This window comes from Xyrauchen texanus, chromosome 1, assembly GCF_025860055.1.
Source record: "Xyrauchen texanus isolate HMW12.3.18 chromosome 1, RBS_HiC_50CHRs, whole genome shotgun sequence".
Lineage (NCBI taxonomy): Eukaryota > Metazoa > Chordata > Actinopteri > Cypriniformes > Catostomidae > Xyrauchen > Xyrauchen texanus.
The window spans coordinates 14,834,115-14,978,293 of record NC_068276.1 but is presented as its reverse complement, the minus strand read 5'-3'; the positions used below and the strand labels follow the sequence as shown (position 1 = coordinate 14,978,293).

Here is a 144,179-nt window from a genome sequence, read left to right as displayed (position 1 = left end):
TCCAGTCACTGCTGCATTGTCTGTTAATCCAACCCCGGAGCGTGCCAGGTGGGGGACCCGCTTGAATGAAGACCAGCTGGTCCTGGCTTTCTTGGTAAGAAACTGCTCTTGGTCGCAGGCCTGGGGCAGATTACACCTGTAATCCACCATTTGTCTGAAAACATTTATTTTAAACCAGACTGCAGCCTTTCCGATAAGCTAGGCTGACTATCAAGCAGGAAGAATCAAGACACATTTATAAACCAGACCAGCAGACCAGGCCGAGAGTCTGAATTCTGCGACAACTCATAAAAAGCATCAGTCAATGGGCGTCAACAACATCCAATAAATAAACCAGCAAGAGAGAACATTAAGCCATTGAGTGGCCTCCATGAAACCAATCAAAATGTAAAAAACAATTTTTGCGAAATGTAGGAGGAAGAGAGGTTCAACGAGGAAGGAAGTGAGTAAGTGAATGAATGAAAAAAAAATTAGCCCAAAAGATAAAACAATCCTGCTAGATTTAACATATCAACTGTTGTTGGTAAAAAGATAGAGAGCAAATGGACACTTGCTCATGTCTCCTGCTTCCCAGATTTTTCTCAGGAGAAAAAGTCCCAGTTTTCTGACATTTGTCACATCTAGAGTTTCAGAGTTGATCTCAACAATGTCTCAAACTGGGCTTAGATTTGCCAAGATACCAAAGTCTCCAATAACTCAAGCAGCAGTTTCAGAGGTGCTGTTAAAAGAAACATCAAAACACATTCCTTCTTTGTATTTAACAAGCTTTTGGTAGCCGTTTTTTTAAGCGGCTCAAACGCTAAGTTTTGACTTCACTGATGGTTAGATTTGTTTTTTTTGTTTTTGCGTTCCTCTTCACTGTATTACAGCCAGTGAAGCAGACAACAACTCGCTTTTGGCGCCCCTCTGTGGACAATTCACCCAGAAAATGGAGCTCACATATGCCACTTACCGCTTTGGCCACTGGGGGCAGTGTTTCACATTTCGGTAAGCACAGATCGATTTCAGCTTAAGTCCACCTACCGTTAACAATTTCAGTCTGGCTGTCATTTAAGCAAAGTACAGTACCAAATGCTCAGAAATTCATGTTAACTTTTCAATTAAAATTTTTACTCAGGTTATTATGCTGATAATCTCATTTGTAAAGAAAATAACTTTTTAAATAATTAATTAATAATTAAATTAAGAAAAAAAGCGAAATAAAAGCATTTTCAGATGTGGACCTTGAACACAACTCTATGTACTGAAGGTAGTTATCCGTGCGCACGTGTGTTTAGAAGAGTAATAATGGAAAGTTAACTCAATATAGGTGTGTGTTGAGTCTAAACCTCCACAAGTACCCTTTTAAAGCGCCTCAGTTGATATATTTGAAAATCTGCCTTATTGCCTTATTAGGAGTTACATCCACATCAGGATCAAAGACAGACTATATACATGCTTTATGGGGTCTCTGGTTTGAATCCCATATGGTCTAGCCCTTTCTGTGTGGTTCTACAGTACGGATATTGATTGCATACACAAACACACACAGTGGTACATTCACTGTGTTTATTCATTAGATTAACCACTACAGTTTGAATGGGGATAATTTTCCCTTTACATCAAAACTCATAAATAAAGAGAAACACACACCACCCACAGTGGGAGGTCTCGCACTGCCAGAAACAGGCCATGGTGTGTTTACTCAGCCATAGAGACTGAGAAAATGTGTGTTTGTGTGTCTTGTGTGACAGAAGAAAAGGGTCCTACTATTATTGAGCAAAAACAGATCAGCACATAAATAGCTTTATTAGTCATGCTCTGGTTGCATGTAAATGTGTGTGTGTGTGTGTGTGTGTGTGTGTGTGTGTGTGTGTGTGTGTGTGTGTGTGTGTGTGTGAAAGTGATGTATCAGTGACTGTCAGAGAGACACTTGCAATCTTTCCCTGAGGTTAGACACCTGCCTCCAACCACAGCTGAGCCCAACCACACACACACACACACACACACACACACACACACACACAGCAGCTGGTCACTGGCTATTAGAAAATCTGTGAATTTACATGACAAGAGGCACAGGGTAAAAACAATGGAAAGGAAATGGATATAAAGAGAGACGGTAAAACTCTGCTATAGAGTAAAGGCCTTTGCACACCAAAGGCATTGCGATTATGAGAGGTGAATCGCAGATGAATGGCCCTTGCACATAGAAAGCGATGCGAATGATCACCGTCTGCACATTCACGCCATTACAATAGGTGGTGCTAATCGACAAGCAGTTTTACCCCCGGTACAGTAGGTGGGGCAAAGCACCTTTCAGCTGGTCTGCCCTCTGCCTATCACAGATTTGAAGAAGTAATTGTCTAGCAAACTATCTAGCTAAAAAAAGAAAACGGATTTCTCTACCAGCTGTAGTTTGTTTTTAAATTTGCTCAATGAGAACGAAAACATTCGAGACACTTTACAAACTATTTCAGTTTATGTCGGACAAGTTGACGGGCAGATTTATCATGTATGCACACTCTGAGGGGTGATTAGAAATATATATATATATATACAATGGTTAAAACATGATAGCAATTGGAACAATACTGATCATATGCCGCATGCACTTGGGGTCATCGCACTTCATCATAGTCTCTTCGTTTACGTTGTTGCCAGCCAACTTTACACCTGCTCAGTCAGGCTCCACTTTAACTTTCACTTTCTCATTATTCTTCTTGTGTTTTTGGTTATTCACAGTCTTAATGTATGTGCTCCCTACTGAGCAGGGAGAAGAATTTCAAGCAAAAATGTACTTAAAGGTATAGTTCACCCAAAAATGAAAATTCTCTCATCATTTACTCACCCACATTTCATCCCAGATGTGTGACTTTATTTCTTCTACAGAACACAAATTAAGATTTTTAGAAGAATATTTCAGCTCTGTAGGTCCATACAATGCAAGTGAATGGGTGCCAATATTTTGACACCCCAAAAATTACATGAACACGGCATAAAAGTAATCCATATGATTTCAGTCATTAAATACATATCTTCTGAAGTGATATTATGTATATGTGACTTCTGTGCTCTCTCAATTATATCTTACAATTACAATTATGTCCACATATTGATTTTGAAACTCTTCTTTTAAAATGTAAAGCAGTACATGGGAAAGCTACAGTTTACTGTATCTCTGTGATCTTGTTACACCTTTTCTCCCAATTTGGAATGCCCAATTCCAACTACTTTTACTATTACTAGTTGCCTCCGCTTCTGAGACTGTCAATCCTACATTTTATCACGTGGCTCGTTGTGCATGACACCACAGTGACTCCGAATCTGGAGGCTCACGCTACTCTCCACAATCCACGTACAAATTACCACATGCCTCATTGAGAGCGAGAACCACTAATCAAAACCACGAGGAGGTTACCCCATGTGACTCTAACCTCCCTAGAATCCGGGCCAATTTGGTTGCTTAGGAGACCTGGCTGGAGCACACCCTGGATTTGAACTCGCGGCTCCAGGGGTGGTAGTCAGTTTCAATACTCGGTGAGCTACCCAGACTATATTGATTAGAATTGACTCCAGCTTATTAAACTGGTTATCAAATTAGTTACTTAATTGCTTATTTGTCTTGTGCTTGTCATTGTTGTTTTATCATATTTATTGTTTTTTATGTTTAATCTGTTTTGTTCTACTCTGCTTGAGTTTTGTTTTTATTTTGTTTTGTTTATCATTTTGTGTGTGTGTGTGTGTGTGTGTGTGTGTGTGTGTGTGTGTTGTAGCACTTTGGGTATGAGAAAAGCACATTACAAATAAAATGTATTATTATTATTTTCAAATTGTATTATTTGCTTTTGAAATATGGTACATTTGTGCAATCAATGTACTACTCATCAATAGTGGTTCACTTCTGCAAAATAGGCTGGATTGTTTTCAGTCCCATTGCAAACCGCACTGAGGTCCACCCCTGGACCTTCGTTTTTACACGGAGTCAGTTGTGGTTCCTTTGTGTACCCGAGTTCAGAAATCCAAACAAACCAATCCCTGACATCAAACTCAGGTTCACACCAAATGATCTAGAGATAAACCTAATTTCATCATTAAATGGCACATTTAGTCAAAGGATGAAACATTCTCCCAAATCTCCCATCTTTATCACAGTACTATTGTTATCTTGGCTACATATATAGATGGTGCATCATTAACGCATTCATATTCCGGGTTCAAACAAGTCATGCTCTTTTGACAGCATCTGTGACGTGATGTCGATTACCACAGAGACAATCATTTCTCATCTCTCAGCATGTAAATAAGATCATAATTCACTACCATGTAAGTCTATGTTACCAGTGTTCTGTAAGCTTTAAAACAGAAATGTGCAGTTTGTATTTTACAGTAGCTCAAGCACTTAATATGAATTCCTCTGTACAGATTTTACTTCTAAGTAAATTGCTGTGAACACAATTTTTTTAAACTAGGAGGAGTTAAACTGATAAGTCTATGGTAATAAACCTATATAATAAACCTATAATAAATATAGAATAGATAGACCTAAATCAGTATTAATCCTGAGACATTCCATAATATTCAATTCAATAATCTTACATGTAAAGTCTAATTTACTTACATTCATTCTCTCTGTACACACACACACACACACACACACACTACTGTCACACATGAGTGGTAGAAAAAGGGTTTGTATTTCATCATCAGCATCTCTCATGACAATAGCACAGCATGCCACAGCTGGAGGAGAAAAATTCAATTAAAGACACAGATATAGAAAAATGATGTTTAAATGGAAAATGTTGCCCTTTACCTAATTCAGCCCATAAACATTCAGTTTCAAGGTTTCTGCATCACCTTGAGCAAAATGAGTGAATAAATCCACAATCTGCAGTCTTTCATATTCGTCTCGAGTTCTTCCCCACCCTCCTATTAAATTCATAAAAAGACCAAAAGAAGAGTACACGACTCTAGTGTAGTGACAACAGTAAATCAAATTTACAGCCTCAGGTGAGCAAGTAATCGTTCAAGGACTGACAGAGAAAGAGAGACTTTCATTTCAAAGCCAGCAAGAAGGGTTTACAGCAGGTCAACATATGCAGCACACTTCAGACTGCCTCTGCCTCACAAAGCAATGACTGCTGCCTGCCCACTAAATGTCGGAACATACTCGACACAAGTAAGTGAACACAGTGTCTAGTTACGCAAGCTCGATTTAGTGTATTTTTGCATTCCTAAATGTGTCAGAACACAAAACACAACGCAAGTATCGATGCATTCTCAGCATTGCCACAAGGAGCGCTAAAGCGGACATTAGTGTGAACTGTCCGATTCTACAGTGAGTTTTCTCTTTCAAGCCTACTACTGTAATGGCAGAGCTACAGCTTGAAAAGAATATAGCTTAGTAAGTTAAAGTCAATATGTTTATGGCAAACCAGAATAATAACAAATCCAGTTTAATGGCACAAACTTTTAAAGGTAATAGTATCACACACCTTAATTACTGTGATTACTTATTTATATCGTCAAGCCGGTTCTCGCCTCCTCCTTTCCCTTGAACTACGTTACACTGGTGCCGAAGCCCGGGAAGGAGGAGGGATGCCCGATGCGGAGTCCTCAACCCTGCCGTCCCCCAGGGGAGCGCCGCTGCTATCCACCGGGGGAGGGAGTAGACCGACCGCCCGGACACAGTGAATGGCCGCCGTCCGCGAGGCGAGTGGGGACTGGACTCCCCGACCGCCTGGAACGATGGAGCCGCTGCCAGGGGCAGAGGAGAGCCCTGCCATCCCCCAGAAACGCGGAGGGGTCGGAGGAAGACTGCCGTCCGCGAGGGGAGGAGGGAAGTGTTCCCACGAGCGCCGAGAACACGGAGGGGCGTTCTGACTCCGGTCCGCCCGGGGAGAAGCGGTTGTCGTCCGCCTGAGAGGGTGGATAAGTGATCGAGGACCATGCGGCGGTGTATCGGAAAACCAGTACACCGGTATTTTTTTTTTTATACAAAGAATATTTTTATATAAAACATAAACAAAATACAAACACACACAAGACAGACATGTCTGTAAACTATCTCTCTCTCCCGCACAATCCTCCGCAGCCGATCTTTATCCCTCTCGGAGGCTTGATTAGCCTGATAAGGGACCGGGTGTGTAGAATCACGACCCGGCCCGCCCTCCGCCCTGCCACAATGGCCTATTACTGTAGTTGTGCAGTAAAAGTGTCTCTTTGCATACTGGTTACCCTATGTAAGCCAGAAAGTAAAAAAAATAAAAAAAATACAAATCCTAAAAAATATTTTGTATGTTAATTTATTTTCTCACACATTTCAAGTAAAACCTATTAGAACTTTTATTTTTTTCAATTTAAAATACAGGTATAATACAAATTTGTATTATTGCAACAGGCTAGTGATGTATTGTTCATTACCGCAGAACTGTTTGCTAGTAGGAATTTCATAAAATATAAATATATCCATTATTGATCAGCACATTATTTTCTCAATAAGTTTTTTGAGATGTTGATAAATTAACATAATCCTAATTTGTGTGTTTTCCAATTCACTGTCAGTTGGCCTTCTGTTTAATGTTGTCTGGTGTAATAGCTTTTGGAGACCACAAGGGGGTGATATCAAATTTACTGTCCTTAATAATGAAGGACGTGGTGATGCGATGCAGGTGGCAGTCCAATGTTGTGAATCTAGTCACCATACACACAACAGTTATACAAGTTTGTACTTTAAGAATGAACAGTGACGTTGATTACTTTGCAGGTTAGTGTAGGAAGTAACTGCACAAACTGAACGATTAAAAAATAGCGACTTTCTCTGTAGCCTTGAATAGGATTCATTCTAGCTGTCAAACCACCATAACTCATACTTGTTACTGAAAATACATGGGATCTGTTCCAAAAGCTAGTGAGCGTCCTCCGGAGGCAGCGTTTTAAGACATCATATTCACACTCCTTCCTCAGGCAGTTCCAAAAGGTAGGTATCTTAATAATGCTGCATCCTAACATATCTCCTTTTGGCCAAATTTTAAGGCAGCATCATATGTATCTTTCCCCCCGGGTATGCGATCCCATAATACACCGTGATGAGCTTGGTGAAAAAAATAAATCCAAGATGGCAGACGAAGCGAGATACATTTTGATTATACATATACTGTATTTATAATCCATTCAATACTGAAAAGTATAGATAAATAACTGTTTAATATGATACAAAATCAACAATTTTGAGCAGCCTCCAGAGTCGTAGCTGGGTGCTGCCGACAGACAGGTGTGCGTACCTTCATAGAAAATAATTGTTTCGATTTTTACATCAAACAGTGTCGTCTGCTAGATGCATCCGCTGTGCGATGATGGCCTATTTGCCATTAGCAGCAATTTTCCATTGTTGTCAAATGGTTTCTGCAATGTTCCCTGCTCAACTGCCATTCAAGAGCTCTGAACTTCTGGCAAGTTTGTGCAGAAAACTGTTTTGTTTACCACAAATTTACAACATATTAACGGTGCACTCAGTAACTTTTGTCTTTGTGCCATCTTGGAATTACACTGTCAACTAGCGGCTTGGATGCAACATATTTTAAAATCAATAATTTTCAGTTTCAGATGCCTCTGTAGAAATGTAAGATTCATAGTAAGCCATGATTGCCTTAATCAGTGAGTGAAAGTGTCAAAGAACAGGACGGTTACTGTGATTAAGCGAGTAGTATTCAGCTGGTCATGTGTAACGTTAGTGTGGGAAGCAGGAGCAGGCAGACAGGTGGATCAGATCCAAACACAGTTTTATTAAAGTGTAGACAAAATAAACAAACACAGGAGCAAATCAAAGGTCCACAATTGGAAAAAGCTAACTAAGGTGGAGGAACATGAACAGAGAACGAAGGCGAGGGTAACGAGCACAGACATGGGCGACGAACAGAGAACGTCAACGCACGACAAAGGGAAGGGAAAACAGCGGGGTTTAAATAACGAGACACGGTAATGACAAAATGACGGATAGGTGCGGACAATAACACAGTGACGGGGCCGGAAAAGACGGGAAGAAGGGAAGTGTCGTTTTTCACAGAGACAGTGAAACACGGGCGGACAACAAGGAAGACATGACAGGAAGCGGGAGCGGTAAGACAGAAAACACGGAGCGGACAACAAGGGAGCGTGACATGGACGTGACTAGTGACGGGTGAAACAGAAAAAACGGGGCAGACGACACGAAACACGGTGCAGACGGCACGAAACACGGTGCAGACGACACAAAACCATGACATCATGTGATTCCAACATGGTAACCCCCATGTGCGGACCCTCTCCATGTATAATAAAACAGCTTTTATAAGGTTACTGATATGACTGGAGTCTTAATTTTAATGTGAGTGTTCACGATTTCCTACAAATATTGCAAAATTGCGATTCATGTCTTTAGGAGTTACCTTTTTAATGAGAAAAAACATTATCATGCAAGTAAACAGTTTTGAAATGGAGCAGAAAGCTGTATTTATAACATACACACACCCTCAAGGAGAAATGATCATTGAATGTTTCCACACAGCATGTGCAACCAAATGTAATAAGAGAGGAAAATGTTGACTCTCCACAACACACACTATGAATTTCAATACGACAGTCTTCACTATTGGATAGAACTGCTAAGGCAGAGATGTGTGTGCATATCTTTTATTGAGCACTGCAATAGGACTATGTGTGTATGTGTGTGTGTGTGGTATAAAACTATCCAGTGGCAGAATCTTCAAACAGCCTCCACACCTGGAGAAAGACTGACTCCCTAATCAGACTGCTGTCGTCCTCCCATCCATCTCTCCTCTTCTTTTCTGCTTTTTTCTCCACCATTGCGCCAGCCCCACAACCCAACCCCACCCAATTTACATCTTGCACCTTTGCCTCTGTTTTCAGTGAAGAAATGTAGCTTCCCTCAAGCTTTCCCCCCCTGAATGAGCATCTGTGTGTAACGTCTCCTTCGACAGCACACACAGAGGTGATTGACCACCGTTGTCTAATGAATGATGCTTCCCTCGGGCTCATGGTTGTCTGACCATCATAAATGTCACAATTATAAAATGGCCCCGTCTATTGAGATCTCATAAAGCTGCTCTGGGGCAAATATGTGTAGGTGGCTCGGTGTGTTTTATGCTGCAGAGCGCAGATGTGGCACAGATACTATATCTATGTTCTGAAACATAGGGAGTTGCCTACCTAGACAGCATTTTAAGGTGTCATACAGTATACTCAACAATGTAAAGACTGTTCCAAAAGATAAATTATCTATCTCATTATGTTTTGAATGCATTCATGCTTTGCCATTTTTGGAAATGAATTTTGCAGCTCTTCACCTATAGTGGTGACGGTGAGCCTGCAGCAAACCTTTGCAACAATGGAAAAATTGTCAGTAGTTGTATGGCAAAATAGTGGCAAAATTAAACAGCATAGCACATTTGTATGTAAGTGTAAAATTTGCAGCATCATGGCCATAGGGCTTTGCCAGATTGATGCTAGATGCAGCAAAATTGCAACTGGTTGAACAAAATGCAGGTTTTGAAACGTGGCTCTATTACACAAGACACTAAGAAAAAACTGCTGGACGAGGCACAACATCAAAGATATCCATCTTGTGCATGTAAACAATGCAGATGGATGTAACAACGCATTTGGTGTGAACTGCCCCTAAGGCAGCATTGCGTGCATTCTTTGCGGATCAGGCAATCCAAGAATGCACCGCGATGAGCTCAGTGAAAAAATTCATCCAAAGGCATACAGAAGCAAAGGAAATGTCAATGGTATTTCATTCAATAGTACCAAAATGTATTGATAAAAATATATTTCAATCAACTTAAGTATTGACTACTTTCCCCAATATGTATGTGTGCTATGCAAGTAGGCATTTCATGCTTATTAGCATTGCATTGTTAGCTTACAAACATGCAAACGAGCACTGTTTGTGTGGCATGCAGAGTTGCTGCCTATGTGAAGCGTTACAAATCAGTCACTTAAAGGAATATTCTGGGTTCAGTACAAGTTGAGCTTAATCGAATGCATTTGTAGCATAATGTTGATTACCAAAAAAAAATACGTTTGACTCGTCCCTTGTTTTCTTAAAAAAAAAAAAATTCTGTTAAATCGTGCTTTTATGTTTTCAAGCAGAACTTGAGAGTGTGTGTGTGTGTGTGTGTGTGTGTGTGTGTGTGTGTGTGTGTGTGTGTGTGTATATTTAACCTTCACCAAGCCCAATAAAATCATCGAACCCACAATTAAATTGCTGCGCAATCTAAGCCGTTATCAGATGTCAGTAAAGGCTTAATGTCGGGGAGTCTCTGCACTGGTTGCGCGTAGCTCCAGGGGTTAATTAACTCAATTAGCTTAATAGCATCGACAACCCGAGATAAGAAAGCTGTGCAGATGGTCTCACCCATGTGAATTTATTCATGTTGTGGCATGGTGTTGTTTGTGGATACACCATGAAAGGATTTGCAGATGAATAACTAAACATACAATAGAGGGGTTAATAAACAATTTGTTCACTTGAAGATGACATTTCATGGCTGAATAAATTATGGCAATTAGCAGCTCAGAGAGGTTAGGAAAACACCTCTGCATGGAAGAGACTGTATGCATATAAATATTGCTTATATATATACACTCACCTAAAGGATTATTAGGAACACCTGTTCAATTTCTCATTAATGCAATTATCTAATCAACCAATCACATGGCAGTTGATTCAATGCATTTAGGGGTGTGGTCCTGGTCAAGACAATCTCCTGAACTCCAAACTGAATGACAGAATGGGAAAGAAAGGTGATTTAAGCAATTTTGAGCGTGGCATGGTTGTTGGTGCCAGACGGGCCGTCTGAGTATTTCACAATCTGCTCAGTTACTGGGATTTTCACGCACAACCATTTCTAGGGTTTACAAAGAATGGTGTGAAAAGGGAAAAACATCCAATATGCGGCAGTCCAGTGGGCGAAAATGCCTTGTTGATGCTAGAGGTCAGAGGAGAATGGGCCGACTGATTCAAGCTGATAGAAGAGCAACTTTGCCTGAAATAACCACTCGTTACAACCGAGGTATGCAGCAAAGCATTTGTGAAGCCACAACACGCACAACCTTGAGGCAGATGGGCTACAACAGCAGAAGACCCCACCGGGTACCACTCATCTCCACTACAAATAGGAAAAAGAGGCTACAATTTGCAAGAGCTCACCAAAATTGGACAGTTGAAGACTGGAAAAATGTTGCCTGGTCTGATGAGTCTCGATTTCTGTTGAGACATTCAGATGGTAGAGTCAGAATTTGGTGTAAACAGAATGAGAACATGGATCCATCATGCCTTGTTACCACTGAGAAGGCTGGTGGTGGTGGTGTAATGGTGTGGGGGATGTTTTCTTGGCACACTTTAGGCCCCTTAGTGCCAATTGGGCATCGTTTAAATGCCACGGCCTACCTGAGCATTGTTTCTGACCATGTCCATCCCTTTATGGCCACCATGTACCCATCCTCTGATGGCTACTTCCAGCAGGATAATGCACCATGTCACAAAGCTCGAATCATTTCAAATTGGTTTCTTGAACATGACAATGAGTTCACTGTACTAAAATGGCCCCCCACAGTCACCAGATCTCAACCCAATACAGCATCTTTGGGATGTGGTGGAACGGGAGCTTCGTGCCCTGGATGTGCATCCCACAAATCTCCATCAACTGCAAGATGCTATCCTATCAATATGGGCCAACATTTCTAAAGAATGCTTTCAGCACGTTGTTGAATCAATGCCACGTAGAATTAAGGCAGTTCTGAAGGCGAAAGGGGGTCAAACACATTATTATATTAGTATGGTGTTCCTAATAATCCTTCAGGTGAGTGTATACACACACACACACACATACTAGCATCTAAAATTTTGACTTATGTACAGATTTTGCTGTTTCGGAAGGAAATTGGTACTTTAATTCACCAAAGTGGCATTCAACTGATCACAAAGTATAGTCAGGACATTACTGATGTAAAAAAAATAGCACCATCACTATTTGAAAGATTAATTTTTAATGAAATCTAGACAGGCCAAGGGGACTGTGTAGCTCAGAAATTAAAGACGCTGACTACCACCCCTGGAGTCGCGAGTTCAAATCCAGGGTGTGCTGAGTGACTACAGCCAGGTCTCCTAAGCAACCAAATTGGCCCGGTTGCTAGGGAGGGTAGAGTCACAAGGGGTAACCTACTTGTGGTCGCTATAATGGGGTTCTTGCTCTTGGTGAGGCGCATGGTGGTTTGTGCATGAATGCCGTGGAGAATAGCGTGAAGCCTCCACAATCCATGTGGCGCGCTATGTCTCTGTGGTAACACGCTCAACAAGCCACATGATAAGATGCACGGATTGACGTCTCTGATGCAGAAGCAACTGAGATTTGCCCTCCGCCACCCAGATTGAGGTGACTCACTACACCACCATGAGGACTTAGAGCACATTGGGAATTGGACATTCCAAATTGGGGAAAAAATAAAAAATAAAAATCTAGACAAGCCCCATTTCCAGCAGCAATCACTCCAACACCTTATCCTTGAGTAATCATGCTAAATCGCTAATTTGGTACCAGAATATCACTTGCCATTATATCAAACACAGTTGAAAGCTATTTGGTTCGTTAAATTTCACAGTGGATGCGAGACACTGTGGCTTGAAGGCCTGTCCAGGTCTCCATATAACCATCAGATGACCAGTTGGAGTCTTTGTTAAGGACGCATGAATCAAGCCACATACAAGGTTTTCCTGGAAGAAAACTTGCTTCCTTCTGCTCTGACAATATTCCCCAAATCTAAGGGTTGTTTTTTCTATCAGGACAATGCTCCATGTCACATAGCCAGGTCCATAAAGGTGTGGATGGAGGACCATCAGATCAAGACCCTGTCATGGCCAACCCAATCTCCAGACCAGAACCCCACTGAAAACCTCTGGAATGTGATCAAGAGGAAGATGGATGGACACAAGTCACCCATAAGCAATGTGAAAAGTCACCCAACAGCAATGTGAAAGACTGGTAGAGAGCATGCCAAGACACATGAATATTCCACCAAATAAGTTAAAATATTAGTATTGCGTTGTTTGTTGCTCTAAATGACAAAATTTTTATTTGGAATTGGGGAGAAATGTTGGCAGTACTTTTAGAATAAAAATATAAATTTTACTCAAACATAACTATAAATAGTAAATCTAGAGAAACTGCATTTTGCAGTGGTCTCTTAATATTTTCCAGCGCTGTATATTTATTCATGTATACACATTATTAAAAAGTCCTTTTTTTTTTTTAATAGTAGTAAAATAAGATTGTAAGGGGCAGCACAGATTACAACAGTAAGCAGCATTTCTCTGTTGTCAGTACCTGCCTATTACCTGGCCATAACCCTTCAGCCCAATTCCCATTACCCCTGAGAGTGCTACAAATCCAATTATGCCACTGAGTCAAAGCTAAAAATACAATAACACATAGCATGCAATGAAGCCTGATTTGACAGGTGGTGAATTAAAATTGCATCACAGCGGATTTGTGCAGTTTCATGATATTCTATGAGCTTTGCCAACTGTGGCTACAAGAGCTTGATTCTGATAGAAAGCAGCTAACAGGCCCTCTGTACAGCTTGTGGAGATGGCAATTACAGCACTCCCATGAGGTCTCATCAGGCTGGGTTAACACATTGTGCTGCGCTCACACACACACACACACACACACACACACACACACACACACACACACACACACACACACACACACTATTCACAACACGCGCTCAGATTCAGCTTAATACAAATCGCACAATCTCTAAATAAAGTACAGAAACAGACCTAAACAGCAGAAAAAGCAGAGGCCTGGTTGTGTCTATTTAGCCTAGAAAGAATATAGTGGAGGGCCCCTTGTATCAACTGGAAAGGACTCGGTGACATGTAAACAGACACACACACACACACACACACACACACACACCTCTATATCTTCCTGAGAGCCTCTTCATCTTTAGAAGACGACGGATACCAAGAGTGAATGAAAAGAGAAAGAAAGGGAACAGAGGTGTGGGTCTGATGAAAAAGCTTTGAAAGAGGGACAGAGAAAAAATCTAACTGAAATCACAGACATTGGTTAGAACCATTTTATTGAACTCAAATAGCATGCTATTAGATTTCAATTCATTGACTGGATCTCACTGAAGTACATTTTCATGGGTAATGTTTACACACCCTAGGTGTGGATGTGGATGTGGAGGTGAGTGTGAGTGTATGTCTGTCTATGTGTGGCCCTGCGATGGACTGGCGACCTGTCCAGGGTGTCCCCCGCCTTTCGCCCAATGTTAGCTGGGATAGGCTCCAGCCCCCCGCGACCCTGTACACAGGATAAGCGGTTGACGATGGATGGATGGATGGATGGATGTTTACACACAGCATACAATATTGACGTATTCACAGCATTTAACGTTAGCGATTTAGAGACGTGCAGATCTTTATGAATATTCGATATTCTCAATACTCACAAACATAGCGGGACTTTTATCAGTGAATGAAAGATACATTTTTTTAGAGAAATACATTTTAATGGCATATTTATGTGTATAAATGACATAAAGATGGGACTATTAAACTAAAGAAATTTCCCCTCTTACATGGCTGAATTTAATTATAATCTAACCTCAAAGTACGAAGTAAAACATTATGAATGTTATTGTCTAATATTAACGTGTGTCCCCGCGACCCTGTACACAGGATAAGCGGTTGACGATGGATGGATGGATGGATTAACGTGTGTTTGCTGATTTGTGTGTGTGCTGTTGCAGTTGTTCTGAAATGTACCATACTTTGAAACCAAAGAAAATGGCATAATAATAAATTACATTACAGGAGGGACATGAGCAATATCTACAATATATATAGATTTTTTTAAATAAATAATGTCTCCCCTGAGTTAAACTAAAAATGGTTCATGTAGTACATCTATATTCACTGGCTTTTTTCAAATCAAAAATATTATTTAATCCGGCTAAATTTACAAAATAGGTTATAAGAAGGCAGGTGCATAAACTACGATGGAAACACATTTACTCAATATAGAAGATGTATAGGAATATAGATCTGCATGAAAAAAGTAAAGTGACTTTTAATCAACATGTCATGTGAATATTGTCATTGAGTCATTGTGTAGCATCTCAAAAGTCACTCTGAAATGCCGGACGTAGAGCCTAGTGTCATCAAAATGATTGGCTACTATTACCTCCCATTAGTGTACACTCCCTAGCAACCGGGCCAATTTGGTTGCTTAGGAGACCTGGCTGGAGTCACTCTGCACACCATGGCAACATTCCTATTTTTGCCATAAATTACATTTGCCACTTGGATGGCAACATAGCTATAGAGACATAGGGGTGGGCTTTGTTGACTTGAGTCAGCAACACCCAGAACACCCTTGTAAACACACAGCAAAGCATCAAAAACAGATCAGTTTGGCCGGTCAGGCCGGTGCCAAACTAGCCATTTTATTCCAGTGATTTTCAGGTGAGCTTCATTAACGTAATTGCCGCCCAGTAGGTGAGAGACGGAGCATGCAATAGCATCAGCAGGAGGTAGTTAATCCCTTGACCATCGGGACTCCCAGCTGAATTGATGCCTTCAAAAACTGAAAAAACACATCAGGCTTGCTTGAAAAAATTGTTCCGTCATTGACGCAGGTTCACGTGTTTTCGTCAAGTAGCCAATGAGTAACTTCTTTTACTGAAGAACTGAAAAGACATCAAGCTGATCTTAACATTTTCCTCTGTGATCACAATCAGCGGCATATCATCACAAACACCTATTGTTATCCAAAGTGATTCTGTCACCAAGCGTTTTTCCTGCGTTTTTCTCCTACACTAAATTACTAATGAAATCGGAAAGAGGAGGCACAACAGTGTTTTTATTGAACGTAATTTCTTTAATCACTGAAAGCTGCATATGGACATACGAGTTCTCCATGAATCACATTCTAAATCAATTACAATTGATTATGTTTACGCTGTACTTTTGTTATTTCAGTGAGCTCCACATGAAAGGGAATCAGAGAGAGAAGAAATGCGGTGAGTTGGTATGTTTGACACCCCTCCACCATGTGTGTCATATCTCCTAATGAAGAGAGTGAACTCTCAGCAAAACAGTCTGCATGTGTGACACCCTTGGACAAAATTGAGTTGTTTGGTGTCTGCTAGTGTGGCAGCAGCACCCTTACAAAAAATTAACTACAAACTTGCCGTAAATTTCACACTCAAGCAAATGAGCGCGCTATTTTCCACAAATGTTTGCAGCTCTTCACCGATAGTGCTGTACCTGCAGCAAACCTTTGGCGACAATGAAGAGTTTGCTGTAAAGCTCATTTGCTTGTGAAAATAATGAGTGGGAAATTTGTGGTAAATTTGCAGCAAGTTTTCCAGAACTCACAATTTTTGTAAGGGATTAGAAAACACATAGTACATTTACATTTACATTTATGCATTTGTCAGACACTTTTATCCAAAGCGACTTACAGAGCCCTTATTACAGGGACAATCCCCCCGGTGCAACCTGGAATTAAGTGCTTTGCTCAAGGACACAATGGTGGTGGCTGTGGGGATCGAACCAGCATCCTTCTGTTTACCAGATTACCAGTTATGTGCTTAGACCACTACACCACCACCACTCCAGTAACACCCTGGCAACCACCACCCATAAGGCCTAACATTGTGGTGGTGAGTTTTACACTGGAAAGCACAATTCCAGTTTGTATTACAATGCAAATGCATGGGAAAATATGAGAGAGAGAGAGAGAGAGAGAGAGAGAGAGAGAGAGAGAGAGAGAGAGAGAGAGCAGATATCTGGTTGTGCATCTGGGCTACAATATGAAACCCAGGGGCCTGAGGATGCACAAGGGTGAAAGTGATGGATGACATCAAGACAAGCTGAAGATATTTTACACTTCCACATGTCCACACACCCACACAGACACACACACACACACACACACACACACACACACACACACACACACACACCTCTTGCTCTTAACCCTACACACTCCCCCCATGCTATCTCTCTCTGGGAGTCAACCCGTTTTATGCCTCCAACCATTTCTTCTTCCTCTCACTGTCAACCCAACACCCTCCAATCTTCTCTTTCAATCTCCCAGGGGAAGCTCTAGTTTTCCATAATGAAATCCCCAAACTATTGCTCACTCAAACTCCTGCAGCTTCTTTTGAGGAAACCATATCTGGATTTCTGTTAAAACAATATATATATATATATATATATATATATATATATATATATATATATATGTATGTATGTATGTATGCATGCATGTGTGTATATATATATATATATATATATATATATATATATATATATATATATATATATACATATATATATACATACATACATACATACACAGCAGTTAAAAAAGGGAAATGCTATTGATAAATTGAAAGGCCTTGTGATCCTGCAGACATTTGTATTTGTGTCAGCTTACATCAAACACACTGCATGTGCTTATAACAGAATAGACCTTCCTAACCAAGGCAATTAAAGAGTTTCTACATAGTTCCTTAATGAGTCTGTGACAGGGCGGAGGACGGGGCCAGGTTGTGATTCTACAAACCTGGTCCCTTATCAAGCTAATCAAGCCTCAGAGAGGGATAAAGGCCGACTGTGAATGGTGGTGCGAGCGAGAGAGAACGTTTATGAGCAGCTGACCATTGTGTGTTTATGTTTGTGTCTTTTGGTTTCAGTTTTATATTAAACTATTATTTATATTGTCAAGCCGGTTCTCGCCTCCTCCTTTCCATTGAACTGCTTTACACTGGAGGAGGGATATGGCGTAGTAGAGTTCTCGCCGTTACCATCCACCCCAACGGAGCAGCCACGACCATCTTCCAGGGGACAGAGGAGCCCGGCCACCTGGATGTAGAGGAAGGGCCGCGAGGGGAGAAGGGGCTCCTAGCTGACCGCCTGGAGCAGTCAGGGCCGCTACCAGGGGCGGAGGAGACCCTTACCAGCCGCTGAAACATGGTGGGGTCTGAGACAGCGGACCGCAAGTGGGGAGGGGCTTACTGCCTACCGCCTGTAGCGGGAGAACCACTGCCAGGGGCGGAGGAGACCCCTTCTGTTCCCTGAGAATGTGGCGGGGCATTCTGTCCGCCAGTGGCTGGAGGACTGCCTCCGATCCGCCCGGGGGGCATGGCTGTCGTCCACTAGAGGGTGAAAGAGTGGCTGAGGACCAAGCTATGGCATATCGGAGAACCGGCATGTAAGTGTTTTTTTTTTCTCTCTCCTCTCTCTCTCTCTCCCACTGCCGCTCCGCATTGGCCTATTCCCTCTCCTTTAAATTTTACAGTGTTTTTGGGGGGAAACTATTACAGGAAGTACCCCCTATTTTTATTATTTTTGTTTCCCTCTCCCTGTCCCCTCCCAGATTCAGGAAGGCAGGGATGACCAGCCATCAGACGGGGTTTAGGGCACGCCCTCCCCCAGGGAAAGGGGGGGGGGGGTGTACATCCTGCCGGGGGCTCCCCGGCCTGAGAGAACGAGGGAGGAATGTGGCAGGGCGGAGGGCGGGGCCGGGTTGTGATTCTAGACACCCAGTCCCTTATCAGGCTAATCAAACCTCCGAGAGGGATAAAGGCCAACTGCGGACGGTGGTGCGAAAGAGAGAGAACGTTTAAGCGCAGCTGACCCTTGTGTGTTTATGATTGTGTCTTTTTGGTTCACCATTAAACTATTATTTATATTGTCAAGCCAGTTCTCGCCTCCTCGTTTCCATTGAACTGCTTTACACTGGAGGAGGGATATGGCGTAGTAGAGTTCTCGCTATGCGTCCTGTTTAAGGTTGTACCAAATCTAGCACAGATATTAGTTATAACTCTTGTTTTTTTTTAACATCAATGGTTCTGAGTATTATTAGTATGTTGCTATGAGGTTTCTATGGTGTTCTGACTGGATGCTAGAGTGTAGCTTGGTGGTTGCTTACTAGTCAAAGTCACTCTTCCCTATGATATTCTAATCTCTAGATATGGCTTGGGCCCCTTCAATTTACAATTATTGGATTTGTTCCAACATGATCACACAGCAATCGACATGCTGCTTCCAAATTGTGAGACGATGAAATGACGATGTACCCTGAAATCATCCCCCTTCTGCTAAATTACTGAAAAATGTCATCCCCCATCAGACATGTGCACATTAATTCAAACGTCTTCACCTTTTCTTGTAGCGCTACTGATAGCATTTTCAGTGACACTGGTTTTGATCCCGTGGAAACCACAAAGTAATCGTGTTCACATATTCAGTAGTGAGTCTGTATTACAGAATTTGTAACTAATAATACAACTTGATTTGGTGCCTGTAGACATTTCCCCTCAAGAACATATCCAGCTGGGGGCCTGGGTAGCTCAGAGAGTATAGATGCTGACTACCATCCCTGGAGTCACAAGTTCAAATCCTGGGCATGCTGAGTGACTCCAGCCAGGTCTCCTAAGCAACCAAATTGGCCCGGTTGCTAGGGAGGGTAGAGTCACATGGGGTAACCTCCACGTGGTCGCTGTAATGCGGTTTGCTCTCAGTGGGGCGCATGGTGAGTTGTCCATGGATGCCGCAGAGAATAGCCTCCTCTGTGAAGAATGAAGCCTCCTAATGTGCTATGTCTCCGTGGTAATGCACTAAACAAGCTACGTGATAAGTTGCACGAGTTGATGGTCTCAGAGGCAGAGGCAACTGAGATTCGTCCTCCACCACCCGGATAGAGGCAAGTCAGTATGCCACCATGAGGACTTCGAGCACATTGGGAATTTGGCATTCCAAATTGGGGAGAAGAAGGGGAGAAAAAAAAAAGAACATATCCACCTTTGGCCACTGGGGGCAGTGGTTTGAATTTCGGTAAGCACAGACCAATTTCAGCAGCAGAACTTTTGACTTCCTGTTGACAAATTCATAGTGTGATCAGTCTGTTTATTCACCTGTTTTATTGTCCACCAGGCAAAATCTTAAGATGCTGGTTTCTCAGAAATGCACTAAAAATATTAACCAAAAAGAAAATGTGCTTCAGGTAGTAACATCTAACTAAATTGGTTTCAATAAAGTAAAACATATCATTGAATATGTCTGAATCAACCCGACTACATTAAGTTACACCAACAAAACGGTCGTAGATGGGACAAAAGAGTCGTAGATACAGCATCACTCATACGCAATAGTTTTTAGTTTCCGATGCCATTGTAGAAATTCACTATTCGCATTTGCCATGAGTGAAAGTGTCCAATAACAGGGTGGATACTGAGATTAAGCAAGTAGTATTTGGCTTGTCATGTGATCCTAACATGGCCATCCCAAAGAGGGGACCCTCTCCATGTAAAATAAAAAAGCTACTGATATGACAAGATTCTTCATCTCAGTGTGTGGTCAGGAGTTTATACATACTGAATGTTTAAAAATAACTCTCTTCAACAAACCACATGATTTGAGGTATCATTCATGTCCATAGCACAAGCAGCACAAGACAAGCTATGTGCCAAAAGGTTCAATTTTAGAGATAGGGGTTTCTACACATCGCTGCAAATATTGATGCTTGCTACATCTATGTATTTGTATTTAATATAGTTATAAATAGTTATTAAAGAGTAGCTACAGGCCTGTACAATTTTGTCATCATTTTTACATTTCTCAAGAACACATATAAAATCTTGCAGAGTTGACTTCCAGACGCTGCAGCCTTACTGGTTTCCAGACTGTTAGCAAGCTAAACATACGAGTTCCTTTGTGAAGTCAGAAATACTGATGAAGAACGGTCTGCCATGACAAATACAAGATTTTATGTTTGATCAAATGACATTTTGGTAATATAGACATTTCTAGAATTTCTAATTTGTCAAATATATTATACCTTCTACAAATAGTACATAAAATTTTTCAATGCCTGTATATGATTTCATCCATTCATCCTAGAATTTAGATGTAACTAAAGGTAACCAAACCATTTCCATATGTACAATCTGGAGTCCACATCTCTGGCAGTTTCTCCAATGGAGGATGCATGCATGTCTCTCTTCCCTGGACTTATAGTGCTAGCTGAGTGGCTTATATTTTGTGTGCTGCGTTTTCTAACATCCTGCACCTTTACTCAGATTTTCTGAACAACATATGACATCTGTTTATATATGTTGACTCATGTAATGGCAGTTTCCTCAAACTCTTCAGCACCCTGAAATTTTACTTTGCATTCAAAATTGTGTATGACTGGTCATCCAGTTGATGAAAGACTTTATACCACAACAGAATTTTCGTTATAAACTGACCTCACAGTGAATTTGATGACAGTAGTCGAAAGTTCTGCAGCTGAATTAAGTTAGTGCTTCCCAAAATTCGAGCCACTGCCCCCAGTGGCCAAAGCTGGAAGCATTGTTAAACATATGGGCACGTGTGAGCTCCAGCTTCCAGGTGAACTGTCCACAGAGTTGCACCAAAAGCAACTTTTTTGTTAAATAACAAAGTTGAAAGATTTAGTAAATGATGCAATACAGTCAACAGGAATGCATATTTTATTAAATCTACCCAAAACCCAAAACCCAACTATAAATGCAACCATCAGTGGAGTAAAATTATAAACTTACAGCGAAAACGCAACTTCAAATATGCGCTCGTTATTGATTATACAAACACGATTACTTCTGGTTTTAACACAAAACAAAAGTCATGCCACAGGAAAATATAAACAAGTTTGAATTGATGCAAAGATTTCTAATGGGAGATGGCGCTATAGTATAGTTATATATAATTCATGTGTAGCGCTTTAGTGAATGGTGTGGCTCTGTTGACACACATACCAGGGTTTTTCCCTGCATAGAGAATTACTAGGTGGCCGCCGGCTGTCTACAAAACTCTGGTGGGTGTCTTCATGGAAAACACTAACAAGCGTTGCACTCGGTGGATTGTCATTTGTATCTGCAAAGCTCAGCAATAGTAATAAAAAAATGTTGTTGTCGAATAGTTGCTTGATGTCATATAATGTAACATGAGATCGTATAAAACTATAATGATTACATGCGAGACAAGAGGAGCGCTGAAGCCCGAGTGTCTGATAGAAACACAGATCACAGCTTGGCGATATATCTTTATTTCATCCTTAATTAAAGATCATATAATATGGGAGCGTGACATGTAAATAAACACAAACTCCAAAACTGTCATTCTCTGTGCGGTCAGAGCTGCTTCAACCAGTCACGGAAGAGACCCAATCTGAGCGGGATTCAAGACCGGGAGAGATTTAAAGTTCCGCCGGCTGATGCGCACTCTAACACAGGAGACGCTCGTCTCTCACCCCCGCTGTCTGCAGCTTGCAATGTCATCATCATGAGATCATCATGATAAGCTCAATCTTATGTGAAAAAGAACACTAAAATGACAACAACAATAAAATGTGTAAATATACTGTATATATAGGTTTTGGATAGACTAGACTGACAAATGCTTATCAATAATACTCTTATGGCTAAAAGTTTTTACAGTGTCCAGTGACTAAAATGTCAATATGACTAAATCTTACTAAAATATGAATAAAATCTCAACAGTTGTCATTTACTATAACTACATTAAAATGCCCAGACTTTGTCAACTAAAACTTGACAAAAAATAAATAAAAATAGGATAAGTTTGACTAAATATGATAAAAACTAAAAAGGACATTTGACACAGGACTCAGACTAAATTAAAATACAGATGATAAAATGAACACTGTTATTCAGTTGCCAGGTCATTAGGAGTGTATTAATGCAAAGCCAATGTTTACGTGTTCTTAACTTCACTATTTTGATCAGTATGGTACCACCTCCGCCTCATTTTGAGTCAGGAAAAACCCTGCATCTATAGCACGTGCAAGCTGGTGATGTACTCGTGACTATTATCTATTTCAAACCTCAGATCGATGCGCAATATGTGAGTGCTACACACAAACCTCATCTCAGATGTAGATGCTCAATAGTTCAGTTCACTTATAACATTTATAGCAATTTTCACCAGACGTGGCCTAGCATACAGACATTTATAGAACTTCCTGGGGTGTTCCGGCCATCAAAATAAAAGTCAGAGGGTTTTAAAGTTAAAGGTGCATGACTGAAATAAATTACTATTGTATTATAAAAGTAAATAATAATAATAATCATAATAATAACGATTTACATCCCTATTCAGAAGACTAAATAGTCAGATTTTAGTCATTCTTTTATGGAGCTTTTATATTCTTTTTTTGCAGCCCATGGCCACTGTAGGATTTGTCTGAAAAAGCTTGTGTTCTTGTATTGCGCTACTGCATTGTATAAAGTTATTAGGTACACAGTGCAACTGCATACACGCACACACACACACACACACACACACATACAGGGGTCTGATATACTTTTATTTCCTTGACAACACAATGCATTGTGACCCGCATGCCATTTGGCTTGAATGTACACCTCTTAAAAGCACAGCAATCATGTCTGCAGATAGCAGTAACCGTCAGCATGCTTTTCTATAGGCAGGAGGCAAAGGGCTGTAGGAAAAGCAATTATGAGCCTGGCTGAGGGGAACAAACTGTAGAAATGCACTGGATCCTGGCTAGGACATGCACACACTTTCAGACACACAGACATAAAAATGCATTTCAAATTGTCCCACTAACCACTTTTGTAAATCTAAAGATTTATTCAACACACACACACACACACACACCTAACAAACAGCGAGGTCAGGCAAATTTAATTAACATTTCCAGGGTTTGTAAGTGATTCCTGGGTTTGCATAACAAGTTCCAAAGCAGTGAGTGAAAATCAATTACCAGACAGTATGTACTGAGCATGTTAATCCCTGGACGCTACTCTATTTATTAATTTAAAGGTGTTATTATTCATTAGTGGAGTTGGCTAGGCGAGCATCGCTATTGCTATACTTCTAAACCCCCATAGTATTTTTTTAAACTCTGTGCGCAACATGTTTCAAATAACTTTTGCTATCGACATGAATGATACCTTGCATCATGTGGCTTTATGAGAAATGGTGTGCAATTTACTTTATTTTAACTGATCAGACATAAGATTTTTAATGTAAGGGGTGATAGAACTGACTAAATATACCATAAACTTACACTGAAGGATGTCCACGAGACCGTAATATGATAGAGACTTGGGGATGGGCTCTTCTAACATGGGCGAATAAGTAGCAATCTATCAACCACCCACCAAGAACACCCCAGCAACTGCATAGCAATGCCCTACCAATAATATAAAACACCTTAGCAAATGCATAGAAATGGTTTCACCCACAACACCCAAGTATCATGGTGCCAAGTTTTGCTCAGGCAAGCACCTTTCACATGTAAATCTAGTTTATTCCAATGGTTTTATGAACATTTTCTGAAAACAATGAAAGAGATAATGGATCCTTAGTTTTCATGCATAATGTACTGTACATGTTTAATGAAATTCAAATTAGTGTGGCAAATTGCACACAGTATTAAGATCTCATATTTTGTTCCACATAGTTTCAGATTTTCTACATATATATGCCGCCAAATGAGTTCTCCGGTTTTGTTTCTCCCTTTATATAACATGTCTATAGAGGCAGAATACTTCAATGAATGAACAAAGGCAGAGCTACATGGCTTTATAACACATTTGCGAGTGAACAGGCCATGTTTTAAGCATGCATGCACACGCACTTTGAGCGAAAGAAGGGAGATTTCATAGAGCAGCAGCGCACGTACAGGAAATCTGCATGCGAGCAGAGAGATTTGCGCTCGTGCAACCGGTACATGGATGCACTCTCGACATTAACAGCATTAAAAAGCAAAAGAGCTATGGTCTATTAAGTTGGAATATTGTCTGTGAAGTTATTCTTTTCAATAACTTTTTATGGAGTTTATTAATCTTTTGATTTTACTTGGTGAATTGATCATTATTCTCCTTGCCTCATCTGAAACAATGTGGCACCCCCCTGGAGAGGGCGCCTCCCAGTCTGAAACCCATGGGTGTAAACAAATTTGTGAGGGAGAGTAGTGCATTACCTTAATGGGTAGAACTATCTATATCTAAGAATGGAAAAGGTTTTTCCACTGGGATTTTTAGTTTTTTAATGGTTTGTGGTTTTTAATACCTTGTCTACTAATTGATTGATACCATGGCATTTAATAATACAACCCATTGAACTTCCTGTACTTTACATCTATCCCTCACAGCCTCGTTTTCAATCGGCAAAAATTACATTTGGCATCTACCCTGACTATGGTCGATATGACATCTATGCCTAAAAGAAACATGGGTCAACCCCAAGTGTTGCTTATACACATACACACACATGATAGGACTGATGATTGCTCTTTCAGCATTGACATGAAGGATGGCGTCCTGAGATGGAGCGCTTATCCGCTATTGCGATGATGAACATCCCTCCCTACCCCATACATCATCAAAATGTGACAGCATATCACCAACAAATGTTGCACAACCACACAAACATATAGCGAGAAAGAGAGCAAAAATCGAGGGTGTAAAATTTGACTCTGTCTCCAACAGCCCTGCTTTCAATTACAATATACTACAGACGCAGTATGCCTTTAACCTCAAATCCACATGGTAGAATGTTACAGCTACATCCTTCATCATGTAGTGGAATGGAGAAGTGCATTGGAACACATGATTCAATGAGGGATATGTATACATGTTTAGCCTACACAGGTGAAGCCAATGCCTTTAAGACCAGACAATATGACCTCCATCAAACTTCATGTTGTTACCGATGAGGTCATGCTATAAACAGTATGGTGGGCAAATAGGTTATTTTTCCTCCTCAGTCTGATTTACACACTCGATCTGCCTCAAGTAAAAAGTAGGTTGCGCACATCCTAGTGTGGAACCACAGAAAGCCTGTCACACTACAACCTCAAAACCAGCATAACCTTTCCAATGCTTGCAAAGCAGCACTGAATGTATATCCCTTTAGTATCGCCCTGGATTGATCATTGATCTGGTATAATGATACATGATCTAAATTGTCTGGTTAATGTTGGTTGACACTTTGAAAGGTCAGCGGCAACAGGGTTGTAACAGTTCAAGGATGGACCAGGAGGAGGCGGGAACTGGCTGAACATCCAACATAAAGTTTAATCAGAAACTTAACTTAAAACAAACACAAAGAGACACACATGCAACGCGGCCACGTGCGTCTCTCTGACTGGCACCTCCGTCTAGTCTTTATCCCCCTCCCTGCTGATTAGCCCTCCTCCTCATCACACTCCTCCATCGCCCGACTCAGGCCGGGGAAACCCCCGGCATGACGCACTCCCCTCCCCTTCCTCCCTGGAGAGCGGGGGCATTGCCCTTCTGGCCGTGCCTGCCGGAAGGTCTTCCCTGCGGAGCCCTGGGAAAGACGAGGGGAGGGAAAGTGTAGAGGGAAAGAGCAAGGCGGGTGACAGCGTGTCCGGGAGCAAGTTTTTTCTCTCTCTCTCTTTCTCTCTCTCTCTCTCTCTGTAGCCCGGTCCTCATCCGTTCCAAAGTATCATAGAGACTAATTTCATATAAGCAGGCTTATTTGAGTACACAACCACCTAACAACCAATCAGAACACCCTAGCACTGCCCTTGCAACCACTCAGAAAACCCTAGCAATGCTGTGGCAATGACCCGCAACACCCTAGCATCATGGTGGCGAGTTTTGTACAATCAAGCAACACTCACATTTTCTTATGTGAAAATAATGTGAAAATGTAGTTCTTCTTCTCCACAATTTACTAACTAAACAAGTGCCTGACCAATTTAAAGGTCAAGCAATATTATTGGCCGATATTAGCCTTACACATATATAGCGGTATTACATATATGTTTTCCGATATGTGCAGATATTTCTAGAATTTGTTGGCAATGTATAATGACAATGTCAAATATTCTTTGATAAAAATATTTGTATAAGGAAACAGCATTCTGAGTACCTTTGCATAGTCATATTGGTGCAAAATCGGTGTACCTTCCTCATAGAAAAGTTTTGATTTCATTCCAGCTAAAAAATTAACTATATCAGCCACCATATCGGTAATTGGTGAATTTTCGAGACATATCCAGCTGCAGACCCGCAGCACCACCAGTTTCAGAACCCCAGTTTCAGAACCCCAGCGCCAGAACCTGAAGTGAGGGGCGGAGTTACTGACAATGAGACAAGCATGGCGGAGAGCACGGCGAGTTGTGTAACGTTGTCTAACGTTTTTGACATCATGTGGTGAAAAATTATCGCATATATTAAGTTCACCGTTTATCTGCTAAATATTTAATTTGTGCATAACTTTATCATCTTATTGAAGCTTGAATATGTTGTCATACTTTATTGTATTAAGACATTGTTTTGATATAATTAAACCAATGATTGGTGTGGTGGTGTTTTTATTTTAATTTTTTAAAGTTGTTAAATACGGAACAAGGAAGAATTTTTTTAATTTGACGTTTACAGAGATAATGTTCCTTAATTTTTGCTGTTTTCCAGTATGCTCTACATCTTGTCTTGGGAGCACCCTTTGATTTTACATCTGTAAGTTTTTGCTGTAATTACCAGTTCAAGTAATTGACCTTTATGATGTTGTAGCAGTTGAAATATCAAGATTTCTCTATTTTTGTCTTCCAGTGCGACTTTCCAAACATACAGAGATGGTGGACTCTTATTCTTCTGGAGAACTTTGGGGTTTTCTCTGAAAGGTAGATACTGGACATTTACTCCAGCCCACCGTTACATTTGCACCCTCTTCTGATTAATTTTAAATTAACCAAGATATATATATTCCAGTGCAGAAACCCTACAAGAGTCCCTTCCATGTGAAGAACAAGCTACGCTTAGCAGCAGTGAGGCGGTGTGTGTGTATATATATATATATATATATATATATATATATATATATATATATATATAATCTCTTAACATATAATACATCTATATGTCACATAAAGTCACATTTTCCTTTAATATTCTGTAATGAAGGAGCTCCCAATAATCCGGCACATGAAAGAAGCTGTGAAATGGCTCCATTCCAACAGCCATCTGCTCAGGGGTCCAGTGGAAGAGCCTCTTTTCATTCGAATGAATGAAGACCACAAGGAAAAGACCCGCAACAATCTCCTGGAACAGACAGAAGCTTCCAGAGAGCCCTTTCTATTTCATTTTGTGTTCAGGGATGACATGGAGTTATTTTTACAAGAATGTAAGGACAAAATGGGCCTGAGAGTGAATGCCTCATTTGGTACATTTTAAGTTTAATTTATACAGGATTGTCATGTTAAAATGGGCCTAGGGGTGAATTGGTCATTTGTTGTATATATTTTTATTGTTTCTTTTAAAATGATGCTTAATTTTCTCTCTTTTTTAGTTTTTTGACATGTTTTATTTTACATAAAGAAAAATGCATGCTGCACATGTTCTTGTGAAATAAAGTATATTTTATATAAAATGCCCATAAGTTTCAAGCATTTTTTTCACCATCATGATCAGGAAGTAACTCTCATAATACAATGAAACGGATAACTATATACAATTATATTACACAAGATCAATGTTTTAAAATGCTTATTGTACTGTACCTTAAAGAATCATTATAACATACGTATAAAGTATGATGTTTCATTTGTAATAAAAGCAAAGTACTCTCCAAAACATTAGGTGGCGCTACTCGGTTTCGAACGTAAGCTCCGCCCCTCACTTCAGGTTCTGGCGCTGGGGTTCTGAAACTGGTGGTGTAGCCTACTCTCCAAAACGTTAGGTAGCGCTACTCGGTTTAGAACGTAAGCTCCGCCCCTCACTTCAGGTTCTGGCGCTGGGGTTCTGAAACTGTGGTTCTGAAACTGGTGGTGCTGCGGGTCTGCAGCTGGATACTATAGGAATTTTCCCCCTCAAAAATCGGTCCCAGTCTCAAAAATCCCATATCAAGTCAATTCAAACTTTTTGTAGATAAGTTCAGTTCAGACTGATCTCACAATGAAATCGGAAACAGTAGGTTGACTTTTCCTTAGCTGAAATCTGTCTGTGCTCATCGAAATTAAAAAAAACGGTAAGAGTCGTTGGGCATATGAGCACGTGTGCGCTCCATTTTCTGGGTGAAACGTCCACAGAGAGGCGCCAAAAGCAAGTTGTTTTCAGCTGTACAGGATGTAACAGTGAAAAGAATGCTTATTTTATAAACTGTACACACCATCCAAGACCACCAACCTAAAACAAAACTTTATGTAAATTGTATTGTAAATGTAACTTACGAATCGCACGCGTCACTGATTATGCAATGCGATTACACGACACGCTGCTGATTGAAGGCACATCTGGTCGCACCACAGGGGAAGGTAAATACTTTAGCCAATGCAAAAATGTCTGGTGGGAGGTTGCGCTTGTCAGTGATTCCGCATGATGTGGCCAATCCTAGGGGAACAGAACTCTCAGAAACAACATGCTGACTTCCTGTGTGATCATGTTGTTCAGTCTTTGGTCTTAGGTTTTAAGAAATGTAAGATTTAAGTTAAAACCTCACAGGCGAGCCAAACTCTTCCAGTTCAATGTTGTTGCATAAAAAAAAACAGTCTCTTTTTACATGTATGCAGCTATGCCACATTCTAGCAGAGTTGGCACACTCATTGAATAGTGCTCTTGTACCATCATTACATTTTACAAAGAAGCCATCATTTTAAAGCAAGCATATACCTTGAAAAATGTTGACAATGGATAGACTGTTATCCAATAGTATTGTTTTTGGCTACGCTCAAAGCACTACAACAAAGACTTTCATCATATGAAATGCAGTTAAGGCCTAAACATATTAGATTCTCCCACAGCTTTGAGAATGATATGATCTTCAATATAAAGTTATAAAAGGCAAAGTGTGGTAAGCTTTCAGACTGACTTACTCCTCTCATCAATCCTGCTCCAACATGAACAAGCTCATTGGCCTGCCTAAAGGGTTGCCCTAGTAAACAAGCACTCCTATTGGCTGCAGTAACGTTCTTCCTTGGAAGAATCCATGGACACGGGGTTGACCTTAAGTGGGCTGCAGAGCATTCTTATGATAAATAAGAAGGAAAATATAAACCCACCATCCCCAAATAATCCCAGAATAGGATGGGGAAAACAATGCATGGAGGAACATCTCTTTATCGTGTATTTTGTGTTGCAAGAGATTGGGAGAAATGTGTGTTAAAAGACTAAATGTTTCTCGGTAAGGCAAATAATTCATTCTTGAGCGTTTTGACCTACTACACCACTGTGACTTGACTTCCCTGACCTCTGTTGCTCACTTTCCACCCAGTACTCATAACAACATAGGCTATGTCCAGAATAGAATACTAGAATCCTGCTTAATGCATAATGCACAGTATACACTGAATAATACCTAATATTCCATTGTATACTGTTCAAAGCAGAAACAAAAGAGTAATATGGTAGTATGATATTCTGAATGAAGCTATTTACAGTACTTCTAAATACCTCAGTGGTCAAATTTCCAAGCTGTCAGGAAATTCCTCCATCAACAAATTCACAATCCCTAGTGAAAGTCTAAATAACATTGTCTATCTTTGAGGCTATGGGAGATGTGAGAGTGTCTTTTGGAAGGGGGAAGTCACACATGGAGGTATTGAAATATCAGGAGGTGATGCTGCACTTGTGCCAAAAGCCTGCTGGGTATTGAGATGCCATGTGGTGCCTTCTCCATTTCACAATCTCTCCTTCACACACACAGTGCTGGTGTTTTCTCACATGTACCTAACTGTGTTACACGTAAGAGGCGGATGATAAAACAGCATGCGGAAATCCCATTCATTCCTTGACTTGCATGAAATGTTGCAGTCGGCAGGTCTCACTAAAGGATGAAAGGGTTTGATGAACATACTTTTCTTTCCTGTGTTAATAACTTTCCTACTGAAACAGGCCATTTCATTTAAAATACCCAACAGCCATTACATTAAGACACACCAACTAACCATCCCTGTATCCAAATATGCATACTTACCTACCATACTGTGCCAAAAGCAGTATGATAAATTGGTAGGATGTCAGAACTCTCAGTATTCATGAAATATTAGGTAAAAAAACACCTGGATGTCCAAATGCATCCACTGAGATTCCTCAAGTGTTCAATCAGTAAACACATTACTATCCCATAATTCCGCAGAATCTGAGGAGAGGGATTATAGTGCTTTTAGAACAGTTCACATGCACTGTGGAAGAAAAGTACTGCATGTTCAAGCATTTGCGCAATTTTAAACATTGGTAACAGCTACAAGTTATTATACAATTCTACAAAGGTGGCACAGTATAACAGAAAAAGAGTAGATGACAGTTTCACCTGATTTAATACAAACTACTATTACAGTGTCAAAATAAAAGCTTTGACAGTGAAGTGTCAAAATATAATAAGTATATTACTAATATATAAAACAAATCTAATCCACAAAATAATAATAATACATTAATTCAGTATTATTTTATAATAATAAACTTGACTGGTTCCCACAGCAATCATTTTGTAATAAGCAAAATTCAACTGGTTCCAAAAAATAAGTGGAGTAGTTTTTGCATACCTCGTTCATTCACCTAAAAAGTTTTAATAAGAATATATGAATGTAAATAATGCTTTGTATTAACTTACTGCTGTATGTGTCATTGTATATTAAATATAAAAGTGCATATTAATGAAAATGTTTATTTTCCCTTGTGTTAATTTAGTGAAAAACTGTGGGAGACATGCCTTGATTATTTTTTAAACAAATATGTCAATGCCTTAAAATATTAAATCTACACTTGGCTACAATAGCTGTTTGGATGAAATGATGGTTCAGCTGATTTAAAAAAAAAAAAGCTGAGGTTACGTTTGTTAACATTAGTAACTAACAAAGAACAATACGTATAAAGCATTTATTAATGCTCAAAGTTAGATTAGTTAACATTAGTTAATGTACATGAACTAACATTGAACACTTGTATTTTTGTTAACTAACATAGTTAATCTAACTAATCTAACTAAGATTAGTAAATGCTGTAGAAAATATGCTGTTAATTGTTTGTTCATGATACTGAATGCATTTACAAAGTTAATAAATGGAACCTTATCATAAAGGGTTAAAAATGAGTCTAATAAAGAGTCTAATGGTTTGAGGAATATGACAAGATATTAAAATAAAGGAAACTCTATAATCAATTATCTTCTCATCTACTTGTGTAGGCTACCTCCAGGTGGCTTCAACCTCTGGCCAAATATACAGATAATATTTCACATAAGGTTTATTTTATTGGTAACACTTTACAATAAGGTCTTATTTGTTAACGTAAGTTAACAACATTAGTTAATATGAAATAACAATAAACAATACATTTACAGTATTTATTAATCTTAAATAATGTTAATTAAAGCATATACTAATACATTTTTAAAATCAAAATTAGTTAACATTAGTTAACAATGAACTAACAATGAACTAATAATGAACTAACATTGAAAAAATATTGAACTAACATTGAACAATTGCATTTAGATTATATATCATTAACGAAGATTAATAAATGCTAATAAAATATATTGTTCATTATTTGTTCATGATACCTAATGCATTAACTAATGTTAGCGAATGGAACCTTACAGTAAAGATTCACCATTTTATTTTTAGATTATGTTAAACATATCACTCAAGTTTATTTATGCCATAGTTTTAATTCTCCTGATATAATCCATTAGTTGCAAAACAGACCAGACCTTCGCCATAGTCAAAGAGAGATAAAAGTGCAGTAGAGTTCTATCAGAGGTATCCGGTGGTGTCCTGAGATAACCTCTGTGGTCTGTGTGCTGTTACCTCAGTCCGATAGTCTGAAAGTCTTGTGAAGGAATATGGAGCAAGAACTCTGTCTACAGACACACTGACTCACTGAACCTCACCATGTAAGTGTGCTGAGTGCCTCTGTAATAAATAGCTTACAGAAGAGCATTCCCACACTATAAGAGGTTACTTTTAAAAGATAATGTGTCTATATTAATGTGTGTGTGGAGGAGAGGGAGAGGGAGAGAGGAGAGATCGCTTTCAGAGATCACAGTCAAAGATTGGTGAGTTGCTGTGCTGAGCTTGAAGGTGACCTCCAAGCTGTTATAACCACCCCCACACATAGTCTCTGATACTAAAGCCCAAAGTATGCTTTGGTTTTGAAACAAACACTTTAAGCATCTGAGTACAGTAGCCTTTCAAAGAATACTTCAATACTTCAAAGAGTACTGTGCGCATATAAACATGTGGTTGGCGAATGCACACTACGACTGCTGATTAGTCCAAGATGGCGGCGCGGTAGCACGCAGCGGCCACTCCGGATCCACAATGGTGCTATTTTTGTTGAAAAAGCCCGACTTTTGCAACACATGGACATCGGAGCAACCAGTGTTCGTGTCTACCATCGCCAGACACTACTCAAATATAAGACTCATGCAAAAACCAAGCTGCATGATGACCTGCAGGAGGCGCTACGCGTACTCGGCTTGCTGCGGAGACCAGGCCTCCAGCCCTCGGCGTCGCCTGATGCCGGTGGCCGGGGAGAGGACGTCGTAGCGGTGTCGCGAAAGCGGAAGCGCGGAAAGAGGGCGGGGTCCATGCTAGGCTAAAACAAACCCTAGCCGGCCGGCTCTCCCGTCTATCCTGCTCTCAAATGTTTGCTCCCTGGACAATAAACTGGACTATATCCGACTCCAGCAGGCTACGCAGCGTGAGTTTAGAGACTGCTGCGTCTTTGTTTTCACGGAGACGTGGCTCAGCGACAGAGTTCCGGATGCCGCCATTCAGCTAGACGGGCTCGCCTCGTTTCGTGCCAACAGAAATACAGCTCTCTGCGGTAAGACTCGCGGTGGTGGCTTGTGTGTTTACATCAACACGGAATGGTGCAAGAACTCTATGCTAGTCTCTAGTTACTGTTCATCGCTGTTGGAGCTTGTGACTGTTAGATGCAGACCTTTTATCTACCACGGGAATTCACCACTGTTTGCATAACCGGAGTTTACATTCCCCCAGCGCTAACGCTAAGGAAGCGCTCTGTGAACTGTATGGGGCTATGAGCGAACTGCAGAACGCTCACCCCGACGGACTGTTTATTGTCGCCGGAGATTTCAACCATGCAAATTTCAAGACAGTGCTCCCTAAATTCCATCAGTATGTGGACTTTGCAACGAGAGGGGCTAACGCGCTTGATCTTGTTTACACAAACATCCCAGGCGCGTACGGGCGGAGCCCCGCCCCCACCTCGGCTACTCAGACCACATCTCTGTTATGTTAATTCCAGCATACAGACCGCTCGTCAGACGCACAAAACCGCTTCAGAAGCAGGTGAAAACCTGGCCAGCAGGAGCCATCTCTGCTCTTCAGGACTGTTTTGAGTGTACTGACTGGCACATGTTCAGGGAGGCTGCAACATATGGCGATTCTACCAACTTGGAGGAATACACAGCATCAGTGACCAGCTACATCAGCAAGTGCATTGATGATGTCACTTTCTCCAAGACCATCACCACACGCTCCAACCAGAAGCCGTGGATGACTGCGGAGGTGCGCACGCTGCTGAGGTCCCGAGACTCCGCCTTCAGAGCAGGCGATAAGGCAGCCCTAAGAACAGCTAGGGCCAAACTGTCACGGGCAATCAGAGAGGCAAAGCGCGCACACGCCCAGAGAATCCACAGTCACTTCCAGGACAGCGGTGACACGCGGCGCATGTGGCAGGGCATCCAGGCCATCACCAACTACAGGACAACATCAGTTGCCTGTGACAAAGATGCCTCCCTTCCAGATGCGCTGAACGACTTCTACGCTCGGTTTGAAGTGCAGAACGACGTGATGGCGAGGAAGTCCACCCCTCCTCCCAACGACCAGGTGCTCTGTCTTACCACGGCAGATGTGAGGAAAACTCTACGTAGAGTCAACCCACGGAAGGCTGCTGGACCAGACAACATTCCTGGCAGAGTGCTCAGAGGATGTGCAGACCAGCTAGCAGATGTTCTTACCGACATCTTCAACATCTCTCTGAGCAGCGCCGTCGTTCCAACGTGCTTCAAGGCCACCACCATCATCCCCATGCCAAAGAAGTCTTCAGTGTCCTGCCTCAACGACTACCGTCCCGTCGCGACTTACACCCATCATCATGAAGTGCTTCGAGAGGCTCGTCATGAGGCAGATTAAGACCCAGCTGCCCCCTCACTAGACCCACTGCAGTTTGCGTGATCGTTCAAACCGTTCAACGGACGATGCCATCACCACAACCCTCCATCTGGCCCTCACCCACCTAGACAATAAGGACTCATACGTTCGAATGCTGTTCATAGATTTCAGCTCAGCATTCAACACAATCATTCCCCAGCACCTGATTGGAAAGCTGAACCTGCTGGGCCTGGACACCTCCCTCTGCAACTGGATCCTGGACTTCCTGACTGGGAGACCTCAGTCAGTCCGGATCGGGAACAGCATCTCCACCACCACCACACTGAGCACTGGGGCCCCCAGGGCTGTGTGCTCAGTCCACTGCTGTTCACTCTGCTGACTCACGACTGTGCAGCAATGCACAGCTCGAATCACATCATCAAGTTCGCCGATGACACGACCGTGGTGGGTCTCATCAGCAAGAACAACGAGTCAGCATACAGAGAGGAGGTGCAGCGGCTGACGAACTGGTGTAGAGCCAACAACCTGTCTCTGAATGTCGACAAAACAAAAGAGATGGTTGTTGACTTTAGGAGAGCACAAGGTGAACACACTCCGCTGAACATCGACGGCTCCTCTGTGGAGATCGTCAAGAGCACCAAATTTCTTGGTGTTCACCTGGCGGAGAACCTCACCTGGTCCCTCAACACCAGCTCAATCACCAAGAAAGCCCAGCAGCGTCTCTACTTTCTTCGAAGGCTGAGGAAAGCACATCTCCCAACCCCCATCCTCACTACATTCTATAGAGGGACTATTGAGAGCATCCTGAGCAGCTGCATCACTGCTTGGTTTGGGACTTGCACCGTTTCGGACCGCAAAGCCCTGCAGAGGATAGTGAGGACAGCTGAGAAGATCATTGGGGTCTCTCTTCCCTCCATCAAAGACATTTACAAAAAACACTGTATCCACAAAGCAACCAGCATTGTGGACTGACCCCACACACCCCTCACACAAACTCTTTACCCTCCTTCCGTCTGGCAAGAGGTACCGAAGCATTCGGGCCCTCACGGCCAGACTGTGTAACAGCTTCTTCCCCCAAGCCATCAGACTTCTCAATACTCAGAGACTGGTTTGACACACACGTGTCCTGAGTTGCACTTTAATAACTGTCGCTTTATAACTGTCTGCTACCTCAATAACGGCTATGTGCATAGAACACTATCTCATAGTATGTTATGTTTACATTTTTAGAAACTGTCATCTTTTTGCACTACTGAGTACTGGTCGGCGCTGCACTGTCTATTGTCCTGTTCTTTGTCAGTAATTTGTTGTACTGTCCTGTACTTTTTGCACATGTTTGCACGTGCACTTTATATAGGTATATATAGGTAGTTTATATAGGTATTTTATTTCGTTGTGTTGTCTCATGTGGTCCTATGTTGGTCCTTTGTTGTTTTTTTATGTAGCACCATGGTCCTGGAGGAACGTTGTCTCGTTTTGCTGTGTACTGTACTAACTGTATATGGTTGAAACGACAATAAAAACCACTTGACTTGACTTGACTTGACTATGAGATACTGAACTATTTATTTTCAGGAGTTTGGACCCATAAATATGTCTTTATATTCCTTCAGACTCCAGTAACACAAATGCAGGTATCTCCTGACACATGTTCTTCACATGCACATCCATTGTCGTTGTTTCCACCTTTGTCTCCTGTTGTTAACTGGCACTTACATCTTCTTCTAGCGCTTCTTTGTGACAGCAACAGTTCAAATGTGAGTGTTGCCACCTTGTGGACCCAATAATTAGTGCAAAGAATTCATCATAATCAGAGTATGCACCGTTAGACACAGTGATAATGAAAGCCTATCAAGAGAAAATGCACCCAAAATTGTTCAAAAGTAATTTTAAAGCCTTTCAATATTGAGATTATTATCTGCACACCTCCATGCTTTGTCCATTCTCTAGCCAAAACTATATTCATATTCTAGCACAGCCTCAATGCATTATTGCTTTTATAAAAGTTACTACATAAATAAAATATTAAGGTTAATAACATTTTATTTTATTGCGAAAAATTCCAAAAGTGACACTAACCCTAACCCTAACCCTAACCCTAACTAACCCTTCCACTAGAGGATATATTCCCAGTAAACTAGGGTTAATAGCTAGCCTCTATAAGTGTTGCAAAGTGATATACACAGTAGCTAGGTAAACAAGTGTTTTGCATCATAGCTGATACTATATTGTGCATCCAGGAACAGAACCATCTGTCTATAAATCATAAAAAAGACTGCTATAGCTGCTATTTATGGAAAGCAAATTTGACCATAACTAAACAAACATTTTGATGGCATGGCGAAGATAAAACAAGTATCTCTGTTATGGTGGGCTGGAATGAAAACTGTAAACTTATATTAATCACACTGTGAATTCAGTGACAGAAGGTCGAAAGTTCTGCGGCTGAAATAGTTCTGTGTTTTCCAAAATTTGAACCTCTGCCCCCAGTGGCCGAAGACAGAATTGTTTTTAAGGTGAAATGTCCACTGGGTGGGGCCAAAAGTGAGTTTTCAGTTGTAAATCATGTAAAATAATACAGTTAGCCAGAATGCATTATTTTATAAACCCAACTCCTAAAACTAACCATCAGTTGAGTAAACGTGTAACTTAGAGTCCACTGAATCCTCTGAATCATGCTCACCATTGTTTGTGAACAAAACTACTTCCTGGTTTCCATGTGACGAGAACCTGTGTCTCAGAGTTTGCACCTGCATCACGTTACCAGTATTTAGGCTGCCACAAGGAAATGTGAACAAGTTAGAATATATGCAAACATCTGATGGGAAATGGCGCTTGTCAGTAATATTACAGAATGGATTCAATTTCAGAGTACATGAACATTCGGAAGCAGCAAGTCAATTTCCTGTGTGATCATGTTGGTTACTGCGTAAAATAACATAAGGCACAAATCGTCTATATTTCTGTTGTCTTCTAAAGTTGTGCATATTGCTCATTTTATTTATACTACCAACTTTTATGAATGTGTTCTCTTTTTTTATATCGATTGCGCATTGTGTGCGACACACATACACCTCTGAAAACTGCAAGTCAGATCACTTAGAAAAGTAACAGTACACCTATATTTAACAAGCCACATGATTTGAGGTATCATTCATGTACTGTACATAGCACAAAAGATACGAAACGAGTTATGTGCCAAAGCTTAATACTTACTATGAAAAAGTATGTATGTAACAGTGATGCTTGCCTAAGCAATTGTAGTGAAACTGCACAAAACACACCACTTTTAAGTCCCATGTCTACCTCCATGTTCCTATTTTCTCTGTCACTAACATAACAAGCACCACTAAATATGGAGTCTGTTTTACATTTATTCAACAAATGAAGCCATGGCAAACCCAAAAAGGTCAACAGTAAACTCCCAAAATGCAATCTGATCAGAATAAAGCCTTTAACCATCACTGTAACACCTCTGTATGAATTTCTGTCACCTCTGATTATGACACCATCACCCGTCCTCTTACAGGACGGGTGAGAAATCCTAACAGCCAATAAATTAACATAATTTTACATTTAATTACCATGTTGATTTAAAGTCTTTATCCTTAGATTTTATCACTCACAATTTTAATAAGCACAATCTATTTGATATCATTTGATATCTGCACTTTTAGTACACATAAAGCAGGGCTCGACATTAACGCTTGTCCGGGAGAATTGGGTTTTTGAAGGGGGAAGTGAAAGAGAATGTTACTTGTCCAACTGGACAAGCAGACTGATTAAAATTTCAATAACAAAAAAATTCAATAACCAGATATATTTGTGATAGCCTAGGCCTGAGTCATTTAGTAGGACGTTCATATTCTTATTCTGCTGTTGAAAGTAATCCAGTGCATGTAACTTTATAATCCGCTAGCAATCTAGTAACAGCTGCGCCTTGTTTGATTGACCTGCCACGAAAGTGTGTGTGCTGACCACAAAATTCTTGTGCTAATCTGTGACTGAATGGTCAAATACATTTCAAAATTCTGCCTTTGTCTTTGTGAGGTATTCATGTAAACACAATGAGTTATGTCTAAAGTGAATGTAAACAGTGGAGAAAAAAGCAGATTTGTATTTAAATATCAGTGTAATGGTGCCTTCACATACAACATGAAACGAGCGTTTCCCACGGCATGATAACATACTAAGTCAATGCAAAGATGGGAATAGACGCGAATTCGCGCCGGGTGGCAACTAGAACAAGCAAAATCGCTTGTTGAAATTTTTAAACTCAAGTGAAATATCTGTATGCCGCGTTGTCGCGAAAGCCTATCAGCATTGAGATTGTCCGGATGTCACTGACGTACTGATGTAGTAGTATAAGAAATCTGGAAAAATGAATGGAAAAATTGTTGTAGCGGTGTGTGGGCACCCGGAATTTTATGACACAACGTCATACATGTACAGAAACCGGATGAAAAAAAGACATCGCTTGGAGGATAGTGAGCAAGGAAGTTGGACTACCTGGTAAATTCTGAAAATATGCGCGACTACTTGATTCCAGCTTTTGGTTTTACTTTCCTATGAACCAAGTTGTAGAAGCCCCTCCTCCTGTCCTTTTCCAGAAAGAGAAGGATTAATGCGAATCCGAGTTTAAACAAACATTTATAATCTAGCGGTCAAACTCGCGAGAGCAATGCAAGGAGAACATTTTCTTCGCATTGTAAGTATAACTGTAAGCTAATGACCTGCTGCCGTCTAGTGTGTCATTATAATACTAAAACAAACATAACAAGAAAACGAAAAACACTCACTGCTCTTGACTGAGTAACTTTAGTAGCATTAAAAAGTATTCATGTATTATAATCATAGTGATGATTGTAGTAGTGAAGTGAAGACCAGTAGTAGTTTTATGTTGCATTTCATTCTGAACGTTTACTTGAATACTTGATACTGTTGTTAAAAAAAAGTTTAAAGCTTTTAAAAAAGCACTGAACTTTCTTAATTTGTATTTTTTTCTATAATTTTTTATCTATTTCTAAAGTAGATCTCATTCCATAGAAGTGTGAGCACCCCTGCTGTTAATGGAGGTGATGGAGGCATTTCATTATTTGACTACACAGGGCTGGACTGGGACGTGAAATTGGCCTGGGATTTTACATAGCAACTGGCCCAAAAATTGAGAGAAGGGGGAGGGGGGTGTTCGCTGTCCTTTTCTGCATATCGCAGCTCCATTTTGTGGTCCGTTCTGCATAACGCGGCGGCTTATTTTAGATTTTCGCTGCCCATTCGGCCCGTTTTGGGGCCGATCCACTGGCCCGCTCGGTTTTTCCGATGGCCAGTCTGCCCCTGATCGACCCCAAAGAGCCCACTGGGAAAATGCCCGGTATGCCAGATTACCAGTCCAGCTCTGACCACACACAACATAAAATAATTATCATATGAAAACTATCCTCCCCTACCCAGTGCAGTTTAAATCTCTGTCGCAGAGAATTGAGTTGATTGCATAGGTACACTATTAGGTTGGGCATGAGTCATAATTTTAGAAAAATATACAACATGACAATGCTCTATGTCGAGCCCTGCATAAAGGCATTGTCTGAATTTATTTTTTAAAGAAAAGCCCTTGTTTGCCCATAAATGGGAGACAGAATATTTTAGTCTAACAGTGTCGCCACATGGCTCCGTCTGTCTAGATTAATATTTGATCAGTGGAGCAGCCCGACCCTGATGCTTATTGATCTGTACTGTTACCCCACAGTTATAATATCGATCAATGTTTACAGGCGACTGTAGAAACCTCTTCTCAATCCAGGAAGCTAACGTCAGTCAAAAATCTCAACCGAGCTCTCCAAGATCACAGTCAAGGATCAGGGTTACTCAAATAGAAACACAATGGGTTGACACTCTGACATTAAAGCAATAAGCTACAAGAGTCTGTGTGTTACAGCAATTTCACCATGGTTAAGAGGTGTTGCTAGGCTTGAAACCCCACAACTGTGTGTGTGTATTATAACATGGCTCTGAGTTGCACATTGCAATTAAATAAAACATAAATTAATAATGAGTCACACTAAACAATTATACCTCTAGCTTAAGTAACTTGAAATGGTTCATTGTCCTAATATATGCTGCTTTGTGTGTTATAATGGTTTGTAGCATCTTGGTGAACAACATGATGCAAAGTAGCTTAAGGCATACCCTTAAGCATAGACTTGACGTTTTTAAAAATCCTAGCCCACACTCCCTTCTCCAATACCAAGTTAAAATCTTTCTCCCATAATCTCTTGAGAGAAGATGAAGCTCTGTCTCCCAGACTCTGAATAAGCAGGGAGTAATACACTGATGCCTCATGACTTTTTCCAAAAGCAGTAATCCCCACTCCCAGAGTATCTGCCGCTTTAGGGGGGTGTTTCATACTCCCAAATGCTGTAAATACCTGAAGAACTGAGATCTTGGAATCCCAAAATGTTGACCCCAATTTTCAAAGGATCTAAACACTTCACTCTCATATAGGTCCAAGTGTAATAACCCCCCTTACAATCCACTCCGTCCAGCAGAAAGGGGACTTATTAATACATAATTTTGGGTTCAGTCATATGCTCGAGGCAACATTTAAATACATGTCTGAATTTAACACTCTGGACACTTTTGTACATACCGAGTGCAAATGCGAGATAATGGGGTGGAACTTAACTTCTCTGATTAGTTTGATAGAAAGGATTTGCAATGGCAAAAAAGGGCAAGAAATTCCTATTCAATACAAAACCAGGGAGGGGCTCTCTCAGGTGGAAGTGACTAATGAGCCAAATGTCTGTGGCCGAATGCATAATAATAAAACAAAATCTTGGGTAGGCCTAGCCCATCTTTGTCAATCGGCCTAAGCAATTTACTGAAATGTAATCTGGGACGTTTACCATTCCAAATGAAGGACTTTGCTATGCTATCAGATTGCTTGAAATACATCCCAGATGAGCTGGTTTGAGTATTTCTGTAACTGCTGATCTCCTGGTTGTTCACACACAACAGTCTCTAGAATTTACTCAGAACTGTGCCAAAAACAAAAACATCTAGTGGGCGGCAGTTCTGTGGACAGAAATGCCTTGTTGATGAGAGAAGTCAACAGAGAATGACCAGACTTATTCGAACTGACAAAGTCTACGGTAACTCATAAAATCGCTCTGTACAATTGTGGTGAGGAGAACAGCTATTCTGAGATGCAGGTTGGCGCTGTTTTGGTGCTGTCTGTTAAAAATGTAGGCTTTATTTTACAACACCTTCAAATATGACTTACCCAATCTGATTTTAGAGCAAGAACAGAACAGATGTTTTATAATAAAATACTCAGAACGAAGAAAAATGATCATAAACACTCATAACATGAGAAAATGTTAACCAATGCATCATGCAATCAATTTGCCCTTTAAAATACCATTAAGGTCTGTGGTGAATAAATTCTAATGGCAACAGAGCAGAGACAACATCAGTCATATATGAGTTTTTAATTAGGCATTGTATTGTATTTGCAGCTGAACCTTCGGTGTGTGTGCTTGTTTAGATTGAGTAACCAGGATCCTCCCTCCCCACCTTTCTTTCTGTTGTCTTTCTGTAGTGAATGGCTATTAACGGTTAAGATTACAGCACTGCTATGTCCTTGAGCTCCCTGCAGGACAGTCCCTCCTCTGTGAGCTAAGACAGGCACTTCTCTGCAAGAAAACAGCCTGGATTAAGACAGGGACATGACAGACTTCTTCTGTCGATCGGTGTGACCAAAGCCCATTGTTCAAAGCTCAAGAGAGAGGCTTCAAAAGAACAGAGAACCCATTTGACCTCTAGCCCTGAAAAACGTTTCTCATTACAAAATGTATTGCACACTACGGCTGAAACAATTAGTCGACGTTTTCGAAAACGTCAACAATAAAAAATTATCTAGACAAACATTTTACTTGTCAAATAGTCGTTTGATCTAATTTGTTTTTATAAAAAAAAAAATCTTGGTTTTGTAAAACCCCACCCTGAGACCCCACGAACACCCTGGGGGTCAATAGAATATAGACACACACACACACATATAAAACAACACAAAACTAAAACAACAAAAAAAGGAAATACAATAATCAAGAATAATTAAAAACTAAACTCTAAATTGCTCTCTCCAACGCCCCTCCTCAAGAGTCCCCCAAAAATACTAAATAATTGCCCCATTTCTTATTGAAAAAATTCCTAACTCCCATCCTTCTGCTCGACCCCTCCTTGAAAGCAGCCACCCTCATTATATCCGCACACCACTCTGGGAATGAGGGTGCTTCATCTGACTTCCATCCCCTTAAAATAACCTGCCTACCAATCATTATACTGGACAAAACCCAATGTTTTATGTATTTATCCTCCAAATTTATGACCTCCCCATCTCCCAAAATACAGAGTTTGGGGCAGAATGAGATTTGAGTGCTCAACTAGTCACATACAAAATTTTGCACCTTCAACCAAAATTCTTGGATCTTAGGACACCTCCAAAAAACATAGGTTGTGTCTCCATCTTCTGATTGGCATTGTCAACAGGTGGGTGTGTCTTTAAGACCAAGCCTATACAATTTAGAAGGGGTACAATAAAATCTAAGTAAAACTTAAACTGCATAAGGCACACCCTTGCACCTCTAGATGCCGACTGACTTTTTAGAATCCTAGCCCACACTCCCTCCTCCAATAACAAGTTTACATCTTCCTCCCATAATCTTTTGAGAGAATTTAAACCTCCGTCCCCCAGACTCTGAATTAGCAGGGAGTAATACACTGATGCCTCATGACCTTTCCCAAAAGCAGTAATCACCATTCCCAGAGTATCTGCCGCTTTAGGGGTGTGTGTGCTACTCCAAAAAACAGTGCAGAGCAGGTGGCGCAGCTGTAAATACCTAAATAATTGAGATCTGGGAATACAATTTTCAAAAGATCTCAATACTCCACTCTCATATAGGTCACCGAGTGCATTAAGCCCCATCACAATCCAATCTGACTAACATAAAGGGGACTGTTTAATACATAGTTTAGGGTTCAGCCATATGCTCGAGGCAACATTTAAATAAATATCTGAGTTAAACACTCTGGACACATTTGTCCATATCAAGTTCAAATGCGAGATAACGGAGTGTGACTTCTCCAATTAGTTTGATAGAAGGGCTTTGCAGTTGCGAGATAGGGGCAAGAACTTCCTTTTCAATACAAAACCAAGGAGGGGCTCTATCAGGTGGAAGTGACCAATGAGCCAAATGTCTGAGAACAAACGCATAATAATAAAATAAAATCTTTGGTTGGCCTAACCAACTTTGACAATCGGCCTATGTAACTTATTGAAATGGAACATGGGATGCATACCATTCCAAATGAATACAATTCATTTTAATTACATTAACCTTCCCAATCATAGATAAATGTAATGAAGCCCACCTGCCCACATTGCTCGAAAACCTTTTTATTAAGGGATCAAAATTAAATCTGACTAAATCAGACAAATTTGCTAAGAATATAATACCCAGATACTAAGTGCCCTGTTTGGGCCACTGGAAGGCGCCCGGCTAAAAAGCCATTACGCTGTCAGACCCAAAGCTTCGAATTTAGACCAATTAACTCTGTATCCAGACAGCTTAGAAAATGAATTTATTATTCTATGGAGGCAAGACATAGATCTAGTTGAGTTGGAGACAAATAATCAAATATCATTTGTGTTAAGCAAAAGCTTATGCGCCACACCCCCCAAAACCCCTGGAAAATCATTTTCCCTTCTTATCGTGGCTGCTATTGGTTCCAGGGCAAGACAGAACAATAACGGGGAAAGAGGGCAACCCTGTCGGGTGTCCCTATACAGAGTAAAGTAATCTGAAATGAATCCATTTGTTTGTACCGCCAGTGTCTATTAAGTAACTTAATCCATCCAATTCCCGAACCCATATATTTCCAAAATCTTAAAATGATTATCCCGTTCTACCATATCAAATGCCTTTTCTCAACTGAGATGGCAGTGACGGCAGTCTGATCATTCACCACTGACCACATGATATTGATGAGAAACCTAATGTTATCAGAAAAGCTGCGGCCCGAATATACCCCACCTGGTCTTTATGTATAAGAGATGTCATAACTTTAATTAGTTGGTTAGTCAAAATTTTTGACAATATTTTAACATCTAGCTGGATCATGGAAATTGGATGGTAACTCTTACACTTGCTTGAATCTTTGTCTTTTTTAAGAATCAGACTGATCCGGGCTTGTGTCATGGATGCCGGAAGCTTTCCATTCTTTAACGATTCTGTAAAAACTTCTAACCAAATTAATGCCAGTTCTGTAGCATAAGATCTAGAAACTCATCGGCAAAGCCATCTGACCCTGGAGCCTTGCCTGTAGGCAAGGCTTTAATTACCTCGCCAAGCTCCTCCAAAGTTATCTCAGAATCAAGAGAATCTTTTTGCTACATCGTCAATTTAGAGAGTTCTAATGGTTCCACAACTTTTCTATTATGTTCATCAGTAGATGAAGACATGGTAAATAGATCAAGATAGAATTCTTTAAAAGTATTATTAATATCAATGTCTGAGGTAAATATTTCACCACCAACAGGAGAGAATGGTAGAAAAAACTCACTCTGTTTTATACACTCACCTAAAGGATTATTAGGAACACCATACTAATACTGTGTTTGACCCCCTTTTGCCTTCAGAACTGCCTTAATTCTACGTGGCATTGATTCAACAAGGTGCTGAAAGCATTCTTTAGAAATGTTGGCCCATATTGATAGGATAGCATCTTGCAGTTGATGGAGATTTGTGGGATGCACATCCAGGGCACGAAGCTCCCGTTCCACCACATCCCAAATATGCTCTATTGGGTTGAGATCTGGTGACTGTGGGGGCCATTTTAGTACAGTGAACTCATTGTCATGTTCAAGAAACCAATTTGAAATGATTCGAGCTTTGTGACATGGTGCATTATCCTGCTGGAAGTAGCCATCAGAGGATGGGTACATGGTGGCCATAAAGGGATGGACATGGTCAGAAACAATTCCTTCACCCAAGTGGCACTAAGGGGCCTAAAGTGTGCCAAGAAAACATCCCCCACACCATTACACCACCACCACCAGCCTGCACAGTGGTAACAAGGCATGATGGATCCATGTTCTCATTCTGTTTATGCCAAATTCTGACTCTACCATCTGAATGTCTCAACAGAAATCGAGACTCATCAGACCAGGCAACATTTTTCCAGTCTTCAACTGTCCAATTTTGGTGAGCTCTTGCAAATTGTAGCCTCTTTTTCCTATTTGTAGTGGAGATGAGTGGTACCCGGTGGGGTCTTCTGCTGTTGTAGCCCATCCGCCTCAAGGTTGTGCGTGTTGTGGCTTCACAAATGCTTTGCTGCATACCTCGGTTGTAACGAGTGGTTATTTCAGGCAAAGTTGCTCTTCTATCAGCTTGAATCAGTCGGCCCATTCTCCTCTGACCGCTAGCATCAACAAGGCATTTTCAGCCCACAGGACTGCCACATACTGGATGTTTTTCCCTTTTCACACCATTCTTTGTAAACCCTAGAAATGGTTGTGCATGAAAATCCCAGTAACTGAGCAGATTGTGAAATACTCAGACCGGCCCATCTGGCACCAACAACCATGCCACGCTCAAAATTGCTTAAATCACCTTTCTTTCCCATTCTGACATTCAGTTTGGAGTTCAGGAGATTGTCTCGACCAGGACCACACCCCTAAATGCATTGAAGCAACTGCCATGTGATTGGTTGATTAGATAATTGCATTAATGAGAAATTGAACAGGTGTTCCTAATAATCCTTTAGGTGAGTGTATATCTAGCCAAAAGCTTCCCTGCTTTGTCCCCCGAATCAAAGCGTGACTGTCTTGCCCTGAATAGCCAAAACTCCACCTTCTGTGACAAAATAGTATTATAGCTGTATTTTAATCGGGTCAATTCTCTGAGGCCTTCGGACAACATTCGCCACTTCAGCTCTGCCTCGGCACTTTTAATATTCCTTTCCAACTCCACGAGTTCTCGTGCCCTGAATTTTTTGATGAATGAGGCATACTGTATGATTCAGCCCCAAAGAACCACCTTAAGTGCCTCCAAAGCCACACCTACAGAGAATAATGAGGACCAGTTTGTCTCCACATAAACATTGATTTCAGCCTCTAACATTTGATGTAATTCTGGATTTTTGGGATACATTAAAGTGCCAACTATATGATTTCTTTTTCTTCATCTGTGGCAACACCTCTAAACTCACCAGGGCATAATCTGAGAATAAAATGTTTCCAATTGAGCAATCCACAAGAGATGAAATGAGAGACTAAGAAATAAAAAATAAAAAATCTATTCTACAATAAATCTTACGGACTGTATATGTATATTTGTAGATTGTACAATTATTTACAATTAATTGTAGATGTTTATTTAGCAATATAATGACCCCCCTGCTCTTATTGAACCAACACTAAAGAAAACATGTCCACCCCATATCTTCCCAAATTTTTCAGCTTCCTGCAGGGAAAGATGCATTACTTGAAAAAAACCTTATTTAATATTTCTTACACTTAAGAAAAGAAATAACCTTCCTTCTTTTTATGGGGTGCCCCAACTAGGGTTGCAGCGGTATATTACGGTTTGAAAATGTACGGTAATCATACCATGTACATTTGCTTATCTACGGATGGAGAATCTCACATGTGCGTGCGCATCTCCTCGTCAACTTGCGACACACGCACACACGCACTCATGAAAATGTCTGAGAGAAGCAAGGCGAGGGGGTCTGACATGAGTGTGTGTGTGAGTTAAAGCAGTGTTTCTCAACTGGTCTATTCGGACTGGGTCGCAGACAGCAGGGAAAGAGCAATGCCATGGTTCTCCCATTGAAGATATTTCGGCGGCCGCCCAAGTGATCTACTATTTAGGACTGCCAACGTAGATTTAATGATAATTTCGCAAACAGCAAAAGCAGACATGGGCAACATACGGCCCGCGGGCTGGATCAGGCCCTCCACATGGTTTAATGTGGCCCGTGGCTCATTTATCGTAAAAGCGTTTTTATTTTTCATTGGATATTTCAGTTAACTTGCATTGGGACCTAATGCGTCTCCACAAGCGTTTAACATGATAAGAGACGAAACACCCCCAGTTTGAGATCTTCCGTCAATGCAAAAGTTTCTTGAAGGAATGTTAGTCCACAAAAAAACTCCAAGGCGGAACCAGCACAAAAAGAATCAAAAATGGAAACCAGCTTCCTCAGACAGTCAAGAGTAACAGTGAGTCAATTCACTCACACGAGAAACACCAAATTGTTTACTCACCCATTGTTTCATCGAAAGACGAGGCTTTCTTGGGACATGTAAACACATTGCAGCCATCCTTAGCATCTATTCTCAATTTGGCCGGGAACATCAGAACAAAAGCGATCTTGCGTTGATGGAAGAGTTTCTTGCATTCCTTGAATCGATCACATTTCTCTCTTGTCGAATTTGCAAAGTCTGGGAACAAGAAAATGTTGTGATTCTTCCAAGAAAGCTTTCCTTTGAAGACAAGATCTTTATCGGATGATCTCAGAAATCTGCGAGCTGGGACTCTGTGAGCTCACTCAATTACCAGTTTATGGCCTATTGTGTCGAGCAGACTCGGAAAGAGCTCGTCTAGGAACTTCACCATATCTCGGCCTCACTCGTGCTCAGGAATTCCAACAATTTGTATGTTATTTTGCCTACTTCGGTTCTCCAATTTATTTATTTATTTTTTTCAAAAATGTGTTCCAAATCTATTTTAGCGGATTAGCGGCTAATTCTCTCTCTGATAACTCCAGATAATCAATCCGTTTCTTGACGTCCGACACTCTTGTAACCAACCAAACAAACTTTTGTTTCCATCGCTGTAATCGATCGACGTATTACAGCAAGATCCTCTAAGTCGGCATCATGGATGTCCCTTTTTTGTCTCATGAGCACGAGGATTTTGACTTCTTTGCCATGTTGATTTCAAAGAACATTTATGTAGCAGGACACATCGAATCTCACCGGATTATGTCACAAAAATTATTCAAAACTAGCAGCATGGTGTCACATGATTCCCCGTTTGATCTCATTTAATGTAAAATGAGATCATATGAAACTGTAATGACTTCACACAAGAGCAGCACTGCATCTCACGCCTGCTTGATTAGAAGAGAACACAGCTCACAGTCCAGATGCACTCTACACTTTCCAAACAGCTTCAAGTGATGTAGATAGCAAAGTATGAGGGAATTATACAAAAATACCAAATAAGAAAATACAGAAGCACTCTTGTTGAGAAATAAGTGGTGCTGGAGCTGAATTGAAACTGCATCCGGCTGAGGCACACTCTGTCATGGGGACGCTCATCCCTCGAGCATGCATGCTTAATGCAGCTAGATTATAACGTGATGGCTCATATTGAATCATAATATATGTGACACTGTGCATTTCTTATCGTGAAGAAACTTGGTAATACGCAGCTTTATTAATAAGAGAGAGTTTGTTTTTTTGTGAGTTAAAGGTGGATTGAAGTGAACAGAAAGGTGAGAGAGGGTAATCTTCGCCCCATTATACACTGCAACAAAATATGTTTTTGATTTGATTTTGTTTTGGCTTGTTTTTCAAAATACATCTAAAAATCCTTTAAAACAACGTACATTTATTTTAGCAGATACACTGAAAGAATTTCTCTGGAGAGTGTGATATAGTGGGTGGTATGGCTTGGTTTAATAAAGGTTTAAGCTAGAAATCAAAAGAATTCAATGTGGATGTCAGCTTCAGTACACTAGTAGAAATATTAGATTTGAAAGTGGATGTTGATAGCAAACATATACAATATGTGCTCTTGTGTGCAATAAGCAACATTCCACGCATGTATAAAAACACATAGGCTCATCATACACCAAATTCTCACATAATCATCCATGCTGTCTATAAATCTGACCTCCACTGAGCATGCAACTGCACTGAGGTCACGTAAAGCTACAGTATTTGATAACTAGATTTTTACATTTTCTGAAGTAAATGTGAGTGTTTTTTTTCCCTGCCAACTTTACAACCCAGTGCTAGGAGGTTGCTATGCAGTTGCTAAGGTGGTCTGAGTGGGTTTTAGTGTGTTGCTATATGCAGGGTTGGGGAGTAACAAAATACATGTAACGGGATTATGTATTTAAAACACAAAATATAAGTAACATTTATACATATAAATGATGCGATCCAAAGTGTATTTGAACAGCGGTGAAACACTTTCTTATGAAGTGTTACATTCATACGAGCAGACAGAGAAGTTTGAAATAAATTTGGAGCAGAAGAAATTGTCAGCTTTAAGCTAAGCTAAAATGCTATTTCTAGCCATTTGTACATTACCAGGCACGATCATATTTTTTTATAAAGAAAATTTACGTTGGATCACAATTAATTTTTTCTATTAAGACCTTTGATATTTGGGCAAAAATCATATTTTTGATAATCATTTTTGTATTTTGTTTTCCTGTAAAAATATAGTTTTCTTGTTTTAGAAACAACACTGCATAAGATATTTAGGTTTTTCAGAGAATGTATTTTTGTGTATTTTGTCTTACTGTACTGGCAGAGTTTTTATAGTCAAAACAAGTGAAAAAAATCTACCAGTGCTGAAGAAGTAATCCAAAGTATTTAGAATATGTTACTGACCTCGAGTAATCAAACAGAATAAGTTACAAATTATATTTACAGCTTGTATTCTGTAATCTGTAGTGGAATACAATTTAAATGTAACCCTCCCAACCCTAACTATATGGTTACTAGGGTGTAATGCCCAAGTAAAAAGAGCTCACCCTCAAGTTGGTATTTCTGTTCTTAGAAATGGCTTGGGACCAGGCCAAATAAATAAATATTTTTCATCCTTTATTCTCAATCACCTTTTTGTATTTTTAAATATCACTTTCCACTCTTAATTAATCTACAAACAAATAGAGAAAAACGAAACGTGTATCCAGTCAGAATTTATTCCTTGATGCTTACAAGCAAAGTGTGACAACTGTTTCACAAATCACAAGCCCGAAGCGGAGCGTGAGGCTGAGCTAGGATATGTCCCGGTCAAGGCCTTCTAGCTGGCCTTGAGTGATGCAATCACGCTTTAAGTGATGTATGTAATTCAAGAGCGAAAAGCATAAGATCAAGCTGTCTGACGAGTCGGCTGTCATCACTGTTGGTATTGCGTTGAGAAAGAGATCCTTATGGATATAAAAACATGAGATGTTCTGCATGACTGTGATTGCTAAATTTATTAAACAGGAAATGATGGCTGATTTGACTATGTAACACCATTTTTGTTCCTGAGTAGTAAGTGTTATTTCCTAATTGCTTATGCCTCATAAGTATAGAAAATGGCTATTATTCCCTACAAACTTAGCTTTTGGGACCAGGACAGTGATATTCAGATTATTTCCAATGAGAAAATGGGTGAATGTGTGTCTTTTTTGTTCACATCAAGTAACAAACATATTAATCCAAATTAACATGCATTTATACTAAAGTAATACAAAAATCACTACAAAAGATTTAGAAGTGAGTAGTGTCTCGAGATTTACGATTATACTGTAAATCACTTTCACGAATCGGCCCCCAAATGTAGTCTCCCATCATGTTCTCGTTATACCGTCCTTGGTAGCGGCATTCAAAGTCCATTATATCCTGGGGGAAGTGCTCGCCTTGCTCCTCCAAGAATGCTCCCATGTTCTCCTTCAATGCATCAAGATGAGCATCAAGGATATGGACTTTGAGTGACATCCTACAGCCCATTGTGCCGTAGTTCTCAACCAGCTCCACATAGTTTTCAGCCCAAAATAAAAATGTCATCAATTAGAAATGAATAGGCTACACTTGATTCACAATGGTATACAAACAGCTTTGTTTGTGTAGGCCATGCCAAATTAGATCATTTAAACCTTCAAGTCATTAGAATCATCAGTTTCATCCTAGCAGTATTCAAGACATCATTTTTATGCACAAACAGATAAATTGGCCCCCTGAATCCCGAAAAACACTACTTTCTCTCTGTGCACAGTCTAAAATTTTTCAAAATTTTGCTGGTAATGCACAATAAAACACAGTGACATGAGCCATATGGCAGGGAAACCAACTGTGGTTATGTTGGGCGGAATCAAGGGTCTTCAGACAACAGTGTCAATGGCCAGGCGACAGTGCTCCTGACTGTGATCAATAGCGGAATGTGAATATTGATTATGTGTGTGTTTTATGTTCCAGGCTGTTGGGGGTTGGAGGTGATGAGAATAGAATGGAGCTCATGACAAGGCAGTAAGGGGTTACTGCAACTAATTAATCCCCTGTGTGCTGTATTGTGTATGTGATACTTCCAGTTCCCCACTCTCATTTGGGAAATGCCATCAATTATGGGATTTGGGTGGGGGAGAAAAGCCCCAGGGAAAGGGATTCTGGGTGAAGCATGCCAGAGGAGATCACATATCCATACGTGCTATAGTTGCTTTACAGGAGTAATGGACCAGAAGAAACTGGGTAAGTAGTGCACACCTGCCAAGAGGCAATTTGAATTTGGATCAGGTTGAAGTGGATACAGGGGTTCTATGAAGAAAAACTAAATCTCAAGATCTGGGTTCAGGCAAAGGTTCATGAGCTAACTAGCAGCCAAGTATGTCAAATTCAAATACTTTATGTGACATATGTGGAAGTAAAACGAAATATTCAGGAGGAAAATACTGAGGGTGGGGGATGAGGGGGGCTGGTTTTTATCCATTGGGATTTGATCGAATCATAAAAAGTAGTCTATTTTGACATCATCATATAGTTTTTTCTCCGCCCATCTGCCTGGCCTTGGTTACATCATCAGAAAATAATGTTCGTTTCAGAGGAGGAGAAATATAATAGCTACATTTTGAAGAAACCTTTTCCATGCACAATAACACCCTGGGAATTTATTAAGAAAGTAAATAGGGTCAAAGCATGTCCCAAATCTTCCTCCGTGTTCCTATTCTTTCAGTCACAAACACAGAACAGCTTTTAACATAAGGATTTTAATGGATTTACCCGTAAATGCCTCTCTAGACAAAGGAATCAATGAGCACTCTTCAGTCAGGTTTGCAACCTGAGGAGCAGAGCCACAGCTACGAACTCTCAAGGTTGCCAATCTTTCACATCCAAATAAATACATTTACACATTTTTCACTTGAGGCTGAGCCATATTATAATGTAGCACATCTACACAGGTAGCTCAGAGGCCAATGGGTGACAGAAAATTGTTCAGTGATTCATTCTGGCTCTTTCTCGATAGATTACATGGTGGAGGGTGCACACACAAATAGCTGATGGGGTGGAAAAAAACACCTTAACTTCAGAAGATTTGAAGAAAACAGAATAGAAAATTAAAAAGATGGGTATATGGCATATGTATTTGAGATTTGCATCTTTAGCAGTGAAGGTATATGCTCTTATAACATTATATGTAATCTTCTACATATACATCTATTTGCTTACCAGACATTTTTATCCAAAAGAACATGCCAATATAGAATGGACCTTTTTCAGACTGTGATGATGAATTTCCTCCTTATTTAGCTGCATGAATCCAGCAATATATTTATATTTTATTTTTTTAATATTTCATATAAATGAATAATATTATTCTTTGTTATTTTACCATTTACTGAAAAGAAGTCAACATTGCTCCAATGGAGGTTCAAATAAAGCTGCTGAGGGAGTGACAGTAACTTTCATTTTTTAATCCATCTCTCTCTATTTTTCCATGTTTTGAAAAGTTTTGGAAATGTAATAATGGCCCTTCATCCTAAAGACAGCAACAACAGAATAGCATGAAATCAGTATCGAATCAATCAGTGCTTTTAAATTAATAAAAAGAACCTACAGTAAGTAGTACCATGGTATTATTTGAAGTACCTTGGAATATCATGTAAATACATGGTACATGAATATGGTAATTATTTAGTAACATGGTCTAATGTCATCACTGTACAATGGTACTACACAGTACTTTTATAAGGGTAATTCTGGCTTGTTTTAGAAGTTAACTATTGATAACTGTGACAATTTGTCATGTCAAGATTTCATACAAACTTTGACACATCTATCTATGGCTTAGCAGTTAGTGCTTGTACTCCGACACATTGCACTGTTGTGTTTAAAAACATCACCCAAAAATGTAAATTTTCTCATCATTTACTCACCCATATGCCATCACAGATGTGTATGACTTTCTTTCTTCTGTTGAACAAAAAAAAGATACAATGCAAGTGAATGGGTGCCAAATTGTTTAAGTCAGTAAGTAATCCATAAGACTCCAGTGGTTACATCAATATATTCAGAAGCTATATGATAGGTGTGGGTGAGAAACAGATCACTTTCACATTCTTCTTCTTGTGATTTTAGTGATTCACATTCTTCATGCATACTGCCCCCTACTGGGCAGGGAGAAGAATTTCAAGCAAAAAAGGACTTAAATATTGATCTATTTCTCACCAACTCCTATCAAATCACTTCTGAAGATTTTGTTTAAAACACTGGAGTCATATGGATTACTTTTATGATCCTTTTTAAGTGCTTTTTGGAGTGCCAAAAATTTGGCACCCATTCAATTGCATTGTAAGGACCAACAGAGCTGAAATAATTTTCTAAAAATCATAATTTGTGTTCTGCAGAAGAAAGTAAGTCATACACATCTGGGATGGCATGAGGGTAAGTATATGATGAGAACATTTTCCATATACCTCAACATATCAATGCCTCAAAAACGTATCGAGAAAATAACGTGCCATTCAATAATCAATATTTTGTGACATTCCTAATTAAAGAATTTTGCTTTGAACTAGACAAATGTAAAGAATGTTGTTAAAGGCTTTGAATACAACACTAAAGAAGATTTATGTTATTCCAGCACAAAGATCAATACTGTCAGGATTTTGTATAATGGGGGAAAAACATGTAACCACTTTCCATTTGGCCTAAGAAAGACCAGCAAAGCCTGTGCCATTGCTCACTGCCACCTCAGCAAGCCCATTTCCCCTTGGCCTGAATGAAGTTGCAAATTGCCCATTTTTATACAACATACACTACCGGTCAAAAGTTTTGAAACACACTAATTCTTTATTAAAATTTTCAATAATTAAATTAATAATACATTTTAGAATTATAGTAAAGTCATCAAAACTATAAAATAACAAATGGAACGATTGAATTATGGAATTATGTTGTGACTAAACAAAATCCAAAATATATCAAACTGTATTAAAATATAAATTTTGATACATAATTCCAATCTTCAAAGTAGTCACCCTTTGCCTAGAATGTGCTCTTGACATTTTCTCAACCAGCTTCTTGAGGTATCACCCTGGGATGATTTTTTAACAGTATGGTTTTTAACCATCTATGTTGGGCACTTATTGGCTGCTTTTCTTTATTATTTGGTCCAAGTCATCAATTTCTAGTTTTATAATTAAATAAATTAATATGGTGGCACAATTATATTTTTGTCTACAAAACTAATTTCAAACATTTAAGCATAAGCCTTCAGATCAAACATTTTTAAGATCACGAGAAACATTTCAGTCAAGTGTTTCAAAACTTTTGACCGGAAGTGTATGTCACAGCACACGTGGACATAAGTACACACCGCCCTGACCTAACCGCAACAACTGCAGCGTTCCGTGGAGTGCCTTTCCATGTTCCCCTTCATCGCATCCCCACCTCTCTTTATCCCCGCGAGTGTCAGGAGCTTTGGCGATTAAGATTCTGTGCTCAAACCGCTCTTCCATAAATGGGTGGCATAAATGGGATTCTCTGGCGAGTTACAGATGGCTACAGTAACAAAAACAGCTTTATCCTTCGTTATCGGCGGGAAACCTCCTAGAGTGTCAAATTGAATTTTGATGAGGTCATATGATATGCCACAGCCGTGAGGGGATATTAGAGATGAGTTTTGGGAAGTGGATGGGGGCTTAAATGAGAATACTGAAGCAGGTACAGTCTATCTGCAGTGGCACAGCTTCCCTGTGCTCATGAGTGAAGATAACAGCCTTGAAAACAGCTTCCAGGCACACGGGGAAGCCAGTCCATACTTCCTCTGATGTAGAGAACTGTTAGTCAAGATCAGCGGGTGAGTTTGGCCTATGGCTTGTTTTGGCATGGTGGTCCAATGGTAGGCAGATGTGCCATGATGAATGACAGAGTACATGGTTATTCATCTCCGCACACAAAATCTCATTTAGCATTTTCAATGTGTTTACCGGAGCCTGCATGGGTTCCAGTGACAAAGAGCCATTGAAAGGTCACGTAGTATATTAAAAATGGGAATAACAAAGCTTCTGCCACAAATGATGGAATCTCATAAGCAATTAATGAGGCTAATGATCTCTAGACAGTATATGTGCATACAATATTGATTAAGAATGAAATCAAGCTTTTAAATTGCATGTAAATGTTCTGACTTCAGATTGTTACCATTCGAACAGAATTAGTAATGGTCATGGAAATCATTTGTAACTGCTTAGATATTATCTGTATACTTTGCATATGAAATAAAATAAACTGGACAATACTGAAAGTATAGTGGAGTATATTTATAATGTATGCTCTGAATTTTTGAAAGCATATTTTAATATTACTGCATTTAATCAATGCAGGACACATCAAAACAAGTCATGTCAACCACAGTGCTAATATTGCTACCAGCAATATTTCAGGAATTCTGAACAGAAAAGTGGACACAATTGATCTGGTTTGTCTAGCGGCTCCAAATCTTTAAACATATATAAAAGTCTAGCAGTTCATGACACTTTTAAGGTATATTTTAATACATGGGTTATGAACATACAGATGGCATATGATAATCTGATTAATCCTGTGGGTTCACACATGGATTGTCATGTTCATTAGTATACCCAACTTTAAGTCCAAATAAGGGCTCAAATCACAGACTTACAGCACAAGAGTATCACAGTGAGATTCTTGTAGGTTGGATCATAGATCTATGTGCTAGGCTATTTTAATTAAAAGACATAGATGAAACCTAGAGAGAGAGATGCTTGATATGGTCATGCTCGTCTTGACCATCCATCCGGACCTGACCACCTGTCCCCTCCCAGCCCTGTCCCTCCATGAGGAAGGAGAGGGGAATGACAGATGGTGCCTTGAGGCCTCAGAAAGTCAGAAGCTGGTTTCTCCACTCCCCACCCCTCACGCCTAATTCAACGGCTCATCAATGCCACCTGGACTGGCCAACAAAATATACTTGCCCCTAATTTGCTACAACAATGTCATTTTCTACACTGCCAAGATTTTACAAGATTTAACAGTTGTACTGTAAAATCAACGCAGGCTATGCCATTTTCTGTTATAACACAACAAATTACTGTAAAAAGAAATAACAATATCGCACTGCATTGTGGGATAATTGTGTTTCGTTTGAAGTCACCATTACGCTGTTTAATGTTTCCTTTGGATTGGGAACTTTGACTTATTTAAAGTTAATGCACTCAACACTCAGCATACAAAAATCAACAATGGTGACGATTAACAAACCTTTTAGGTTAAAAAAAATGTACATTTGATAATTGTGATTCTACAATATAGCACTGCTACATTACAGTAATTTCATAGCCCTGTTCACTGTGACGTCACGCTATACAGTTGTCTTTTTATTGTAAGAAATTGTAGAAATAGACTACAACTGTAAAACATACTGTTGAAGTCTACTAGTAGCCAGGAATTTACTGTTAACTCACACAAAATTTATGAGGATTATGCCAATACACTGCCCAATTCAATACAATCCTATACTATCTTCATACTACACAACCTGTTAAAAAAAAGTGTTTTCTCTCACCTCACTGAGTGATCTCAGCTGGCAGGGAGTAGGACCTTTCACTAGGTATGAAGAGTTTGATCAAGAAGTTATTTAAATGAATTGGCAAAGAGGTGTTAAGAATGAGAGCAGCATCAACTGTGAGCCAACACATATCTCCAGTGTAGAACCTCTCAGCACGTGTGGGGAAGGGGAGGAAATCCTGATTACAGTGATAATAGCTGGCTGTAAATAAAGAGGCTCTGACAGTCATTTTTCAATGAACTTTCCTGTCTCTCTGATATTATGTTCAGTTAGGCTTAGATTTTTATAGCATGGGCCAGTGACAAATGATCTTGCTCGCTCACTCTTTGCATCTCTGGGAAGGAAGCCAACAGTACTAAATCAGGGTGCACGGAGATATATTGTTCAAAATGGCAATTACTGTCTTTGATGTCATTTTAGTACTCCAGTTAGTCTAAATGCTGCTCAAAGAGTATTTACTGTAAGGTAACAGCCAGAACATTACTGGCAATAAACTGAAATAAACAGAAGTAGAATAGTGAGAAACGGGATTTTCCCATGCAAATCATACTAACCCATGCAAAACTTCCAAAGTGTTTTCTGTGCTTCGTCTCTTTGTCTTTATACCAAATACAATAGATCCTATATCTTGTTCAAATTATTTTGATATGGGAAGCAGGAAGCCGACAGCATGGTAGTTAAACCTCATGTTGTGTTCCGGTCATTCTGACCCGAAGAGGATATTCTTTTGCCTGAAAATGCAGGTTAATGTCATCCTATTGGAATAAAACTTACGGACATTGCTCACACAGGGAATCACAATTTCCCCCTCAAAAATTTTAAGCTTTGTAATTTTCACGTTTTTACACTTGTGGTGTTCCCGGTCAAATATAACCGGCCTACAAACATTGCATCTAAATCTCTCATTATGTTATATTTTCACCAAATATTGGATTAGATCTTTTTGACAACTTGTTTTCTTTCAATTAGTACAGGTTTTGTATTTCTATTTGGAACTTATTGATCGTAGGCCTCACTGACATGAGCTTATGCACCTCAGTTTTTGAGTGAAAAAAATATTACTTGTTGATAATATTGGCAATATTAAATAAAATATGAAAATATTCAGTACTATTTATCACATTAGTGTGCTTTAACGTTTAACCAGGACGTTTGTTTTGAAATGCTTTTATTTTGTACAAAATGGCACAAAGTCACACTTCTGGTGTTCCCGGTCAAAAATGACCGCCCATTGAAAATGAATGGGGAGATCAAAAATAAGAGAATCGTTGAGTGTTCAGGAGCATGTTCATCATGTTCATATTCACATATGTGCATGTGTGCTTGCAAACATAAAGACCTCGGACCTGTGCACGTAAATACACACACACACACACACACGTGCGCTAACACACACACACACACATGCTCATGTACATGCACAAACACTTTTGAGTATTACATGCTTTCTTACATGCTGGTGTTCACATGTGCATGTGTGCTTGCAAACATAAAGACCTTGGATCTGTGCACAAGCAGATACACACATGTGCACTAACATACACTCACGTACACATACAAACTCTTTTGAGAATTACATGCTTTTTCACAGAGCTTAACTTTATCCTACCCTGAACTGCATCCAACATCCATTCATCCATCCAACATTACCACACACACACACACACACACACACACACACACACACACACACACCAATAGAATCAATAGAATTGTGGTGTTCCTGGTCAAAGATGAAAGGGGAAGATCATTAAAAACAGGAAAAGCATTTTTAAATGCTTTTACTTTCTGAAAAGGTGCACATACTAAATACACTTGTGGTAACAACAAACCAAATCAACAAACACCTGGTGGTTTTATGTCCTTATTTGTCACTGACAATATCTTTGTGCATTGCAAATGTGTGCACTGCATTTTAAACACACAATGCTTGATGAAAGAAAGATCATCAAGGAAAGATTCTATTGGATAGGGGTGAGACAAAGACAGTTATGGTGTGTGTGTGTGTGTGTGTGTGTGTGTGTGTGTGGGCAGATTTAAGTGGTTTACGAGGACTATTCATTAGGTTACAAACCGTTAATTACAAGGGTATTATGGTATAAATGTGGTTTATGAGGACATTTCTAGTGTCCCCATAATTCATAACTAAACAACGTTTTATTGAAAATGTAAAAATGAAGACAGTTTTTTGTGAAGGTTAGGTTTAGGGGTAGGATTAGGGTTAGGGGATAGAATTTATAGTTCGTACAGTATAAAAATCATTATGTCTATGGAGTGTCTTCATAATGATAGCTGCACCAACAACATTTGTGTGTGTTAGTGCACGTGTGTGTGTGTGTGTGTGTGTGTGTGTGTGTGTGTGTGTGTGTGTGTGTGTGTGTGTGTTAATGTTCGTGTGCACAGGTTCGAGGCAAGCATACATGCACATACATGAACATGATGAACATGCTCCTGAACACTCAATTTTTCTCTTATTTTTGATCTCCCCATTCATTTTCAATGGGCGGTCATTTTTGACCGGGAACACCACAAGTATGACTTTGTGCAATTTTGTACATAATAAAAGCATTTGCAAAACAAACTTCCTTGTTAGACATTAAAGCACACTAGTGTGATAAATAGTACAGAATATTTTCATATTTTATTGAATATTGCTAAAATTATCCACAAATAATGCTTTTTTCAATAAAAACAGAGGTGCATAAGCTCATGTCAGTGAGACCTACGATCAATAAGTTCCAAAAAGAAATACAAAACATGTGCTAACTGAAAGTAAACAAGTTGACAAAAATATCTATTTCCAATATGTAGCATAATGAGAGCAATTTTTATAGGCTGGTCATTTTTGACCGGGAACACCAAATTAGGTAAAACATTTCAACACAGCACACATGGTTAAAGCCACATTCTGCTTCAGTAGCAATTTTCAGATTGTCATGCAAGAGTGCTATTTTGCTACAGCAGCTTTTGACATCTTTTACAACACTAAGATGATGCACTGCTTCTCTGCTGCTCCATGATTACAATGCTCTCAGCGGTAAAACTGAACCCAATTGAATTCTACTGCGCTTTTACCGCTTTAAAGCGCTATAGAGGAAGTCCAACATCTCAAGCGGCTTGACAGTCTGAAACTCTAACCAACACTGATGTGGAAAACAGCTACAACATATGAACCAAAATAAAGGGTTATTGAACTACACATCATCACCCTTATAAAGCTTCTGTACAAACCGGCTATGCTTGCATTCAGATATTCATATATTCTCTAAAGAGAACAAATTAAAAGGTTCACTCAGTATTTTTTTCCTCATTTAAAAAGTTTTACATCTAAAAGAAATTGATTGTAATTTTGAAACATTTGTATAAAATCCTGATGTGCGATGAAGAGTTCAGACATATCAGTAACCTTAAAAAAGCTCTTTTATTCTACATAGGGCAGAGGCGCCTCATGAGTGCAGCCTTGTTAGCATCACATGACCAGCTGAATACTACTTGCTTAATTGCAGCAACTGCCCTGTTATTGGACATTATTATTATTATTATTATTATTATTATCTGAAAACGACTGTGTTTGAATGATGCAGCATCCAGGCCACTAGGTGTTAGTGTAAGCCAATGTAAGCCACTTTGACATACTTCAAAAAAGTGCCCATTTAAACAACAACGTATTTATTTTCATTGCATTATTGGAGAAGATGTTGAGTTTCTTGAGGAAAGTTAATAATAATTATGGTCAACAACATATGAGACTGAACTATGGCATATTTTTATAAAATTGTATTAAAGTTGATTTTAAAAAATTGTGTTTTTTTGTTTTGTTTTTTGTTTGTTTGCTTGTTAGTTTTTTACTTTGACTATACTTATCAAGTACCAAATAAATAAAAAATGATATAATAGGAAGCAGTTTTCATTAATAAAGTATTTAATTCACTGACTGACTGATTATCCCGAAAAAAATTAATAAATAGACTACAATAATTGTATTCATTTTCCCGAAATAAAATTACAATATTGTGAAATACAGTATATTGTAATCATTAAATAAAACTATTAATTTCATGATTTAAGATTTAGTTTATAACGCTCACCCCTAAACTGTATCTTTGGAGGGTAAGGTTTTGGAAAGCATGACTAATTAGAGGCCAATCCTGGCGAGAGTTCCAGAATGGCTAACATCGCTTACAGCACCTTCAACTGTCAAAACAATCCTAAAGAATATAAAAGAAACAGCAGTGGCCTTAAAAAGTCAAAAACAGTTCAAAGTGAAAAGACTTAAGACTTGACAAATTGACTTCAAATTATGATCAACTCCGCACAGTGAAGAAGATCAAAACAAACAGCCTGGCATGAACACACTCACAGGCTCCTAATCCTAATGAGGGTAGTAATATGGTGTCCAAAGCATCACAGCCAAAAGGTTTGATTTACAAATAGTGTCACTATCATTCCCAATACCACAGGAAATCTCTCTCAAACATGTTTCGGAAGAACAACGCTGTTGAACTGCTGATCTGTGCTCAAATCCAGGAAGTCCCTAAATTAAAAATATATGAAATAGCCTACAATTAAAACATGTATTCAATGTTTTGTTTTTTAACTGATTAAAACTGATAAAGTCTCTTTTTTAACACAGCACATGTATTAACAGCATTCTTGTTCTTTTAATAAACTGTAAATACACAACTAAAGGATTCAGGCAAAGGCAGAGCAATCATACACGTCTATCATTCAAACTACTGTAGGGAAGAAAATGCACATACAGGCTTTTTGTGGCCTAAATCAACACAGCCACTGTTTTGGCCACTGGTCACCAAAGACACAGTAATCGTGTCAGCTGAAAATGAGTTCAAATTTCAAATGTGAATAAATTCTTCAAAATCACCTTAATTTCAAACTCCGAAGAAACCTTGGCTATTTGTAAACAAGAGATGAACTATGTTTTATCTAGGCCTATTTTGAGGAGTCAGGTCATGTATGGCCTTCAGTAAACAGTGTCTTAAAACAGTGGAAACTAAGCATAAAAAGGCTCCTCTGAGGCCTTTCTGTTTGTGTAAGTAACTAACTATCGCTTCAGGAAAGAGCTCAAGTTTTTCAGTGGTCAGAAAGTGGGCAGGTTTCAATGGTTGATGAAATAAGCAAAGGAGAAACCTGAAAATGAAATCTATAATTTAACTGGGGATGTTTGCTTTGCTTTCTAATTTAAGAAATCAAAGGAAAAGGAATAAGGTACATGAACTGTGCTCTCTTAATATTATGGCATGTACTCTACGTTTGCACATCTTCAAGGGTAACCTCTCTATCAGTGTGCCAGACAGATTTTTTAAATATGATGATTTGGCTCTTTTTAGAGTATTATTATAACTATGGGCATTTGGTCTTTATTTGTAACAGACATTGTAGATGTAACAGAAAACCATAAGGAGAAGAGTGGGGCAGGATGAAAAAACCCAAACTGGATTCGAACCCTGGTCACCTGCAGAAAGTGTCACTGTGCAACATTATGAAGCATGTGCACGACCTGTCAAACCATGCCTCCAACTATATTGGGCATTATTAAACAAGCCAATAGAAAGGAAGCACACTGCATAACCATTACAATAAACCCTACACATGTAGAACCAGGGTTAATCTAGTCAACGAAATCACTGATGAATATGTTGATTGACCAAGGGTATATTTAATTTAGTCGACGCTAATGAATGCGGGACAAAGGCGCATCATGGAGATAATTTTAAGATTTTATTAAAGCATACTTTTTTCTGAAAATATGACGAGAAAACAATTATACTGCAAGATATAAACAGTGCAAGATAAACACCGTAGAGAAACATCGGTCCCACTTTATATTAGGTGTCTTTACCTATTATGTACTACCATTAAAAACAAACACTACAATGTATTTATCGTGTAACTACATGTAGTTTTGCAAAATTCGCACAAAATTCACATTTGTTGCTACTGAAGTTGAGGTACAAGTAGGTTTCGGAGTAGGGTTTAGGGTAAGCGTTGGGGAAGGGTTAGGTTAAGCACATTGTACCAAATGCTTAAATGTGCAATATTTAAAAATGTACTATTCACCTTTTTTTGCCAATGTGTGAATGGCTTGTAACGCAACTTAAAAATGAGCCCTTCCCGAACTTCCTAGTTTGCCTATTAAAGCCTGTAGACTGATTTTCATATGAAGGGAGTTGGTCGGTTTTGCCGGGAAAATCCAAAGGATGTGATTAACAGCATCAACAGACAATCTGCAACACTAGGTAACGTTATCTTAGAGATGGAATCCAGCAAACATCCGGCTCCCAGCAAAAACAAATGTATCTACTGAATCCCGTCTGCCTAAGTGGGAACATGATTTTGGTTGAGCGGTTTGGTTGGAGGGACCTTCGTTCGGATCAAAACCAACCCTGAATTGGCGTTCTTCTTATTGGACAGGTAAGCTTACATAACTGCAAAGCATGTGAATTGATCTGTGTAAGTTTAACTTGATCTTGCCTGCTAATGCTGACGAATTGCAAGCTACCTTGCTTCGTAACTTTCAAATAATTTCAACGATCTTCTCTTTATACTAAAAGTCATAAATCAAATACGCTGGTTTATTGATCGTAGTACACCATATGACATACAAAACTTACAATAGTGCAACATAACAGTGCAGTGCAACAGTAAACTGTCTGGTATTGTTCGGTGGTATGTAGCTGTATGTGTGTATCAGTATGCCATGTTAGCTGATAAGTAGTTTTAGTTTAGTCTCAAAGTTTGTAATAAAACAGTCATAACTGTGTAATTTTAATTATGCTACCTCATCTGTCAGCATGATGCCAGTGAATCACGTTCAGTCTCTTTGCCTCATTGTTTTGGATGCTCGCTCGCTCGCTCGCGTCCCTATGTAGTGTGTGCACGAGCTCGAGCGTGAGCAACGGGTAGCTGGTTTGATGACACTTGAGGCACATAAATTACAAACCTTCCCTTACACCCAAAACTGTGAAGAACTCATGTGAATCTACAATACAAAACAAAGGAAGCTTTCACACCAATACTACTCAGTATAAGCCACTATACCTTTTCAATTGTACCGATATCATTAATGTATTCCAGCCTCTTTATGGATTCATCCTTCCTTCTATCATTGAATGAAGGACTATTGAGTTCACTAGGTCACTGTCATTACAAGGCCTTAATCTAAAATTCATTGCATCAGATTGAAAAAGATATGTGGGCTACACCTCAATGAGCAATTCCAAGATGAAATGCATTAACCTACCTTTATTTCTACATCTCCCAGGAAATGTCATTTGATGAACGCACATAATAAGAAAAAAATCAGTGGCAATAATAGAGAGAAAATCCAATTTATGCAATGCAAAGACATCTCTCTGGAAAACCTATATACAGTAGCAAGAGGTGATTGGGAAACATTTAGTGTTAGTTCCAGGGAGACCCCAGTTATTCCACAAACAATGATCCCAATGATAAAGCAGCTGGTTGGACCAATTCAAAACCACTGGAGTGAAAAAACAGAGAATTTTGTGCAATACTATTCACTGTGTCACATGCATATTGTGCAAATTTCTGATGTATAAATCCTTTGGAAAACTCAACCATGTAATTAATTACTTCCTTTTTGATTGTGCTCTCTTTATGCCAACTATCTTCTTTATGTCAGGGATTGTGTTCGTCTCAGCAAAGGCATAGCGTTCAAACAAGAGTTCATCATGCTGGAAAACTGGAAAACTGCAGCTGTACTTTTTGCTACTTTAATTAATTCATGTTCTACTAGAATCCCAGGTGATCTATTTAGCATATCTAATCAAGACAAACCAAAAGGAAGGTAAAAAAAGAGCTATCCACCGAATTAGGTTTTTCAGCTATTCCAGTGTTCAAAATGGTTAAGTCCTCCAAAGCTTTTCTTCAAGTCTGTCACAATCCAAATGCCCCTAAAGAATCCAGCCGGGCACCAGACAGCACAAAGCTAGACTCCTTTCTTCATGCTGGGATTTACAACAAGCAAAGCATGTCATACTTGGAGAGGCAAGCAAATGGATATCCGTTTACATGAAAAATCTGATTCCCAAAGACGGAAGTGAAACGAAGGCCTTGAGAAATCTCTAAGCCAATTAGTTCGGCTTTTGAGAAAATGATCCGCTATTTCTGAGGGGGGAAATTCGATCCGATGCAAAGGAAGAAAAAAAAACAGGTTTGTGATGCCTGCCATAAGTAATTGCCAATATAATTCTTGACCTCTTTACAAACAGTTTCTCCAGGAAATCAAACTGCTCAAACTGCTTCCATTCTAGATTGTCCAACTACTTCCTTCTATTCATGACAGCACACATTGAAGCTAAATGTGTCAATTACTGCTGATGATGGCTTTACAGAAACTGACCATTTCAGGCTCTTAATAAACATGAAACCATAATAATCTAATAATAATAGAAAGCCAAGATTTTTTTAAATACCTCAATACATGCACACTGCAAAGTCAATTAAGCAGCCATTGCACCTGGTGCTTTGCTATTAGGCCATACGCCAAGGGACGTACACGGCCTCAACTGACCATAAATCATTGGATAATGTGCAGCATGGGCAGGGTGAAAGTGTTCCAAGTTTCTCCTTCAGCATTAAAGCAAAAGGTAATGCATTTAAATTGGACATTTCAATTAGTGATTCAAGAATCAAATCCAGCAACAGCACATAGTTTACTTCAGAGGTTTGTATAACATTTAGGGGAAATGTTAAAAAGCCATTTGTAAGCATTTGGGAACATGCTCTCCTCTAAATATCACACCATCCAATCTGAAAAGAAACAAAGCGGCACAACTCACCTTTTTCTGATCTTCCAGACCATGAATCACCTGCTTCCTCTTCTGAGGCTGTGATGTAGACGCCTCGGCTCCAGGCTCAGACATCTTCCAGACAAACTCCTCAAAGTATCCACTGCACTTCTTCAAATCCAAATCCAACAACCTGTTCCAAAGTCCCTTCTTCTCACTTTGCCATCAGAGCAATGCAACCGAGCTAATTCCCTTTGCCCTAGTAATGTCCATTCATTCGTGTGAACCACTGAGTCTGGGGTAAGACAGATGTGTGATCACACCATGATGCTTTCCTTCAGATGAAGCCCAGTACGGCTGCTCTGTGGCAGGCATCACGAAAGGGTGAAGGGCCCCTGTGACCAGCGACCCCAACTTCATGATTACACATTTTTTTATTCACACTGCCATTTTCCCGGTGATCGGAAAACTTTTAAATGACATGGCTGCATGTGTTAGCAACTTTAAATCACAGTTGTCTCATGCTTAATCCTCAAAAAGTAGAAGTCCAGTGATTATTTTTGTTCCTCAATTGGTCTTCTTTACATAAGCAGGTGCATATGTGTCAGGAGGAAAAAAATACAAAAGTGACTGATTAAGAGCTAAATAAATCCTCCTAGAATTTAACTTAAAACAAAATAGAGCAAACTTTTTCTAATATTGTCACATGTAAGTGCATTCCATTTTGCTCTAGCTAACTATTACTTTCATAAGAAACTTGAGACTGTGGTGCTCTTAAACAGTGTTTGAATACACCTGCCATAAACCTATTATATACACAGTATGTTACATATGGGACAATGTATATATTTATCATGGGACATTCAATAAACATCAGTCTTAAGCCACATGCATATAAATAAACTTCCACCCCTTAAACACAAATACCAGAGCTGACATATTAATGAATGCATTATGAGACCAACTTTGATTTTTGGAAACAATCTAAGTGACCTACAAACAAATGATCATATTAAGATTGTATTTTGACATCTGTTTGCATGCACATAGATAAACACTCTTTTCAAAACACTTGAGCTAATTTATTGCTACTTCTGTTTGCATGCACATAAACAAATACTCTTTTCAAATAGGTAATCACATATCTGGCAACCAGCCCCTCCTTCATCACATTCACACGTATTGTAGTCGAGGTCCCCTGATTCTTAAGTGATGCAATTTAAAAATCTTACATTGCTCAACAATTCGGTCCTGACGCTTATAAATAAATTGTGATAAAACAGATTAAACTGCGAGCACCTATTTATAACGATTAACAAGAAAATGAGAAAACTCACCTCAATCAGGAGCGCCGTTCCTGCACTGAAGGATGCGAGCTGTTCCCCTGTCTGCGCGAGAGGAGCAGCAGCGGCAGACAGTGCACGCGGGACAAGCTTCAATCCATCACATTACGTCATTCCGCGTCTGTTTCATACCGCCAAACGTCTCCAAGACAACGCGCGCAGCGAATGCGCACGCTGTCATCTAGCGGCAGACATTGGTATTGCATGTAGCGCTATGATATAAAAAAAAAGACATACAATGCTGCAGGAATAAGATAAGGAGCCTAGATTGTTTCTTATAATTTTTTAAAGGTGAACTCAGTATTTTTTTCCCTTTATTTAAAATGTTACTTAAAAAAAATATTAGTAATTTTGAAACGTGTATAAAATCATGAAGACTCACACGAGATGAAGACTTCAGTCATACCAATAATATAGACTTTTTCACAGACTGTGAACAAAAATTAAGTGTTATTTGGAGTAAAAATGAATTTCAGGCTCAACATCTGTCTATCATAATAACTCAAAGTACTTCATAAAATAAACATAATAACCTCAGACCATCACTTTATGATATCTATGCAATCAGTTGAGGCACTGTCAAAAAAATAAATAAAAACATCAGATTGACTCTGTTAAGTATCGGCACCATAGAGCAACATGCTTTTTGATCATTTTTACAAATGTAATAGACTACTTTAAACATAAAATTAGCCACTAAGAATACACATCGATGTGAGTGAAACAGGTCAAAGGGCGTTCAGGAAAAGTTGGATTCTACCTGGAGAAGGTCCCCATGTGGAGGCTGCCATCATAGGGTCACATGACCAGGCAAAAACCTGTTATTGGACACTTTCACTCGTGGATTACATTAATAGTAAAGCTAGTTGTGAATAGTACATTTGTACAATGACATCAGTAACTAAAAAACAATTGCGTTTGAATGATGCTTCACCCATGCCACAGTGTCAAGAGTAAGTCCACACAAGACCTGTATGTCTCCAAAGTGAGGAAACATGCAGGTATAAATAAATAAATATATATATATATATTTTAGATAATAAGAACTGAATCCCTTTCTTTCATGAGAAGGGGGTCGTTAAACAGATGTGTGCTGATGCATCCAGGGCCACGTACACCCTGGGTCACCTTTAGGTTTTTACCTCCCAGCCAGACAGTCCTAAATCTAACTCCTCCCTCAGTCTGGGTTCCGCCAGCTTTGATTGGTGGAGAGACGTACGGGGGCGTGGCGTGAAGTAGCGCGCTGTGTCCGGTAACTAGGCGGGACAAATGGTCAGGCTGAGCAAATTAATCTTTTTACTACTTTAATTTGGTCGCTTAAAACTTTTCGGCAGCTATGCCTCGATAGCAGCATCTTATTCATTCATGTGACTTGAGTTAATTCACGGTGGTAGAGTTTAATCCGATTTTCTGTGTAGAATTGTGAAATATTTATCAATGAGGAAATCCTACGGATATATACAAGCACGTCTGGATTTGAGCTGAGTAGTATGTGAAAGTGGCACATTTCTCTGGGTGAGTAGTGTTTTATATTTTGTCATGTTTTGTCGTTTTTGTACATGGAGGCAAATGTTATTTGGGGTGGGTAGGTAGCTGTGAGACTTGCTGGTGTCAAGCAGGTTTGACTTAACAAAATAAAATAATGTGTGCTTGGCTAAATTCATCAGAAGCAAACATTTATTCTTTATGTATTTTACTTGAATTTATATGATAAATTCTAAGCCACAGACCGGATTGGCGGCTTTTGGAGGACTTGAACCCGCGCTAACAGGCTATGAAACTACCAGTTTTAGTGTTATGAACAAATATGGCTGTATTCTTTGTCTAAATACTCTCTGATATTCCGATATTTGCACATATTTGGACAATTATGTAGTAATGTTTATACAAATTGTATTATTAAGCATGTAAGCAAATGTAAACTGTAGCTGCCGGTTGGTCCTCTAGTAACATTTATGTGTGACTTTAAACTGCTATGTTGAAACAGTGTATTTATTTTAACATTCAGTTATACTAAAGGTGGACCACCGTTAGATTGTTTTGGGCGATTTTGTCAGTTTCAGTAAAGTTAGTTTAGTAAGTTCCGGGTTGAATAATTTGCAGTCGAGATTCCGCGCCAAGATTTAAAAAAGTGTGGAGGCGCGCGGGACACGGTGAAGTCCCGCCTCCAAGCGCCGTGCTCATTGGTCACTGTCCGTTAGGGGCGTGTTGTTTTAGAAATTCTCTGTCAGTATTCGATGGAACGCTTGTCAGTTATTGCTAAGCGCACAAACGCAATACTGGAATTTTAAATCAAAATATTTTTTGATTTATGCAGATGTATAATAATCTGTTAAATTGTAAAATTCAGTTTTAGCTGAGCCAGACGTTGATTAGAGTTACAACTGAAAAAAATATTCACGATGCTGTCTCCAAGATTGTATAATGCTGTTAAAAAACGGTAGGTCTCCTTATTTCATTGTAAATATTATTGCAAATGGACGTTGTAACGTTGCATGTGTGTTTGATCCTTTAGGTGGAAGATGAACAGCACATTACCAGACGGACATAAGGTGGTCAAGAAACCTTTAAAAAGCCCAGTCAAGGCAAGATCAACAAATGAAAATGTAAGTTATGTATATTTTTGCCTAATCAAATTTCACCTTGTTGGTTATCTTATCAACGTAACAGGATGTGTTTATTTTGAAGAACATACAGTATGTCAGTGCTGTAATAATCTAGTTACATGCCATCTGAAATTGTTTTTATTATGAGCATGCACATCTAATATCAAATTACTTTTCTGTAAAATAGGGGCATGTTTTTGTAGAGCCACAAACACCATTAAAAAACTCAGGGAAAGCTTTGATATCTGAAGCTGCATCATTGGAGAGCCATAAGATCATGGGACCTCTGACAACACCCACTAAGGGCCATGAGGCCCCATCCAGTGAGCCTTGGACACCCACATCCAATCTGAAAATGCTCATCAGCGCAGCCAGTCCTGAAATTCGCAACCGTGAAAAAGAGCGTGCTGTGGACAGCGGCGAATCTGAAAACTCACAGGTATCAGTAAAAGACAGCAGAAGAGATTTAATTACACTTCAGCAGTAAATCAGTAATAATTGCTGGGTGAGTCCCACTGGACCAACCTACGGTTAAAGGGACAGTTCATTCAAAAAGGAAAGTGCTCTCATCATTTACACATCCTCATGCCTTCCCAGATGTGTATGACTTTCTTTCTTCTGCAGAACACAAATGAAGATATTTAGAAGAATATCTCAGCTCTGTAGTTCATTTCAGTGCAAGTGAATGGTGACCAAAACTTTGAAGCTCCAAAAAGCACGTAACGGCAGCATTAAAGACTACTGTGGTTCAATCCATGTCTTCTGAAGTGATCCAATTGGTTTTGTGTGAGAAATATAACTTGTTTTTCACAAAAAAATCTGTAATAGACACTTTTCAAGAACGAATACACTTCCTAGCACCGTCTCGTGCTCTGTGCATGCATCAAGCACTTGGAAAGTTTAATCAAGCTTGAAATCATGATTGTGCATAGAGACTTCAATGGCATGATGTACATTGAACATTGGTCTTTTTTCACCCACAATTGATTGGATTGCTTCAGAAGACTTTGAATAAAACACTGGAGTTTTTGGAATTACTTTTATGCTGCTTTTATGTGCTTTAAGAAGCTTCAAATTTCTGGTCACAATTCATTTGCATTGGATGGACTAACAAAGCTGAGATATTCTTTTAAAAATCTTCATTTGTGTTCAGCAGAAGAAAGAAAGTCATACACATCTGGGATGGTGTGAGTAAATGATTAGAGAATTTACATTTTTGGGTGAACTATTCCTTTAACCACGTGGCTACCATTAAATCTTCAATCAAGCAAACCAATCCTCATTTGCCTGTCAATGTGATCATATATTTGTTTTACTCTCTCACACAGGAGCTAGAGCAAGGGGAGGAGGTCGAAAAGCATCAAATAAGTCGTAAAGACAAAAGCTTGGGTTTGCTGTGTTTCAAATTTCTGGCAAGGTATCCAAATTACCCCAATCCTGCTGTGAACAACGACATCTGCCTCGACGATGTGGCAACAGAACTGAGTAAGTAGCTCTTAACACAACTACAGTTCTTTCAGTCACGAAATCTAATTATGTTTTGTATGATCAGTCCTGATTTTTTCTATTGTCTCCAAGATGTAGAACGTCGTCGCATCTACGATATTATGAATGTCCTTGAAAGTCTAAGCATGGTCAGCCGATTGGCTAAGAACCGCTACACCTGGCATGGGCGGGCAAAACTCGCACAGACACTTTCTGTACTCAGACAAGCCGGCATAGAGAACCGCTACGAACAACTCATGCAACAGATCCGTCAAAGGAGCCTAGAGCGAGAAGAGAGGGAGTTCGACTTGGATGGGGAGGAAAAGGAGAATGAAGAAACGGCTAGTTTTGATATGGATGGAGACTCTGGTCAAACAGATCTTTCGGGAATAGATCCTAAAGCAGGTGTGTGAATGTGACATGTCTGGCACTCTGCTTAAAGAAATACTTCACCCAAAAATTCTCTCATCATTTACTCACCCTCAGGTCATCCCAGATGTGTGACTTTCTTTCTTCTGCAAGAAGATATTATAGTAGAGATAATATTAGAAGAATATCTCAGCTCTGTAAGTACATACATTGCAAGTGAACAGTGACAAAAACTTTGAAGCTCCAAAAAGCACATAAATCAGCGTTACGGTAATCTCTATGACTCCAGTGGTTAAATTAATATCTTCAGAAGAAATATAATAGGTGTGGGTGAGAACATTATATTAGAGAACATATTTACTCTAAATCTCCAATTTCAGATGTGAAAGTGAATCTAAACAGGCACCACATGTGACGTTCAGATGTGAAAGTGGAGACTTTAATATTGTTTCCTTCATGTGGTTTTTGGAGCCACAAATGTCTGATCACCATTCACTCATTTACAGAGCCAATATATTCTTCTGAAAAAATATTAATTTGTATTCTGAACAAAAGCCATGTTTCTGGGATGAGGGTGAGTAAATGATGAGAGAATTTTCAATTTTGGGTGAACTATCTCTTTAAAGCAGTCAGTACTGTACTGTACTGTGTTGTGTTAGTAATGTATTATAAAAGGTAGTAGTAGTAAAATGTCCTATTTTGTGGTGTGAGTGAAGCACAGAAAACAAATGTACTGACCTTGTCCTTTTCTGTAGCTGCAGCAAACAGTCGAAAGGACAAGTCTCTGAGAGTGATGAGTCAGAAGTTCGTCATGTTGTTCCTGGTGTCCAGCCCTCCTGTGGTTAGTCTGGAGATTGCTGCCAAGATCCTCATCGGAGAAGACCAGGTGGTGGATCAGGACAAAAACAAGTTCAAAAGTGAGTGTCCTATGTATTAAAGGGGTCACGAAATGCCTTTTGTTTTTTATTATTATTTTAATGTGTTCCTTGAGGTTAATTTACAGAATTTATAAAGTTTTATAAACATGATAATTGTTTGACCCTGTCAGAAACGCTCAGTTTTGGAAAATTCTCTCATCATTTACTCACCCTCAAGTCATCCCAGATGTGTATGACTTTCTTTCTTCAGCAGAACACAAATTAAGATTTCTCAGCTCTGTAGGTCTATATAATTCAAGGTGTATAGTGACAACATTTTTACACTCCAAAAATCACAAATTAAAATGAAGAATTTTCATTTATGAGTGAACTATTCCTTTAAGACTTGTCAGTCAACACCCACTGATATGATTGGCTTTCTGCTCTTGAACTGACCTGCTCTCTTTTTGTATCTCACTGCTACTGGGCAAAATCAGTTACAAACGAAGCACATAAGTGCAGTCGATCTGTAAAAATGAACTAAAGCACATCTGTATTTTTACTGAAAGCCTCTTTCTTGTCTTTTTCTGTTGCCAGCTAAGATCCGCAGACTTTATGACATTGCAAATGTTTTGAGCAGCCTAGAGCTGATAAAGAAAGTGCATGTGACTGAGGATAGAGGTAGAAAACCTGCTTTCAAATGGACCGGGCCAAATGACTTGCCATCTCCAAAAAGTTAGTGTTCCTTACACCATTGTAATCTTTCACATGAAATTTGTCCTGATCACAATCAAAATATTTTGCTTTAATTTAAGCATTGTATCTTTTATTCCTGTATCAAAAACAGGATGATGTTTCATCATTTACTCTGTGTATATGTGTGTTCTCACAGATGTGGAGGTCTCCACTTCATCATCAGCATCAAGGCCTCTAGAGTCTCGGTCCTCCATAGACAATTGTGCTAAAAATCTCTTTTCCTCACCTGGAACAAAACGAGGTTTTACTCGCCATCGTTCCTTGGTCAAGCTGGTCAAGAGCATACAGGACGACCGCAGAAAAATTAATTCTGCGCCATCTAGTCCCATTAAAACAACAGGTGAACCAGTTTCTAGTTGAGGTCTCTTTGAAAAGCAGTGAAAAAGAATGGGTATCTATGACGATCTGTGTTTAATAAGTAATATTAAATTGTTTGCAGCTTGTTATATTTAGCTGCATGTTACACGTTGCATTGATAGCATTTGTCAAGAACTAAACAGAGGTGAATTACAGAGGTCTGAAATCATTGAAAAGTCATCATTTTCTATTGTACAAAAAAATGTGTTAAACATTTATATTTAGTAAAAATGTAACATTTTGAAACTACAATGAACCTTCAAAAGCACAAAGCACTCAACATTAACGATTTAAAGTTAAAAACATTCAACAAGTTTTTACTAGGGATGGGCATTTTCAAATAAATTTGTAGTTCCCTCATTAAACAACTTATACTAATTTTGAATAAATAAAAATGTAAAAATAACATAAAAAACATTTGCACAAATCCAGAGCTTACATCGAAATCAATACTGACGGCATTAGTGCAGTGCACATATTGACTCTTGTTTATATTCATTTTAAGACTCTTAATGTCTTAAATTCAAATTTCCGAAATTTAAAGGTCATAAAAAGTTTTAAATATCTTAAATGATACAACAAAAGTCATAAATTTTATTTAAAGAGGTATTACATTTGGGAGCCGAAAGACCGAATATGTATCAAACTTTTAAAAGAATACAATTTGGTGAAATAAATGCATGCACTTCGTTCTTCAAAGTGAAAACGAGTCTGTTGTATTTTCTCCAAGCACGTGGAGGATTGTGTGTTTTCAGCTGTTGCAGAGCAGTTCACAATCATTAGGCCATATCAGAAATGTATGCAAAGCGATTACTAATGATCAACTGTTGATGATGATGATGATGATATAGTGTTGAGGGAATATGACAACAGGGCTCCAGAATGTGACCAAAATAATTGATTGCGACAATATTTTAAAATCTAGTCGCCACTGGCGACAGTCGGCTTGTGTGCGTTCATATGCGGTTTCATCAGACATCATCTTGTGGTTATGGAATACATCTTTAGAGCACACCAGTGTGTCTCGCGCTGCTTTACTCGTTCTGTTGTGGTAATGACCTCGCTGCACCGCATGCAACAACAAACCCAGTGCGAGAGAGTCTTGAATAAATGACTCTTTTGAAACTCTTTTTAATGAATCAACCGAAAAAACTGAGGGTTTAGCAGTTTGAATTAGATTCACTTTCTCAGTGAATCAGCCATTAGTGAGCTCACAACTGAGAGTGCAGACATTTCAAAATAAGAGTCCCATGTTTATATCGGGATTCTTTGTAATAAAAAGTCCTGTATTGTGTACTTCTTTTTTCTTCTAGTAATTATTGATTGAGATTGAGTAGCACAATAAACTGCATCTGGGATTTCATTCAATTCATTCGAAGTGTCTGGCCACCCGGTAACAGTAAAGAAAGACTAAGGCAATATTTTAAAACAGTGTATATATATATATATATATATATATATATATATATATATATATATATATATATATATATATATAACTTTTGACACTTAGGACAATTGAGGGAATTGTACACAACTATTACACAAGGTCCAAATATTAATTGAGGCCCAAGAAGACAACATACTACTATATGCTTACTTAATGTAAATATCTGTAATGCAGTACTAAATAAAACAATCTTAGCTCTTGTATTTGTATAAATTATTAAACATTTGTGAAGATTTATGAGACAAAAGAGAAGGCAGACTTATCTTCTCAACTATATGTACTGTTTATTAAACCTCCAATTAATGGGTTTGTTTCTGAACAGCAATCTAAAAAGAGCAAATCTGTGATTTGGCTACTAAAAACAGTAATTTGGTGAAAGATTCAGAGGGAGAGCACAGCATGATCCAGCAATTCCTGTGCCAGGCAAATGCACAAAATGTATTTGTAATATTTCAGTAGTGTTTTTAATGGTCAACTAACTGGTGCAGAATGAGTTATGTCGTTTCCTCGTGCACTTCCCTAGTTTTTACCTTCTCTTGTTTAATAGGTGATTCTGCAAATGGTGAGTTCTATGCAAGCAAAATGGCCCACCTTGCTGCCATCTGCAAAAGGCAACTAGATGAGCAGTCCTTGTAAGTAAACTTGTGTACCTTCGAGAAGATCAAAGGACAATTATATATCTATTTGAGTTATTAACACTATTGCATTGATTTGAGTGATTAATACTATTGCATTGATTATAGGCAACCCAAAAGAGAGGTGTCAGAGTCTCAGAATGGAAGGCCTTCAGTATCATCTGTACCATCTGAATACACTTCTGATAGCGATCATCAGCATAATGGGACTTCAGGAATGCAGATCCCAGTTCTGCCTGCAGGGGCGATCTCGTACCTTCCGGCCAAGTGCTCCCCCGTCATCCCTGTTCTGATACCTCAGCATCAGACGGGTGGATCGTATGCTGTTTACATGCACCCCACCTCTCTCAGACCGCTGCCCACCAGCCTAGCCGTGCGTTCAATGACGTTTGAGAGCCCAGGGAGTGCAAACACAAAAACATCACCCCCTGCCATGAGTAGTGCTAATCAAACCCTCCACCCATCATCACAATGTCAAGAGCCAACGAGTCCCCCGAACCTTAAACGAGCATGTGGAGAAAAGAGCTTAGAGGGGAGTCCGTCCAAAGTCCAACGGACAGAGCCAAAGGTGAGTTTATGGGATGTGTGTGCATAAGAATATATCCGAAATGTAATGGTAGTATTAAACAAGGTTAAGCTGTTGCAAATAATGTTTGGCAGCACAGAAATGACACACTTCACTTAAAACAATTTTAAAGTCCTTCAATGGGAAAATAAGTATTCATATGAACCAGCATTTAAGCCAGATTGCTAGTTTACTTTGCCCAAACAAATTGGTAGAAATTGACATCATTCAGGGTGTTAAATTGACACCAAATATCTGTACTTTTTGTGCATTGCTTATCTACTAGCCAATGTGGGGGGTAGTAACCTGTAAGTTATTTAGGATTTCATTTGACAAGAAAGCATACTTGAAAAAAACATTTACAAAAAAGTTACTCTTAAAAAAAAAATCTAATTCAATTACTGTACTTGAAAAATACAAGGATAGACATGAAACTTGAGAATTTGGAATTCCCAATGCGCTCTAGGTCCTCATGGTGGTGTAGTGACTGAACTTCAATCAGCGCATCTTATCACGTGGCTTGTTGAGCACGTTACTGCGGAGACGTAGCACATGTGGAGGCTTCATGCTATTCTCCGCGGCAACCATGCACAACTCGCCCAAGCCCCACTGAGAGACATTATTAGACACATTATAGAGACCACAAGGAGGTTACCCCATTTGGCTCTTCCCTCCCTAGCAACCGGGCCAAATTGGTTGCTTAGGAGACCTGGCTGGAGTCACTCAGTGTTTTTAGTTTTTTATTCTTTCAAATAAATCCATAAAGTAATCCATAAGACTCCATTGGTTTAATCCCTATCTTCAGAAGTGATCCAAGAATATGACAGAATGTAACTCCTTTTTCACAGTACATCTTGACATTAGTAGTCTCTAGGCATGATAATGATTTCAAACTTCCAAGTGCTTGACGCATACGTAGAGAGCTAGTTGGCACAATAGGAAGTGTAATCGAGCTGGAAATCATGATCACCAAGGACTTTGCTGATGTCAAGTTTTATTGTGAAGATTTAGTTATATTTTGGTCTGTTCTCACCCAAAATTGGTTAGATCGCTTTAGAAGATTAAATTACTTTTATGTTGCGTTTATGTGTTTTTTGGAGCTTAAAAGTTCTGGTCACCATTCACTTACATTGTATGGACCTACAGAGCTGAAATATTCTTCTTAAAAAGCTTAGTTTTTTGTTCTGGTGAACTGTCCCTTTAAAAACCCAATGACGTTCAACTACTGTATAGTGAATTATGTTATATAGTTGAATTGAAATAATGAAAACAATTTTTATAATTGGGTAAAAAATATTTACCACCCTGCCTGAACTTCTTATCTATGCATTTTATAGCCTGTACCAGTAAGGTTGACCCTTTCTGCTGTTGTGTCCTTTTAAAGAGCGCTTCTCCAAAGCTGTGTGAAATTCTCCAAGCTCGTCTGAAGGCCCGTAGGGGGGCTTTTCTCTCTAACCGCCCTTCCGCGAGAGCCCTGCATCTGGAGTTCTCCAAGCCCTCTGAGAGCCAGCCTTCATCGTTACCCGTCAGCGCAGCACCTCTGGAGCACAGCGTGGAAACCTTCCTGGAGAAGGAGGACAAGGTTCAGACCTCAGACAATGAGGCAGGACTGACTCCAGTCAGACCACCACAATCACAGGCCCAGAAACTCAGCGTTCCGATGCAGGATGTGGTGCTGCCCTCAGGACCTATACATACTGAGGTAGGAAAAGCACAGCAAGTTCTCGTATACAGATAAACTGTACAGCACCATGTCCAATTAATCTTTAGAATCCTTATTTAAGATTGATATAAAATTCTGTTTTAGATGTGATTTGCGTTTTCTTAATTCTTCTTGTTTGTTTCTCAGACTTTGATCCCTGCAGGTTATTTGATCCCGATCAACCAGCAGTCTCTCATGAGCTTTAGAGATGCACAATGCTCCACTGCAGAGAGCTCCAATGCTTCCACTCCAACTTATAATGTCTACCACACCCCAACAGCAGGTAAGCTAGGGCCATTTTGCTTGCTGCCTATTGAGGGTGTCTCAAATCAATTTGGTTCCAGAGACAAATCTTGAGTCAATCACCAAAGCCATAAATGCAATGTGAACTGATCACTCCATTTTGAAATTTATGGGGGAACCCGTTTAACGTTGTTCAGAGTCCTCCAATCTGTCACTGGCAAAACATTTATCATAAAATCATGAAATATTTGCAATTTATATTTTGCTTTCAAAAAATACATTTTGCCAGAATAAATGGCTATTTTTAATAGCCGTCAATAGAGAAACTTTTTGCTCACATAATAAAATAATTTTCATTTTTTTTTTTTTTTCCTCTCTTCGTCACTCTTTCTTCCCCTTTAGTTTTGGTTTATTTGTACAAGTCCTTTTCATTAATGGATCAAACGATTACCTGTATTTTTTTCCTTCATAGGTTCCCGACACGTTCTTCCTCAAGAAGTCACCCCCACCCGCCTCCCTCTCCATCGAATACCTCCTTTCTCTCCGTTCCCTCCTCACGGCCATCGTATCCACAGTCCCAGTCCTGCCATTCTCAACTTCACCCTGCAAAACCTAGGTCTTATCCCTGGCACAACCACACCAAACTCTACTCCAGAGCAGGCCAGCCCCATGCCATCCCCTTTCCCAGGCCTGCCACCACGGGGCATGATCTTTGTGAAGCCCCTCTCTCCTGCTCGAGCTCTGCAACCAGCCTCAATACATGGGCAACCCGTCACCCTCATCAGCATACCCCAGGTAAGACCACTGTGAATACTAGGGAGGTCCTATTAAGGAATATTGGTGGGGGGCATGGGTAGCTCAGTGAGTATTGATGCTGACTACCACCCCTGGAGTCATGAGTTCGAGTGACTCCAGCCAGGTCTCCTAAGCAACCAAATTGGTCAGGTTGCTAGGGAGGGTAGAGTAACATGGGGTAACCTCCTTGTGGTCGCTATAATATGTGGTTCTCACTCTCAGTGGGGTGTGTGGTGAATTGTGCGTGGATGTTGCAGATAATAGCGTGGGCCTCCACATGAGTTACGTTAACGCGCTCAACATGCCATGTGATAAGATGCGCAGATTGACGGTCTCATATTTGGAGGCAACTGAGATTCGTCCTCCGCCACTATGAGGACTTAGAGCACATTGGTAATTGGGCATTCCAAATTGGGGAGTAAAAACTAATTGGTACCATAATGATAACAAATAACTGGGAAAATATATAGTAAGCCAGTCATTATTGTGAAAAAAGAAAAACAACATTCACTCTTAGTACATGGCTACTTGACAAATAAATGAATAAGCAAACTTAGAAATATTGATTTGAGTTGAAGAAATGTTATATCAGAGACTTTTAAGAAATCTGTTGCCTGAGAAAATGGTGAATTATGCAGTGTTGTGGTCATTATACAAAAATATTCGACTTTGACTGCAAGCTTTTAGTCTAAATAGTAGGACTCAATAAAAAACTAGATATTCCGATGCATCGCAATCTTTGTTTGCCTATGCCTTTCGCATGCCTACGATTAGCCACTGGCTGGTAAATGTTCAGATTTCTCTCATCAATGGTTTAAGTAATATAGTCAAGTCAAATTTATTTGTATAACGCTTTTCACAACAGGAGTTGTTTCAAAGCAGCTGTACATGAAATTATGCTATAACAGAAAATGAATGAATATAATGCCAGTATTAGTTACTTGTGTTTTGATCTATTAGTGTAGTAGTATAAATAGTAAACTAAGTATTGTGGGTCAATGATTAAAAAATGTATATATATATATATTAACTATAAGTTATTATCCCAAGAAATGGATAGAAATAGAATAAAATTAGCATAGATGCATTCAGTTTAAAGCAGGGTTAAAGAATAAGATAAGTGTTTTCGGCTCCGGCAGATGTAACTAAACATTTATGCATTTGGCAGATGCTTTTATACAAAGCGACTAACAGAGCCCTTATTACAGGGACAATCCCCCCGGAGCAACCTGGAGTTAAGTGCCTTGCTCAAGGACACAATGGTGGTGGCTGTGGGGATCGAACCAGCGAATTTCTGATTACCAATTTACCAGTTATGTGGTTTAGACCACTACACCACCACCACTCCAGCAGCATAACTATGAATTGAGGGATAAATGAGGCATGGCTGAATAGATAAGTCTTTAGTCTAGACTTAACTGAAGAGAGTGTGTCTGAGTGCCGAACACTGCTAGGGAGACTATTCCATAATTTAGGAGCCAAATATGAAAATGATCTCCCTCCTATTGTGGATTTTGATATTCTCAGTATTGTTAACAGACCAAAGTTTTGTGATCATAATGAGTGTGATGGATTATAGCATGATAGAAGGCCATTAATTATAGTGGAGATGAGGGTCAACACCGCATGAACTTTTACTGCATGTTGAGAGTAGGCATGTGATGGTATCAAATGTTCATTTCATGATAATAAAGATTTTATCACGGTATTGAATTACATTACAAAAATGAGCTGAAAGATAAACAAACTTTATTGTTGTTCTCTTAATAACAAGTTGAATTTATTGCATTTTTCAATACCAAACTGGTCTTTAAATTAACAGATAACAAAGAAAACTACCATCAACACCATAGATACACAACCAACTATAACATTTAGCTGACATCTTAATATTTAAATAGTCAGTATGCTATGGGTCTACTGATCATTACAGATCATTACAGACCATGTCTTGTTGAGACTAATGTTAAAGTTAGGCTAGACTAATTTTATCAAGCCATCTCCTAGGCTACAACAATAGTGTGCATGTTTTTGTTTTGTATTGTTTTCTGGATAGCAAGCATGCTAATATATAGCTATGCGCTAAATGTAATAACCGCAAGTTCACTCACGGTGTATGGAAATGTACATTTGCGTGGCAAATTTCAGTATTATCTGATTCCAACTGTATTTTTGTTGTTACTACGAAAGCAGACGTTACTACTGGTATGTAGCTAGCAGATAGTTTTAGCGAACTACTCTCTTGCCACTGGAAAGCAAGCTAACATTGTCTGCAAATAGCAACAACAGTTCACTTTCTTTTTCATCATTGTTATTACTTAGCTAATTGTCTCATATTGTTGTTTCTGAAATTTCAAAAACAGTTTGGAAAAACAAGCAAAACTGATACAACTTACCATTATCTCAATCTGCATTTTTATGGAACCCAAAATACTTCCACTATAATGACATAACCCTGCTAGAAGGTGGATAAAGAGTCGGCTGCATTCCTCCTTCAGCCATACTTCTAGTTCACGCTGGTTTGTTTACACCAGAGAGCGCATCTATCATTTGTGCCGCATACATGCAGTCTTGTAAATCTCAGTTCGATGATGGAATAAAAACTACTCTGTGATCAGAAACAAATTGGCTAAAAGGTTATCTAGAACTATCTATGGTATTTTGAAATGATGATTACCTTGTTGAGTAGTAAAAGAGGTCCACGCAATTCATTTATCATCAAATAATGTTTTTCTTAATATCCATTCTGTTCTTTATAGTCAGATGTTGATCAAGAAAATTAAGTTAAAGCCTAGTTCTAATCAGCATGGATGCTGTCTAGAAGTCATTCGACTACACATTCTACAATGTGTGCTCTTAAAGAGACAGTGTTGTTTTTAATCACGTGTTCTACAAATCAATGTAAATAGTACAAATTACGCATGTAAACAATAAACAGTAACTCATATATATATATATATATATATACACATTAGGGGTGTAATGGTTCTCTGTAAAAAAAAAAAAAAAAAAATGTACGGTTAAAATCTGGTTGGTGGAGGATGAATCTCAGTTGCCTCCGAGACCATCAATCCACGCATCTTATAATGTTGAGCGCGTTACTGTGGAGATGTAGCGCGTGTGGAGGCTTCACGCTATTCTCCGCGGCATCCACGCACATCTCACCACACACCCCACCGAGAGCGAGAACCACATTATAGTGACCACGAGGAGGTAATCCCATGTGACTCTGCCCTTCCTAGCAACCGAGCCAATTTGGTAGCTTAGGAAACCTGGCTGGAGTCACTCAGCACGCCCTGGATTCGAACTCACAACTGCAGGGGTGGTAGTCAGTGTCAATACTCGCTGAGCTACCCAGGCCCCCTCTTTTTTTTTGTACATTGCAAATACTGAACCGTACCAAAACATTTTGAAAGGATGTCTTTGGAGGAGATGCTCGAGTTCGCTGAATAAACAGATTTTGTGAAAACGTCTTTATCAACTGACCACCTGTCCACTAATCTTCAATAAGTCTTACACTAAAGAATCCTTGCAGAGTAAACTATGTGCAGAGTTTAGTAACATAATATTTTTGTTATTTTAAGAGAAGTCACGGTCGATTTTACGACAGTTATGTGTCAGTTTACGGCTCAACCCATTCATTTGCATTAGGGCTGAAATGATTAGGCAACGTTATTGACAATAAACATTTTCTACAAAAATGTTCATTGTCAAATAGTCATTTGATCTCGTTTAACATAACATGAGATCACAATAAACTGTAATGATGACGCATGAGAGCAGCACTGCAGTTCGCACAAGACTGAGGAGAGGAAGAATTACACAGATCACAGTCCAGATGCCCTCTAAACTTTCCAAACAGCTTTAGGTGATGTAAATCGCAAAGTATGAGGGAATTATACAAAAATACCAAATAAGTAAATACAGAAGCACTCTTGTTGTGGTATAAGTGGAGCTGGAGCTCTTTAAAGGAAACACCCCGGTGTTACATCTTAAATGCAGTTATATTTAATGCATTATAGCTTTATTAAAGTTCAAATAATACAGAAGCAGATCATGTAAATAAGTACAAACTCCGACTCTGGCATTTCTATCTGCGGTCAGCGCCTCGTCAATGAATTGTGTGAATGTCCCAATCTGAAGGGGAGAGATTGAAACTGCATCCGGCTGAGAAACACTCTGTCGTGGGGATGCTCATCCCTCGAGCTCGCTAAAGCTAGATTATAACGTGATGGCTCGCAACTTTTTGAATCATAATATATGTGTCACTGTGCATTTCTTATCGCGAAGAAAATTGGCAATACGCAGCTTTATTATTAGAAGAGAATTAGTTTTTAGTGAGTTAAAGATGGATTGAATTGAACAGAAAGGTGAGAGAGGGTAAATGTTGCTTCTCAAGTCAATTTGTCTTGTTTTAAGGATTTTTAGACAATTTTAAATGGAAAACAAAACTAAAACACTTAATATAAAGTTTTTCTTTTTTTTTTCTTTACTGAATTAAACTTAATAAAAAGTTTTTTTTCTCCCCTTTAATTAAGTGAATGTCATTTAGGGGTATTTTTAAAAGATTTTCCTCTTTATTGTTAGTAAGCATGTTTAATACAACCTTTTAAGTTGGGACACAAGCAGAATAATCGGTTAAGAGCTAATGATTAATCGTCGCAATTATCGCTGAATAGTCAAATAAGCGTTAGAATAATCGATTATCAAAATAATCATTAGTTGCAGCCCTAATTTTAATGGTATCTGCAAGCTGTGATTTACTGTCGTAACACTCTGAACACAGTTCATTGACGTCATAGCCATTATATAATTGGCTTTGAACACTCACGTGATCCAACTTGACCATTTTACTACCTCCTGTGGTAAAGCCGTGGAGGTTGACATCTCAATATAAAAGAATCTCTGGTGTGGTTTGTCGTCTTTACAACTGCATGTTCCCTATACAGCTGGAGTTTCACTTACTGCCCCCGGTTGAAAACAGGCTGTACTTCATATAGATTAATTATATTAATCTAGAATCTCACATCGTTTTAAATAAGGCTGAATCTGAGCATTTAATGGTTTAAAAAAAAATAAAAATATCAAGCAGTCATACGTATCAGGGGTGGCATGAGGTTGACTAAATGATGAGAATTTTCATTCATATATAGTATGTACCCATGTCATTCTTTGACATTTAAAATGAGTTTTTCTATGGCTTGATAAGAATTCAGGTAATCTGTGATTTGTAAACAACACAAAGTCTCACCTAATTTCCAGGTCAGTTTCTCAGACCCTCCCTGAGTTTGTGTGAAAAGCCCTTTTTTGTCTTTTGTTTAAACACTCAATTTACATACTCATTCTCCTTCCTTCAGGCTTTAGTAACCACACCCAAAGGCAGTCAAACCCTCCAGCAGAGTTTCTTCCACACCCCCATCTCCTTCCCTACTGTAACCAACACCACGGCACCACGAAACATCTACATCCCTCAGAGAAAGCTCGATATAAGTCCAGAAGACACACGGGGAGAATACTGAGGACAACCACGCCTGCAGTCCTTATGCTGCTAAAAATCACAGTTCATCTGTTTGAGCCTGTGTGTGTTTGTGTGCATGCGTGTGTCTTCTGATCGGTGTTTTATGTTCACCCCTTTACTATTATTTTACTATAGGGTCTGCATTAACTTCATGTTTATCTGTGGTTCTCAATGCTTTTCTTGGTGCTGAGACTTTGATGAAGGCAGGAGAGCATGCAAACATGGTGTTACTTTTTAGCAGGAAGGAAGTTCAGGGTCTATCTAAAAATAAAAGCACAATCCAGGTGGCCTTTCAAAATAAGGTATTGCCTCAAAAATGCTGTAAATGCATAGTTAGAAAAGGACGAATGAACAAAGAAATGGTGCAAAGAATTGTATTAAATGGAAAACTAATTTCAGGGATTCTAGGAATTGCCAAACCTTTAATTGTTTATAAGAACCACAGAATATTAAATTGCCATACTTTGGTATTGTTATGATATATTAATATGAGAGAATGTTGTTAGATTGAGGGTGTTATGAAATATTGTAGATGTATTTTATGTTAATGAAATGTAGTAATATTTCAATCTGCAGATCATTTATATGAGCTTTCTCCAGTACAATCTGGTTTCTATGTAATAAAGATAAATGAATGTGCACTAAACATGAATTTACTTTGTCTGTCATGGTTTACTGTTAATTGAATAATTAAGGGAATTTACTTCCCTATTATGTATTCTCTAAATTTCCTGACATTCACAAATAAGATAGCAGTAGCATTGAGAAGACTGATTCATTTTAATGATACAGTTTGTTCCATTAAGAATCAATTCATTTGAATCGTTCAGGAGTCGCCATTGTTGTAAAATAAATGCAATACATTTGTTTAACGTAATCCTTTTTTTATGTTATTGCTACATTTCTCCCACCTCAACTTTGTTCCCAAAGTTCTACTTAACACTTGAATAATTTACAATAGTTTTGCTTGTTTCAAAAGAGCGATTTGTTTAGGAATCAGACATTAGACCACACAATATGCTTGAGCTGTGGCCCGACTACTTCCTTACACTTCACATTTACCGTCAGCTAGACGAATGTATTTTGTTTATAATGTAATTATTTGTAAACAAAAAAAAGTGTGTCATATTGAAGTTATTGGAGAGCAGAAGAGAGCTTAAAGGGATAGTTCACCCATTAATGAAAATTCTCTCATTACTACTCATGCCATCCCAGATGTGGATGACTTTCTTTATTCTGCTTAACTCAAATGAAGATTTTTAGAAGAATATTCCAGCTCTGTAGGTCCATACAATGCAAGTGAATGGTGACCAAACTTTGACTGTCCAGAAAGAACATAAAAGGCAGCATAAAAGTAATCCATATGACTCCAGTGTTTTAATCAATTTAAAAGATCAATATTTAAGCCATTTTTACTGAAGATCTACAGTTTCACATTCAGCCTCCTGCTGGTCAAAGATAAAGACTGATAGGAAAAAAGGAATTAAATATTGATCTGTTTCTCACCCACACCTATCATTTCACTCCTGAAGACATGGATTAAATCACTGGAGTCTTATGGATTGCTTTCATGCTGTCTTTATGTGGTTTTTAGAGCTTCAAAGTTCTGGTCACCATTCAATTGCATTGTATGGACCTACAGAGATGAGATTCTTCGTTTGTGTTCTGCTGAACATAGAAAGTAATTCACATCTGTAATTTCTTGAGGGTGAGTAAATGATGGGAGAATTTTCACTTTTAGGTGAACTATCCCATTAAAGTTTCCAACAGCACGTGTTTCAATCTGCTTTTGCAACATTTGACATCATGTTATTCAGATTTCACAAATCAGTGGATGTGAACCATGTCAGATGTAGAATAGGCTACATTTGTATTTTGCCAACAGTTTGATTCAAAGTGACTCACAAATGAAGTTGGCAACTTTTGGTTTGGGTTAAAACACTATTATTCGACCTCCTTTTTATTCTTAGTCTTGAAAGCCATTCATATCCATAAGTTAAATGCTTACACAATATAAAGTATAACAATGTTTCTAAAGATGCGACCCCAATCTTCTGATCCGAAATCAGACGCCTTATCCATTAGGCCACGAGGTCGGACATTTTCAATCGTTCTTCAATTGGTTTGTGCTTGTATCCTTTTGGGCAGCCTAATCATCTAAAACTTGATTTAATAACTGCTAAAAGGCATATACTGTATATATATATATATATATATATATATATATATATATATATATACACACACACGTGTATAAATGGAGTTAAAGAGTGTTTTTTTACAGATAAACTGAATTTTGATTAATTGTGAATTTTCATAAAATTAGGCAAAGTATCAACTTGATCCATCACTGTTTAGTAGGGTGTATGTTTCAGCCTTGTTTCAGCCTATTAAAATGACCTTGCAGTCTGTCAAACCCTAATCAGACTCACTGGAACACTCAAGCATTTAAAGAGCTGAAGAAATGATTTGGACCTTGAAGTATAAATCACCTCTGGATAGAAGACCACTGTAATAATACTTCATTTGTGTATTATCAGCATCTAATTTAAGAGGATGGCTTCACTTGAGAGTCAGCACGGCCCCCTGCTCCTTTCCAGTATATAAAGACCAACCAAAGAGGCTCAAAAATGGACATTAATAGGTACCTTGACTTGAGCTTCAAAGAGGTGAAAGATTATTTCCAGAAGATTTTTTACTTGCTCTGGGACTGAGTAAGTAGAATATAAATCTTACATTTGAATGTCTTTCCATAGCTTGATCATTTGTGATTTATTGCAATTGCAAATATTTTTATATTAGTCTTAGTCATATTATTATGTTTTTTTTTTTGTGTGTGATGAGAAATAAAGAATGTGAAGTTTTATTTGAGTAATGATAATAGGGTAACATCATTTTAGAATTATATAATGTAATTAATAGATCAAAAATGTATTAATTAACATTCTACTGTAATAGATAAAATATCACGGAACTTTAATTTATGCATATTAATATATAATTTTATTGAGATACATGCTAATTTGTATTGCATCAGATTTCTTTTTTCTTTTTTAAATGTGATATATTATATAATGATTTATGAGGTGTTACTGATTATTGTTTACTAGCAATCTAGACATTGATGCCTTATTTTGTCCATGCAAAACATTGATTTCAACATAGTAATGAAACGCATAGTTAATATTTAGATTTTTTTTTTTGTATTATTATTTTGTATAACATCCTTTGAGTGACAAACCAGACGCATATGTACTTGCATACGTGTGACCCAGTTGCACTGGCATCAATAAAAGTCCTATTTCTGGACTCTTATCATCACATTCCACACTAGTGAGGTGATACTCTGCCTGCTCAAAGAGAAGAGATAGAAAGAGACAAAACTGACTCATTACTTTGAGATAGGATACTTCTATTTTTATATCTGACCTTAAGATATCACATAAAGTAAGGTAGGCATTGTTAATGAACTGATTCTAACACTCATCCCATCGGGTCAATGTTTTTGGTATTTCATCTGGCTTAACTGTCTTCCTACCATCCGTGTACATTTCAAATTCATTCCCCCAGACAAGGATGCCAAATTGGGGCGGAGGAGCCAAATGTGCAGCCTGTGAGAAGACGGTTTACCATGCTGAGGAAATTCAGTGCAATAGTCGGAGCTTCCACAAAACCTGCTTCATTTGCAGTAAGTCCACAAGAGGTTCCAGGTGCTATTGAGAAACATGTGAAAGACAAGCCATTTGCTCAGCATCGGACAGGGTGTTGAGTCTCTCTCTTGCACCATAACAGTAAAGGGTATACGCAACATTCCCAACAACATCATCACACCGGAAGTCGGCATGTTGTTTCCCAAAGTTCAATATATTTAAACTAAAGAACTAATTCATGTCAGATCACAAAGGAACATATACTGATTAAAACTTCAGTGAATCTAACCAGATGTCAAACATTCACATTCTCTTCCTGTGGGTCCATTAGTATATCCTGCCAACTGTATTTTAATAAACTACATTATGCAAATAAAATGGCTTTTGAACATTGTTTCATGTTGACATTAATGGACCAATATCAAACAGCCATCAAACAAATAAATAGATCGTCATTATTTTTTAAAGGGACAGTTCACCCAAAATTGAAAATTCTCTCATTATTTACTCACCCTCATGCCATCTCAGATGTGGATGACTTTCTTTATTCTGATGAACACAATCAAATATTTTTATAAGAATATCTCAGCTCTGTAGGTCCATATAATGCAAGTGAATGGTGAACAGAACTTTGAAGGTCCAAAAAGCACATAAAGGCAGCATAAAAGTAATCCGTACAACTCCATGTTTGAAATCCATGTCTTCCGAATTGATGTGATAAGTGCGGGTGAGAAGATCAATATTTAAATCCTTTTTTTGTACTTTAAATCTCCACATTCAATTTCTTCTTTTGTTTTTGATTCACATTCTTTGTTCATGTCACCACCTAATGGGCAGGGAAAATAATTTATAGTAAAAAAAAATACTTAAACATTGATCTGTTTCTCACCCACACCTATCATATCACTTCTGAAGATATTAATTAAACCACTGGAATAGTATGGATTACTTTTATGCTGATTTATGTGCTTTTTTGAGCTTCAAAGTTCTGATCAACATTCACTTTCATTTGATGGACATACAGGGCTGAGTTATACTTCAAATAAAATCTTCATTTGAGTTCTGCAGAAGAAAGTCATACACATCATGGATGGCATGAGGGTGAGTAAATGATGAAAGAATTTTCATTTTGGGGTGAGCTATCCTTTCAAAGGCTTGGGTCATGCCAGTTTTTTTGAGACTGGTAACACTCTGGTTGCGTTAACATGCATATAGCTATCATTCAGGGTCCTCTTTCCATCTGCTGCAGATGATATCGGGCAAAAGTACTTTGGCCTCCCAGAGCCTCTTGTCCATCCGACCCAAAATTAGACTCTAGCAGAGCTCCCGTGAGCCTCTTGAGCTGCTCTGACTGCAAAGCAGCTGGCAAACACAGACAGATGACAGCCCTCTGGAGAAGTCGTGAGATCATCAACCAAATCTAGACTCCCTCTAGATAACAGTAGATTAAAGAGTTTGCTTTTTTATTTTTAAATTTAAGGAGCACTTAGTCATTGTTGTTTAAAGTGGTCATGACATGAGGAATTGATCTTTTGACATGTAATATTTTATTGTTCTATTAAACATACTGTACGTTTCAGAACTGAAATCTTCCTCCTCACTGCGAAAAAAGCATTTGTTGAAACCAAACTGCCAAAATGACATGTTCTCTACTTCCTCTGCATTGTGATGTCACACTGTGGTAGGCATTTGCATCTGACCGCCTCCACAATAACACATTAATGCCTATTAAGTTATTACCTCTGCAGCCCCGCCCAGTAGCGGTGAGCAGTGAGATGGCAAGGAGAGAGCAGAGACTCCACCCAGAATACACTAGCAACTGCATAGCAACACCTAATCAAACAACTTGATGACCTTAGCAACTACAAAGCAATACACAAACAACCAAGGGCGTCAATTTTTGCCTTTGGCAATTTTGTCCCCACCACTTTTTGAAATAGCTTTTGTCAGGAAAGTGTCTAATGTGGAAGTATCTCCAGTTCTTGAGCAGGAGATTCCATTTCGTTCATGTGTATTATAATAAGTGACCATACAGCACTGGAGTGTATTATAATGAGTACTAGTCGCAGCTGTTATCAATGATGTTGATTGATAGCTGGCAATGTTCTTGTGCTGCAATGCGCTTTTGATTTTTAAACTACCTATTGTTTACCTATATGTTCACGCATTATTTATTTATTCTGCCAATGAAAGTGTGTGATAATTATGGGGTTTGATCCCAACATGGGGGCCACCATGTGGAAGCAACTACCATACTACTCAAATCTCTGCAGTATATATCATGAATAGTGCATAGTTTGCTAATTGAATATGTGGATGGCATGTATAATATATACAATGTATAACAGAGCACACTGCACTGGAGTAATATATCCCACAATGTAATGCACTCGACTTGAAAGTATTATCAGCCTCAATGTTCTGGAATTAATCATGCACATAATGGCATCATGTGACAACACCTGTAGCATACTGCTAAGGGGTGTAGATTCCACAGGGGATAGGGGAGAGGTATCCCCCCAATAATCAAAACAAGCAAGTAACCCCCCCACCCTTTAAACCATGATCAGTGGAAACATGTTACTTGGGTATATCTTACTGGATGTTAATTTGCATCAAGGAAAATTTATAATGAACATGATTTACTGTTGCCATGTCAAATTCTTATGAATACTTTTTTCTTATGAAAAAGTATGTGATCGTTTAAAGTCTGGACATTAATCGCACATACAAAGTATGACTGAAAAGACGTGTCTAAACCTTTTCTATTTTGTAGTGGTTTGTCGTAAAAGTCTGGACAGCACAACAGTTGCAGCACACGAGTCGGAGATTTACTGCAAATCCTGCTACGGCAAGAAATATGGCCCCAAAGGCTACGGGTATGGCCAGGGTGCTGGAGCATTGAGTTCTGACCCGGTGGATAATGAAGAACCCCAACCTAAAGAGTATGTCGCAGAGAAAGTACCAGTGCCATATTCATCTAAGACTTACCATTTCAAGCTAAATAAGATTAGATCAATAGGCAGACAGAGAAAAATTTATTTAAAAATCATTACTGATGATATACTGTAGGTTGAAGTTACACCTAGAATAGACATTTTAATTTCAAATAAGTGTACAAAACCATTTTAGTGAATACGTGTTCTGAGATGAGTAACAAATGAAGTACAAAACAAAATAAAAACAGTATATATTTTAGTTAAAATATTTCGACGAGTCAAACTTTCTAGAAAATGTTTTCTTCTGTTGATTCAATTGATGATTGAGAAGAACACAGTCAGTTATATTGTTGTTGGTTTATTGCTGTTTTGTGTTTTTTGAAGGCCCAGACCACCTTGTCCCTCGTTTGCTGACTCAAACCCAAACCCAAAGTTTGGACAGAAGTTTGGGAGCACAGATCGCTGTCCACGCTGTTCCAAAGCTGTATATGCAGCAGAGAAGATCATTGGTGCTGGAAAGGTAACAAGATCCAGACATCTTGCTCAGAGTGTTTGGTGACATGCAAGAAAAGCTCTGCTTTCCCTTCAATGGGATATGATATAATTATTATATTTGGGATATATATATATATATATATATATATATATGCAATATCACACTTGCAATCCTGCGATATGGCCCTTATGGCGATATGGGGCTTCATGATTCGACCGCAGGCACGAGTGTTGTAGGTAATTATAGCAGTGCTGATGTAGGGCCATATAGCATGATTGCAAGAGTGATAATGCTTATATACAACAGTACAATGAAAAAGTCATTATAAAATTGGAAAAACCGAGTATGGTCATAAAAACTGCATTTATGCATGGAGCTACTTTCTTACATGACAGATCAGAATCTACCATTGCTGGTTCAAAACAAATGATGCGTCCAAACCTCCATTAGTAATTCAAAAAGTTCACTTCAGAAATAGTATCACGGCTTGTGCTGTTTCTACCAAGTTATTGGATAAACAAGGTCCTCCTCCATTTTAAACAGCACCAATTATGTAATTAATCAGTCTGTTGTTTCTTTCAGCTGTGATGAGCCGTAATGCTGAAGTTGTTCATTTAAAGCCATTTAAAGCTATTTCCTAGCTTTAGTAGTGGCAATCATGAAGAGCTGTTTTATGTAAACACTAGCTGATGCTGATTCACTTCAGGGCACCAAACTGGCTCATATTACACACAAAAAATATATTTTGCCACCACCTGCTGGCTAATATATGTAATGTAAAAAAAAGACAAACCATAACCCTTAACAGATCTGCACTGCTCTTACACTTTAGTTTAGAATGGCATGAACACAACCGGAGATATACACACAGTAAAGTGTCGGAGTGCTGATGGTGTCAGACCATCAGTGCTCATGGAACGTCTCTCATCCAATCAGATTCGAGGACCGAAACTAACTGTTGTACACGCACACACACACATATATATATATATATATATATCAGCAAAAAAGAAAAGTCCCTTTTTCAGGACACTGTATTTTAAAGATAATTTTGTAAAATACAAATAACTTTACATATCTTTATTGTAAAGTGTTTAAACAATGTTTTCATGCTTGTTCAATGAACCATAATCAATTAATGAACATGCACCTGTGGAACGGTCGTTAAGACACTAACAGCTTACAGACGGTATTAAGGTCACAGTTATAAAAACTTAGGACACTAAAGAGACCTTTCTACTGACTCCAAAACACCAAAAGAAAGATGCCCAGAGTCCCTGCTTACCTTTGTGAACGTGCATTAGGCATGCTGAATGGAGTCAAGAGGACTGCAGATGTGGCCAGGGCAATAAATTGCAATGTCTGTACTGTGAGACATCTACGACAGCACTACAGGGAGACAAGAAGGACAGCTGATCATCCTCACAGAGAGAGGCTGTACAGAGGGCTTGTAGGCCTGTTGTAAGGCAGGTCTTTACCAGACATCATACCGTCATGGTCTGGGGTGGTGTGTCACAGAATAATCGGACTGAACTTGTTGTCATTGCCGGCAATCTCAATGCTCCACAATACAGGGAAGACATCCTCCTCCCTCATGTGGTACCCTTCCTGCAGCCTCATCCTGACATTACTCTCCAGCATGACAATCCCACCAGCCATACTGCTCGTACCGAGTGATTTCCTGCAAGACAGGAATGTCAGTGTTCTACCATTCCCCCCAGAAATGTTTGGGAACTTGCAAGTGCCTTGGTGGAAGTGCCCGGGTAAGTGCCACAGCTAGAACTGGCAAATCTGGTGCAGTCAATGAGGAGGAGATGCACTGCAGTAAATAATGCAGCTGGTGGCCACACCAGATACTGAAAACACAGTTTCACAATGAATAAGACACACTATGCCTTTGGGCATCATACATTATGTCGCAGCTAACTAGTAATACCAACTGACATTTTAAAAACACGTCCACACAAGAAAGCCAGAACTTGAAATGACACTTAATGCTCAAGCAAGCCTAATTGTAACTGCAGCATGACTGTTTGTGAAATTAATGTATCCCTAACAAAATAAAAATAAAATAAATTCATATGAATCTACCAAGGAGGTCTATAATAACTTGAAAAATATATCTAATAATATTTGCATGTTGCTTGCAATACATTTCGTTTCATCAGGATACAATGCTGCTTCCAGTCAAGTTGGATGTGTGATATTCCTACTCGATATCTCCGAACATAAATGCATTCCATTCCCCGATATTCGGAACAGCAACACTCCCGTTCGCTTATCATTAGAGATGTCTCCTAGCAACCCAACTGATAAACAATGCTGCAGCGGTAGCATTTGTGCTTCATGTGTACGATTAGCAAAAGAGATTATAATGTTTTATACACCCGTTTCTGCAGGCGTTTATTAAACAAGCTTTAATTTCACGTAATGTAGAAACAAACTCATTTATCGATATTACTTAATAAAGTGAATGTTTATCACTTACTTAGTTTATCTCCCTGAGTGTCGACATGTTTGTGTGACATCATGCCCCTGCATCTCGACGAAATCGTAGTTGAGAATTTCTGCACGAGCCTACAAGTTGTAAATCTGACTTAAAGGTGCATTTTATTGCACTTTTCCTAGTAAGAGGTTGTAAAATCCGACTTTCCGAGTTGAATGTAACAGCAGCACTACTTTTCAAAACATTATCTGATATGACACTGAATGCTCAAGCAGCCTAATTTACGTTTAGAAAACTCCTGATGTTGCTATAACAATGCAAAAAATCACGAAGTGAAAATCAGCTCTCCTTTCTGTTTAATAAATTAATCAATCACACGGTCATGCAAATCTCGTGTTTTTAAATCCATAAGTATCTCTTTCTCAACGGCAATCCCAGTACTAATTGTAAAAATTTAGATAATGATGTAGAAAGGGTCCAGATGATGTCACAATTTTAAGGAATGTTGAATTTTTGCAATGGGTCTGATGCATTTAAATCGACCTGATGGTATGTTAATTTTATGTTAGACAATAGTTCATACAGTATTAAATACTTGATGGTTCTCACCTCAAAAGATATAGGATTTGTGCCTCTAAACCTGTAATATATATATATAGGAAACCAAATTGTGCCCTATTTGTAGGAAGTGCCCCATTGAACACTCAATATAAGCAGATTTTAAGAGAATTCCTCATTCTCAGCACTCCTGCAATATGCTGCTGTCACAGGTCAGTGCTGTGTAAAGCGTATTTTACAGCAGTGATTTATCAATGTGTGACTGGTTCTGATTCAACAGGCCTGGCACAAAACCTGCTTCCGCTGTTTATTGTGTGGGAAAAGCCTGGAGTCCACCACAGTGACTGATAAAGATGGAGAGCTCTACTGCAAAGGTACCATTAATAACATCAGTCTGTGCCACCTCAATGCAAAGTCTCATAAATATAACTTAACCAATCAATAGACCGTCTGTTTTAGATTGCAAATTTACTGCTTGATTGTTTAGCTGCCATTATAGTCCACTTAATGCAATCAACAACTCATATACTGTAGCCGTGATTAAAGCCTGAATGATGCTCATTACATTTATTGCAGAAGCAACACGCTTACTGCTTTTGATATTGCCAATGTCATTTAAGGGATAATTCACCAAAAATGAAAATGCTCTCATCATTTTCTCATCCTCATGCCATCCCAGATGTGTATGTGACATCCTTTCTTCAGCAGAACATAAATAAAGATTTTTAAAATAATAGTTCAGCTCTTTAGGTAAATAGCTACAATGCTAGTGAATGGTGACCAAATCTTTGAAGCTCAAAAAAGCACATAAAGGCAACATAGGCAGTTTAATCCATGTCTTCTGAAAAGATTCAAATGATTCTGGGTGAGATGAGCCCAAAATATCACTCATTTTTTTCACAGTACATCTTGCCATTGCAGTCTCTTGGCACGATCATGATTTCAAGTTCGATTATACTTCTTAGTGCTTGATGCATTGGCAAAGCACTAGATGACACTATAGGAATGATCACCAAGGAGACGGCTGATGTCAAGGCTAATAGTGGAAAATGAGTTGTATTTTTGACTGTCCTTACCCAAAATCGATTAGATCACTTCAGAAGATATTGATTAAACCACTGGAGGATTAATTAAAATATGGATTAAACCACACATTTATGCTGCCTTTATGGGCTTTTTGGAGCTTCAAAGTTTTGGTCACCATTCACTTAAAATACATTTTCCCAAAGAAAGTCATACACATCTGGGATGGCATGAGGGTGAATAAATGATTAGATTATTTTCATTCTATTCCTTTAATGTACAATCCCAATCCTGAAAAAGTTGGGACAGTATGAAAAAAATGAATTAAAACAAAAAGGAGTGATTGGTAAATTATACTCACCCTTCGCTATATTGAAAGCACTTCAACTACAAAATTCCAGGACATCTCTGGAAATGACGGTGCTGGATGACAGTACTGTATATGCTGCTCCAAAATTTGTACAAATCTGTCTGCATTAATGGTGCCCTCACAGATATGCGAAGTTACCCATGCCATGGGCACTGATACACCCCTGGCCCATACAGACACTGACTTTTGCACTTGACGCTGATAACAGCTTGGATGGTCCTTTTTCTCTTTGGGCTGGGGAACACGACGGCTGTGTTTTTCAAAAACGATTTGAACGTGGACTCATCGGAACAAAAAACACAGTTCCACTGTTCTACTTTCCATCTAAAATGAGACTGAGACCAGTGTTGATGTACGGCTTCTGCTTTGCATAGTAAAGTCTTACCTTGCATCTGTGGATCCAGCGGCGAATGGTGTTTACTAACAAAGGTTTATTAAAATAATCCCAATCCCATGTTCATGATATCCATTACAGATGAATGACATTTTTTAAGACAGTGATGTCTGAGGGATCAGATATCACGTGCATTCAGAAGTGGTTTTCGTCTTGCCCTGGGATTGAAAAAAAACTAAAAGTCACATGTACATAAGTATTCACAGCCTTTGCCATGACACTCAAAATTGAGCTCAGGTGCATCCTGTTTCCACTGATCATCCTTGAGATGTTTCTACAACTTGATTGAAGTCCACCTGTGATAAATTCAGTTGATTGGACATGATTTGGAAAGGCACACACCTGTCTATATAAGGTCCCACAGTTAACAGTGCATGTCAGAGCCCAAACCAAGCCATGAAGTACAAGGTACAGGATTGTATCGAGGCACAGATCTGGGGAAGGGTTACACAAAAATGTCTGCAGCATTGAAGGTCCCAATGAGCACAGTGGAGCACAGTGGCCTCCATCATCCGTAAATGGAAGAAGTTTGGAACCAGGCCTGTATGGTAGAGTGGCCAGACAGAAGCCACTCCTCAGTAAAAGGCACATGACAGCCCACCTGGCCAAAATGCTGGCCAAAATGCACCCGAAGGACTCTCAGACCATGATAAGCAATTCTCTGGTCTGATGAAACAAAGATTGAATCTTTTGGCCTGAATGTCAAGCGTCATACCTGGATGAAACCTCAGCACCTTGCCAATACCATCCCTACATTGAAGCATGGTGGTGGCAGCATCATGCTGTGGGGATGTTTTTCAGCGGCAGGAACTGGGAAACTAGTCAGGATCAAGGGAAAGATGAATGCAGCAATATACAGAGACATCCTTGATGAAAACCTGCTCCTGAGCGCTCTGGACCTCAGAATTCCAACAGGACAACGACCCGAAGCACACAGCTAAGATAACAAAGGAGTGGCTAAAGGACAACTCTGTGAATGTCCTTGAGTGGCCCAGCCAGAGCCCAGTCTTGAACCCGATTGAACATCTCTGGAGAGATCAGAAAATGGCTGTGCACAGACGCTCCCCATCCAACCTGCTGGAACTTGAGAGATCCTGCAAAGAAGAATGGGAGAAACTGCCCAAAAATAGGTGTGCCAAGCTTGTAGCATCATACTCAAAATGACTTGAGGTTGTAATTGGTGCCAAAGGTGCTTCAACAAAGTATCGAGCCAGGCTGTGATACTTATGTACATGTGATTTAAAAAAAATAAAAAATAAAATTATATATATATATATATTTTTTATACATTTGCATAGATTTCAAACAAACTTTCACGTTGTCATTATGGGGTATTGTTTGTAGAATTTTGAGGAAAATAATGAATTCAATACATTTTTGAATAATGTTGTAACATAATACATTTGGAAAAGTGAAGCACTGTGAATACTTTCAGGATGCACTGTAGGCCTACTATGACATGATTGCCTCACCAGTTTAACATCTCCTGTTTCACATCGCCTTGACATTTCAACTCGTCAAATTGTAATAGGTCTTAAATTGCCTGTTTCAACTTATTTGGAGCATGTTGCAATCATCTGAATTGAAATTACTGTACATTTAAATCAATGAAATTTAAACATATAATGTGTAGTTGTGGTGCTTTCAACATACCAAATGTTGAATATAATTTACAAATCACTCCTTTTTGTTTTGATTAGCATTTTTTTATACTGTCCCAACTTTTTTGGAATTGGGGAAATTTTATATAAATTTGGAATTAAGATTAAGATTAAGATGGTGGCTGAAGAGTTATATTCCGGTTTCCCACACCTTTAGACCAATGAAATTCCCTGACTTTTCTCGTCATTCCTTATTACCGGAAGAGGATTATTCAATAGCATTTTACAGAGATTGCTCTATAGGCAATTTGTAGCCAATTAAATATTTGAGAGCTGAGCATAACGTTTAGCCTGATACATTTTTCATGTTTTCTATGACCATGGGAATTTAAATATACTTACAAATACTACCAGTCAAACCTCCGTTATTTTGTACTTTCTCATTTAAAACGTGGAAAGACAACATTTGAAACTCTTTTTAATTGGTCTCTCTGTTTCTATCAATTTTTCAGTTTGCTATGCCAAAAACTTTGGTCCAAAGGGGCGGGGCCTAGGGAACCTGGGCGTGGCCGAAGACAGTTCATGACATGTTCAGATCAGCATGGGCAGTTTTCATTTGCTGGTGTTTTACTATTAAACTGGTTCTCGTGGTGATGCTATGTCCTGAGTGATGCATAAAACTAATAAGTTACAAATATATTAAGTCTATTTTATCTATACATCTGTCATAGCATAACAGCATAATGATGACATTAAGAATTAAAGACTCATTGATTCAAAGAAAAAATTAAAAAGGTTGAAAAAGTTTTGTTTCTAAGGAAGACCCTGAAGGATTTTATACTCACCCAGACGCTAAAACACATCTTTCAGTTTTAAGTATTTATGTATATATATTTGTGTGCACAAAATGTATTGCAAGGCACTTTGAAAAGAAAACCTTTTTTACCCATAGTATTCATTAATATGGTAATGTTTGAGGTCACTTTTGGCCTCTGCAAAACAAAAATGGGCGATACAATACCCAATGAATCTGACCAGCTTAAATACCAAAAAAAAGCTTGATTTATTCCATATCTCAGAACATTTCCCTTATGATGAAATATTAAGTAATAAAAGAAAGGATGAGGAATGGTATTAAGAATTGCCTTAACATAGATGTTATCATACAAGGTCATGTACTATAAAGTGGTAAAATTATAATAATATCAAAATTGCTATTGAAAATCTTACTGATTGCTCAGCATAGATATGGTAGGCTATCATTATACAAATAGCTAAGAAATTATTGTTTTTATGAAATTATTCAAATGGTTCCATACAGCTGTGTCTTGACAAATGGCATCAACGTTTTGGTAGCTCTGCAGTGTGGAGATACATCTGATCATTAAAGTTTAATGTCATTTCAAATATATCTTGATTAATCCTGTAGCAAAGAGATGTACGTTTCTCAAAACATGTCAAGGAAATATGCTTTTCAGCTAATTCAATTTTGTAATTCAGCACTTTTTCTAGTACAGTTTTTATATCAACAAATTCACATATTAAAAAAGAAAAAATGGCCATACAAACATTTTCAATTCAAAATATGTCAGTATACATATAAACATGTATTCATCCTCTTGTATAACTTAAAAGTTGTAAGGCAAAATCTAACCTTCATTAGCGCAATATACATTACATATATATATATACACACACTATATTTTAGACGAATATAAAAGGTTGATGCTCTTGCAAAAAGAACAGGTGATCAGTCGAATCTTCATTTCCCTCATTTAAAAAGGCATTAAAATCACGCCGATGGCTCTATGGCTGGGTCAAAGTGTCCTGAAGGAGAAGTGTGCTCTCCCAGAGTGGGTGACCGGACGGTGAGGGTCAAACAGCATTCGGACCGCTGAACATGGGATGTTCTCTGCTGAGACCCATAGGATACTGCTGAGTCCAGTCCAGCACCACTGGCTTACACAGACCACAGCATCGACACTGGAAAAAGTTCACCAGGTTCTTCACCACTCCTAGACTGCAAGAGAAACAACAAGAGAGGAATGTTATGGCAGAAGAGCCCCTGTGAGAGGTGACAACATTATACTTCAAAGCAGCCTTTCCTGTTCTACCCAAATTCGTTAGGTGAAAAAAATACTGTAGTTGATATTACATGTATAACAGTGTTTTATAAAATAAATTAAAACATTTTTAAGAAACAACTCAAAACGCTGGAAAAATTGCTATTTATTTTTTTAATGGGCCATTACCATAATATGGAGACCTTCATTTTTAAGTCATGAAAAAGGTTTAAAATTAGGGATGCATCAATATAAGATTTTGGGCTGACACCCATTTTACCAAAAAACTATAGGCCGATACCAATACCAATATTTGACCACTTACCTCATTTTGTCATCAGATAACTATTTTACTTTGGAATCAAGCTTTTTAACTGTTCTAACAATAAATAATTTCCACTGAACATGGATTGCATCTGTTGAACACCTGACAGGCCAACAATTTTAAGTGAGACACAACCAAAGATGAACAGAAGATAAAAAGCCAAAAAAGATGCAATAAATTACTAAATAGGATAAAATGATGACTGTTATTTTGTACTTCTAAAACCTTTTTCTGTTTTTCCAGTTTAAATCACCAGAACTCAGATTTTAAAAGCATGTCCTGTAGATGATAAAACATTACAAATTCCTACTATGCATGTTGGGCAATTCCACAGAAATGTTGCAACCAAAGGAACAAAACCCCCTTTTAAATTCAGCAATATATTGGTATCATGGATAATGCCATCCAGACCACTAGAGGGCGCCACTTGCTCACACAGAGCTGACTGATGCGCTGAATGATATTTTCAAATACAGCTTTATAAGGTTGAGTTATCGCACAAGGCCATATTGTGATTTAAATTTAAATTCCATTAATTGTGCTGCGTTAATGGGTATATCATACTGATTTCTCAGATGTCAAAGTTTGCTGGTTTCAAAGCATTTTGGATGGTTTCCTTCATCATATAGCCTATAGCTAAGTGCTGCTTTCACATCTGTCATGTCCATTTATGACAGTTTTTAAGCATTAATGTACAACCCCAATTCCAAAAAGTTGGTACAGTATGAAAAATGCTAATAAAAACAAAAAGTAGTAATTTGTAAATTATATTTACCCTCTACTTTATTGAAAGCACTACAACTACACATTATATGATGTTTTAACCTGTGAATTTAATTAGATTATTGCAACATGCTCCAAAAAATTTGAGATGGGCAATTTAAGATTAATAACAATTTGACGAGTTAAAATAACAAGGCGATGTGAAACAGGAGATGTTAAACAGGTGAGGCAATCATGTCATAGTATATAAGGAGCCTCCAAAAACAGCCTAATCCTTCAAGAGCAAGGATCATTTGAGACTTGTCAATTTGCCAACAGATGATTCAGCAAATAATCCAGCACTTTGACAACAATGTTCCCCAAAGACAAATTGGAAGGCAGAAATTTTGGGCAATTCACCCTCTGCAGTGCACAATATAGGAATTTGGTTTAATGTCAGTGCGTAAAGGGCAAGACAAACACCACCTCTGAATGTGCATGATCACTGATCCCTCAAGACATCACAGTCTTAAAAAACGTCATTCATCTGTAATGGATATAATGAACATGGGATTGGGATTACTTTAGTAAACCTTTTGTTAGTCAACACCATTCGCCGCTGGATCCACAGACGCAAGTTAAGACTTTACTATGCAAAGCAGAAGCCATACATCAACACTGACCAGAAGTGCTGCCGAATTCTCTGGTCTCGGTCTCATCTTAGATGGAAAGCAGAACAGTGGAACTGTGTTTTATGGTCCAACAAGTCCACGTTTCAAATAGTTGTAGAAAAACACAGCCGTCGTGTTCTCCAGGCAAAAGAGGAAAAGGGCCATCTAAGCTGTTACCAGCATCAAGTGCAAAAGTCAGTGTCTGTATGGGCCAAGGGCATGCCAGTGCCCATGGCATGGGTAAATCACACATCTGTGAGGGCACCATTAATGCAGAAAGATTTGTAAAAATTTTGGAGCAACAAATACTGCTATCCAGCACGGGTTTTCCAGGGATGTCCCTGCATTTTCAAGCAGGACAACACCAAACCACACCCAGCCCGGATTACAAGTGTGTGAGCAGAGAGTGTGGGTGCTAGATTGGCCTGCCTGCAGTCATGACCATCTCCTATTGAGAATGTGTGGCGCATTATGAAGCACACCATACGGCAACGAAGACCCCTTAAAATTGTGTAGCCCACGACCTGGGGAATGATTTGGGGAAAATTCCACTTTCTAAACTTAACAAACTTGTGTCTTCAGTGCCTAAATGCTTGATAAGTGTTATTAGAAGAAATGGTGATGTTTCACAGTGGAAAACACTTGACTGTCACCACTTCTTGGAGCATGTTGCAATCATCTGATTTGAAATGACTGTACATAAAAAATAAAATAAAATAGAAACTATGAAATTCACAAGGTAAAACATCATATAATGTGTAGTTGTAGTGCTTTCAATAAAGCAAAGGGTGAATATAATTTAAAAATCATTACTTTTTGTTTTTATTAGCATTTTTCATACTGTCCCAAATTTTTCAGAATTGGGGTTGTAACAATGAGAAAGACAATTAAATATTACATGGTCTAAATATCGTAACTATTATTATTTCTGGATTGTGCATTTGAATCCACAGAGTTTTTACAAAATGTGTTACCAATTAATTATTATTTACCAAACTAAAGAGTAAGAGAACAGCGCAGATGTGTAAAAGAGCTAGATGTGTCACTTTAAATGTATTTTTCTGACATCAAAGATTTTAGTCAGTGATAAAAGACTATTTTTGTGTGTAATGAGCCAGTAGAAGTGACGTGCATCAAGTTAGCGTCAGTCAGTCAGTGATTACATTCATCTACACACTGTGATTGCTCGGATTACTACTACTACACTACTAAAGCTGGGAAAAACCTTTAAACAGCTTTAAACTGACAACTTCAGCATTAAGACTCATCACAGATGAGAGACACAACAGAATAATGAATTACACCATGGAGAAAATAGGATGTATTTGACCAAAATGACATTATCTTCAGAAAGCTGACTAACACAGCAGCATCACTGCTTTAGTTTCGAGACAGACTAAGATAATCGCACACACTCTCTTTCTCTCTCACTCACAACCTTGTTTCTTTAATAACTTGTTAGAAACAGCCCAAGCCATGATACTACTTCTAAAGTGACATTTTTGAGAGGGTTGGACGCATCATTTGTTTTGAACCAGGAACGGCAGATTCTGATCCATCATGTAATTAAGTAGTTCATGCACAAATGCGTTTTTTTGTGACCGTACCAATTTTTTTTATTTTCAATTACTTGTTCATTAAACTGTTGTAAATGAGCAATATGATATTGCTTAAATAAACCATTATTTTTCATATCGGCATTTTCATGCTTATTAACGATATACAGATGGTTTCAATTTGGTCAATAATTGGCCGATAAATTTCGGCAGCTGATACATCGGTACATCCTTATTTCAGATAGTCAAGAAACCCCATTTAAATGACATAATTCTATATCCTACATTTTTTTTTTAATCAAATTAAATGCACTGACTCTGTACTTTACACATTTTTAGAAAATAAAATAATAAAAAAAAAAAACTCACCTTAAATGGTTCACCGTTTCTATTACATTTACAGTTATTTATGTGTTTATTTTCTTTTCTTAGGTCAAACTTTAGTACAAGGCATAATCTGTGTGCAAAAGAGCAAAACTAAATAATTCATTCATAATTTAAATAATTTAAAAAGAATGTTTGTCCCTTGATTTCATGTCAATGGTGTTGTCAATGATAAAAACGTTAAGAAAATGTATTTTGAAAATACCGAAAGTTGTGGAGAAGGACTTCCAAGGTCTAAGTTCAGAGGTCAAGTTGTCCTTCATGATTAAAAATAATGTCAATATGCTAAAAAATGTTTACTCTCAGCTTTTATGCCTGAAAACTAATCTTAACTAAATTTAAAATATCAATACTTTGACACTCTAGCCATATCAGTCTTAAAGCAACTTTATTGTACACATGGTACTGGGCGCACATTCATGAGTGCCACCATGTTAAGATAATATGTCCAGCCAAATATTACTTGCTTTACCTCGATGATAGAATGCTTTTAGTAGCGGAATAAATAATGGATGACTTCAAATTGGACATTGAGTGATGCTGAATTTACACCACTAGATGTCAGGGCAACAAAAGAATTACTGAGTGTAGCTTTAATTAAGTTCTTATTTAACAGCACTGTTATAAACCTTCATTAGTTTCAACTGGGAAGAAATTCTTCAGCTTACTTGAACGGGTTTTGTCTGAGGGAGAAGGATTGAGGGAGCTTCCTCTGTCTAAACGTCAGGTTCACTCTCTCGGCTGTCGTCAGACCCAGAAAAGCAATCTGTAAGGAAAGAAAGCCAGTATGTTTAGTCTGAGCTACTGTCTAATTTATCCTCACATTAATACTTTTTATGTGTAACCACATGAAAACAACTTGGTCTCCTAATGAAAGCACTTCAGGTGACTCAGTTTAAATCTGTCCAGTCAAGTGCATTATTCACACTTTTAGTAGTATCTGTTCATCATTCAAAACAGCTGTTAGGTTTTTCTCCTTTGAGAACTAGGGATGCACAATATATTGGTAACCATCTGAGTAATGGCTAGTATTGGTATTGATCTGATTAGGTCACTATTGGAAGCATTCCAATTCAAACCACATGTTCTTTTTCTATGCCAGGTTTCCAAAATATATGCCAAGGAGCCTGCAGCTGTCCAAATTTATTGTGAAAAAGGAGACACATTTTGGTCCGTTTCTCAACCAAAACTGATCATATCACTTCAGATGACATGGATTAAACCACTCGAGTCATATGGATCACCTTTACGTTTTTTCTTTGGGAGCTTGAAAGTGTTGGACCCCACTGACTTGCATTATATGGACAAAAACACCTCATATATCCTTAAAATAAAAAACAAATTTTGTTCCGCAGAAGAAAGTCAGTCATACAAGTTTCAGATGGCATAAAGGCGAGTACGGTAAATGAGAAGACCATTTTACATTTTTGGGTGGACTGTTGCTTAAAGGTAACTACAAATTAAACCCATATTGAAGGGGCTGTGGTTTACCTGGTAGAGCTGTAACACAAGAAGTATGGAGGCCCAGGAGATGTTCAAGAAAGCAAAGCAGAAAATGTAGAGCACCCAGGGAGAACATCCCGTCAGAGTGGTTAACGCCCCCCATCCGCCCTCCTCAGCATAGTGTAGCGGGCAGTGTTTCGACCAGTCTGCGCAAACACACACACATTTTTTATAGTTTATTTAACGTTTTCTTCTGTACAGACAAAAATGCCAGATGTTATTGTAAAGACATCAATTATTGAATATATTTTGTACTTACACATGATACTGCCGTAGAACATCCAGATGCAGAGGAAGTTCAGAGTCACAAGGAACAGCACAAAGAACGGGTGATTTCTGGCCCCTATGGAACAGGTGAGAAAACAGAAGAATGAGGGAGAAGTAAAGAGAGAAGTAGTATATGGCAAAAAAACTCTCAGTCTGTGCACGTTACCGATGCAGCCATTGATCCAAATGGAGTGGTGATCCTGTTTAGCGACACAGGCATTACAGGTAAAGCAATGACTGGCTCTCATTGGCTTCCTCATCTGCAAAACAAATGTATTATTACCTAGAGCATTTGATGAACAAACCTCTAGGAAACGATACGATTTTTGGAATAATACTGCATTGAGAGAACTTACCATACAAGAAGTACAAAATATTCTGGGATCCAAACAGCCCGCCTCTGCCAGAACCATAATATTCTACAGAAAGAGAAAAGAAAACAAGTATAAGAAGAGAAAGAGTGTACACTATATACACCAACAGGAATAATGAATGAAGTCAGGCAATTGTAACCATTGCTCTGGGCTATTCTGGTTTATACTGACATTTGGTTTAGTGGCACTGCTAATATTGCAGGATCGTTAGTCCTCATTTGTAAGTTACTTAAATATGTAAAAACGTTCTGGCAATACAGAAAGTCACACTGAATACACCAATCAGAACATACTGATCTCAACAGTCACACATATAAATAGCAAGAATACCAGTATTCATTTCTACTAGAGGTAGACTGTTATATCAGTTTTTCTTGATTAATCAGTGAAACCAGTAGGTACTTTTTGGAACTATCGGTTACTGGTAAAAATCTATGCATATTTGTATTCCTCCGTGGCTGATGCTGACTGATTCTACACTTACGTATAACGACTTGGTTGTACAGTATAACAGCGGCCTCTAGAGGTGAAATAAAAATAAAATCATGTGGGGAATTGCTGTATCTAAGGATGTGTCTCGTTTCGAAAGCCTTCGCAGGGTGAACGGAAACCGAACGTAACATGGTTGCTATGACAGCACGCTACTCTTTAACAAGCACGAGCACATTGATTGAGAAGGGAACAAAGTCGCTTTGGAAGGGAATGTATGTGGTACATTTGAGTAGAGTTATTATGATGTAGAGAATAAAGACAGTAGATTTTACAGGTGTACTTTTAGTATCTAATACTTTATTTTAATGACATATTAATATAATTATATATAGTATATACTCTGCACCCATCGACTGAGGTACTTCAACTTGGGAATTAACATTATTTGCGTTTTAATATTTCCGGGCAAATTGGCATTATTTTTTTTTTTACAAACAAAGAATTGTGGGTTGTGAGTGCCCACGAAGGATACACATCCGGAGGATGCAGCCTTCCAAACGAGACACAGTCAAACTGTTTCAGCTTTTCGGATGATATTCACGTCCTACGATTCGATCGACGAGCGGTAATTTGGTTTAATCATGTAAACTGATCCCTCATGTCGCAAAAGACACGCAGCTCCTTTAAGACTTCAGCAGCACTATCATGGAAACACAGAGAGTGCGGAATACTGGCAGTGTTGTAGGACAACAAAATGATTCAACAGTTAAGAAGGATGCAGTGGGTGAGGTATGGCGAATATGAAAGGTTTGCGTACTGTACTGTTTATGTGGCGTTTCACACGTGACAACGCAAAGGGAAAACGGCGCGAGGTTAGAAACGCTCCTTATTATCATGAAGGCAGCTTCTCAGTTTCCGCCAGGCACAAGCATCTTAGTAATAGAGTGAATTACAAGATGTGGTGCAATTCAAACATCTTTATTAAATATCTCCCGATGAATTGACAATAATAACAGTAGCACCTGTAGAGTTCAGAAACACATGCTCCTCCTCCGCATTCCCATTCATCTCTTACCCTAATGAGAGAGCGAGCATTCACCTCATTACAAGTTCAAGTACCAACTTTTAAACTCACAATTCCTGACATTTAATCGTAAAAAACATTCCATGTCTTATATCAGTCAGGATCACTACTTTATTTAAAGATTGTGTAATATCAGAATAATAGTAGAGATAATTATTTATTTCAGATTTGATTTCTTTCATCACATTCCCAGTGGGTCAGACGTTTACATAAATGTTGTTAGTATTTGGCAGCATTGCCTTTAAATTGTTTAACTTGGGTCAAAAAATTTGAGTAGCCTTCCACAAGCTTCTCACAATAAGTTGCTGAAATTTTGGCCCATTTCTCCAGGCAGAACTGGTGTAACCTGAGCCAGATTTGTAGACCTTGCACGCACACGCTTTTTCAGTTCGGATTGAGGTCAGGGCTTTATGATGGCCACTCCAATACCTTGACTTGGTTGTCCATTTTACCACAACTTTGGAGGTATGCTTGGGGTCATTGTCCATTTGGAAGACCCATTTGCGACCAAGCTTTAACATCCTGGCTGATGTCTTGAGATTTTGCTTCAATATATCCACATAATTTTACTTCCTCAAGATACCATCTATTTTGTGAAGAGCACCAGTCTCTCCTGCAGCAATACACCCCCACAACATGATGCTGCCACCCCCCTGCTTCACAGTTGGGATGGTGTTCTTCAGCTTGCAAGCCTCACCCTTTTTCCTCCAAACATAACGATGGTCATTATGGCCAAACAGTACAATTTGTGTTTCACCAGACCAGAGGAGATCTTTGTCCCCATGTGCACTTGCAAATGGTAGTCAGGCTTTTTTATGGCGGATTTAGAGCAGTGGCTTCTTCCTGGCTGAGCAGCCTTTCAGATTATGTCTTATAGGACTCGTTTTACTGTGGATAAAGATACCCATTTCCTCCAGCATCTTCACAAGTTCCTTTGCTGTTGTTCTGAGATTGATTTGCACTATTCGCACCAAACTTCGTTCATCATCTAGGAGGCAGATGACCTTCCTGAGCGGTATGATGGCTGCGTTGTCCCATGGTGTTTATACTTGCTTATTGTTTGTACAGATGAACATGGTACCTTAAGGCATTTGTAAATTGATCCCAAAGATGAACCAGACATGTGGAGGTCAACACTTTTTTTTTCACAGGTCTTGGCTGATTTCTTTTGATTTTCCCATGATGTCAAGCAAAGATGAATTTGAAGGTAGGCCTTAAAATACATCCACAGGTACACCTCCAATTCAGTACACCTCCTATCAGAAGCTAATTGTCTAAAGGACTTTCCAAGCTGCTTAAAGGCACAGTTAACTTAATGTATGTAAACTTCTGACCCACTGGAATTGTGATATAGTCAATTAAACCGGAAACAATCTATCTGTAAACAATTTTTGGAAAAATCACTTGTGTCTTGCACAAAGTAGATGTCCTAGACGATTTGCCAAATCTATAGTTTGCTAATATGAAATCTGTGGAGTGGTTATAAAATTAGTTTTAATGACTTCAAACAAACTGTATGTAAACTTATGACGTCAACTGTAATTATAGATCATTGTTACAGAGCCAATTCTCCGATTCGATATATGCAAAATCTACAATAGGTCGACCTCTAATTTCTGGTCGACCTCTAATTTCTAGTCCACTAGGGGAAATGCTTCTATTTTGCATTTTTCTAACGACTTTTTTCAGCATAGAAATTTGAGTGAGAAATTAAACTTAAAAATGTACATGATTATTAAATGATTACACATTTGATTACACACTACATTCATATTGTCAGTTTTTGGTTTGTCCCCCTTTTTGCTTTAATAATGACAGCATGCTCTTGAGCAGAAATGGTCTGACAATCCATGTTATCCCAGCATGAAATGAGAATGTTCCAAAGAGCATCTTGTCTTCTTAAATGAAAGCAAGAACTTAACATCGTCAATGCCACAAATCTGCTTATTTGATTGGTGATCTAGAAATAATAAAGCCAAATTTTTTTGATTCATAACGCATCTTTGTTTTACATTTTTTTAATTGTATTTACATCTATGCTAGCTTATAAATCCCATATTTTTGATGTGTACTCCATTTTTAACCCCTCTCTGTCACATCACATAAAAAATTAATTGTCCACAAATGTAAAACTGTAAAACATATTTTATAAAAACACTAATCATAATAATCTTTGACAGCTTGCCCAAGTTTTTTGTTGTTTAATTTAGTAAAAATGAATCACACAAAACAGACAGCACACAGACAAACCAATCAGAATCGCACTACAATTAATTGACAGTATAATAAATTGATCAGCATAACAGCAACAAATCAGACAATGTCCAGTCATTACCTTTTTCTTCTCCTCCTCGGTTGCTCTGACGATGCCAGGGTCTGTCCTGCAGGAGCGCAGGTAGTAATACAGCAGAGCGGTGATGTTCACTGTAAAGAGTATCTGGACTGTAGCACTGGGGTCATGTTAACAGCACATATGTTAAGGCAATTCCAAAACAGAAACAGAAATGGCATTTTCTTTAGACTATTAATGTGACTCTTTTCTTTCTAATTAATGAGAGAAGAGCAGAGATCCAATTCATTTAACAAAAATGTAAAAGGGATATACATATCAGTGCGACAATGCTAACATGCATAAGATATAGATAAATCACTTTTTTATACAAAACTGCCATATGGATATTTGTTGTTCTGTAGAGAATAAACTCATTTATTCATCATTAGAGAAATTATTTCACCATGTCAAAACAATAGATTCATATTTTATCTTAGTAGTAGGTAAAGTTACAATGGCAACAATTAGCGATAATTAAATTCATAAAGCATCAACCCCCTGTGATGCACTAAACCTGCCCCCGGCTTCACATTTCCTTAATTATTCTGTCATTAGGATTAATCTGCATTGTCTTAAAGGCAGGAAAACATGCGTGTAAAATTTCTGTATTTATTTGTGAGATGTTTTTGCATGTAGAATATGCCATGGCTGATATGAACACAAGCGTATGCGTGTGTGTGATTGGAGAGGGATGTCTGGGTTTTATAAAAGGATATCAGGCAGAAACCACAAGCCCCAGGTGACCACCATCCAGAAGACAGAGGCCATGAGACCTGTCGAGGGAATCAAGGACCGTACTGCCACAGTCGCCAACTGCCTGAAGAGTCAAACCACACATGCACACAAATGGAAAAGCAATGTTAGAGCATAGCTAGGAAATAACAGCTCTTTCAATCTTCCTGTGCCTCTTTGTAGACCGATGTATTGCTTTTACAGATTCATTTGTGCAGATAGTTGCTTTTAGAACAATTGGTTATCGGCAAAATCTATACTGATTGTTGCAGATAGCTTTTATTTTATTCCTCTGTGTCATGTTGGCGTTGTATCAGAGTAAAGGCTTTTCAATAAAAGTCCCACGTTATGGGGGCCTAGGTAGCTCAGCAAGTAAAGACACTGACTGTCACACCTGGAGTCGTAAGTTTGAATCCAGGGCGTGCGCTGAGTGACTTCAGTCAGGCTTCCTAAGCAACCAATTGGCCCAGTTGCTAGGGTGGGTAGAGTCACATTGGTTACCCTCCTCATGGTCGCTATAATGTGGTTCTCGCTCAGTAGGGCACGTGGCAAGTTGTGCGTGAATGCTGCGGAGAATAGCATGAAGCCTCCACACACACTAAGTCTATGGGTTAACGTGCTCAACAAGCCACGTGATAAGATGCATGGATTGACGGTCTCAGACGGATGCAACTGAGATTCATCCTCCACCACCTGGATTGAGGCGAGTCACTATGCCACCACGAGGACCTAGAGCGCATTGGGAATTGGGCACGCCAAAATCAGGCAGAAAAGGGGAGGAACCCCTCCCAAAATAGTCCCACGTTACGCACCAACTCTTCCTTTTTGTTTTCTGGTTATTATTATTATTGTTTTGGTTGAACAAAAAACTGCATGTGGGATTTTATTCCTTTTGGACTCTTGTAGCTTCTATGTCTGTGCCCGTCACAGTAATGAAGGATTTGTATTTTTGCTGTTGTGGTTGAATTCTAGAACTCTAATCTTAAAACTATCAGCCAATAAATCGGTTATCAGACTTTTCCAGGACCTTCATTATCGATTGGCAAAATCCACTCTCTGTCCACCTCTGCCTCTTTGTGCCAACCTGAAATTTTCCCAAGTACAGACAATCAAAACCTCCCTCTCAGTGCTTCTTAACTGTGCTTACAGTGCCCTCTTGTGGAGGTCAACATCACTGCAAACTCATTTAGTTGCCCAGTTCAAATAATTACATTCAACAGATGAATCCAAAGCCAATGAAAGTTAATCCACCAGATTCCAGAATTCAACTTGCAATATCTCACATAAAATCTCTGATGAATATTGAATGTTCATATTAAACAAGATTTTAACATTTTCTGACAAAAATGCCTGCCAAGGTAGGTGTGGGTTTTGCCATGTTGTTGCTATGCAGTTATGTAATGTATTCTAACACATTGCAATGGGAGCATGACAGTTATCATCAAGACTCCAGTGGTTATCTATGTCAATCTCCACCTTTGACCAGGTCGGGACCAGTAGGTGGTTGAATGTGAAAGTCACTTCCATAACAGTATGTGGAAGAGAAAGTGAAAGAGATTGTAGATTTACAGTAAAAAAGAACTTAAATATGAATCTCGCACCCTTACCTATCATAGTCATATGGATTACTTTAATACTGCCTTTATGTCCTTTTTTGGCCTTCTGAGAGCTGGTCACCATTTACTTGCATTGTGAGGACAAATAGAGCTGAAATATTCTTCTAAAAATCTTCATTTGTTTTCAGCAGAAGAAAGGGTTGAGTAAATGATGAGAACATTTCCAGTTTTGGGTGAACTACACCTTTAAATAGCTTTGGTGTCAAAAACAGTTGTGAACATCTTCCATGTCTATGTTGTTTTCTCAGACATTGCGTGAATGAGCCTTTAGCAAAGCTACATATTTTCATGTTTTAAAAAAAGACCTGTTTATACTGTGTGAAATGGTGAAATTATACAGACAATGCAATACATATCAACATTTTATGTAGTATTCCTAAAAGAAGGAAAACAAAAAATGTACTTGTGTTGGGTTCGGAAATGTGTGTGGATGATGGTAAAGAATTTTAAAAGTTAACGCTAACTTTGACAGCCCTAAATTACATTAAGGTATTTAAAAAATACTTCTTTTTTTTCTCCAAATTTCTACAGACTACCTAGTGCTCCCTTTCAGTTTGACCCCCCCCCCCTTAATCGGTTATGTCATAAGCTGTGACATACTAATGTTTTGCGTGAATAATAAATAGATTTTTGTAGCAACAGAGCCTTAATACGCAGAACAATAAAAGTCAACTATCAGGAAACATTCTGTTCCGGTTAAGTGTGTGTGTGGATGGTTTGGGTGGTTTACGAGGAATTTGTTTTAGGTTACAAGCTGATAATTACAAGAGTATAATGCTATAATTGTGGTTTATGAGGTCATTTCTAGTGTCCCTATAATTCATTTTAAAACATACTAAACGATGTTTTATTGAAAATGTAAAAATGCAGAATGGTTTTTTTTGAGGGTTAGGTTTAGGGGTTGTGTTAGGTTTAGGGGATAGAATCTATAGTTCACACAGTATAAAAATCATTATGTCTATGGAGAGTCCTCAATGATAATTGGCTGCACCAACATGTGTGTGTGTGTGTTTGTGTTAGAGAGTGTTTGCTGACCTTATAGTGATGTTGATCACGGCTATAATGCAAGCGAGTAAAACTCCCTTTAGTAACCAAGACTCCGTCCTCATGTCCAATATGGCACCGATGGCCCCGACCACAACAACACTAAACACACACTGTAGATAGACCTGAAACAGAACACACACACACACAATCACAACATGCACATTATCACACATTCATCCTCTGAATAATGAAGTCTTTCAACGGCAATGAAAGTCTAAAATCAGGGTTAAATCGGAGGAGGAATGTGGGTCAAATAATAAGTGGAATGTTACTTTCTCCTTTCATAAAAGACTATAAATGGGGAATTCTCCAGGGCCAAACATGCATTATTTGAGAAATTGGCTGCTGTTGTTCCAAGGTTAAGTGCAACTCTGGGATTTCAAGTCGTCCCCTCATTTCTTTCTTAATAAGGTTGGTGAAAGCATTGTGTGTGTGTGTGTTTGTGTGTGTTAAAGAGTGTTTGTGTGGAACTTCGGTGTAACAGATTTTAAATGCAAGCCATAGAAAAGCATGGAATTGTATGAGATGCAACAACATTTTTCCTTTAAATAATACAAATAAATATTATTTATATAGTTCACTTCTGTGCTTCTGATTTTTGGAGCATCAAATATTTACTTTGATAACAGCACTAATAGTATTTTAGTCTTAAATGAGGAACAAAGCCTATGTTTGGAATGGAATGCTAGCGTACAGCTTACTGAACACTGTGCAGAATATACACTGCCTACTATTTTTAAGATCCTGTTTACACCTGGTATTAAAGGGATAGTTCACACAAAAATAAAAATTGTCTAATCATTTACTCACCCTCATGCCATCCCAGGTGTGGATGACTTTCTGTCTTCTGCAGAATATAAACAAAGATTTTTAAAAGAATATTTCAGCTCTGTAGGTCCATACTGGTATGATCAAGTGAATGGTGATCAGACCTTTTGTAGCTCCAAAAATCACATTAAAGGAAACATAAAAGTAATCCAGAGGTTAAATCCTTTCTCAGGGCAAGCAAAGCCTTCTCTGCTGGACTAACATGCCAAATAAAGAAATATTTTTCATCCTTTCATTCTCAATCAGATGTATTTTTAATCACTTTCCACTCTTAATTAATCTACAAACAAATAGAGAAAAATTTAAAGTTTATCCAGTCAGAATGTATTCCTTGATGCTTACAAGCAAAGTGTGACTCACAAATCACATGCCCGAAGCAGAGCGTGAGTTTGATCTCACCCCATCAGGTCTTCAGAATATTTTTTATACTCTTTTCAGAGCATTAAGTGTCGTTTCAAGTTTTGGATTTCGTGCGTGGACGTGCTTTTAAATTGTCAGTTGGTATTACTAGTTGACTGCCACGTAATGTCCATCCATCCATCCATCCATCCATCCATCTTCAACCGCTTATCCGAAGTCGGGTCGCGGGGGCAGCTGCTCCAGCAGGGGCCCCAAACTTCCCTATCCCGAGCCACATTAACCAGCTCTGACTGGGCGACCCCGAGGCGTTCCCAGGCCAGTGTGGAGATGTAATCTCTCCACCTAGTCCTGGGTCTTCCCGAGGCCTCCTCCCAGCTGGACGTGCCTGAAACACCTCCCTAGGGAGGCAGCCAGGGGCATCCTTACCAGATGCCCAAACCACCTCAACTGACTCCTTTCAACGCAAAGGAGCAGCGGCTCTACTCCGAGCTCCTCACGGATGACTGAGCTCCTCACCCTATCTCTAAGGGAGAAGCCCGCCACCCTTCTGAGGAAGCCCATTTCGGCCGCTTGTACTCGCGACCTAGTTCTTTCGGTCATGACCCAACCTTCATAACCATAGGTGAGGGTAGGAACAAAAATTGACCGGTAGATCGAGAGCTTTGCCTTTCGGCTCAGCTCTCTTTTCGTGACAACGGTGCGATAGAGCGAGTGCAATACCGCCCCTGCTGCCCCGATTCTCCGGCCAACCTCCCGCTCCATTGTCCCCTCACTCGTGAACAAGACCCCGAGGTACTTGAACTCCTTCACTTGGGGCAAAACCTCATTCCCTACCTGGAGTACGCACTCCATCGGTTTCCTGCCGATGTATGTAATGTATGATAGGCATATGGTGATTATTCATTGTGAATCTGTGTTTTCTTAATGGCATAAATCACACTGAAGGCCTAGACTTTTAATGCACAGCCCACATTCAGATGTGAAAGTGAAAGTGGAGATTTATAGTTAAAAAGGACTTACATTTTGATCTTTTTCTCACCCACACCTTCTGATATTGCTTCTGAAGATATAGATTTAACCACTGGAGTCTTATGAATCACTTCCGTTTCATTTATGTGATTTTTGGAGCTACAAATGTCTGATAACCATTTACTTGCATTGTATGGACCTACAGAGTTGAGATATTCTTTTAACCCTTTCCCCACCAGCGTTTTTTAAAAAAAGTTGCCAGCCACCGCCAGGGTTTTTGACAATTTTCGCTAAACTTTAATGGCCCGCAGAATATTTTCTTCCATGAATATATGAAGATGCTATATATCAAAATAAAGATCTGGTTTTAGGCAAAAAAAATGATTTTATTTTATCTTCATTTGTTCTTTTTTTATTGCGACTTGAACAGAGGTAGGTTTTGTCAAAAAACAACATTTCAGACAAAAAGCTGAGAAAAAGGCATGTTTATGTCTGATATTTTGAGCTTCTCATACTCCACTTCTTCATGTTTGAGATGATTGCAGTCTGTTTCTTTGATCAAAGAGTTGCGTACTCTTTCAAAACATGCGCAGGGGTCTTCCTTACCGTATAACACCTAAAACACGGAAACCCGGAAAATTCCGTGTTTGGCGGGGAAGCGTTTTTTCATAAAACACGGAAAATTCCATGTTTGGCGGGGAAAGAGTTAAAAATCTTTTTGTGTTCTGAAAGAAAGTCATACACATCTGTGACAGCATGGGGGTGAGTAAATGATTAGAGAATTTTCATTTTTGGGTGAACTATCCCTTTAAGATGCATTTTGGGAAAAAGTAGTGTGTGTGTATATCAACAAGTGTGTATTGTGCAAAGCTTCAATGTTTCAAATATTGTTTTTTGTTAATGTGATGACTTCACGTTGCATGCTTAATTCAACTAGCAGCATAGTTATCATCTCTGAAAAATGTGCAAGTAACCGATGTTAAAAACTGTGGCTGATTTTACTTTGTTCATTCATTCTAAACTGTAAATGGAAGGTCAAGCACATTGCACACATACAGACAATCTGCATACAGTGCACAGTATACATACAAGATAATGCAGAAATAATAAGAGTTCAAAACAAAATATTATTTTTTTGCCTGTGTTAATTGGATATGAAAATAATCAGACTTTCAATACAGTATGTACACAAGCCAAACTTGTTGGTGTGAGCTCGTCCGAGCATGAATACCTTGTATTTATTAAGCACTTTCCGACATGCAGAGTTGGCTTTGACTCTTTCTGTCTTCACTGCGTTGAGCATGTGAATGAGCAGAGGGCTGTGCACCTGGTGTGCAAGGTCGATGGGAGTGTGACCCTGAAAATAAAAAAATTTAATGTCAGCAAAAATCCTGACACAAGGTAACGCTCAACATACAAGCTGAATGCCCGAGTATGCACGGAGCACAATGCTTTAGACCCAGATTGACAGATTTGGAGAAACACTGCTCTTTTGTTCTGCTTGTTCAATCACCATTACAGCTTTGGATTTAGTGAGTGTAAACGAAATAACATGCAATGATATCATAACATACCATTTATATTTATGTGGAATAAATGTGCAGGGTACTTTCAGAAAGAAATGACTGAGAATCAAGACTAAATCTTGGGACTGCATATGAATGCAGTCATCTTATTCTCATACTGAACTTAGAGAAAACATGAAATTAAAAAATTGACAGCATTTCCATTTACTCTATAAATAAATGTTCCTGGTCTTTCTGCACAATTCATCTGAAAAAAGGTTTTGTAATAACATTCTCCACCTTTTAAATAACTTTTCTGCTGATTTAACCAAGGCAATTCGGGCAGGGAATAATAATACTAACCTAATAAACTTCGTAGTGTAAAAATGTGTAAAACTCCTCACCATGACACTTAAGTGTTCTTGGAAGTTGCTAGATGGTTGCTAAGGTGTTCTGGGTGGTTGCTTACTCGACTAAGTCAAAACATCCCACCCTTCAGTCTTAATAATACTCTGGTTTCTATATATAAAACACAAGTAACTGCTTCAATGGAAGTCTATGGGACTTTTTATCCCATTTTATCTTCTGCCGAGTGAAAATCGTAAGACCAATCGCTCAGATAAACAATAGGACACTTCTCCTTCAACGAGCTGCACAATTCATGGTATAAAACTCTACATTATTTCAAACTAAATAGTTTGTTTTACTTGGAAATAGGCCACATAAATGGAAGTTAAAGCTGAAATGTGTAGTTAAAATCTTCTCCTATCTTAGCCTAGAGACAACTTAAAGGGATAGTTCACCCAAAAATGAAAATTATCTGTATTAATTACTCACCCTCATGCCATTCGAGTTGTGTATGACTTGCTTTCTTCAGAACACAAAGAAAGATTTTTAGAAGAATATTTCAGCTCTGTAGGTTCATACAATGCAAGTGAATGGTGATGAGAACTTTGAAGCTCCATAAATCACATAAAGGCTGCATAAAAGTAATCCATAAGACTTGGTTTAATCCATGACTTCTAAAGCAATCCAATCGATTTTGGGTGAGAACAGACCAAAATCTAACACATTATTCATGGTATATCTTGCCATTGCAGACTCTAGCCATGATCATGATTTTAAAACTTCCTAGTGCTTGATGCTAGCGAAGAGAACTACAAGGAGACTGCTGACGTCAAATTACAGTTTGGTCTATTCTCACCCAAAACTGATTGGATCACTTCTGAAGACATGGATTAAACCACTGGAGTCATATGGATTACTTTAATGCTGCCTTTATATGCTTTTTGGAGCTTCAAAGTTATGGTCACCGTTCACTTGCATTGTATGGACCAACAGAGCTGAAATATTCTTCTAAAAATCTTCATTTGTGTTCTGCAGAAGAAAGAACGTCATCTGGGATGAAATGAGGGTGAATAAATGATGAGAATGTTAATTATTTGGGTGAACTGTTCCTTTAAGTAAGCCATTCATTTATTATCTCACACAACAATACAGTCTCAACCAATGGTGTCAGTTGGGGGCGGGACTATCTGTTTCTTTGATCCATAGCAGATGGGGGCCGGTTTTGGAAAGCTGTTTGAAAACAATGTTTCTTTTTGCAATTCTGTTCAGTGGCGCAAATATTACACACCGGATCTGAATATATTATTAATCATTCAAAATGGAATGCTGCTTTTGATCACCCAGACACTTCTAAAACCAGCGTTGAAACTTCACCATACCCAGTTTCTCCCTAGTGCTATTCTAAATCACATCCACACAATGATTTATTTCTGTTAGAGCACACTTACATTGGCATTCTCCAAGTCCACACTGGCTCCAGCATCCAACAGGATTTTTGCAGCATCTACGTTGCCGGCCAGCACAGCACAGTGTAGAGGAGAGTTTCTGTTCACTTTATCAACAGCATTCACTGAAGCGTTGCACTTCAGCAGGAAGTTTGTGGGCTCAGATCTATATTAAAGAAAACCACAGAGACAGAGTGTGAGAAGAGAGAAATATAACGGAAGGAAAGTGTAATTTTGACTACAGATCCTGAGATATAGAAAATATCAAGCTGTGTCTATTATACTAGTCTTTGGATTTGTTATGCTTCAGGACCCAGATGAAGTAGCTACCCAACAAAGTACCAAAATAGTTTATTTGACAAAAATTAACAAATATTTCCTTAAAATTAAACACTGAAATGATTAAAATGACAATAAACTGCATAGGCTGAATGATATGCACAAATATCAACACGAAAGAGGCTGAATAGGAATATTGATGCATTTTAGAAATGCATAAACAACATCAGAAGAGTGATTTACATTGGGCCAAATAGTGTGTTAATATTATCCATACTAACAAGTGACAGGTGAATCTGCTTAGAGTTAACTTATGTTGTCATTCTAAGTATGCATGATTACATGCAGTGTAATCAGTAACTCAAAAAAAAAAAAAAAGGTAAATAATTATTCACTACTAATTACATCTTATACAGTGTAATTAGATTACAGTTGTAATTACTCTGTCTAAAAAGCAATTACATTACTTATTACTAATTACTTTCTAAAACCCTGAGCAATCTCAACCAGATGAAAAATACAAGGATAGACATGAAATTCTTCAAATAAATCATATAAAATCAAATAAATTATTCATGAACTGGCCAGAAAATGTAGAGGTAGCGTTAAATGAGAAAACATACATTTTAACATTAGACGCTACATTTCTATTTTAAATCCACTATTGTTTAATGTAGAATTGTTCTAGAGTCTATACAGTATTTAACACAATTACATCAGAAGTAACTAATTAAATTACTGAAAAATGAAAAGTAATCCACTACTTTACTTTTTACAGTCATTAATTACTTAGTAACACATTATACCCAACCCTGATAAAATGGTTAGTCAGACATTAATATTTGCATTTCTACTTGTTTTTTTCCTCCTGTCCGTGATCCTATCAAAACAGTCCTGTGACCCACCAGCTGAGAACCCTTGTATTATACATTATGATGTCGGAGAAAAAGGTTTTTGGTGTTATTATTGCTACTGAAGTCTGTCGAGTCAATCAGAAGTTTTACCCAATGATTTTCTGTGCTGCCAACATCAATGTAGTCTGTCCATTTATGTCTGGTGAATCCACTTCCTAAAACAATGTCAAAGCAACAAGTAGATTCAATACAAGCAAACGTTTTTCACATTGTCATCGTTAAGCATGAAAGTTTTAAAGGGATAGTTCACCCAAAAAGGAATATTCTCTCATCATTTACTCAACCTCATGACATCCCAGATGTGGATGACTTACTTTCTTCTGCTGAACATAAAGATATTTAGAATAATATTTAGCTATGTAGGCCGCAAGTGAAAGCTCCAAAAAAGCACATAAAGGTGGCATAAAAGTATTCCATACAACTCGAGTGGTTTAATCCATGTCCTCTGAAGCAATATGATAGGTGTGGGTGAGAAACAGATCAATATTTAAGTCCTCTTTTAGAATAAATTCTCCTCCTTACCCAGTATGTGGCGATATATGTAGGAACAGTGCTTGAAGTGGGGCGGTATTCAGTACCTGCACTTCTATAAATTACTGTACGAAGTACTGGCAGCTTTTCTTATGTACCACCACTTCTCAGAGTCTCCCGGTACGATGTAATGTCTTTATTTAATGTAAGTCAGTGATTTGATGAGGCTCGCCAATCACTTTTATCTGACCTTCCAAATGAGTTTGATAAAATCACGCCGGTAAACATCCGAGTCCTCTTTGCGCAAAACTCAGCGGTGAGTTTAACAACACTCGACATATGCAACAGCATCCGAGGTCATCAAGCGATCCATGGTCCAGTTCCGGAGGAGCGTGCATGTTTAAGCTTGTCAGGCCATAGTTCAGTTTCACTCTTCTCCAAAACATGAATGTATTTATGCAAATTGCTTGCAGTTAAAACTACAGACTTAAAAAGCTGTAACAGAAGTGATGTCATCTCATATGCACAACCTTTATTCACAAGAGGCATAAAGATGATGAACAGAACCTTCAAAGAAAATACACAGGAAAATGTGCTTTTATTCTCCATTCTTTTCTGTAGTGCTCGTTAAAAGATTACGTGATTTGTCACTGAACTTGCCTATGCATATATCCCGACAGTGTTATTTCTACATCGTCCTCAATCCTGAACATCATCAAATCAGTTTGTTCACCGTTATTTATTATCTGCACAATTATCTGGCTCCTGTGTGCAAATGAATAAGGAAGGCACATTTTGCCCTCAATGAATGGGAGGATAACATAACATTTAAAAAGGAACAGACATTATGCTCTTTAGCAGATCTAAATATTCTTTCTCTGTTTTCATAAACAATAAACCTACATTGTATGTTTATATTTTCAAAGTAAAGCTAATCAAAACCTTTTTGTTAGTTGAGGATGTAAGGCCATATTTGTTCTTCAGCCAGATCTTAAGAGGGAATTTGACCTTGAAAATGTAATTTAAATACCTCTTTTAAGGTAATTAAATACTATTTTAATGTAAATAAACACATAATTAACCATTTTGTTTTTACATGTTATTTATAATAGGTGTTACTTCAGATAAATACAGATAGAAAAGGTTTGGCCCCAGTTCAGATAATAAATCCCCAAGATGATCTACTTATTTTTAAATAAACATATGTTGCAAACAAAAACAGTCTCCAAGTATATTTTTTATACTCTTTTGAGAGAAAACTTTTTTTGGATAAACTATCCCTTTAAGGAGAAATTGACATCATTCACTCACACTCATGTTGTTGCAAACCAGCATGAATTTTCAATTCTGAGGAATATTCCCAGTTCAATATAAGTCATATTTATATGTTAAAGAAATGCTCAATCGACAGCATTTATGACATAATAATGATTACCACAAAAAAACGATTTCGACATCCTTCCTTTCTTTAACCTGTTGATACACCCCCTTTTTGAGCACAAACCATGAAAATGACATACCTGACCTTAAATGGTTGTATTTACTGGACCCTTTGGAGAATGGACACAGTTGTAGTATATATTGAAAGAAGAAACTTTGGGCTTTATTTCCCATGTTTCAGAATTAATATAAGTTGTTATTTTTTAAAGTTAGAGAAGCTGAAGTTTATAGTAATGGAAATATTTTGAGCTGAACGTGTTTTTATAATCTAAAAAAATAAACAATAATAAAAGTACCAAGACAACCCAGAAATACAATGTTCTCAAAGCCACAAGTCTAAAGAAGTTATGTTTCAAATTTGAAGATGATCTAACAATCTAAAAGGTTCCTGCAAGCTTTTTTTCTCTGTAAAATCACTGCCGGTGTATAGAGTATAATTAAGACTCCACCTTCCAGACGACAAAATCTGACTGCACTGCTTGGCTATTATAAATAAATCTGTGCCCCATTTTTAAAAATAGACTTTGGAGACAGGCTCGTTTTTTTTACAAGACTCTAATATATCAGATAATATACAGTTTTACAATATAAATGCTGCTCAGATTGCATAGTTTGTTGAAGAACGAAGACGAAGGGTAATTCTTTCAGGCGAGATCTCATGTAAACAATGGAGAATTTTATCAATATTTCTCAGATTTATCACTTTTATGGACAAAAAGTGCTATTGGATGTTTTTCAATGAACGCTTGTCATGGACAATTGACTGGAACTGGATTCATCTGGCGATCATGTTTTCATAAAAAAAGGTGTGAAGTGCCGTTTTGATATTGCATGTTTTCATTTGTACTCCTGGAACAAATTACCAATAGTGCTGTTTCTGGAGCATTGCTATCGTGAAACAGAGATCTGATATCAATGTTGAACCCTTAGACCTTTGAAAAGATGTATAATTTGTTAACATTAGTTACATTTATAGACGATAAATTATATTTGAAATGTAAGCAGAGTGACGTCACTACCGCATGTGGGCGATTGCGTAACAACAGGTTAAAAAACAATGGAAGTGAATGGGGCCTTGTTTGGAGGGTTTAAAAGCAGAAATGTGAAGCTTATAATTATATAAGAGCACTTACAATAATTAATCTGTTAAAACTCATGTATTTATGCTGTAAAGTTGTTTAAATCATTGTTTACTGGGAATACAGGGTTTATGTTGTGGCATTGCCATGGCAACACAGTTGAATAATCGGATATTAACTTTACACAGAAAATGTTAATACAGGATTTTATCACACTATAATCTTGTTAACACATATTTTATTTATGTCTTGTGGCTAACGTTTGAAACAGTGAATATTTTAACGTTTACGGATTGGCCCCATTCACTTCCATTGAAAGAGTCTCACTGTAACTCAGATTTTTGTTATTGTTTAAGGAGGGAAAAGACTAAATGACTTTTTGTGATAATCAATATTATGGCACAAATGCTGTCAATTGAACTTAAGCTGTATTGAACCTGAACTATTCCTTTTAAATGACACTGTTTGTCGCACCTGTCCTTTAGCCATTAGGTAAGCAGTGATGGGCATATGCTGGAAGAGCACAGCCAGATGGAGCCCACGATACCCCTCTGCATCTGCTAATGATGGGTCAGCTCCATAACGCATGAGCTGAATGACCATGGACAAATGTCCTTGTCTGTTCAGAGATAAGGGGGAACAATGTAAGCAGCTATACAGACAGAAATCAAAATGTAAACATTCCAAGTTAACAAAAGAATCCAGCATTTGTTTGAACAGACATGTTTTGTTTTCTTTGACCTGATCTAAGTGATGGTATTTTTTACAAAAACTGCAAAAAGCACATTTAATTGGTAATTGGGTGAGAAATCGTTATTAAGCATTTAATCATGTGCTTTTGCCAATTTCCATGTCATGCATTCGCCTTTATTTAAATTGTAAAACTCACCGTATGGCCCAATGGAGTGGTGTAGACTTAAGGTCACCACCTAGTTGGTCTATGACAGCACCTTTAGATATATAGTATCTATGAAACAAATCAGAACACAAAATACAATTAACATATTTTAAACAAACATTTACTAAACATTTAACAAACCTTTATTTTTAACTTAAGTGTTATAACTCTTAATTATGCCTTAAAGGAATATGCCAGGATCAATACAAGTTAAGCTCAATCAGAGTCCCCCAGTCACTGGGGGTTGAGTCAGGAAGGGCATCCGGCGTGTGCCAAGTCATATATGCGGAAAGCGGAGGGTACGCTGTGGCGACCCTTAATGGGAGAAGCCGAAAGAAGAAGAATACAAGTTAAGCTTGTTTGACAGCATCTGTGGAGTAAAGTTGATCACCACAAAAATGTATTTAGACTCGTCCGTCCTTTTCTTTAAAAAAGCAAAAATAGAGGTGACAGTGAGGCACTTTTAATGAAAGTGAATGGGGACAATTTTTGGATGGTTTGAACACAGAAATATAATTTTAATAATCTTATAATTTTATAAAAGCACTTACATTAATTCTTCTGTTAAAACTCATGTATTATTTGAGCTGTAAAGTTGTTAAAATGTTTATTTTTACAGTCCTGTTAGGGCTTTAAGGTTTGTTGACAATACATCGTCATGGTAACGAAGTTAGAAGTTGGCTTTACCTTTACACAGAAAAGGATAGTAAGTCATTTTATCACACTATAATCTTGTTAACACATATTTTATTTACGTCTTGTGGCTAAACTTGAGAAAAAGTGAGTATTTTAATGTTTACAGACTGGCCCCCATTCACTTCCGTTGTAAGTGCCTCACTGCAACCCAGATTTTTGCTTTTTTGAAGTAAAGGAGGGACGAGTCAAAATTAACTTTTTTGGTAATCAACATTATGCCTCAAATGCTGTCAATTGAGCTTAACTTGTATTGAACCCAGAATATTCCTTTAACATATTGTACTTATTAAATAGACATTAAACAACAGAAATACATCTTACTTGACAATATCTGCTCGATTATTGATGGCAGCCCAGTGGAGCAGCGTAACATTCTCTTTATCAGGTTGTCTGACATCATAACCAGCCTCTATAAGCTCTTTACACCTCTCAAGAGTACCATACCTACAATTTAAAATCCCAATGGAAAGATTTAGTTTATTTTTGCATCAGACTTGACTTCCAAATATTAAGCCCCATACACTCAAGTTTCAATGCATGAACAACTGGTAGTGAAGAACTGTGTTTTATAATGAGAAAGAACTATTTGTGCAAGCGAGACAATAGATGTAGAACAAATCTGAAGCTTGAGTTAACATTTACACAACGTTTAAAAGCACAACGCAATGCTGCATTTGAACTCTATATCATGTTTTGTCTGTTCAACAATGAAAAGATTGATGATCTGTTTACACACTTTCCTCACTCACTGTTCAGCGTCATTACAGCTTGATCGTAGAATAGATCGAGAAAGCTCCAAAAAGCACATAAAGAGAACATAAAGGTAATCTGTATGACTCCAGTGGTTTAATCCATGTCTTCTGAAGTTATTTAATCAGTTTCTGGTGAGAAAAGACCAAAATATAACTATTTTTTTTTAGTGTACATCTTGCCATTGCAGTCTCTAGGCACAATCGTGATTTTAAGCTCAATTCCACTTCTTGGTGCTTGACGTATGTGCAGAGCAATAAATGGCAATACAGGAAGTGTAATCAAGATTAAAATCGTGGTTGCCAAGAGGACTGCTGATGTCAAGATTTATAGTGAAAAAGGAGTTATATTTTAGTCTGTTCTCATCCAAAACCGTTTGGATCGCATCAGGAGCCCACTAGAGCGATATGGATTTATTTTATGCTTCCTTTGTGTGCTTTTTGGAGCTTCAAAGTTCTGGCCACCGTTCACTTCTATTTTATGGACCAAGAGAGCTGAGATATTCTTCTAAAAATCTTTGTTTGTGTTCTGCTGTAAAAAGAAAGTCATCCGCATCTGTGATACTATGAGCAGATTTTCATTTTTGGGTGAACTATTCCACAGGTCTCTTAATGAATATCAGCTTAGAAGCTGCATGGATAATAATTTAAATGAATCATGTCACCGCAGGACCAAGGTATCTTTACAGTTCAATTTAATCCCACTGTATTCATTTCATGCCAATGAGTCTTACTGTGTTGCCTTGATGATATCCCAGGAACTGCTGTCCTCAGGGTGTGAGAACGTCCTCGGCTGCTGTGTTGGATCAAGAGGTCCGGGGACGAGCGGGCCATGGAAGCTGGGCATGAAACCACCGAATCCAGGACCTCCATGACCGTGGCCACCGCCGTGTCCATGGCAACTGTCACCCATATGACCATGGGAGTGGCACTACAAAATACAGTATGACCATTCTCATCAAAAGGTTACTGCTTAAATAAGATAACACTTTTAGAGGGTCTACAGCATAATGATCAAAGAGATTATTGTTGTGACTAAGATGTGTCACAAGATGGCGATGATACAAAGGTGCATCTAAGTAATATACTGAAAAGAAGAACACACCTCATTGACACGAGGTTGTCTGCAAGTGACTGATTACACTACATTACAATGTTCATAAATTGTTCGAGCATTCTTCAATGTATATAAACATGTTAACATAACATACAGTACATGGCAGAAAGTGAACATCCATACATGTTGTCAGTAGCAAACTCCGACTGTTTAATCCTCCTATGATCTTAAAACGGCAGTAAATCCATAAACATGTTCAATAATTAGCCGTTTATAGTCAATAATAACCCAATGATTTGCAGGGCTATTGATAGCGGTTAAACAGGTCTTACAATCATCACATCTGCTTCATATTACAAATTGACGTGTCTCTAAACCGTATTACGTATCGATTTGTCAGTATTACTTGTGTATCTTGAATGACTGATCGATTTGCTCGACGTGGATACATGCACATAAACAAACAAACAAATACTCAGGAGAAGATCAGTTAGCAATAAAAGCTAATTTAGCTTCACAGGTCTGACTAATCAGACGCAACTAGATTATAAACCTTTTCCCCCACTCACTCCGTCTCCTTCGTCCCAGTCCATCACTTATGTGTGAGGTTTTCAGTGACTGATCATGAAGAACTGGTTATCAATTACTAATACTCTGGTAACTGGAAGTCTGTCGTGCATTCAGCGCATATTCCACTTCCTGGATACGAGTGACGATTCGAATGCTCTGACTGGTACGTTTGTTTCTATGACGTTGCTCAAGTCTACCGTATTTGGCGCGCTCACGGCCTTCGAAAGAAGCACACACGAGAAAAATGTCGTTTAAACATATCATCAGTTTATCTTAGATGTCATTTGTGTCATTTACCAGTTTAACACGATGTTCCAGTTCCGTTTGTGAAACCTTGAGAAAGATAGACAGAGTATGAACGAGAATGAGAGTTTCTTCTTTTCAGGCATTGTGTGAATTCTTGAATCCCCAAATTTGAATTTTCAGCTTTGTACAGACACTAACCAAAAAAATACTACTATGGTTTTAGATCATGTACCATGGTAATACCACAAAAGACTTTGAAGTACCATATAAGTAGTATTGTATATAAGTATGATTTTATAATGTATAGACTATTTTTTTTTGTGTGAAAAAACAAACAAAAACCATGCCACTTCTTACATTCAGAGCAGTCTTGCAGTTGATTTCTGCTATTGTCATATCTATTAGAACACATATATTGATTATATAGCTGTAATAATCAAAACCATAATGGCTACACAAGCATAACATCAGCATAAATGTAATCCATAAGACTCTTGGTTAAATCCATGTCTTCAGAAGTGATATGATAGGTGTGGGTGAGAAACAGAACACTGTTTAAGTCCTTTTTTTTTTTTTTTTTTATAATAAATTAACATCTGGGATGGGATGAGGGAGTGTAAATGATGAGAGAATTTACATTTGTAGATGAGCTATTCCTTTATGCAAAGACTTTTGACAGTTGGTCATGTGATCATAACATGGCAGCCCCCATAAGGAGACCCTCTCCATGTAGAATAAAATACCTATTATAAGGTTACTGATTTGACTGGAGTTTGAGTGTTTAGGATTTTATACATATGTTTCAAAATTCCTTTTAAGTATTAACTATTAAGGAGTACAACTTTTTATATGAGAAAAAAAATACAGAGTGCACCTTCAAAGATGCGAAGGATTAAGTCGGTTTTCTGTCCAACAAATGAATACTTGATGAAAAGCAGGTACATGTCCTATTGCCTATGACTGTTCATTCCTTTAATAACTTCGACTTCTCACACGTCTTTTTAAGGTTCTTCACAGTTCTTCACCACCAGTTGTTCATGTGTTGAAACTTTACCAACAGTGAGAGTTTGAGGTAATGTTGATGGTTTTAGGAATGCTTTATCAACATGTGAGGGTGTACAGTAGAACATATAAATATATCTGAGTGTAAATGCATTCCTCTGTAGTGGAATGCATGAACAAGTGATCACAAGATGGCAGTATTCTCTATAAGTTACTAATGGAAACTCCTTGGCTTGGAAAACCTCTCATAGCATGTGTTGCCAATAGCAGTACTATTGATTATGTTGCCACAGACCCATCAAAGCCTTAAGAGATCCATAGCTTCCCACTGCTGTGAATTACTGTCTATAGACCACAGTGTATTGTAGATTGTGTACAACTTAACAAAGGACAGTAACAATTAGTTATTACAGGAGCTATTAGGAAGTGTTAGAAGAACAGTTCAACCATCCATCCATCCATCCATCCATCCACGATCCAGCCATCCATCCATCCATCTATCCATCCATCCATCTATCCATCCATCCATCCATCCATCCATCCATCCATCCATCCATCCATCCATCCATCCATTTCAGTTCTGGCATCATGTTTCATGTGAATGATTGTTAGTCAATGGCAGCAAATATAGAAAAGTCTATTTCACTCTTTTAAAAGCCCCCCAAAAACAATTGGTTACTGGAAAAACATCTAGCCTACAATGATATACTGAAATACTTACAATTTATATGCTGCTTGGGGGGAAAAATAGTCTGTCTGTCTGTCTAAGAAGTTAAGAATGGTAGTAAATCAACGTGCATACAGCTCATTAATACCTGTGGGAGACCAGAAGTTTATTAGCATAATTAATTTAATCAGCAGGGGTTCGTTCTCTCTTTTTTTTCTAGGGCCGAGAGAACATAATTACATTGACCAGACTGATGTATTTACATTGTTCTCTAGCCTCATTAACAGTAGTGTATGTGACTGAGCATTCAAACCGTTGTGAAATATCTCTGAAGACAAGGCTCTTTTCTCATGAAAGATATCCAGTATGCATTATGGATTTCTATGAGTCTTAAGAAAGCAGCCATGCCTATATGACAAAGCGCTCACAAACACATCTCACAGAACTATAGTTGTTTCCTGCAGATATTCCTCCCCTTTCCAATTATCAAATCCTCCCAAAACCAGCACACTTCATGTAATCTCATTAGTATTTAATGGCAGTGCAGAGGGGTTAAAGAGAGTCTGCGGGCATAATGCTGTGGCTTTGTCTCCATCTGTTTAGGGCTCTCACATGAGCATGTGCTGCAGGAGAGCTAATGAACTAATAGGCTAAAAAATTAGTGTCGCCACACTTTGAACTTTCTTTGTTCAATCACACCTTTCCTCGTACACTTTGCTTACTGCTTCCAACAATGATTTCTATTAACTGTTAAACCTACCTACCAACCTACATATCTAATACATGTAACATGACATGTAACCTCTACCCTTCATTGTTACAAATAGAATTCTTTTCACTCGAATTCTTCAAACAGAATGCTATTGAAAATCTATTGAGAAATCTGGTGTCCTTGTGTAAAATATAGGCACTCAGCTAAGAGAAGGAATTTTGTTATTTATGAGAGATACAAACAAACCAAACAGATTTACCCACATACACATAACGATCTGTCTCGGCTTAGTGTTTGTGTATACATATGTGTCCTTGATGGCTGATTTATCATCTCTCTTTCATTCATACTTCAACATAATCAGCCTGGTGATCCATTTTATGTGGATTGAAGTTCAGTGTGGGCTGTGCTGGTTGGGTAAAAAGGGACACACATTACTCTGGGTAATTTGCCCAGACATCAAAATCAATATTTGCTATAGACTTGGAAATAAAGAATGTCAAGGCCTCCCTAAGCTGTGATAAGGTTTTAAGTGTTCATCTCCCAAGTTCTTTTCATGTTCAAAAGCATTTTTGTATAAAATTGTATTGTTTGAGGGGGGGAAAAAAAAACAATTGCTGAATTCCCCACAAATGAACACAACACAGATAAACTGATAATTAAACTAACATATGAGGTGCTGAGTCCAGATCACCTTAAGGTTAAAACTAATCCAATCCAATCATGAGGAGCAAAAGATCAAATGAAAAAATTAATATTAGGTAGGATGTGTTGATTTAAAACTTGATGAAACATTAACCTTAATATCCTCATCTCAGTGGACATCTCACCTCAGAAATGCAGCACTATGTAATAAGCCGCATAATATCAGTTTGCAATAATGCCACCACAGTCACATTATTCATGAGATCAGGCTTGCGCAGGACAAACATGTTAATTTTCCACATGCAAAGGCTTGTAAAATGTCATTTAAAAAAGGTGTCGGGCAAAGACAACAGCTTCAACAACCGTCCTTTGGTGTTTAATGCAGACATATTCAGTGCAATAGTGCCACCATATGCATTGGTGTAAACTGGCATTACACTATTTGATATGTCCAGCAATTTTAAGGTGTGAGCTTTACTTACATAATTGCCAGCCGGTAGGTGAGAGACGAATCACACGTTAGCGTCTGCCAGCGGGTGGTCGTTAATCATTCTGTCGCTGGGCGAGCCCTTGGGGTCTCTTCAAGTGACCAATGAGATTCTTATTTTACTGAAGATCTGATGTGACGTCAAGCTGATCTGAGCTTTTCATCACACTCAGCTGCATATCATCACAGACGCTGATTGTAATCCAAAGTGATTCTGTCACCAAGCGTTTTTCCACACTAAAATGACTAATGAAGGGCTTTATTTTCGTGAGATCGCTAATTCTAATCTAATTCTAATCGCAATTTTCAAGCCAGTGCAAAGCAAAAGTGGGCGTGGGAGTGTTTGCGCTAGTGTGGGTGTATGCACGGAAAACTGTGGGTGTATTGTATGTTAATGAAGTGGCACAAAGCCACAAGAGATATAGGTAATTGCGCTAAGACATTTGAAAAACATGTCTTAACTCAGCGCAAAGTTCATTTGCAGTTTGGAGATTCCACCAGCAGTTGGTAATATAGTTCATGTCCAAATGCTGAAAATATGAATTTATGAAATATATGAAAAAAATGAAATTATATCTATAAGTCATGGTTAATTTTTCGATTATTCATTCTGACGAGAACCACATTGTCTATGCATAAAAGGAGCGTGTCACTGTCACAGAAATATGCTGACAATCAATAACGCAGTTAATGCACAAAAGACCATCATTTTCAATTCTTCTAATTTATTGCATATAGTCCATTTACACCTCCAACTTCTTATGAATGTGCTGTCTTTGTTTATATCGCTGGTGCTTAAGGGAATTTACTATATAATAGGACACAGATAGTGGAATAACCAGAGAAAACCTCAGAATTTAATTCCACTTGATCCAGCCCACTTGCAAGTTGCGTAGGCTATTTTGCCAAACCCATTTTTGCATGAAAATACCAAAACATCATGGCCATGCCAACTGACTTTGAGGTTAAGACTTAAGTCAAAGCACTGCGCTTAGCGCTTGCACTCTTAAAATAGGGCCTGAAATCAGAAAGCAGAAGCACAACAGTTGCATAAGGCCATACAGTATGCATTCTGTGGAAAGCCTCAAAGGGATAAATACACAATCACAAACTTTCACAAGGTAAAGTTACTCCATGAATCACATCCTAAATCAATCTTGTACAATTGTTTTTGCTCATGTAACGGGAGCTGCACTAGCGACTGTCGCTAGAGGCTGTAGCCTTTAGCCTCCTTGTTAGAGCACCCGCCTCCCATGCCGGAGACGTCGGTACGAGTCACGTTCGGAGCGGGGCGACCAGGACCGGTTTCAATGGTGCCGTGACCCAGATGGGAGTGAGGTTTAGGGGGCTGAATGTAATGTGAGCCAGCTGGTAGATAGCTGTGCAGTGTGTAAACCTCAATCTCCTGACCTCAAGAGGTGCACTAGAGACTGACGCTAGAGGCTGTAGCCTTTATCCTCCACGCCGGAGATGTCGGTTCGAGTCCCGTTCGGAGTGGGGCGACCAGGACCGGTTACACTCACACGGTACTTCTGTTGTTATTTCGGCAAGCTCCACATGACAGGAAATCAAAGAGAGAGAGTTGCAGTGAGTGTCTGTTCCAAAACCTAGTGAGCGTCCTCCTTAGGCAGCATTTAAGACATCATTGGGGCGCTCCCAACGCGAAGGCTGTTCCAAAATGTAGGTATCTTAAGATATCTCGTTTTGGCCAAATGCTAAGTTAGCATTGCATGGGTCTGTTCCAAAACTTAGTGTGCTGCTTTGCTGTCTACTGCCTACATAGGCAGCTATGTAGTAGGTACAATAGTCAATTTTCTCTGATATTAAAATCTAATTATATAGATAATTTTCCATATTGAATGGATTATGAGTATATTTATAATCCAAATTTCTCTCACTTAATCCGCCATCATGGATTTATTTTTCCATTGAGCTCATAACGGTGCATTCTGGAAGGATACATACAATGCTACCTTAGATTTCGTCCAAAATGAAGTATCTAATCAGGCAGCAAAATTAAGATACCTATCTTTTGGAACAGCCTTCGCGTCGGGAGCGCTCCTATGGTATCTTAAAATGCTATCTCTGAACTAAGCTAACTAGGTTTTGGAACAGACCCCATCTATCCTTCCCCGGGTACTGGGTAGGTGATCCCAGAATGCACCATGATGAACTCAGTGGAAAAATAAATCCAAGATGGCAGAAGAAGCGAGAGAAATTAGATTCTAAATATACTTATAATCTATTCAATACTGAAAAGTATTTATAAATAACAGTTTAATATTATACAAAACCAACCCAAAATGTGTGTGGGCTGTGCGTATTTAGGCTCACTAGAGGATCGTGTCTTTCCTGTCACATCATATGTATTGAATCCAGTTGTGATTCGAGTTTCCTGTGCGCTGCGTGTGAGGAGCGCTATTTGAACGATGTGCGGAGCTGCCGCCTATGTAGAACGTTCCAAATCGCTCTCTTATTAGGCATAATTTCGGTAAGGAGGCTGTCATTTAAGACAGCTGCCTATGTAGGCAGGAGACAGTGAGGCAGTTTACAAAGTTTGGGAACAGACCCGATATGTCTCACCCATCCGCCATTTTGTATTGGCAAATGTGTCATACATCTGACTGAAGAGAGACAGATCTCAGTAAAATAGTCAGCAAGTGTGGCAGTCAATAAGTGTTTCGGCCAAATTCAAGTTGTTTTGAGTCTGCTAGTGTGACGCCGGCTTTTGTAGCAGTGGCTCTAGACATGTGGCCCAATGCTTATTGATTGGTCAGTCATTTTTAATCACTAAACAAAGGCATAAAATTAAACGTACCTAAGAAAAAACCTTGTTCTGTCAACAGAGGAATATTTGTCCTCTCTGTGAATAACTCTAAAATCTTGTTTGTGCTGAATATACATGAAAAGTATTAGCATTAAGAGTAAATAGGCCTCATGTTGTATAACTAAAAAACATCTGTTTCTCCTCAAGTATGTGTTTAAAAATTGTAACAAGCAAAAGAAAATACTCTTTTTGTTCATCAGAAATTCAAAGCTGTCTTTCACTTCTTTCTATCAATTTGCTTCTTTCTATTGTATACTATTAAGTTTGAATAGTCAACATAAATCATTTTGACCTAATTTTATGAAGCAGCTTTTATATAGAATAAAATCTATAATCTTTAATGTCCCACCATAGGACACACACAAAGTTTTATAAAATACAAATGAAATACCTGATAAAATAAGCTTTGGCGATAGCACTCCTATTGATAACAGAAGCTGAGAAAAGATCCAGCTGAATGTTAAATGAATGAATGTATACATCAGCATTCTCCAGTGCAGCCATGGTTGTGGGGAGAAGGGCAGTAAAGCTCATTCATCAATCCATTAAAGATGGTAGTATTCTCTGGTATTTCAGCACGTCAGTCAAGACATCGACTCCCAGAGGACAACCGCTCTCTCTCTCTCTTCACTAAGCAGCGAGCCCTTGACTCTTAAAGGTTCCAGTATGCCAAAAATTACTATTGACATTTCAATTTGGGTTGAATTTTCAGACCAACCTCTCATCCCCCCCAACCCCCACCCATCCCCAGAGAAAGGAAGGACATTTACATTTGAATAAGCCAGACAAAAACATGGACACATTTGCACAAGCGGCACTTTGTCCTGTCTATTCATTGGTTGCAATCTCTGACTGTCAGTGTCAAGGTATATAGATGCCTCAACATTATGATGCTATACTAGCTGTGCGTTTATTCAATACTACTGTTCTCATTTAAAGGGATAGTTCGCCCAAAGATGTACTCACCCTCATGCCATCCCAGACGTGTATGACTTTCTTTCTTCTGCTGAACACAAATAAAGATTATTTGATGAATATGTCAGCTCTTTTGGTCCATATAATGCTAGTGAATGGGTGCTAAAATGTTGAAGCTACAAAAATCACATATGTCAGCATAAAAGTAATCCATAAGACTCCAGTGGGTAAATCTTCATAAGCAATATGATTAATGTGGGTGAGAAACAGATTACTATCAATTTATTTTTGTGTTTTTGGCGATTCACCTTCTTCATGCATACTGCCCTCTTCTGGGCAGGGAGAAGAATTTCAAACAAAAAATACTTAAATATTGATCCGTTTCTCACTGACACCTTTGATATTGGTTCAGAAAATATGGATTAAAACACTGGAGTCTTATGGATTACTTTTATGCTGCCTTTATACGCTTTTTGACTTTTTTTCTTCTGCAAAACACAAATTACAATTTTTAGAAGAATATTTCAGCTCGGTAGGTCCATACAATGCAAGTGAAACGGTGGCAAAATTTTGACACTCCAAAAAGCACATAAAGGCATCATAAAAGTAATCCATAAGACTCCAGTGTTTTAGTCCATATATTCTGAAGTGATTTGATAGATGAGTCAATTATTTGCTTGAAATTCTTCTCCCTGCCCAGTAGAGGGCGATATGCATGAAAAATGTGAATCACCAAAAACACAAGGAGAAGAATGTGAAAGTGATCTGTTTCTCACCCACAGCAATCATATAACTTCTGAAGATATAGATTTAACCACTGTAGTCTTTGGATTACTTTTATGCTGACTTATGTGATTTTTGGAGCTTCAAAAATTTGGCACCCTTTCACTTGCATGTATAGACCAAAAGAGCTGAGAAATTCTTGTTAAAATCTTCAATTGTGTTCTGCTGAAGAAAGAAAGTCATACACATCTGGAATGCATAAGGATTAATAAATGATGAGAGAATTTTCATTTTTGGGTGAACCATCCCTAGTCTCACATGGCCAGAATTTTAACTGTTTGCATTAAGTCTGGTCCACTTTGCAGCTAACTCTGGACAAAAATCACCCACTTAGACAGGAAGAGATTGTTTGACCGATATATAAAGCATCCAACTGCAATTTGTTTAGTATTAGGGGCTGTTTTGAGGAAGGTGTCTCTGAAATAGTTGATAGCACAGTAATAGGCTAGAGTAAAAAATAGAGACGTTCAAGGATAGTCGTTATTTAGTTATTTGGTTAACCGTTCGTCATGACTGTATTAGAATACAGGAATCACTATTGGGTTTTTCTATACGTGCAATAGAGGTCTACAATTTGTGCCAGTTTAACAAGTATAGGGTGGGATATTTTGGGTTGGTCTGCACTGTTTTTCAATTTTGTGTATCTCTCTATCTATCTATCTATCTATCTATCTATCTATCTATCTATCTATCTATCTATCTATCTATCTATCTATCTATCTATCTATCTATCTATCTATCTATCTATCTATCTATCTATCTATCTATCTATCTGCCTGCCTGCCTGTCTGTCTCAAAAGTGGTGGAAATATTTTACTATTGTTTAAACCTTTGGCTCACAATAGATTTAAACCACTATCACAAATGAAACTCTAGTAGCGTACAATTAATGAATCGAGAGCCAAAGCCACTTCTAACACCCTATTATGCATGTTAATATGGTACGGCTATGGGATGTTAGCCTGCTAAACCACAAGGCACACTCTTTTAACTCTGACACCTGTTTAAATAGTAAATAATGTCTAATGCCTGCTTAATCTCATTGTGAATCTCACACATACAATTAAAGGTCTTCTCACTGAATTTCTCCTTCTTATGCACTGGTCAAGAGTACAAATGTGTGTACTGAGGGCAACGACTAGGCTTGTTCATGGGCCATTATTAGAGAAGGCTGTGTATAATGGAAAACACGCAGTTGATGAATGTTGCAAAATGAGCCTGTTCCTGCTCTCTCCATTCAAACCTTATGCAGACTCACATGAGCTCACAGTATGAAGTCAATTACATTTCTCACAATAATAAAATAATAAAGTCATTTCACAGTGAGTACAATACTGTCATCATGCAGAGTGTCTTCACCAATGCAATAAGACAAATTAAGGAAATATAAGATGAATGTATCAAAAATATACATGAATTAATACTTCACATATACACTGGATATATAATGTATTTGTAAAGTTATTCAATGGAAAGGAGGAGGCGAGAACCGGCTTTTCAATATAAATAATAGTTTTAATGATAAACTTAAAAGAAGACGTAAACACATGACGGACATGTCCGCTAACGATCTCTCTCTCCCGCACGGCCCTCTGCAGTCAGCCTTTAAACCTCACGGAGGCATAATTAGCCTAATACGAGACCGGGTGTGTAGTATCACGACCCGGCCCCGCCCTCCGCCCTCCATTCCTCCCTCGTTCTCTCAGGCTGGGGAGCCCCCGGCCTGACGTACACCCCCCCCCTTTCCCTGGGGAGGGCGCGCCTTCCGCGCTGTCTGCCGGCAGGTCATCCCCATCTACCTGGACGAGGGAGGGGACAAGGGGAGGGAAACATAAATAATTAAAATGGGGGGTACTTCCTGTAACAGTGTAGTACCCCCCAAAAAACTGTAAAATTTAAAAGAGGGTAAAGGCCAACGCAGAGCGACAGTGAGAGAGAGAGAGAGGAGAGAGAGATGAAAATAAAAAAAACTCTTACTCGCCAGTTCTCTGATACGCCGCAGCTTGTTCCTCGGCCACTCCTCCACCCTTTATCGGACGATAGCCGCGCCTCGCCAGGTGGATCCGAGGCAGTCCTCCAGCCCCTGGCGGACGGAACACCCCGCCGTGTTCTCGGGGAACAGAAGGGGTCTCCCCCGCCCCTGGCGGCGGTCCTCTCGCTCCAGGCGGTCACCAGTGAGCCCCTCCCCACTCGCGGTCGGCGGTCTTAAACCCCGCCACGTTTCAGCGGCCGGTAGGCGACTCCTGCGCCCCTGGCAGTGGCCCTGACCGCTCCAGGCGGTCGGCTAGGAGCCACTTCTCCCCTCGCGGTCGTCGGCCATCGTCCTCGTTCAGGCGGCTGGGCTCCTCGTCCCCCGGCACATGGCCGCGGCTGCTCCGTTGGGGTGGACGGTAGTGGCCAGAACTCTACTACGGCGTATCCCTACTCCTTCCCGGGCTTCGGCACCAGTGTAACGTTATTCAATGGAAAGGAGGAGGCGAGAACCAGCTTTTCAATATAAATAATAGTTTTAATGATAAACTTAAAAGAAGACGTAAACACATGACGGACATGTCCGCTAACGATCTCTCTCTCCCGCACGGCCCTCTGCAGTCAGCCTTTAAACCTCACGGAGGCATAATTAGCCTAATACGAGACCGGGTGTGTAGTATCACGACCCGGCCCCTCCCTCCGCCCTGCCACAGTATTATACACACATCTTTTAAGAATTAAAAAATTATGCTCTTTTTAAACAAATTTGCTCTTGCAAAAACATTCAGTATGACAAATAATTAACTCATTAGATGGCTCTTCTCTCATAGCAACCAGCATTTATATATATATAAAATCAGCAAAAAAGAAACGTCCCTTTTTCAGGACACTGTATTTTAAAGCTAATTTTGTAAAAATCCAGGGTAAAGGGTTTAAACAATGTTTTCCATAAACAATTAATGAATATGCAGGTTAAGACACTAACAGCTTACAGATGGTATTAAGGTCACAGTTATAAATACTTAGGACACTAAAGAGACCTTTCTACTGACTCCAAAAACCCCAAAAGAAAGATGCCCAGGGTCCCTGCTCATCTGTGTGAACATGCCTTAGGCATGCTGCATGTAGGCATGGAGGACTGCAGATGTGGCCAGGGCAATTAATTGCAATGTCCGTACTGTGAGACGCCTAAGATAGCGCTACAAGGAGACAGGAAGGACAGATGATCATCCTCACAGTGGCAGACCACATGTAACAACACCTGCACAGGATTGGTACATCCGAATATCACACCTGCAGGACAGATACAGGATGGCAACAACAACTGCTCGAGTTACACCAGGAATGCACAATCCCTCCATCAGTGCTCAGACTGTCCGCAATAGGCTGAGAGAGGCTGGACATATTGAACTTGTAGAGCTGTTGTAATGAAGGTCTTTACCAGACATCACTGGCAACAACGTCGCCTATGGGAACAAACCCACCTTCGCTGGACCAGACAGGACTGGCAAAAAGTGCTCTTCACTGATGAGTGATTTCCTGCAAGACAGGAATGTCAGTGTTCTGCCATGGCCAGCGAAGAGCCACGATCTCAATCCCATTGAGCACGTCTGGGACCTGTTGGATCGGAGGGTGAGGGATCAGGCCATTCCCCCCAGAAATGTCCGGGAACTTGCAAGTGCCTTGGAGGAAGAGTGGGGTAACATCTCACAGCAAGAACTGGCAAATCTGGTGCAGTCCATGAGGAGGGGATACACTGCAGTACTTAATGCAGCTTGTTAGAGCCAGTTGTCCTTTGTCTTTGAAGACTGTAGTGTACACCTTTGTATGAAATCTTCAGTTTTTTGGCAATTTCAAGCATTGTATAGCCTTCATTCCTCAAAACAATGATTGACTGACGAGTTTCTAGAGTTAGCTGTTTATTTTTTGCCATTTTTGACCTAATATTGACCTTAAGTCATGCCAGTCTATTGCATACTGTGGCAAGTCAAAAACAAACACAGACAATGTTATGCTTCATTTAACAAACTAAATAGCTTTCAACTGTTTGATATAATGGCAAGTGCCATTTTCTAGTCCCGAATTAGCAATTTAACATGATTACTCAAGGATAATGTGTTGAAGTGATGGTGAATGCAACTTTGGTGAATCAAATAAAATGTAATTCATCCAGTTTCCTTCCGAAACAGCAAAATATGTACATTATTCCAAACTTTTTGCCGCCAGTGTATATAATAAAACAGAATGCAAATACATGTAACCATAACATCACAGTAACACAACTAAGGCTGCAACAACTAAATTATAAAAATCGATTATTATCGATAATAGAAATCATTGACAACAAATTTCATAATCGATTAGTTGGATAAATGCCACAAGCACGGAGAACACCTATGCGGACTAAAGCGGAAGAGCAGCAGTGTGTCAGTGAACTCACAACTGCGTCAAACCATAAAACTCATATAAACGGTAACAAATACATTTCGATTTTTTCTTACACAAAATGTCCTCCTTTTCATTTCTTTTCAACAAATATAAATCAATTTGTAGCAGATGACTATAGGGATTTTGAGTGAAGTTAAACAGATTAGAAATAATACCTGCTACACATGCATCTTCATTTACGCTGTTCTCTTGAGATTGCAGTGCAGAATATAAAGAAGCTCTTCTTATTTCATGTTTCGTATTTTAGCATCCGTAGGGGCCTGAGATACAAAGTGAGATGAAAAAACGGCAAAGTGCAGTGATCTTTCTTGTTTTACACAGAGTCTCGAGGCTTAAAGTGCTTTTTTTTCCATTATGAAGCTGCATTAATGCTCTGCGTTTGGGTAATTAGCAGAAAGTCAATTCCCATTACTGGTTAGGCTTATTGACCAGCTGCTTACTTTAATAAAAAGGTATGTCCCCCACATTTAGACAAAGAATCAATACCCAGGATGCATTAAAAGAACCTGCCTCCTGACAACAGGGCAGCCAACCTATAACACAAGAGCCCTGCACTCACTAACATTCATCTATTCAATCTACAGCTCACCCACTCCAAAGAAGTGAACTCTCAACTCCAGCTTTCAGTCTTTTATGAATCCATTTCTTTTTCCCTTTTCTAACTTTCTTGCTTTTCTCTACTTCAATCTCTTTTCAAATGTATTTCCTCCAACCTTGTAAAGAGTAGCCCTTGAAAAAAGGACGTTGGGATGACATGCAGCAATAGTAGATAAAAAAGTGAAAAATCTATTTGAAAAAAAGATTGCCATGGCTCCCATATATTGTAGGTCTTCTTTTGGGCTTTTGTTAAACTGATGGAAAATTCTATATGCGCATATATGATTAAGAAAGTGAAGTGAAAAGAACAGGCATTGAAGTCTAGAGTGCTTCTGGTGGAGGTCAATACTTTGACCTCAGTAGACATTTGTTACTTTCTAAAAAACAAGCAATGAAGCAGGTAGAAAACAATGCTGCCTCCTCTTCCTTATAAATCAGAGTTTTTTATCCATTTGATAATTTGTCGTTGGCTTGGGTTCTATTTCTCTGGTATTGCATTGGGTAGCCATGCTCAGATTGAAATCCCATTGGTCCAAAACCCACTTCACATACTGTTCCTGTATATTAAACAATATGCTTTCATTGGCTGGGATTGTGTCACGTCATGTAGCATTTTCACTTTCAGCATGGACAGACACATGAACAGAATTGCTGGAAACTAGTCACATCACATGTGATCATAACATGAATATCTAGTCTGGATATTCTGGTCATTCTCTGCTTGGGCAGGAAAATGTGATTGAATTTTTTGAAAAACTTGAGAACATAGCTCCTATTGGACAATGCAGGCAGATGTTCTGAGGTGAACAAATAAAATTGCTTTTACTACAACATGCTGGAATGGGACATTGGCATCATTGTCCAACTCAGGGCTGGTCAACCCATTATGCGACAAAGGCTCGCCTAGGGCAGCATCGCTTCGGGGGCATCTACCGAGCCAATTTTAGCATGTGTCCAATCAGTGTCAAAGACAAAAACAACACTGAATTAAGTGGATATTTACTTACAGTTCATTGAAGCTAAACCTTCAGCTGTATTCAATCGTCATGTGCGAGTGTGTGTGCAGTCTTTGAACGATTGTCTACTGAAGGTAATGACATTTTCAAATTAAGTGTATCAAAATACTAACATTACATGAAAGCACTTAAAAGTTCCAAAAATTACCAAGCATATACCATGTTTTTTGGACATGTTCCTTGGAGTAGCCAACCATATAAATACCAAAATATATTATAAAAATACCAAGGTTTTACCGATAGTGTACCATCACTCACTGTACCATGATAGTGCCACGGCAGGCTTTTGAGAAAAATAACTTTGATAAACTTCATCTTCATCTGCTGTGTAATGTGAAAAGATTTCAATATTTTTTTAGTCCATAGTTTCATTAATGCTAAACAATGTATGTGTCACCAGACCCCCCTACAACATCGTGGTACAATAGATTGTGTACTTGATCGGCTCCAGACTCTTCTGTAATGATGAAAGACTTCAAAAACTCCTACTGTAAAGCATACTGTACAATGTGCACAGATACTAGGGCAGTGCAGGCAGTGTGCCTTACTTTCTTTCTTTCTTTCTTTCTTTTCCTTTTTCGTCTTTGACCACTTGGTTTAGTTTACGTGCACTTTATATATGAAGTTTATTTCTATATGTGATACCCATTTATAATGTCTAGTTAAGAGGCCATAACATGTTTCTTAACAACATTGGTTTTCTTTTTATACCCATTTGTGATGTATTTAATTGCTTTCATTTGTACTTTTTTGTGTGTAAAAATTAATACATAACTCTCTAATAATTTCTATCAAGCGGGGTGTTGACTTGAGGGGTTTGGCCTAGGGTGCCAAATGGGGAAGGACCGGCACTGGTCCGACTGGACCTCAACACTTATGTAATCAATGGTGGGACGTTACATGTCAAGGCTTCTGAGAAGAACTGGATGGGTTTTAACTCAGAATCAAACAATTAAATTAAATTAAAGCATACAATTAATTAGCTAATTTACAAATGTAACAGCTACCACTTTTAACCAAAGTGTCATAGATCAATCCTCAAACTTCCATGGGGACCTTAAGATGACTTCAAATAATTTAAAATGAGTTAAAATGCAATAACTCTATTCAAATACTGACATGAGCTAAAATCATGATGTACGACTACAACTTATAGTATAATCTAACAGTTCCTGAAAGTCTGAAATCAAGAAATTAATTGTGATAAGTATTTTAATCTATTGACACTCTTAGTGTCTGGGACGTCAATTTTTGTCTTGGACAATAAGGGCAGCCTTAGAGTCAAAAAGGTTGAGAACTGTTATATAACACTTATTGCATGGAGATGGATGCACGGATGTATCGACCAGTGATATTTATCGGTCAGTATTGATCAAATTAAAACCCTCTGCATATCGGCATGAAAATACCAATATGAAAAAAATGTCTTGGGTTACTTAACTGTAATGCCTGTTCCCTGATAAAAGCGGAATGAGATGCTGCACTGATTTAGCGCTTTGGGAATGTCTTTAGGAGTGACCAGCTGTGAATATATGTGCAACACGTCAATGAAATTGACAAAATATATAGCCTCCGCCGGTGACCCCATCAGGATGCGCCGGTAAAGGGGCTATAAATAGATGCGCCACAGGTGCATCGTCAGGTATTTTGTCTGAAGAGCAGTCCTGGGGCATCTTCAGTGCGGCAATGATTTAGCGCTTTGGGAACGAGAATACCCACGCCGCCGCACTGTGGATGTCCGGACCCCTTACGGTTGTGTAGTTGTGCTCACAAGAGCACGGGAGGTCTCAGACATGAGCTTGTGATGTAGACTCAAGGACATAAGAGCCCGGAGTAGCATGAACATCCAAACTATAGAATCTTATGAATGTATGCTGAGAGGACCATGTTGCAGAGGGACACCTCTGGCCAAAGCTTTAGAGGAGGCGACCCCTCTGGTAGAGTGAGCACTGATACCTACTGGCAAAGCTTGACCGCGTGCCTCATAGGCCAGGGCAATAGCATCCCTCACCCAATGTGACATGGTTTGCTTGGTGACAACCGTTCCTTTGTTACGACCCCCATGAAAAACAAATAGTTGCCCTGACTTATGCCATTGGCAAGTGCGGTGGACATAAGTCTGAAGGGCGCGGACTGGAAACAGTCCGTGAAGTCTTTCCTGCTCTGGTG

The 144,179-nt window shown here is 38.7% G+C and overlaps 3 protein-coding genes across 3 annotated transcripts; 2 read left to right on the top strand and 1 right to left on the bottom strand.

The window, feature by feature from the left end:
• Positions 1 to 69,451: 69,451 nt before the first annotated feature.
• On the top strand, positions 69,452 to 86,156 carry LOC127650103 (transcription factor E2F8-like). Its single transcript, XM_052135304.1, has 14 exons — positions 69,452 to 69,698; positions 70,699 to 70,789; positions 70,977 to 71,228; positions 72,118 to 72,274; positions 72,368 to 72,679; positions 73,399 to 73,560; positions 74,098 to 74,235; positions 74,393 to 74,596; positions 76,611 to 76,695; positions 76,807 to 77,266; positions 78,648 to 78,965; positions 79,113 to 79,248; positions 79,681 to 80,003; positions 85,361 to 86,156. Exons 2-14 carry the CDS (start codon positions 70,706 to 70,708, stop codon positions 85,520 to 85,522), a joined length of 2,793 nt encoding a protein of 930 aa, XP_051991264.1. The 5' UTR covers positions 69,452 to 69,698; positions 70,699 to 70,705; the 3' UTR covers positions 85,523 to 86,156.
• A 1,927-nt stretch (positions 86,157 to 88,083) lies between these two features.
• On the top strand, positions 88,084 to 99,657 carry LOC127644686 (cysteine and glycine-rich protein 3-like). Its single transcript, XM_052128002.1, has 6 exons — positions 88,084 to 88,235; positions 89,092 to 89,209; positions 91,948 to 92,116; positions 92,495 to 92,630; positions 95,891 to 95,984; positions 99,511 to 99,657. The coding sequence occupies exons 2-6, from the start codon at positions 89,098 to 89,100 to the stop codon at positions 99,582 to 99,584; spliced, it is 585 nt and encodes a 194-aa protein (XP_051983962.1). The 5' UTR covers positions 88,084 to 88,235; positions 89,092 to 89,097; the 3' UTR covers positions 99,585 to 99,657.
• Positions 99,658 to 99,807: 150 nt separating this feature from the next.
• LOC127644695 (putative palmitoyltransferase ZDHHC13) lies at positions 99,808 to 127,838 on the bottom strand. The gene is made up of 17 exons (XM_052128015.1): positions 127,694 to 127,838; positions 126,802 to 126,998; positions 125,640 to 125,762; positions 124,614 to 124,691; positions 124,199 to 124,343; positions 120,825 to 120,889; positions 119,545 to 119,707; positions 117,475 to 117,600; positions 114,075 to 114,208; positions 111,408 to 111,508; positions 110,695 to 110,819; positions 106,826 to 106,888; positions 106,636 to 106,729; positions 106,462 to 106,545; positions 106,191 to 106,348; positions 105,368 to 105,465; positions 99,808 to 101,018 (listed from the first exon to the last, which is right to left on the bottom strand). The coding sequence occupies exons 1-17, from the start codon at positions 127,715 to 127,717 to the stop codon at positions 100,874 to 100,876; spliced, it is 1,923 nt and encodes a 640-aa protein (XP_051983975.1). The 5' UTR covers positions 127,718 to 127,838; the 3' UTR covers positions 99,808 to 100,873.
• Positions 127,839 to 144,179: the final 16,341 nt, after the last annotated feature.

Bases quoted from the DNA above. Each gene is read 5' to 3' on its own strand.
- LOC127650103 (XM_052135304.1), top strand. From the start codon at position 70,706: ATGAACAGCACATTACCAGACGGACATAAGGTGGTCAAGAAACCTTTA. The intron at 71,229-72,117 runs GTATCAGTAAAA...TCTCTCACACAG, and splicing joins GCGAATCTGAAAACTCACAG to GAGCTAGAGCAAGGGGAGGA. The intron at 77,267-78,647 runs GTGAGTTTATGG...GTCCTTTTAAAG, and splicing joins TCCAACGGACAGAGCCAAAG to AGCGCTTCTCCAAAGCTGTG.
- LOC127644686 (XM_052128002.1), top strand. From the start codon at position 89,098: ATGCCAAATTGGGGCGGAGGAGCCAAATGTGCAGCCTGTGAGAAGACG. The intron at 92,631-95,890 runs GTAACAAGATCC...CTGATTCAACAG, and splicing joins AGATCATTGGTGCTGGAAAG to GCCTGGCACAAAACCTGCTT. The intron at 95,985-99,510 runs GTACCATTAATA...TCAATTTTTCAG, and splicing joins TGGAGAGCTCTACTGCAAAG to TTTGCTATGCCAAAAACTTT.
- LOC127644695 (XM_052128015.1), bottom strand. From the start codon at position 127,717: ATGGACTGGGACGAAGGAGACGGA. The intron at 120,890-124,198 runs GTGCGACAAACA...ACATTGTTTTAG, and splicing joins ACCTAATGGCTAAAGGACAG to GAAGTGGATTCACCAGACAT. The intron at 117,601-119,544 runs GTAAGTGTGCTC...TTTTATTTTCAG, and splicing joins TGGACTTGGAGAATGCCAAT to GGTCACACTCCCATCGACCT.